General features: G+C 36.0%; 5 protein-coding genes across 5 annotated transcripts; 1 reads left to right on the forward strand and 4 right to left on the reverse strand.

The window, feature by feature from the left end:
* Positions 1–17,728: 17,728 nt before the first annotated feature.
* Positions 17,729–26,903, reverse strand: LOC114272837 (Sec14p-like phosphatidylinositol transfer family protein). Its single transcript, XM_028214537.2, has 6 exons — positions 26,516–26,903; positions 26,144–26,399; positions 23,580–23,616; positions 22,428–22,545; positions 18,717–18,827; positions 17,729–18,048 (listed from the first exon to the last, which is right to left on the reverse strand). The coding sequence occupies exons 1-6, from the start codon at positions 26,585–26,587 to the stop codon at positions 17,911–17,913; spliced, it is 732 nt and encodes a 243-aa protein (XP_028070338.2). The 5' UTR covers positions 26,588–26,903; the 3' UTR covers positions 17,729–17,910.
* A 5,080-nt stretch (positions 26,904–31,983) lies between these two features.
* On the reverse strand, positions 31,984–34,852 carry LOC114272838 (uncharacterized). Its single transcript, XM_028214539.2, has 2 exons — positions 32,669–34,852; positions 31,984–32,310 (listed from the first exon to the last, which is right to left on the reverse strand). The coding sequence occupies exons 1-2, from the start codon at positions 33,053–33,055 to the stop codon at positions 32,131–32,133; spliced, it is 567 nt and encodes a 188-aa protein (XP_028070340.2). The 5' UTR covers positions 33,056–34,852; the 3' UTR covers positions 31,984–32,130.
* Positions 34,853–35,094: 242 nt separating this feature from the next.
* On the reverse strand, positions 35,095–45,941 carry LOC114272840 (two-component response regulator ORR21-like). The gene is made up of 6 exons (XM_082870611.1): positions 44,823–45,941; positions 43,159–43,311; positions 42,686–43,084; positions 40,079–40,155; positions 36,944–38,167; positions 35,095–35,564 (listed from the first exon to the last, which is right to left on the reverse strand). Exons 1-5 carry the CDS (start codon positions 45,004–45,006, stop codon positions 36,944–36,946), a joined length of 2,037 nt encoding a protein of 678 aa, XP_082726737.1. The 5' UTR covers positions 45,007–45,941; the 3' UTR covers positions 35,095–35,564.
* A 5,319-nt stretch (positions 45,942–51,260) lies between these two features.
* DL1C (DYNAMIN-like 1C) lies at positions 51,261–70,569 on the reverse strand. Its single transcript, XM_028214541.2, has 16 exons — positions 70,187–70,569; positions 70,035–70,098; positions 69,218–69,322; positions 67,400–67,501; positions 65,686–65,736; positions 65,504–65,565; positions 61,068–61,158; positions 60,853–60,917; positions 60,434–60,628; positions 60,211–60,330; positions 60,040–60,110; positions 58,784–59,009; positions 58,236–58,286; positions 54,808–55,048; positions 54,348–54,487; positions 51,261–51,692 (listed from the first exon to the last, which is right to left on the reverse strand). The coding sequence occupies exons 1-16, from the start codon at positions 70,316–70,318 to the stop codon at positions 51,567–51,569; spliced, it is 1,842 nt and encodes a 613-aa protein (XP_028070342.1). The 5' UTR covers positions 70,319–70,569; the 3' UTR covers positions 51,261–51,566.
* A 48,596-nt stretch (positions 70,570–119,165) lies between these two features.
* On the forward strand, positions 119,166–124,922 carry LOC114272893 (putative cinnamyl alcohol dehydrogenase 1). Its single transcript, XM_082868052.1, has 6 exons — positions 119,166–119,263; positions 120,937–121,050; positions 121,589–121,819; positions 123,934–124,219; positions 124,314–124,464; positions 124,603–124,922. Exons 1-6 carry the CDS (start codon positions 119,166–119,168, stop codon positions 124,797–124,799), a joined length of 1,077 nt encoding a protein of 358 aa, XP_082724178.1. The 3' UTR covers positions 124,800–124,922.
* Positions 124,923–144,179: the final 19,257 nt, after the last annotated feature.

Here is a 144,179-nt window from a genome sequence, read left to right on the forward strand (position 1 = left end):
GTGAGCATGTAATTTAACTATATCAATTAAGCTCAAATTATTATGTACATGACGACTTGGAAAATAAATGTGGTCGATTATTTTAAAAGTATAAATTTGTGTGCCATTAACATGGAAGCAATTAACTAAAATCAGAATTTTGCATATTATGTGCCATTAAATATGATAAGCAATTCAACATAACCTATCGTTATCTATGCTTCGGACTAATATAAAAATCTTTTACAAAGTCATTTTACGATCTCAGTTACATAAGCTTAATAATGACCAATAACATGTGGATAGTTTTTGTATGTCAATATTTACAAACAAAATGGAATGATCATTTTTTTTTTCAAAACTTCATTATTGATTTTGGCATATTTGACATAACCTCATTATTGATTTTGACATATTTGACAAAATTCGTTACATTTATGGCATATTCGACAACTTCATTATTGATTTTGTAATTTTTGTTTTGCAATAAAGTAAAAAATTTGTAAATTACGTACATGTAATTCATAAATTCTAAATGTACAAAATGCTTGAATCAGTCGAAATATTAAAATCTTAAAATGAAAGAAGAACTATGTGATTTTAAATAAAATTCTGTAATAAACATTTTCAATGAAGTAGAGAATAAAAACTATGATAGTTGTAAATTTTGTCAAGCAAATAAAACAATTACAATATATAAAGAATTAAACAACAGAAATGATCTATTACAAATAAAAAATGTTCTATTAAATGTATGACCCCGTTTACAAATAATGAATTACAAAAGAAAAGAAAATGATCTATTACAAATAAAGAATCACAAAAAGATCTATTACAATATGTAAGTATTACATAGTCTTCATCGACCAAGTCGCGCCGGACATGTTCGCCTGTCATGACCTGTCTGCTGGCACTCACTGCAACGAGCGGTCAAACGCCTATCTGATATGTCCATCTCATTCGGAATACGAGACATAGATGCACGACCCCGTTTCACTTGTCGCAGACGCAGTATATTAGGCATTAAAGTCCACTGCGGATCAGCCCAATAATCTTGATGCGGTATTGGATTGAATTTAGTTTCCCAAACCCTCATGTATACAGGAAGCCTATATACTAGATCAACGTACTCGAATGGATTGTCACCGCATTCAGACATTACAGCGAGCATATGAGAACATGGATAGTGTCGTATCTCATATTTCCCACAACTGCACGTGGGTTGATTCATCCGCACAATTTGTGTATTGCGACCTCGTCCATGGCGAAAAGATGTTTGCACCTCAAACACGCAGCGTGGCCTATAAAAAAATTGTAATAGAAACTAATGAAGTTCATGTTTTTAGGTGTAGTTAAATTGACAACATAATAACAATAATTTAATTTATATTACAAACTAATCTGTCATAAGATATCAACTTGAAAGTATTTGCCCTTGCGATGCCATCCTCAATAGTTTTTTGCATCTGTCTAGGGTATTGGAACTCATTTCGTACATCTAGTTCAGCTTGGGCTCCCATCTCGTCAAAATATTTTACAAGCTGCCGAAATGTAAATTCAACCATAGCTGAGATAGGTAAGTTCCTTGCACATTTCAAGACGCTATTGAAGCACTCTGCATCATTGCTAGTCAATACCCCCCAGCGACGTCCACCGTCATACGAAAGGGCCCACTCCTCAGGATTCATCTTGTAAACCCAAGTGATGGCTTCTTGGTCAATAGCCTGTATTTGTTGTAAGTAACCATTACACTTTCGTCGTTGATGAGCACTTCCTGCTTTCCATAGAAGTTGTTTCAGCTCCTTATTTCTGAACGTAGTGTTAAAGTTACTACAAACATGTCGAAGGCAGTGCCGATGATATCCAACAAATTGGAGCGAGGGATTCAACCAATGCCGCCTCACAGCAGCTAAAATACTCTCAGCTCGATCGGATATCAAAGTCACTCCCTGTCGGTCCATGACAATATGTTCCTTGATATTTGAAATGAAGAACGACCAAGACTCCAAACTCTCCTTGTCGACAACAGCAAATGCAAGCGGTAGTACTTTGCCATTGGCGGTGACAATCGTTGCTACAAGCAACACACCAGTGTATTTCCCGTATAAGAATGTACCATCTATGGTTATAACAGGCCTACAATGTCTGAATCCATCGATGACGGGTTTGAAAGACCAAAAAACAAAGTGGAAGACGGGCATAATGGTTGTATTTCCGGTATATCTATGCTTCCATTGCACGATGGTGCCAGGATTAGATGTTTGTAATGCATACATGAATTTAGGCAACATCATATATGATTCATCCCAATCTCCGAATACCATTCTAATTGCCTTTGCCCTTGCATGCCACGCCTTCTTGTAATGTATAGTATAGTTCATGGACTTTTTTATGTCTTCGATGACATTCTTAATGGGCATATCAGGTTCGTTCTGCATACAACAATACTTATGAGTCAGATTATTTTGGTGTGAACACTTTAAAGACACAATTTTGGTGTGAACACTTTAAATAAACAATGTGTATATAAATGTAAACATTTATTTTGTATACTCACCGCAACTTGTCCCAAAAGATGAGAAGCAATGTAACTAGAGCTAATATTTGTGTGGTCCCTGTTCGTTCGTAGGTATAAACAATGGTGAGGACCCCTATATTGTTTTATTTCAAAAAACCCATGTCTCTTACTAAGAGATGCACGCAACCACCATCTACAGTCGTGCTTGCAAGCACACACCCAAACGTCTCGCTTGGAGGTTACGACTTTATACTCTCGATTATTTGTTGCATGGTACAATTTCACAGCATGTACGAGTTGCTTCTTATCAACGAAAACCATCCCTTTGTCCAACTCTGGATTTTCAGCATTCCAGATTCGGTTACGGGGAACGACATCGCGGTTACTAATGTCAAAATCACCACCCATGTGAATGTTTTCAAAGAAAGGGATTTCAGGTCTAGGTGGAATGGGGGCATTCTGAATATCAACGGGAGCGTCGACATCATCTTCTTCATCATCATCATCATCTGATCCGCCCAATAAATTTTCTTCATCACACATTTCATTCTCATCATTGTCTAGGGCGACATCAGGACCGTACATGTCACTGTCAGCAAACTGCACAAAATTAACCGTTTCAGCCATATTACCAGCAACTTCAACTGGAGTCGTATGATGGCTATAGGTGGGCACATCTTGGGTGTTATTGTGAAATTCAGTCTCGTATCCACCATGTGAACTTGATTCTCCACCATGGCCATGAAATGTCTGTTGTGTGTAGACAGCTGCATAACATTCATTTGATTCATACATAGGAGACTGAAATGCTGTCGTGTCAACCCCATGTGTCAGCAATGTAGTGAACGGATGCGAATCCATCTGTGTTATATTCGGAAGATTCTGTACAACCTCTTTCTGAATGTACACTTCCAAACAATTTGGTGGTTCGAAATTTCCACCGATACTTAAAACGGTGTTCAACGCCTCATCGTCATTTATCGGTAATATTTTGTATTTGCTGGTTGCTTGCCACTAGCGATAAGGATATCTACATTTGAAGATCAATCGGACTGTTTCCCCGTAACTTGCGACCTTGGATATAAACATCTCCTCCAAATTGCCAAGTGTGGTGCCAAGTTGCACCATATATATCCCTTTCGGCTCAGCATCATATGACACACCTTCATCGGGATCCCGAATTATGTTTCCCCCCCAGTAAAAGATAATTGGAATAGTTGTCATATACTTGCTTCAATGAAACAATAAATATTAAAATATCAACAATATACATATATCGAATTGTACTTGTAAAATAAACATTAAAATTTGCAGAAGCCACAAATAAAAGCAACCCTCTAATTTTTTATCAATTTATATTTTCCAGGGTTGAAGGAACTGTAGAGGTGAAACATTAATTCAATTTGTATTTTGTCAACTATATATTTGTGTCTCAACTTGATTATTACTGTTTATTTTCTCATTTTTTTCACTTATTTTTATTCGTATAACAGAACAGCTGAGATTTCATCTATACGTGGAGTAATAGATTGTGTCTCATTTACTTCCTATGTGAAGACTCTTATCTTTTCAACGTGAATGTTCTTTGTTGTCATTGCTCTATTGTCTTAATCTAAAAAACACATAACAAGAAGTATACTTGTTGTCTTAATTCTTTCGAATTAGTGGCGAAAAATAAAATAGGTGGAGAGATATTTAGTAGAGGGTGACGTGATTGATTTGGACAATATAAAATACAGGGTGCAAACATTGAGAGAGATTTTTTTAACCTGGTGATGTAATTGTTCAGATTTATGGAAAATATAAGTTAATTTGATTTGCTCCAACTTGTGCCATTACGGACCTTAATGACAAAGTTATTTCCTATGTGAACTAGTAACCCTCGTCCATTTTGTAGAGGGCATAGAGGCTTTCTTATAAAATTAAAACAACAAACTGATTTTGGATCATTTTGGATCGTTCTGAAAAGTAAGAAAAAATTAAATTTATTTACTCCTTTTTTTTTCTTACACATACAAAAACAAAAAAATAATTACAGAGATAATTTATAATGGCCAAAAATTAGAGATAATTAAATTGAAGTTGGTGGTTAAATGTATGGACTACATTTTGGATAGTTATCCATGTGAATCTATCGGGCCATCCGTACCAATTATTTGGTATTACAAAACACATGCTTACCCATCAAAGTGCCAATTTTTTTTTTCCCTTCTTACGTACGAAATTGCTATGGACTATTAATTAAAATAATTTATTACTCTTTTCATGCATATATGTCTGCACACCTCTATGGATAGAATAATTATGATATTTGCTTCCGCCAACCCCTAATTTTGTAAATCTATTTAAGTGGCCTTCGGTAATCTTAGGATTACTGGCCGGTCATACCTATAGTAGCGGGTTTGGGTCGTGATAGAGTGGTATCAGAGCACGAGTTATACCGTACACATGAGTCCATATAAGCTACAAGATGTCCTAGAAAGAATTAGGGGCATTACATCAGCATGTGTTAGTGTATGTGAAATTATACGGCATGTCTGAAACAATTAGACATGAAATGAAATTGAGCATTGTCAAAACTATAAACGAGCTATTTGCCTATGTTTATTAGCGCTCTATTTACCTATAGCAAATGGAGAGAACAAGAAGTGATGATGTGATTGAATCCTTTGATGCCAGAATGGAAAGAATGTTAGAAGCTTTAACCGAGTCCATGAGATAACAACAGAGACAACAACTACCTCTTTCGCCTTCTTCAGTGCAAGTGGAACCGATAATTAATGACATTATCGGGTTGACTCAGAAATTTAACAAGATGAAACCTCTGACTTTTCTAGGTGTTATTGAGCCACTGAAAGTTGAAACCTGGATACTAGAAACTGAAAAATTATTTGAAGTGTTTCCATGTTGGATCATTTTGGATCATTTTGGATCGTTCTGAAAAGTAAGAAAACCTGATTTTGGATCATTTTGGATCGTTCTGAAAAGTAAGAAAAAAATTAAATTTATTTACTCCTTTTTTTTCTTACACATACAAAAACAAAAAAATAATTACAGAGATAATTTATAATGGCCAAAAATTAGAGATAATTAAATTGAAGTTGGTGGTTAAATGTATGGACTACATTTTGGATAGTTATCCATGTGAATCTATCGGGCCATCCGTACCAATTATTTGGTATTACAAAACACATGCTTACCCATCAAAGTGCCAATTTTTTTTTTCCCTTCTTACGTACGAAATTGCTATGGACTATTAATTAAAATAATTTATTACTCTTTTCATGCATATATTGTAACTACTCTAAATTTATTACTCTTTTCATGCATATATTATACAAACATGAATAAACATTATTAAAACATAATGTTTAGATTTTCCTTTTCAATGGTAGTGGACAATCACAAAGTGAAAAAGGCGACAAGTCAGTTCATTCAATACCCATTTCAAAAACTTTTTCAAATTTTCTTCAGTTTTCTCAGAAAATTTTAATTTGTACTAGAATACTATTATATGTATTACAAATTCAGCTCATTAAATGTTTTAATCATATTTTGGCTGCCTGACCCCAAATATAGTGAAATAAACCAAACGAAATTAAACCAAATTTTTTTTTTAAAATCAAATAGAGTCAAATTTAAATATTTTGAGAAACCAATAAAAATATTTCTTTTTAATCAAATAGAGTCAAAATTAAATATTTCAGAGAACATGATCTTTTATTTGAGAGAACATGATCTTTTCATGGAGAGAAAATTAAATATTTTTTTAATCAAATACATTCCAAATTAAATATTTTTTTGTTTAATAATTATATTTTGTAGAAATTAGACATTAACAATTTCTGAACCATAATTTGATTCAAAAAATGTAGACATTTTGATTCACAAGCATAATTTCAAAATTCCAATTTCTGATTTCAAATTTCAAAATATAGACATTTCATAATTCCAATTCAACAATTCTCAATTACATGAATTTCGTAATATGACATTAACAATTACGAATTATATGAATTACAATTTTTACTATTTTTATTCTTAATTAAACAAAATTACTTTTAAAACAATAATTTGAAACCCTAATTTCCTTTTAATTCCTGTTAACAAGCAAAAAAAAAAAAAACTCACAAGCATCATTTCAAAATTCCATTTTCTGATTTCAAATTTCAAATTTCAAAATATACACATTTCATAATTTCAAATCAACAATTCTCAAATACATGAATTTCATAATATGACATTAACAATTATCAATTATATGAATTTCGGATTTTTTAATCACAATTCTTAATTAAAAAAATTACTTTTAAGACCCTAATTTCCTTTTAATTCCTCTTCACAAGCAAAAAAAAACAATTTCCAATTCAACAAATGTACGTTGGTTTATTCAATATTCAAAATATAGACATTTTGATTCACAAGCATAATTTCAAAATTCTAATTCCTGATTTCAAATTTAAAAATATAAACATTTCGTCATTTCAATTCTCAATTCTCAATTCTCAATTCTCAATTATATGAATTTCGTAATATGACATTAACAATTATCAATTATATGAATTGATGATTTACGAATTTCATCATTCCAAATTTCAATTCTCATATTTATGATTTATTTAAAAAATTCAAAAAATTAAAAAAATTCCAAACCCGATTTATGATTCAAAAGCATAAAAATTCAAAAGCATTACAACCCTTAATAATGTGAACCCTAAAATGACATCCTAATTTGAACAATCCTAATAATGTGAACAATCTGATATCGAACCCTAATTTCATCACCACAGCCACACTGACAAAGCATAAACATTCATAACCATATTCAATTTCATAACCACAATGATAAAAACCCTAACATTGACAGAAAAATACATTTAATAATTCCAAAAAATTCAAAAACTAACCCTGATTCCAAAAAATTCAAATACATTTAAAAACCCTAACATTGACAGAAAAACCCTAACCCTGATTTCAAAAAATTCCAAACCCTAATTTCATAACCACAATGATAAAAACCCTAACACATTTAATAATTCACATGTAAAACCCTAACATTGACAGAAAAATACAACACATTTACAAACACAAAAACTAAATACATAAAATTAGGGTTAATGTCATACCACGGAGAGAGAGAGAGAGCAGAGACAGAGAGTGAAAGCAGAGAGCGAGAGCGAGCTGAGATGGAGGAGGGTGAGAGATGGAGAGGCTGATAGATGGAGAGGCTGAGAGATGGAGAGTGAGCTGAGAGCGAGATGGCCGAAAAACCTAAGTCTGAAAAACGTATTCTGAAAAACGTATGCAAATGAGGGGGGGGCTTCGTATATATGAGGACTTTAAAAACGCTGATTGAAAAAGCGTTTTCATTTAACTGAAATCGCTATTAGAAATAGCGTTTTTTCTGGCAAAATTTTTTTGTTAAAATCGCTATTAGCAATAGCGTTTTTTTGGCAAAAAATTTTTGTGTAAAAAGCGCTGTTCTTAACAGCGTTTTCCTTGGGCAAAAAATTAACGCTAGAAGCGCTATTCGTAACAGCGACTTCTTAATCAAAGTCGCTATTTGTAATAGCGATTTTCCTGTTCATCTACTTTTGCGCTCCTAACAGTAAAAGCGCGAATAGTAATGGCGCTTTAGCTTAGTTTTGAAATTCCGTCAGAAGTTAACCTAGTTTTGGAAATACAATGTAAAAAAGGCTTATATTGGGAAAAGCCTCCAAGACTTCTTCCCGTAAGAGAAATTTGGTGGGTAAAAGGCTAGTAACTAGGCTAGACCCCCTTGATTTTGATATTATTAATTGAAATTATAAAATTTAATATTTTTCATTAAGATATTAAAATACAACTTAATAATTATTAAGTGTAAAGTGATATGAAATATTATTTTTAGATCACCAAATAACTTTTCTACGGTGTCGTATGTGAATTCTAACATAAAATAGAGTAATGGTGACGGTGGGGCTCGCTGTGGACAATTAGTCGTTGTTGTTCTTGTTTTTTTTTTTTTTTTTTTTTTTTTTTGGGGCTTTTGGGGAAATTCTCTTATTTAATTAAAATAATATAGTGCAATTGTGGATAAAGAAAAACCTTGGTCGCCAAGCAATGAATGGAGATTGGATTGTATATTTACCATTATCACTGTTACTATCCCATCGACATTCCACGGTGTAGACTTAATCCCGTTTGTTTTTAGAGATAGAATAGAGGAGATTCATAATAAGGGGATTGTTAGTGAGGGGATTAATAGTGAGGGAATTGATAGTGAGGAATTATTAAATTATTTTTATATAAAATAATAAAACAAATAAAAAAATATAAAAAATTAAAAATTATATTTAAAAAAAAATTTCAATATATAAAAAATAAAAAAAAAATTTAATCCCCTCACTATTTTTCTAATACCATCTCTGCCTCTTCTTTACCAATCCCCCTTCCTCCTCCTTACTAATACCAAGGGATTACTAATCCCCTCCCTATCTCTCAAAATAAACACCCCATTTTCAATCTCCTTCTCACTACCAAACTCAATCCCCTTCCTATAATCCCAAACAAACGGGACCAAAGATGAAAGAATCCAAAAGTCCTCTCCATGAAAGGAGGAGGAGCCAACACATTAAGGTCATGATTGGGAATTTAGGAGAGTGGATTGGATTATTAATTTGTGAGGTTTATCACATTCTTGTTTGGATGTAACAAGATGTTATAGAGTTAGTAGTAAAGGAAGCTTAGTAATCCCCTTATATAGGGGATTAACTTGAGTGAATTTTAGATTAAATTATTAAGAAAATAGTGAAGAGATTGAGTTTATTTTATATAAAAAAAATTAATTTTATTTTATTTTTTTTATCAAGTGCACCTATTTGTTTTAATATTTGTTTTAGTTTTTTTTAATATAGAAATAATTTATTTATTTATTTTATATAAAAATAATTTAACAATCCTATCACTAATCATTTGCCTCGTTATCATCAAAATAAACACACTTTTACTTCTCTTCACTAACAATTGACACATTAACATTCTCTTAACTAACAATCATCTCACTAATAATTTCATCTAACCTACTCCGTTAAATAAACGTGTATTTAATGATTTTTTAAAAATTTATTGATAGATATGCTAGTGGAGGGAAAAAAAAAAAAGGATCAGGATAGGAAAAAGTCTTTCTTTTGTTTTTTAGAAGTAAAGCCAATTAGGTCTGACTTTGGTCCAGTCCGCCATCAGACTAGACCGTGCTATTGGGCCCGTGAGGCCCATCGCGGGTCCCGTTTTGAAAATTTGAACCGTTGAATGTGTAGAACTCGACGAGTACTATATACTTGTGAAAAATCACGTTGATCGGATATCGATAGCTATGTGATCAAATCGGTTTTGTATAAAAAAAATGGACGGTGAATAAATTAACAGTTGATAAAAAAACTGTTTTGATCACATAGCTATCGATATCCGATCAACGTGATTTTTCGCAGGCATATAGTACTCGACGAGTTCTACACATTAAACGGTTCAGATTTTCAAAACGGGACCCGTGGTGGGCCCCCACAGGCCCAACAGCACGGTCCAGTCCGATGGTGGACTGGACCAAAGCCAGGCCCAAGGCAATTATATCTAAAATGCCCTTTTTCTTCATTTTATACATTTCCATGGATGAACTTCGCATATTTTCACATCTAAAATTCACATATACGACGTATGCCAACTGTCAAGGGAGAATTTCTTATTATTTAGGTTATTTAGGTACAAATCAGAAAAGGGGCAAAAAAAAATTAAGGATTAAGTTACGGGCGACTCTATTTGCCCATCACATTTTATTCAAGATATACCACTATTCAAGGCACACTTTTAGTAATTTGATAAATAAAACATGTGCTCAATATACACCACAATCTTCCATCTTTACGTTCACTCACTCACACATCCCACCCACGCACTCACGATCTTCCATCTCCCCCTCCATTCTCTGTTTCATTGTCATCCTATTCTAAACCAGCGGTGAAGATCCTTTCTCCTCCAATATTTGTTTCATCAAAGACATAGTCAGTGGTGCTCATTGTTATCATCACAGTTGGAAACAACTCCATATTCGAGATACAATAGGTGAGAATTCTCATTTGGCTTAGATTTTAGGATTTTATGTACGTTTTTCCATTGCCATGAACATTGTATTTGAAATTTCGTTTTTCGAACCATTCGACACTATACTTTTGAACATTAACTATTTGTTCGGATTGTTTCTATCAAACAATTTAAATTTGTTTGATATTTTAGTGTCGAACATAACTAAACTATTCGGAGGTAGATTGTCGAACATAATCATGTTGTTCGAAATTAGAGTGTCGAACAAAATGTAATTGTCCGATTCTATACTTCCGAACGAACTTATCCTTCACTGTTTTCTGTTTCATTTTCAAAAATGGATGACTCTTTGCATATTCCACCCACTGCCACTACCTCAGAGAGATGATTTATATTTTTGGTTGATTTTCATTCAGTCCAATCAAAATCTTCAATAATACGTATATTTTTGGTTGTTTGTTTAAGGATTTTTGGTTTTTGTCTCAAGATTTTTTTATTATTGAGAGAGAAGATATATAAGTAACGTTTCAGATACTTGGTGTGTATTGTATTTAGTATAGTTGTTTATGGTAATTTTACAAAAGGTATGTATCATAGCCCTTTGTCCTTTGTGGTAATTTTACATAAGGTTAATATATTAATAAAAATTAAACCAATTAATGGTGTGCCTTGAGATGAAAGGTGGTGTGTAAATAGAGGCTCCCTTAAGTTGCATCATATGAGTGCTGCTATTAGCACCCCATAAATTATTTTGGACCCCCAATTTTTAAAATTTTTTATTACAATAATAACATTAAATAAAATTACTGAAAATGACATCATTAATTTTGAGACACCCATCCCACAATTAAACCTACACACCTACTACATCAGAAATTAGGGTTTATGAGAGCACCCACTTCCATCACCACCCATCTATCTTTCCCAATCTCACTTTCAAAACTTACCCACCCTCAAAACCTTGAAAGCCCTTTGGTGGCAATATTCCGGCAATAACAGTGGCAACCATTTGACTACCTACACTTCTCTGACAATGACAATGAGTGGAAGTTTTTCTAGTAACCACAATTTTATAAGACGAGAGGAGTATAACAATAAAAGCTTGGAGAATGTTCATAACTTTGATGTTGTTCTAGCTCAGGGGAGATTGGTCTTGTAAGGGTAATTTTTTTGAAAAAATAGCAAAAATAATCGTCATTTTTTCGGGACTGAACTCCCAAACATATGACTGAAATTTGGGAACACGGGCCCGAACATTGTTTATTTGTTCGGGAAGACATTCTCGAACAAATAAGTAATATTCGAGAATGCAGGTCTGAACATCGAAAATTTTTAACACATTGAACGGTCAAAATTGTTAATGCTTGCAGAAGTTTTCATTTTTTCAAGTTTGGGAATACAGACCCGAACAAATAAGTAATGTTCGGGAATGTAGGTCCGATCATGGAAATTTTTTAACACATCGAATGATCAAAATTGTTAACACTTACAGAAGTTTTCATTTTTTTAAGTTTGGGAATATAGAAAATTTCTTAACACGTTGAATGGTCAAAATTTTTAACACTTGCAGAAGTTATCGGAAGTAGCCCAAATCCATTATCAGGTTCAAAAGTTATTCCTTCATCGCGTAGCTTTGATAATATTGCTGCGTAGTTCTTTGCTGAACTCATAATTTTTTAATATCTACCAACAAAACCAACCAAACCAATTATTATAATTTTTTTCCAGTAAGAGAGAAGAAATTATAACGATAAAACTAAAAAATTATGTACGTGTATATATATATATATATATATATAGAGAGAGAGAGAGAGAGAGCATACCAACTGTGACAATGGTGGATGAGACAGTAGAGCTAGTAATCACATTGACTTTTCTTCTTCTTGGTGGATTTTGTTAGGGTTTTTTAGAAGAGAGATTTTTTTGGGGGGTGTAAGGGTGTAGGGGGTGTGCATTCAATGGGTGAAATATTTTCACAAGGATAATTTTGGTATTATTTGGGAGGGGGGAAGAAATTTTGAAGGTTTCAAAGTTTATAAGTAGGGCCCAAAGAAATGGGGGATCCAAAATAATTCATGAGGTGCTAATAGCACCACTCCGTCATTATATGAAAGGAGTGGTCCTATTAACACCCCATAAATTATTTTGAACCCCTCATTTCTTTGGACCCCCACATATAAATTTTAAAACCCTTAAAATTTCTTTTTCCTTCCCAAATAATACCAAAATTATCCTTAAACATTTCACCCAATGAATGCACACCCTTCACACCCTTACACCCCCAAAAAACTTTCCTGCTAAAAAATCTTAACAAAACCCACTAAGAAGAAGAAAAGTCTCAACCTTTTCAAAACTCATGAAGAAGAAGAAGAATACTGTCCCTGCCGGTTTAACCATTGTCACAGTTGGTATGCTCTCTCTCTCTCTCTCTCTCTCATTGCTTCTTCAAAACTAAAACTACCGAACTTGAAAAAATAAAATTTCTGCGAGTTTTAAGAATTTTAACTGTTGAAAGTGTTAACAAATTTTCATGTTCAGACCTGTATTCCTGAACGAATAATCTATGTTCGAGAATTTGTTCACGAACAAATAAGTAATGTTCGGGTCTGTATTCCCAAATTTGAAAAAAATGAAAACTTCTGCAAGCGTTAATTTTGACCATTCGATGTGTTAAGAAATTTTCATATTCGGACCTGTATTCTCGAACTTGAAAAAATGAAAATTGCTACAAGTGTTAACAATTTTGACTGTTCAATGTATTAAAATTTTTTCATATTTTGACCGTTCAATGTAAGTAATTAAATGGTTGTCATTGTTATCACTGGAATATTGACAGCAAAGGGTTTTTAAGGTTTTGAGAGTGGGTAGGTTTTGAAGATTGGATTTGGAGAAGATGGATGGGTAGTGATGGAGGTCGGTGGTCTCATAAACCCTAATTTATGATGTAGTGTGTGTGTAAGTTTAATTGTGAAGTGGGGTGACCCAAAATTAATGATGTCCTTTGTAGTAATTTTATTTGAGGTTATTATCGTAATAAAAAAAAAGCTAAAAATTAGAGGGTCCAAAAGAATTAATGGAATGTTAATAGCAACACTCATATGAAAAAGTATACTATACTTTGATTAGTCGATAAAATTAGTATTTATTTAGAGTGTTACTATTAACATTCTATCAATTATTTTGGATCCCTTATTTTTTAGTTTTTTTTTATTACAATAATAACCTCAAATGAAATTATTAAAAAGAATATCAATCAGTGTGTTTGGTTTCAATTTTCTAAAAATTGAGTTTTTTTGTTTTTTTTGTGTTTTTTTTTTTGTTTTTAGTAAATATTTTTAAAATTTTAAGCAATTTTTTTACTTTTTTAGGTGCACCTTACTTAAATGTATCTAAATAGTAAAATATTTGTGAAAAAATATTTTACAAATTTAATAAATACACAATACGAAAAATGTACTAAATTTTCATTTTATTTATTTTTTGTATTTTTAGTATTTAGTGAATTTTTTAAAGTTTTTTTCACAAATATTATACTTTTTAAGTGTATTTATGTTAAGTGTGTCTAGAAATTAAAAAATATATACTTAAATTATTAAATAAATTAATTGAAAACAAAAAAATACGAAAAATAAAAAAGTAAAATTTTCTGAAAAGTGTTTTCTAGAAACCAAAACCAAACAAGCTGAATAATTTTGGGACAGTCCACCTCACAATTTAGCCCATACACCCACTACATCATAAGTTAGGGTTTATAAGAGCACCCACCTCCATCACCACCTATCCACCTTTCCCAAATCGCACCTTCAAATCCTATCTACCCTTAAAACTTTGAAAACCCTTGGGCAGCAATATTCCAGCAATAACGGCGACAACTATTTGATTACCTACACTTCTCTAGCAATGATAATGAGTAAAAATTTTTCTGGCAAATACAACTCCATGAGACAAGAGGAGTATAACAATAAAAGCTCAGAGGAGATTCACAGCTTTGATAGTGTTTTTAGCTCAGAAGAGATTAGTCCTGTAAGGGTAAGTTTTTTGAAAAAATTGACAAAAATAATAAAAATTGTTCGTCATTTTTCAGGACTGAACTCCCAAACATATGACCGAAATTCAGGAACACAGGCCCGAACATTGTTTATTTGTTTGAGAACAGGTAATCGAACATTTCTTATTTGTTTGGAACAAATAACTGAATCTCGTGAAGATCGTAGAACCTATAAAAAGGAAATTTTGAATCAAAAAAAAAAATAAAAATCTTACGTTTATTTTTCTCAGGTCATAAACAAGTACGTGGAGATGAAATAGTAATCACTTTCGTGAATTTGTTAGGATTTTGTGCATTCATTTGAATGAATAGAATGTTTTTACAAGGATAATTTTGGTATTATTTGGGGAGAGAAAAGAAATTTTAAGAGTTTTAAAAGGGTGATTCTACTTACATCACTATTTAACCTTTTTACACCCTCCATTTCATTACACCACTAAAAAAAATGTAATTCTCATTATACCCCTAATATATTACCAAAACCAACCCTAAATTAACTATTTCATCTTTTTACACCACTAATTTTGGTAACACAATGTTGAATTACATTATCCCGGTGTTATGCTACTGGAAAAAATAGATTTCTCCAGTATTTTGTTGCTATACATTTATAGAGACATTTTTTTCCAAACAATGATTTTTTAATTTGTGGTGGGCCTGTTCGGTAATATAACGCTAATTAATTTGAATTACTCCACTGCCATGTTATCGGACAATATTTTTTTTCCCAGTATTATATTGCCGTCCAATTAGTTGACAACAAGAAATTAATTTGGGCCACTTGTGAAGTGCATGTTCAGTGATACATTATTATACAAATAGGATTACTTTAGTGTCATTTTGCCAAATTACAGTAGAGTTGTCTAGGCCCCACCGCTGTATATTGAAAGATTTACTTTTTCCTTGAAGCATCCAAAAAAAAATTCATAAATCAAACACGCATCCATAAAATCATACATAAAAAGTATCCATAAAATTATTCATAAAAACATCAAGTGTACGAATATCCATAAAGTATCCATAAAATCTGTCATTATTTGCATCCATCAATCAAATATATTATCACAATTCGTCTTGATAATTTGTAGGTAATTTTTCCTCCTTAATAGAAATAGACATTTACACTTTTTGGAGTCTGTCAACCTCAATCGTTCCCCCTTGATCTTCTTGTTGTCTCTATAGTAACTATTTTTTTTACAAGCAAGTGTAGATCTTGGTTTTCTGTCATTACCTTCTGTATCTGATGTCTTTATAACAATGACAAATTCAGTCTTCTTCCCAATGTCAGAAGCCCCTTTAATTAATGCTTCATAACTACTAAAAAATTAAATATAATAAATACATTTATACGTCAAATTATTAATAAAACTCAATACAAATTAAAAATAAGAAAAAATCGTATTCATAAAAAGAAAATTTCATCTGTAATGAATTCATGACTAGAGTCTACTAATATTGCAGTACTTACGTTGTTACAATAAGTATAATTATAATCATTCCAAGTAAAAATATAAAAAATATAAAAAAATAAAATTGAAAATACATGGTAATGAGAAGCATAACAAATTTTAAAAATTCGGTTTGAAATGTATCTTTTATTCGATAGTTAGTTACCAGACTTTTATTTTTTGTTCAACAATGTGATGCCGGGCTATTTTATTTTGTTAGATTTTGAACCACTGAACGAAAATCAAATATCAGTCTAGAAAAACGAAACAAAAACCTGTCAAATAAATAAAAAAAACCTCACAATTTCACTTTTTTTATGGTTCTTCACTACCGTTTCTTCATTCATTACTTTCTTTACTAATCAAAATACTGTGATTCTCACTTTTTGAAAAGAGATGGGTAAGAGAAAAGAAAAATTAAAAAAAGAAAAAGAGGGGTAGGGATTAAAGACCAAGAGGTGTAAGGAGATAACAAAATATATTTAATTTTAGTATTTTGTCCTTAAAGGTAATTTCACACATGGATAAAATTGGGAGGAAAAAAAAAACTCATATGAAGAATGTAAAAGGGTAAAGTAGTGGTGTAAGTAGAATCACCATTTTAAAATTCATGAGTAGGGGTCCAAAGAAATAGGGAGTTCGAAATAATTAATAGTATACTAATAGCAACACTCTTTATTTAATAATATTGTGATATGAAAAAAGGCCGAATTCATGCCGAGTAAACCTTCTTGTTGTGACAATTCTTAGTTCATGAGTTGCAAGAAATGATTTATGTAAACATAAACAAAGACTAAAGCAAATGTGGGATTAAGAAGGAGGTAGCTTCTAAATACGTTACTTAATTTCTTCTCCATACAATTGTTTAAATCAACACCATATTTGTTATGCTTTGATGATCCAAAACCATTAGAACATTGTGCTTTGACCATTTGCAATTTCATTTCAGTTGAGAGATATACATGTTCATTTTTTGATGGCATTGATTCCAATTCAACACTTCATCATCTTGATAATTGTTGAATGTGATTAGTATTATGGAATCTACTTAAGCAACCAACTAGTTATTATTCTATTCTAGAGTTCATGACTTCTAATCACAAATTATAATCCTTACAACATTATTAACAGGGTTGCCCTGTGTAAGGAGGAGCATCTTCTGCGACTATGCGATCTAGAGAGTTTCAAATGTACATAGTTTATATCAAATTCATGCCGACTAAATTACCACAAGTGCAAGAGACTGTTTTTGGGTTTCAGACCTGTGATGCAGACAATTAGGCTCCAAATCAACTGCAAATCGAGAGTTTTTGCTATCACCCTCATTAGTAAGCCTATATGGATCCAACTATACATATGAATCAGATCTACCTGGAAAAGATTTTGGGTTTGATATTCTCCGTTCCCTCAAAAAAGTCTCATGGAACGCTTGTTTAAGACAAAAATCACAAACCTCTTTGCCTTCACCTTAAAACCCAATCAAAGAAATTTCCTCCGTACCCAATACACTCTCAACTGCACAATCGCGCCTCGTGATTTTATTTCATTCAAGATTCCATCCACAGGTGTGCATTTGGGAGCAACATTCAAAAAGCGCGCTTCATGTTTTCCCAGATCAAAAGTACAAATAAAAATAAAAAAGCAGAATTCAGGGGGATATGTAGACATACTGATATGAAAGCATTATGTTCAGAAGAGTTCTTTAATTTGTAGAACAGCCGTATTGAGAGCAGAGACAGTACTATTTAATTGATGATATACATATGTATCATTCATACATCAGACTATAGTATAGGTAGGGTTCTCATTTCAGTCACAACCTAATTGAGTTGTAGACTGAGTTAATTCTCCATTGGGGTCAGTATAACATCTTGGATAGCTACAAGCTTCGCCCTCCCACCGTACTCTTCTGGTAGGGCTTCCTCACCAATGTCCCTGATGAACTCCCTCTTTTCATCTTCATTGCTTACAATCACAATCTGCATTAATTATGATATCACGCAAACTTGGCAATTCAGAAAGAATAAGCTCAAAAGCAAAGAATCTCCATGTTTAGTTTGAAGATTTGCTGATTATATTAGAAAATCCTCAATTGTATATTTCAATATCAGTACCTGAATTGAATCAAATACCATTCCAGCCATAACTTGTATGTTTATTGCATAATTTTTTCTTTTCAACGTGCAGGGGATTTTGGGAAGCTCCCTATTTTTTAATGTTCTATCTAAAGAAATACACATATTATATTGAAATTTGGCCAAAATTTTGCAAAAAGATGGTTTGAACTCATATCAGAACATCAAATACCCTTTTAAGGAAAATAAATGTTGAAATTGACTGATCAAATAATGGAACTTAAAATTGCATCTTGAAACCAAATCACCACATAACATGGTGTGTATTCTAAAAGGGCATATTCACTGACAATATGCTTCCTGATTTTCTTTCTTCGTTCTCTTCCTTATTTTATTTTATTTTGTTCGCTCAATGTCTACTATCATTTAGCAACACTACCTCGCTGTTTTATGGATCCATGAATCTACTCAACATTTTAAAATTATTGTGATTGTTTCTCAAAAGTCTTTAAGTTTCTGCATAATAGCTAAGGAGGTTACTTATATAATTGTATTTTGAGAAGTACACATACCTTTTCTAGAGTTGCTTTCTCAAGGAAGTAGGAAACCATTCTCCAAACACTCACAAAGAACCCGGGCATATTTAATAGGTAACACTTCGCTAAGCGCTCAGGGTAGTATGCCTACATGAATAGAAAACGTAAGCATGTAAATGAAAAAAAGAGAGCAGCTGTTAGCAGAATAATATTATACAATTAAGGAGGCATGCCCGTGTTTTGATAGAGCACAATTGAGTTGGTTTTGAAATTCAGTGCCAAGACTAAACATGTAACATCTGATGTTAATATCAGTTGAACTTGATAATCAATTAGCCTTAGAAAATAATGCAGAAAGACCTTAGGAAGCATGTGGAAGTTGCAAAATTAATAAACTCTCCGTACTAATTTATCAAATCCAACATGCACACATGCATAACTGATCAAGGAGCAAGCAAAGGTTGTACAATATCATAGAAAGAACATTAAATCTTCAGTTAACAAGCATCTCTTAATCCCTTTCTTATGAATTTGCCTATACCCCTATATAATTCTTGCATTTCCATATGTGACATTGCTTCACTATCTTTACTTGTTTTAATTTGCACTAATGAATTTTTGAGTGGATAGAACATTCAATTAACAAGCATTTTCTTTGTGTCTCATAACATACATTGAAAAGATTAAGTTGGCTAATAAGGAGGTCAAGAAAGTAGTGAGAGAGACTAAGTTGAAAGTTTATGATGACCTATACACTAGACTAGATAGTAAGGAGGGAGAGAAGAGAGTATCCAAACTTGCTAAGATACAGGAGAGGAAAACAAGAGATTTTAATCAAGTAAAGTGCATCAAGAGTGAAGATTCTAAGGTATTGGTGAAGGATGATGAGATTAAAGAAAGATGGAAGAATTATTTTGAGAAACTGTTAAATGAGGAACATGGAAGTACGACAATAGGGGAAGAAATAATCAGTAATACGATAAACCAAGACTATAGGTTCTATCGCAGGATTAGGAACTTTGAAGTGGAGATTGCACTTAAGAAGATGAAATCAAATAAGGCTTTAGGACCTGATGATATCCCTATTGAAACTTGGAAGTGTTTGGGTAAAAAGGGAGTTGCTTGGTTGACTAGGGTGTTTAGCAAAATTTTGTTGACTAGGAACATGCCACATGAGTGGAGGAAGAGTATTTTAGTGCCAATCTATAAGAATAAAGATGATGTCCAGAACTGTAACAATTATAGAGGAATTAAGCTAATGTGTCATATAATGAAAGTGTGGGAGAGGATGATGGAACGCCGATTGCGAGACATAACAGAGGTGTCAGAGAATCAATTTAGGTTTATGCCTGGTAGGTCAACAATGGAAGCGATCTATCTTTTGAGGAGAGTAATAGAAAAGTATAAAGAAAAGAAAAGAGACATTCATATGGTGTTTATCGACCTTGAGAAAGCATATGATAGAGTGCCCCGAGATATAATATGGTGGGCGTTAGAGAAGAAAGGGGTGACAAAAGGCTACATTGACGTGATTAGGGACATGTATGAAGGGGTGGTGACCACTATTAGATTGCCAGCTAGAGAAACAAATGAATTTCCTGTCACTGTAGGGTTACACCAAGGATCTACCTTAAGTCCTTATCTTTTTGCTTTAGTTATGGACGAGTTGACGATAAATATTAAGGATGACGTGCCATGGTGTATGCTTTTTGCAGACGATATTGTGTTAGTGGATGAGACTAGAGAAGGAGTTAACACAAAGTTGGAGATTTGGAGAAAAACTCTTAAATCTAAAGGATTTCGGATAAGCAGAACTAAGACAGAGTACATAGAGTGTAAATTTAGTAACAGTAACAATGAAAGCAGAGGAGAAGTGAAGATTGAGAACCAAGAACTGCCTAAGAGTGAACATTTTCATTATTTAGGGTCGATTATCACAACAGCGGGAGAGATTAATGCAGATGTGGCCCATAGGATTAAGGTGGGATGGTGTAAGTAGAGAAATGCGTCTGGGGTATTGTGCGATAAATGAATACCCACTAGACTAAAAGGTAAGTTTTATAGAACGGCTATTAGACCAGCTATGTTGTGTGGGACGAAGTGTTGGGCAACCAAGAAACAACATCCAGATAAGATGAGTGTGGCTGAGATGAGGATGCTAAGGTGGATGTGTGATAAGACTAGACAGGACAGGATTAGGAAGGAGTGTATTTGGGAATGGGTAGGAGTAGCACCGATAGAAGATAAGTTAAGAGAGAATCGTTTGAAATGGTTTGGTCATATTCAACGGAGACCAACAGAGGCAGTAGTGAAGAGATGCGATGCTGTAACTCTAGATGGAAGTGTTAGGGGACGGGGTAGGCCTAGATTAACGTTGACTAGCGTTATAAATAGAGATATGAATTTACTTAATTTGACTAATGAAATGGCCTTTGATAGGGCCGCGTGGAGAAGAAGGATTCATGTAGCCGACCCCATTTGATGGGACTTAAGGCTTGGTTTGGTTTGGTTTGGTAGCACTGCTAAAATGGTATGGCTTATGTGTTTATGGCTATTTCTCATGGCACCAACTCCTTGTGTTTGGACTAGGAGTTGTATGCAATTAGGTCCTAGAAGGCTGGGCTAACAAAAAGCAAATGGATTGTGACCATATTTTCACATTACTATCAGATAGAATTACTGCTGAATAATTGCTTACTATTGAAGAACACTGACACCATTGCTGAAGTCATGGTTAGAAGGTCAAAACATTTTAGACACATGTGGATTCTTGAATTTTTTTTTTTTGGTATAGTTTCCAAATTCACAATAAGGATAGGCAATTAAAGGGCTAATTGGTTATTGATATTTAGATTAGAAATAAAGCTCCAGGTCTAAATCAGATGACACTTGTTTTCTCTCAACAGTGTTTGGATGTGGTGAGGGAGGAGACCTGGGGATGTTCAGAGTGGTCCATGAATTATGCTAGTTTGAAAAGAGTCATTGTATTGTTTACTGCTTTGATTCGAAAGAAAGGGGATGCGTAGTATATTCCTGATTTTAAGCCTATTAGCCCGTTGGATGGAGTTTAGGCGGGTTGTACAAATTTTTAGCCAAAGTTCTACCCGTTCACTTTAAGGATGTGTTGCCTACGGTGGTGTCAAAATCTTAGAATACTTTTGTAGAAGGTAGACAAATTTTAGATACAGCTTTGGTGGCTAATAGGGGGTAGACTCTAGGGCAATACGTGGGAGACCTGCACTCGTTTGTAAGTTGGACATTGAGAAAGCTTATGAGCATGTTAAATGGGATTTTCCGATATACAGTTTGGAGCAGATTGGATTCGGGTACAAATGGAGGGATTAGATCAAATTTTCTCTCCACTACTAAATTTTCTATTTCAATTAATGGTTCTCCAACCTACTGTCAATAGGACCTCTTCTCTCCTTTGCTTTTTATCTCTGAGTACGGAGGTCCTTGTCTCAGATTGTCCCCTTTACCTTTCATCTTGGAAACCCTAGGAGATTCTAGGCCAGACCAGGGTGAAGACTTCAGCGTGTCCTTTCCCAATTCCGGTTTTGTGGGCACTCAAAAAGAATCTTTGCCAAAATTTTAAGAACAATTGTGTACAAGCAAATTAGTTATAAAAAAAAAAAAAATTTGCGTACAAGCAACCATTTTATCCTGTTCCTAACATCTTGTACCACCCTAGTAAGTCTCTTATCAATTTCCATATACAAAAAAGTTTAAATAATGATAAAGATTTACCTGTAAGAATTGAAAACCAGTTATTAACGCTCGAGCATCAATGTTTTTGTAAGTAATTTGTTGCAGATCAAGAACTCCAATCAACTTCTCATTCCCTATTTCTCTTCCTTTGAAAGAACTGAAAATAAGCACAAGAAATCAACGTGAGAATGAAACTCCAGTTCTTGCTCAAAGAAAATTAGAACCGATAACAAAGCAAAAGTTATTGGCAACCTTTATATACACTAGAAATACATGACATGCCTTGGACATAACTAACTTTAATGAACTGCCCATGTAATGGTAAACAACGGAATAATCTTTGTGATAGATACGCCGAGTTTGAGGAAAAATAGGCTTTTTTTTTTTGAAGAATTTCCTAAGCCAGATGGCAGGTTTCATGAAATAGGATGAGAGAGAGAGAGAGATCAAACAATATACCAAAAAGAAAGAAAGAATATAAACTGAAATATATGAAAATTAAGACACCACCATGCAAAAAGTATTTTGAAAAAGGAATAAGATATTTTCATGCTAAGCTCTGAACCAGCTAGAAACGTAAGGTAGCAATCACAGAAATCAATAAAAAATTAAGTCATATGCATTCCAAACTGAATGGAGAAGTAAGGCTGAAACTGATTTATGGCATTTATAAAGTGTTGTTTTCAGAAAGAAAAGCACTGTCCTCTCTGAGGGCAAGTTTGGCAACAACCTAAAATAGCCAAAAAGCTAAAAAGCCACTACCAAAAAATCAATTATTCTCTCTATTTTTCTACACGTCTTTTCATAAAAGTCATAAGGCCAACTGAAATAGTGAGTTCCCAAAACAACAATCTGAGTTCCCTAACAACTATTTCACATCTTTCCTATTTTATTACATGTCACGGCCAAGGCGTGTTTGGAAATAATATGTGTGTGTGTGTATGGTGTGTGTGTCATTCATTTGTATGCATGGTTGCATGCATGCATGCAGTTTTAAGAAAGCAAATGCTGTGAGAAAGGATTATATTCCATTCTTGCTTATTATCTTTCTCAATTAAATGAGAACTATATATTTATTGTTGCAATTACATCAGCAATTGTTATATCACACCAGCAAGAATATTACATTCAACAACCGCTGTCACTAAGTTTTATAGCACTTGAATCATCATACAATAGTTAAGAAGATACCTTGCAATTGTTTTGTCCAGCAGATGAACCACAAATTCTGCACCAAGAGGAAAAAGAAAGTGAATCAGATGTTCACTAGATGGTTACTTGCTTGGCAAAACAATGAAATGGATCCAAAAGAGTTTGCACTATTCTTCATTCGTTGACTTTCAGATTCTCTGATTGGACCCAAAGTAAACAAATAAAAATGCTTTCAGGTTCCTTGATTGATTAGAGCACTGCATTGGTTCTTGTAGGTTGGCTCAACAACATAAATATAAAGGTGATTCACCAATTATGCAGCATTTGAGGACTACACTGATGAAACCCAATCATCAAGTCAAACATGTTTTCTATAACCCTAAATAGCCTAACCTAATGTATTAGAATTTAATTTAATTTTTAAAATAATAATTATTATGTATAAAGTGCAACTAGTTCATTAGTTGAAACTCGGCCTATCAACTTTGAGGTTGTGAGTTCGAACTTGATGGCAGCTACTTTGTGCAAACAACACCAAATGTTAGGGCTGTATTTCATCTACCCGTCTCACAGCTCATCCACATGTTATGGTTCAGTTTTGTCAGTTTGGTGTACAGGACACAAGGTTTTAAAGTGTTTTATAAAAACTTGTAGAATCCCACATTGGGAATAAATGAAAAAAAAAAAAAAAAATATGTGAGATTTGTTCTATAAATGCCTCCCTCCCTCCCTAATATTTATTACAAAACATGTATAATATTATTATTAGTCATTTACCTTCTAATGCTAAAAAAAATTAAAATATAAAAATATTCAAATATAACATTTTGATCAATTCGGTTTGCATTGGTGTAAATTTTTTTAAAACTGAAATAGACTGTACATTATGAAAAACATACCTAAATTTCGGTCTTGCGCGGTCGGTTTGGTTTCATCAGTTTTTCTTATGCCCCTAATTGTTAGACCATTCAGGCCTTGCTAGGGAACTTGGCTTTTTGGCTAAAAAAACCAAAATGCTTAAAGAAAGGCCAAAAAGCCACACAAAAAAAAAAAAAGAGTAAATCATATACACCAGTCATTCACGTTTTCCCATAAAACTTTAAAAAAAAAAATTCATACCCAAGCAAACACATTAACTTTAAGAAGCAGCTTCCCTAACCCAGGCCAAATAGTAAATTTTTGCATTTGTGGTACATGTTTCCCAGCATTACTTGCTCATTTTGCACATGGGAGGAATTTCATAGATATTGGGACTAGATAATCTAAAATCTAATAATCGATCACACCAAAGTAATAAAAGAATATATAGATACATGAATGAAGGAAATGCACTGAAGTTCATTGATTTTATCTTTTGTTTAATTAAAGATGCGAAGATTTAATGATGGAAAATAATAATTGCTAAAACCAGGAAAAATATTTTTCATGATAATGTTGATTCCTCACATGCCAAAATCAGAAAATGAAGCAGCTCATACCCATTCAAAATGATTATAAAACTATAATGAATAATCTTCACAACAATGTTTAGTTTTGACTTCTATTGTCTAATAAAGAATAATGATAAAATTATTTTATGACAACAATAAAGAAAATAAGTAAACAAAAAGGCATGACATTGAATTTAATATACAAGAAAACAAGCAACACATGCATAAACATGTCATGTTGCTTATGTCTGATGCAATTTTGTGGCAAATAGAAACAATGTTAGGCCCACCTAACCCACAAACAATAGCCTCTTCCTTGCTGTTTCCACAGTCCAAAGTTTTGTCGGATTGGTGATTCCTTACCATTAGATAAGAGCATTATATCAAAAATGTCTCCAATCCATCATTTTATATTAAAGAAATGTCATAATCCTGGCACTTTCGATAAAATTATAGGAGGATTATCTGCACCAAAAGGCTGTGGCGAAAACCGACTGTGGCCCTTTAACAGGACCTTTTTTTTTAGATAAGTAATACTCCTAAAGCTCACATAAATTAAAGAACCATAGGTGGAAATTGTCTAAACAATGCGAGCCCAACACTCTTGGAAAGACAATTGAATGGCCCCATGATAGCAAGTCAACTACACCGTGCCTATCGATAAGTTCCAACTAGTCCAAATCACATGGACTTTTAATGAAGCACTTTCTTAGGGAAAACCCATAAGCATCATTCTACCAATTAAACAAGAATCTTACACTCTATTTGGATGATTGTGGTCTCTCATAAAGAAAAGAAATAATTGTGTTTTTTCACTATAATATTTAGATAGGTAAGAAAGCTGATTATGTGATACAGGAATATGAGTGAAATTTTCTTTTCTATCTTTGTATTTTAATGGACAATCTTGGTATTATATAAACTATAAAACTAATCGTGTTATTTCGCACCAAATCTCATCACTTATAGAGATGAAACCTATAAAAGAAGAGAGTTCCATTTCACATACTTTCTCACCATTCTTCACCTACTTATAAATAGTACTTTTTCTCTTTGATTTCTTATCATTTCTCACCAAATCACTCGATCCAAACGGAGTCTTATTCATCAAATCCAAAACTAACAATAATCAAGATTAACATTAATTAGACAATGAGTGATCCAAAAACTTACTCTTGAATTGAAGTTGATCCTTCGAAGGAAAATGTTTCCTTGATTTCACAACCATAACTGGGTACCCATCTTTGGATAAACCTTGTAAGTAAATCTTTCGAGCTTCCAATTCATCCTGAACTTCGGAGTCCGGGATGAACCCTAAAGGCACCAATGCAGCCCTCCATTTCTTCCACTGAACAAACATCTTTGCTGCCTTGTCTGGGTCCATTGTTCTTGCAATCAAGAATCTCATCAGCGTTGGGTCTCCATAATTCTATAACCCAATACCATAACAGTTTCAAGGGACTGAACTGAGCATTGATTGACTATGCATAGCAATATCACGAACATATTAATACATATATAAATATATACAGTATTGTGACTTACCTGAGTGGAAGACCCTAGCTTTTCAACTGATTTTCTCATCTGGGTCAGTGCAATTTCCCTGCTTTCGTCCATTTGGGGTTTTGGGTAAGAACAGTTAAGCTTGATTTTCTATTAAAAAATGAATTTGAGCTAAAGATAAATCATTGAGAAAAAATAAAGAACCCCATTTCTCAGGAAGGTTAAGAGTGAGAGGTCCAAAGAGAATTGAAGAGTGAAAAGTTGGGAAAGATGAGAGAAAAGTCAGAAAGGGAGAAAATAAAGGATTGCGTTGTGTGAACGGAGTACATGAGCAGAAAATGAGAAGAGGACAATGAGTGATTTGGCTTTTTCTTTCAAAAACAAATTATAAGAATATACTCATTTTTTAATAATTTGGGCAGTCAGTCTTGTCCACTGTAAGGCTAAGTTTGGTAACTCTATAATAATTTATTTTTTTATTTTATTTTATTTTTTTTATTATATTATTTTTTTATTTTTTTTATAAAAAAATAAAAAATATATTTATATAAGTCATTCCAAACAATTCTTAAATTTATTGTGAATTGATTTAATAGTTTAAATTATATATTTTATAAATTTTTTTAAAAAAGATTATGCGTATGAAAAAATAATTTTATCAACATCAGGATTTACTCGATCCTATTCACATTTGTTTGCAAAATAATGCTTCAAAATTATGTTGTTCATAATCTATTTTTCAAACAAATATGATCTAATTAAATAATTCTTGATATTCAATTAATATAATTTTATAAAATAAATAATTTAAATTATCAAGATAAACTCAACATAAATTTACATTAAGTCAAAATAAATTGTCTAGTTGAAATATTTAGCTGAGAGAATCTAGTCCCATTTGTTATAATATCATACTGAATAAAATCACATCTTAAAATCACTATTTTATTAGCTTCTGTTTGGGAAGTGAGTCGACTTTTTTATTTTTTTGATTATTTTTAACCTGGACTAAAAAGCTTAGTTTGGGAAAGATTTTTGGACTTTTTTTACTTTTTTTGTGAGAGAAAAGTGTAACGATTATGGATTTGATGTGATATTTTGTTTATTGTGACTAAAATAGTTTATTTTATTTTTTGTGTCTAAAATAACCAAAAAAACCTGAAAACCTTCTTCCCAAACGATATTTTATATTTTAGCTGATCAAATTCAGATCAAATTATACTGACATAAGTTCATTTTTTTATCACGTGAAATGACGAGAGAACGAAAGTTAATACTTTATTCATAAAGTAAAATTATGGGTTTCAATATGCAATTTTATTTCAAAGTAAAAGCTACTCAACTATTATACAAATAATGAAATCACATGTTGAATTTGTAATCTCAAATTTTCTTATATGAAATTAAAAGTTCAACTTCATCATGGACTTCGTTTGGGAACAGATTTTTTTAGTAATTTTTTGACTAAAATGTGATATAAAAAAAATTAATATATTTGGGATGACTTTTTGACTTTTTACGAAAAGATGTGCAAAAAGTAAAAAAAAAAGGAATTTTTTGACTTTTTTGTATAAATTGTTGACCTTTTATTTTTTTTAATAATTTTTTACTTTTTGACTAAAATAGACATTTGTCAAACGAGTTGTTAAAACAAAAGTGCCTAACTCAAATGAATGGTTTTACATTTGAAATTGCTGGATAGCTGACCATTTTGAGCATGTTTTCTATCCTTGTTTTTAAGTTGAAATTTAATAATTTTTAAGAAGTTTTGAAAGTTCCTTTTATCTAATTTTAGAATAAAGTTTTTGTCATTTTATCTAAATTATTGGAAAATTTGTTCAAAAGTCCTTTAATATGATTTGATAATGGAAAAGGACACACTATCAATTCTTAATTGATAAGGTCTTCAATTTTAAAATTCTAATGAACGAAGCCAGTAAATTTATTATGTGTAATATTAACAACAAAAAAATGCCTACGATGGAGCTTTTTTTCAGTATTAAGACCCGTTTGAGGACTTATTTTTTTAGTCAAAAAATTAAAAAAATTATCTTTTTAGCCAAAAAGTCAACAACTCATACAAAAAAGTCAAAGATTCTCTTTTCTCTCTATTTTTTGCACATCTTTTCGTAATTAGTCAAAAAATCATCCCAAACATATAAGGTTTTTTTATCTACTTTTTTAGCCAAATAGTTAAAAAGTTACTAAATTAGTTTGTTCCCAAACGATGCCTAATTATTGATATTATTTTCTCAAGCTAATTTAATATCAAACTATTAGTTTAAAGTCATATGTGTGTGATAATGTCTGTATACATAGATCTATCAACCCCATTTCGTAGCTCGAAATGGCGTAAGTCGAAAGGTCCGAATTGCTTTGTACACCCACCTCTTTTCTTTGTACACCCACCCTCCCGCCCTCTATTCATCCCCTCCCTCTGGAAAACTCGCACACACACACACACAGCTTCGTTCATCCCCTTCCTTTGGTGTCATTTTTTTTTTTTTTTTCAGAAGAAGTAGAAAATCAGAGGAGGAGGAAGAAAGGAAGAGGGGGAGGACTGGAGGGGGCCCAATTATTAGGGCTGGAGGCGGAAGCGGGGGGCGGAGGCACGATCGGAGCGGAGGAGACGAGCTGCGAGCTGCGATGGCGGGCGGAGACGACGAGCTCCTCGCGGCGAAGGCACTGGCCCTTTCTCTCCTCTCTCTTTCTCCCTCTCTCCTCCTCTTCCCCTCTGTTCTCCTGTGTTCAACGAAGTTCAACGAAGAAGAAAAAAAAAATCGCAAAACGACGTGATTTTCAAATTTCGGGCCATTCGACCCTCGCCCATTTCGAGCTACCACTTATTTTTCTAGATTTATTATCTTAAAGTTAATTTTTGTAATGGATCTATCATATCAATTCTACTTTAACCACTTTTTTTTTTCCCATAAACAATCTATTAATTTAAGCAAACATGCCCACCGTATTGTTGTTTTTTAAATATTTTATATCCCCAACTCTTTGATAACCCTTTTGTAAATAGTTTATCTTTCAAGTTGTAAGTCTTACTGACGAAGGGCATCTTTAAATAAGAATTATTTACTGGACAGGCTGGGCAGCCGCGAAGGAGTTGATTATTCTTCTTGCTAGACAGGCTGGGCAGCTTGTATCATCAATCTTAAATTTTTTCCTATACATTTTATTTATATAATTTTTTATTACATATTTTTTTATAAAAAATAAAAAATTAATTTATTTAAAACACCCCAAATACCTTTTATTATATATATATATTGCACATGCTAGACCAGACATCTTTGATGAAGCATGTGATAACTTGATGGAGAAATAAATTGACTTAGTCGTATATGACTTGAAAGTCTAACAACTTCAATTATTTGATTGCTGAAATTGTCAAAAAGTTCATACTAGGCTCCAAAGTTAGGAGAGGTTCATTGATACTCTTGGATATTCTTATAGCCTAAAATTTATAAAAATTTAAGTTTTAGAGTAAATAATAATAATAATAATAATAATAATAATAGTAAAATAATTCGTGATAAATGGAATCTCGAGCTCAGTCTTCAATTTTAAGTTCAATGTTCACTTTTCAGTTCCATCTCTTTCTCTCTCATTCTTATCCTCTGGCCCATTTTGAGAACATAAGTTAAAAAGTTAAAAATAAACTTTTAAAATCTATTTTAAACTACATTATCTCTTATATAAAATAAAAAAAAAAAACTTAAAAAATTACAAAATCAATTTTTAACTGTCTTTCTAAAACACCTCTACGTTGAGTGTTCCTGTTTTTTCTTTTCCTTTTTGTTCTTGTTCTTGTTCTTGTTCTTCTTTTAATTTGTTTTTTCTTTTTCTTTTTTTGGTTCTCTCTCTTAAACAATTTTTTTCAAAACTTCTTCTTTTGTTTCAATTATTATTATTATTTTTTATTTTTTTTTTAAGGATGAACAATCACAATATATTAAACATTTAGGTCAAGTTTGGGGTATGTAAAAAAAGTCAAAAAGTAAAAAAAAAAGTTAACACTATTTACCAAAAGTCAACAATTACAGCCGCACAACTCTCAATCTTAATTTTTTTCTACAAACCAATTTTTACAATTTTTTATTACACATTTTTTCATGAAAAGTCAAAAAGTTAACCCAAATATCTATATTTTTTTCCTTAACTTTTTAGTCTAAAAAGACAAAAAATACACTTATTTATAACACCCAAAACAACCCCTAATCTAGTAACATGTCAACTCATGCGCTGGTTGAATTACATATCTTCTTACCTTAGGTCTTTTTGATAAAGAGGTTAAAAGAAATTTTTTAGCTTTTAATATCTTTTGAGTCATATTACCTCTCTATTTTCTTACACATTTTTTTAAAAAAAATCAAAAAAACTAACTTTTAATCTAATCCAAAGAAAATAAAATAAAAAAACTTACTACAATATTTAGGCCTCGTTTGGAAATAGGCTTTTTAAATAATTTTTTGACTTTTTGGCTAAAGTATGATTAAAAAAAATTAGTATGTTTAGGATGATTTTTTAATTTTTTACGAAAAGATGTGCAAAAAAGTAGAAAGAAAAATGAATCTTTAACTTTTTGATATAGATGGTTGACTATTTAATTTTTTTAGTAACTTTTTAACTTTTAAACTAAAAAATTGTATTGTCAAACGAGACTTTAATATCATTAATATCTCTCTCACTCCCCACTCCCCTCTCTCTTTCACAAGTCTTTCAAGAATTAACAACCAATTTAAGGAAGATGTTCAAATCCTAAGGACAATTATAAATCTTTCAAAATAAAAGATATTCACGATTTTGTAAATAAACTTTATCCCAAATATATTTTTGAAATCCATTTATTGAGATTGTTCAAACAATACCCATAATGACTATAAAATTATATAAAAAACATTTACATAGATTGAACAAATAAAATTTATTTGTGTTTTCTGTTGATCAAGCAGATTACTTTACCTATACAATTTATAAAAAATTTCACTTGTGAAAGACATGGATGTTTGAGTTCTAACAGATAAATTCTATATTAGACATTTCTTTGGTGTTGGTTGTTTGATAAATTTCTCTAATCAAATATTGCACATATAAATTTTTGTTTATTGGTGATAAATCCATTTCTATGGGATATTGCATTAGGTTCAAGGATTGATCTTTTATGTACATAAGGACATGATGAATGAAATTGTTTAGTGAGAAGGATAAATTATCATTTTAAAAAAAAAATATTATTATTCTTACTCTACTGCCGCTAGATCATTGTCGGACCATTGTTGGTGCTGAAAAAATCGTTGGTGGTGGCTGACAGCGAGTAGTGGTGGTAAAACGGATACATAAAAAAATTAGATAGACAAATAAGGGAATGACAAATGGATAGATTGGTGATATGAATAACAAATAGATGACGTGAACAGCAGAAAGATAGACATATAGGTAAGAGTAATATAGTCTTTCAAATTATTTTATCTTTTTAACCCCAAAAGAATAAAGTTTAAGACTATTATCTCAAAAGTTTAAAAATTAGACTTATGGCCCAAATGTCATATAAATTTCTTTGTAACTACATACTTTATTTGCAGAAGATACAGAAAATTAATAAAGAAGAATTTAGAATTAAAAAACCAAGTCGCATGAGCTTTGGTTGTTTAATTGGGGTGGAGACGAGTCTTAAAAGTTTCCCAAGTCAATCCTTGCTCTAGGTACTCAATATTAGAGGGGTCAAAAGGCCCTCTAATTCTGTCAATGGATTTGATCACTGCCCTTTTTGGAAGAACACTTCTTGATGGGTCTGGACTAGTCTTATAGCTCAAGCACGATGAGAACCCCTGTAAATTACCAAACACAACATTTGAAAATTGAAACTATACTAGAGAATAGAGAAGAAAAAGGGAAATTCTAATACATTTTAACATAAATGTTTAGTTTCTCTAACAATTTATTTCTTGTGTGATTATATGATGAGCAACCCATCGCTGGTCTCACGGGTTTATTTCTTTATGATTTATCAATTACACTAAATTGACATAAAATCTAAAATTAATGATCAAAATTGAATTAATTAAGGGTATAAGAATCAAAATGTCAGAAGTACTGGTGTAATTTTTCTTAAAATTATAAAAATTAAAATGACATAACAATCAATATACTGGACTATCGGCATAATTTGTCATAAAATTAGTTAACCTTGAAAATGAGAACTAGTGCATCTTGGTCATCCACAGATGCTGTAACAAGAAGTGCCTCATCTCTAGCAGACTGACTATACAATTCCAACATTGCTATCTCTGCATTGTGCCCATATTCAAATTCTTCATCGTCGTCATCTTCGTCTTCATCATTGTATCTCACTACTCTCCGCCTCGCCCTACAATGAGTGCTCCTCCGAACTTCTTGGAAGCCGAATTTGAGAGCAGTAATTCTAATGGAAAAAAAGCAAATCCTCAAGGTTGTGGTTGTGTAGGATAGATTGTAATAGTTTGAAGGAAGAGACAAGAGTAAGAGAGGAGGTGACGAGGAGGTGGTTAGTGTAGATGTAGCACCACTAGTGTATCTGTGGTAGTACTTCAACATTGTTAGGGGGGGGCACTCTCAGTCTCATGTTGAGAGCCTTGTTATTCAGTAAGATAAGGTTATAGACGAATTGCCTTACTCGAACATTTTGCTGGCACATGGCCTACCACAAAAGTCCATTTTTATGATTGGTCTGTTCATCTTTATAATTATGTGCATAAATTATTTATAATTTTTAAAAAATTTAATAAATTATAATCACATCATTTATTATCAAACAAATAAATGGATGACAAGAATAATTTTAAAAAATATGCTACCAAACATTTATGATAAAAATCATATAATTGCAGTTATTGAGTTAGACTGTTTTTTTTTTTTTTCCTTTCATGAATGAACTGCACATATTGCTTCTAAAATATACATTATCTCTAACTTTTACACTTAACACTCTCAATCTTCTAAACCCTAACTCACATTCACCATCATCATCTCTAACCACTACCTTCAGAGGTGGTGCCAAGTTATAGAGTATGAAGGCAATTGACCCATCAAACAATTTTGAAAAATTTATTAAAAAATAATTTTAATATTAATTTTGTCTATTTGCACCCACAGATCACACCACAAACATTGGTACTAGTAAATTGATGCCACTAAATTTGAAAAACTAAATATATATATGGATAATCTTGACCCTACCAACTTATAAAAAATGACATCTTAGCTTAGAATAATCAGTCCGTTTAACAAAATTAGTCATTTCTATGTTTGTTCAAGTCCCAAATATAACTAAAATTTTTTGAGGAAAGGGTAAACTGCATTAATAAGTGAACATAAACATAGTTATCCAAACATAACCAAAATTAGAAAAATGTTCAGGAAGAGAATGATAAGCTAAAAGATCCAAGTGGAGAAACTCAAAAAAATACAACAAAAAAAAATAAAAAAATAGATAAGCTGAAAAATGAATTTCAATGGCAAGCCCCTTCATATTCTCTTTTGTGAACCAGTTGGAGTAGCTTTTCTTAAAAAGTAAAAATCATTACCAAAAATTCAAACACAACCCAATTTAGACAATGGCAATCCCCTTCAGATTCTCACCTTATACAGATATATAAAAGTACCAGTATTGTTATCTAAAATAAAAAATTAGGCTTAATTTTCAAATTCAGTGATGTGATAATCAATTAAGATATTAAAAATAATACTCTCTCACAACTTCGATAATTATTAACCAATCATATCACTTATATATTATTAAATCTTAAACATAAATATGAAAAATACAAAGGTGCTAGAGACCCCCAGCACCCCCCACAGTTTTTCTGAGAGAGAGTGAGGAGAAAGAGGGAAAAAAATAAAATCAATAAATGAGTGATTATAAATCAATTGAGGGTGGTGGGGATCATAAATTGTAAGAGTCCCAAGTATTATTCTAAAAAATAAACTTGTATATCAATTTTTTTAAAACTAAACATGTCAAAACAAAGCCCAACTCTGTAAATAGTTCTCAACAATTTATAACTTTTCCATCTGGTTGGTCCCAAGTACCCAAACATAGCCCAACTCTATCTTTACAAGGTCAAAATTATGGTGACACTTAAAGCTTAGGTAGGTAGTACCTGACTATTGAGGCGACCTGTTTGGTGAAACTTCTTGTAAGTTAAAAATTGATAATTAAAAACAAAATCAGTTTTTTAAACTTACTTAAGTTATTTTCATTTCAAAAACTATTAAGTAGAAATTATACCAAATACTGTCACAAAATTTTCAAATTTAAAAAAAAAAAAAATTATAAATTGTCCCATAAGCTGCATCAAAAACCACCAAGGTTGTGAGGGTAAGATTCCTCATCATTAATAAACAACTAAATAAATAAAAATGTTAATGCCATCGTGTAGGAGACCACCTCAACCTGTTGGAGTTGACAAGGAAATCCACAATGCAACCATTGATGAATGCAGATGCATAGCACACAAAGTGAGTTTTGTTTTGTGTAATCATCAGTGTTTCATGATTTAAGTGTGGCAAGGTCATAGGGCAGAAAAACAGCATGACCAACAGTATGCAAAGCACCATAATAATGACAACTAAACTAAAATAATTTACAAGCTTACAATAACTATATATAATTTTCCAAATTCAAGATTCAATGGGTAATAAATAAATGAGCATTCTAGCATCAGAAGCCTCAAACTACACAATTATGTCAGCGAGATGCCTTCATGGTGGAGAGAACAGCTCAACCGGCTGGAGTTTTTGCCGACTTATTCCCTAAACACTAGTTAAAAGGTAATAATAATACTTGCATGGAAGTATAAAAAAAAATAAGCTGTCCAAGCAATTTTCAGACAACTATCTTCACAACAGCATTCTTGTAATTTTTTTTTATACCTCAATTCTTCGTTTGAGAGTGGTAGAAGCACTGATGCACTTCAGGTCTACGTAAAATAAATATAACATTTTTAACTGGAATCTCTTCCTAACTTTTGGTGATACGATTCTTCTTGTCCTCCATGGAAATCAGGGAGACTTCCTGGAATATAACTTTTGGCGTCATGCAAGCCTGTTGCAGATAAAACTTAAATTAGATATTCAACCAGTAGTATACGAATATAGAAGAAAAAAATTTAAAAAAATGCATTGGATGCAAAAGCACAACTAAATTTCTCACTGACGAGTCGTTATCTATATGATATCCCTAACAAATTCATTGTGAAGACTCAAGACACCATTGAACTTAATATGCGTTTATACATATTAATTCTTTCTCTTTTATGCTTTTTAATTAAAGGAAATTGAAAACCAAAACTCTACTTTTTTTGAAATAGATATTATGACTTTTTGTTCTTACTTTTTGCAATATAAAAATATGAAAAATACTTTTTTAGTATTTTAATATAATATAATATAAATATATTCTAATGTAAAAAATAAAGAACTCATCGTTTCACGCATTTCTATAGCATTTTTTTTATTTTTTTTTATTTTCATGTCCTGATATTTTAAAATGTTCCATGTCAGTTTGTCTATATAGTCATTTGGATCGTATGTCCATGTCTACGCTTCTATGATAGTCATACACACAGCGTTAGGCTTTTGGGTTCCTTAATCTAAAAAAATTAGAAGGGGGATTAATAGGTATAAATTTACATTGTTGTTTTCTAAGTAATTTTCTTCAAGCTTGCAATGTATTTCATGTGCCTCTAAGTGATCGACATGGAGACTTGTATCTTCAAGTGTTCGAAGTATGTTTGTATTCTCGATATGATACGATTGGATGTGTGTATGACATATGTCGAGGTATGTCTCACATGCCTTCAGGAGTGTCATTATCCGACTCGTGTTTGACCTGGACAAGGAACTTTCTTAGAAGTGTCTATGCATCTCTTCAAGATACACTTGAAGAGGGATTTGAAGAGGGATTTGGAAAGAGAAATAGAAAAGGTGTGTGAAACTAGGTGAAATATAAGTATATTTTATTCACATTTCACCTACCTTTTCCATTTCTCTTTCCAAATCCCTCCTCAAATCCCTCAACCAAACACAGCATAAAGGTTTTTGAAATAAATATTAGGATCTTTATACTTCTTTTCAAGATATAGAATGTGCAAAATGATTTCTTACTATTTTGATATAATAAAATATAAATATACCTGTATCATAAAAAAATGAAGAATTTGTTGTTATTTTCATGCGTGTATACTATATATAAATGTATATCTATTGTGGTCTCCCAGTGTGCCATGACTTGATTTTATGAGAATTACCATGTTGCCGTGTTCATATCATATCATATACATGTCCCATGTTTGTATTTATGCTTCTTAAGTCGTGTACTACTTAATTAATTAAATGGACCACATAAGAAGAAAAAAATGAGCGATAATAATTGAAGTCATTGAAAAAGTAAGAAATTCATAATACCCAGGCAAACTAGGTTACCTATTCAGAGAAAACACTCATGAGCTCGTTTGGTGAAAAATTTTGTAGTATTGGGATGCTCACTTTTCCATTCTCCATAAAATCCATACTTGTCTCCTGCTTCACTTTGCTTCCATTGTTCTCCCCATACATCTTTCCATAATTCAAGTTGCTCATTAGTGATTCAGGTTCATCTACCGCAAACCGGCTTGGAATGGAAGTTCCTTTACCAACAAATCCAAGATTTCTTAGTGGTCCCTGATCAAGCACTTGATCTGACTTGGTGCAATAAGAAGCTTGGATATCACACATATTTGGAGCAAGCCCTGGCAACTGTCTGCCAGAACTAGATGCCATGGTCGAGTTCTGAAGTTGCCTATTAGCACCGTTATCAGCATTTATGGAGCAAGATGACACAGATGGAGATATGGAACCAGGACCCGAGTACCCATTACGCACGCCTGTTGTTTTCAGATCCCCATCCGATAGTTGCCCAGCACCAAACAAGGGATTATTTGAATGAGGTGAGAGAAGGCTGTAATCGATAACAGAACTTCTAGTAAAGCTGCAGTTCTGATTAACCGAATCATGATTCTTTCCCACTTCAAAAATGGTTGATGACTTAGAAGGGACCACCAGGCAAGAAGGCTGCACATTAATTGATCGGCTGGGTTCTGGTAGTATAGACAGTTTCTGTTGCTGTTGCTGTTGCTGTTGCTGTTGTTGCTGCTGCTGCTGCTGGCGTGGTTGCTGTTGCTGTTGCTGTTGGTGGAACATACCCATTAAAATATTACCACTTTGAGCACCCATGCCACCAAGATTGCTGTTGGGACCTACAGTACCAAGTCCATTAGATGGCCATGCTCCTAGTCCTGAATGAACATCCTCAGCATTTATGATGGTTTGTGGAAACTGTTTGGAAATGTTGGATGGGCATCTCATCAAAGGCTGACCATATGCCACACTATGATCAACAGGAATGCCCTTGGGTCCCTGTAGGGATGCTTGTAGTAGTGGCTGGTCCATTCCAGGAAACACAATGTTACCAGTTGGTTGACCTAAAAGCTCAGCATGCAAAGCTGCCAGTGTTTGTGGAGGAATTTGGCCAGAAGCAGCCAAAGCTTGAATATCAAATCTTCCTAATGAACCCAGTTTTGCATTCTGTTCTATTGGCCCACAAAACGGATTAGGAATCCCACCTTGTTGAGCTACTCCACTTAACCTCTTCAAATATAATCTGAATTTCTGCATATTGAAATTACACGGATTTAGAACTGAAAATTGGAAATTTGAGGATTAATCACAGAACATAAGCAGCAGTATTTACTACTTGTATATTAAGTTTTAAGCTTGTAACAAAATACTGCAACCGGCAGCTTTAGCACTATCTAGAATTTACAGGTATTTAGCCAAACTTGTATTGTTTTTCACTAGTTGCTCCACGTGTCCAGTTATGTGAGTTTTACTCAAGAAAAGAGCATTTTGTTACTCAAATCAAGTCAATGTATCCTACAAGCCTCAACAAAAGAAACATGTCTAGAAGCATGTTATACAAATCATTATCGATCTTTAATGGATCAGCAGCTTTGACTCTCCAACATAATCCTGCCCTTTTTCCCTCTTGTATTAGTTTCCTTCTTTTTTTTTTGAGAAACAACAAAATTTTATTAAAACGGAAACGAGAGAGGACAAGAAGTCCTCTTACAAGGAGAGAAAAAAGAAGAAGAAAAAGCAAAACCAATCACAAAACTCCAAACTCTAAGAATGGCAAACAGCAGCCCAATCCCTAGAAATCAAAAACAAAGGGACTCCTTTAAAAGGAGGAGATACAAAAGCCCAAAAAGAAGCCAAATATTCAGCCCTATCCCACAAAGCCTCTACACTTCCTTCTAAAATACTTAAGCTCACCACAAAACACAGAAGAGCTCACTCCATGCACGCTTCCGACTTGATAGTTCAAACCCATGTCTTGTATGTCATTGACAAGTTTCCTTAGACAGAACTTTACCCATAACATAATTGCAGGAACATGCAATGATGCCACAGCTCCAAGGTCCTAGAGAGTACTTAGATATTGCCCAACATGAGAAACGTGCAGCTCAGTGCACAAAATAATGGAGGATTTTGCCTTTTGTACAACCTTCTTGCAAAAAAGACTTTCTATGGCTTGGAGGTACATAGATGTGGTGCAAGTTACAATCAGCATCTTGGCCATTGTTGTCACATGCAGCTCAATGCACAAAGTTGCGAAGGATTTTGCCTCTTGTAATTCTTCGATCATCATGCAGTTTTTTATATAAAAAAAAATGCCTTTCATAAAATTTGTACATCTCTAATTGACTTTGTTCCTATGAAACGTTTTTGGATAAGAGAAGAAAATGTTTCAGTGGTATTAAGGCAATTACACCATGGCTAGAAAAGGGTTGACAAGTGGCATAGCCAACAAAGCAAGAAGATTTAGATAGACATGATCAAGACATATTACCAACTTAAGTGCTTCCCACCAAAAGGATCTCATCTTTGCAGAAAAATCCAACTCAATATAAGTCCACCTATTAGTTTCAACTCATAAATTAAACAACTCATGAATAGAGGAAAATGAGTGCTAAGATTGTTTAGCTGGTACTAAGTATGTAATGGAAGATTGTAAGTTTTTCTTTTATGAGCTGCATAGTGGAGCTCAAGTTTTAGATAAGAAAGAAATTGAGATGTACTTTGGCAGTTGAATATTCACCTTTCACCTATTTCAAACAACATACATATGCACATGTGCACATACACAACACAAAAGCCTAAACTTAGGATAGATGATCAAGCTTTTAAAAATTGAATCTAGTTTTGACTAATTTACAAAATAAGTTTGGACCTTGTAGCACTCTTGTAGAAAGGGGAAAAATCTCTAGAGATGCACAGAAAGTAATTCAAGTTTTCTGAGAAACTTCTGACTTATTATCCAGATTTCTAAGTACAGTACATCCAGAAATTAATTCAAGTTTCTGTGAATTGTAAGATTATGATAACAGAGATTGTTGCCCGTGAGCCTTTCCACAGGGTATGTTTATATACTGTTTAGTATCATTTATTCCTAAATTTTCCAAAAATAAAAAATTTATCAAAGTTTATCGAAGACAACTCATATGCCGGAGAGATTCAAACCTGCAAATGGCTTGCAACATTTTCTCTAGTTAAACCAGGAACATTCATCAATTCAAGAATTCTCTTTGGAACGGCCTCTGAAATGGAAGACAGAATCTCATTAGTGAAGTAAGAAAGAAACATCAAACTTGCAATTTATCACATTTGACAGGAAAATATCAATAATTTGCAACTCTTTAACCAACACCACCCCTTCAATGGTATTTTAAATTAAAAATCAAATTTTCAAGTCTTTATCCCAAGAAAATATTCATATAAATCAAGAAAAGGAAGTGTGGTAGCCAAAGAACATTTAACTATGAAAAAAGAAGGGGGATAAGCGAAGTGGTGGTGGGGGGTAGCTAAAGGACAACGGGGTGGTAATTCCTTTTGTTTCTTAATGAAGGTCAACATTATTTCATGGAATATGAGGGGTCTTAATGACACGGATAAGAAAGTGGTGGTGAAGAGTTTGGTGACGAAATGGAGAGGGGATTAAGTATGCTTGTAGGAGACAAAGGTTGGAGATGTGTCTCGGGATGTGGTTATGAGTTCCGAAGAAGAGAGGAACAGAAGATACAAGGACTTCAGACTGGTCAATTTCGTGGGAAGTGTGTATTAGCTCATTGTGAAAGTCTTGGCAATGAGGTTAAGAATTATTGGGCAGGTTATTTCTGTGTCTCAAAATGCATTTGTTGAGGGGAGGTGGAATCTTGATGCAACATTGGTGGAGTGCATAGATGCAAGACTCGAGCGGTTTATCGGGGATTTGCAATTTTGATGGAAAAGACTTATGATTACATCTGTTGGGATTTTTTGCCTTTTGTGTTAGCCAAGATGGGCTTCGGTAAGAGATGTAAAAAGCTAGATCCACTTCTGCATTTGTACGATGTTTCTTTCAGTTGCGGTGAATGGAATCCCAAGAGGCTTCTTTAATACCTCTAGGGGCTTAAGGCAAGGAGATCTCCTTTCCCCTCTTCGTTTATTAGTTATGGAGCGTTCAGCCGCTGCTCACTAGAGTTTAGGTTAGCAATTTGTTGTGGGTTTTGAGGGGCGTAATAAGGAGGATTATTGGTGTCTCTGTTGTACTTGTTATATTTGCAGATGATACCATTATACTCTGTAGGGTAAGAGTAGGAGTTGAGACATTTGAGGCACACTACCATCAATTGAAGCAGTGTATAGTCTTCACATTAATTTGACCCAGAGTGAGCCCACTCATGTAGATGAGGTTTACAGCATTGACAAGTTAGCTAGGGTGTTGGGATGCAAGGTTGGGACTCTGTGATCATCCTACTTGGGTTTGCTTTAAAAGTCTCCTTTCAAATCCAAAGGCATGGGATGTTTTGGTGAAAAGATATGAAAAAAAGTTAGCTAACTGAAAGAGGCTGTATTTTTCAAAGGAGGGCAAGTTACTCTCATCCAAAGCACTTCATTCAACTTGCCAACACATTTTATATCTCTTTTCACTGTGCCTATGTCTGTGGCAAGGAGGCTTCAAAACCTGATGAGGGACATTTTACGGGACGGGTTGGGGGATGAATTTAATTATCATTTGGTAGTTACAGGATGATGTGTATGCCTTTGAAGGGATGAGAGGTGGGGATTAAGAAGCTTGACTAGTTCAACAGGGCGTTGTTGAGAAAGTGGTTGTGTAGGTTCTCCATAGAGAGGGACCATCTTTGGAGGAAGGTGATAATGGGTAAGTACAGGTCCATGATGGGCGGTAGAAGAACTAACTATAGAAGGGGTAGTTATGGTGTGGGGGATTTCGAAGAGTATCATGAAGATCTGGGAGGATTTCTTTATGCTGGCCTCCAAGAAGCACAGACACGGAGACATGACACGAAGACAACATAGACATGCCAACTCAGCGATTTTTAATGCAGGACACGGTATGTGGGGACACAAGCAAAAATATATAGTTTATATATTGTATGTAATATATACGAATATTTCATTCAAATATAATAAAAAAATGCAACATAACTCCAATTTTTAAAGTTTAAAGGAGGGAGTAATAGATATAAATCTACATTTTTTTATCATTGAATTCTTTAAGTTATTTTGTTCAAACTTGTAATGTGCATAAAAAAAATTAAAAAATTAAAAAAATGTATGGCACAATTGGAAATGTGTCCAAAACACATCGATAAGTGTCCAATGAGTGGTGATGTCCAAAAACTCCAACCGGACCGGACCGGACTGGACCGATTTCACCCCTAACTACATTAAAGGCCACATGGCGCCGTTCGTGGTAGCAAGAAGGCTTGGGTGACCACCCCACTTTCATGGGATGAAACAAACGACGTCATTTGAGATTGAGGAGAGCTTTATTTTGTAATTGAAAGGAAAGCTCCTCGTGTCTCTGTATTTTTTTTTCTAAGAGATGATTTTCCTTTTGATCTTGATTCACTTGTAGAGTTTTTGGGGAATTGTATATTCTAGTGGAGTTTATATTCTTGTGGAGTTTAGAATTATAAATTTTGATGTATACATCTGTGTACAGGGTTTGTGCCCCCTTTTTGGTGCCTGTCTAATACATTTTATTAATTATCAAAAAATAAGTCATATAAAAAAAATATTAGAGAAAAAGTAATATAAGGCATAAATTGTCGAAGCTCATACTATCAATCCCAAGTTGGTTCACTGCACCAACAAATTGCTGATGGAGCTCCACTGACCACACAACACGAGGCTTCTTTGCTGTAGCTGAATCATCAATTTCCAATTCACCATCATCTTCGTCTTTGGCTTCTCTTCTCTTTTTCTGTGTTTTTAATAATCCTTCTGTTTCTTCATTCACAGAAGAAGCATATTCAGCATCATCACTTACTCGTTTATGCCGATCATTATCATCCAAGCTACCTGAGTGCTCATGTTCTTTATTTTCACTCCACTTTTTCCTTACAACATGCTGCCATATATTCTTCAACTCTTCTTCACGTATAGGCTTAATTAGATAATCACAAGCCCCATGTCTGATTCCCCTCATAACTGCACTGGTTGTTCCATCAGCTGACATCACTGCAAAAGAAAAATTATGTTAATTTACAGAACAGGAGTTAAACCACCATTAGCAAATGAGAAGAACTACTCACTAATGACAGGCAGGTCCATCTCCAACCCAACAAGTTCAAGAAGTTTAAAGCCATCCATATCAGGCATATGCACATCACTCAGTACCACATCAAAACAACCTTTTCTCTCACGTAACAAGTTCAAAGCAACGGTGGCCTGTGAGCAAGTTGTAACTGCAAGCAATTACAGATTAGTCAAAAGAACAGAAGGAAAAGTTGCATCAAATAATATTTTGTACAAAAAATCGGTCTGATCAATAGTAATGCACTAATGCCTTTTATCATAGATAAATGTCAAAAATCTCAAAAGCATGATTTTGATTAAAAAATTTGCAGTAACCTTCAGTTAAAAGGTTCCCCATGGATCCACAAAATCAACAAACTTAGCACCAGGAGAATAACCTAGCAAGTAAACAAGTTGGCCTCGTGGAAAGTGTGAAAGAGGAAGAAACTGTAGGTGTAGAAGTTAGTGGCTGCAAAGGCTAAGTGATACTACTGGTGGTGGTGCCTGCAAGGGCTATAGTGAAGTGCGTGTATTGGTAAAAAATGTCATTTAGAAGTTATTACATGTTGGTGTAGAAGTTTTCAATGGTAATGGCAATGAGACCATGTTAGTGATCGATGTTAGGGTGGCTCAGCCATATGGTAATGCTGAAGTTCCTAGTGGTAGTGAAGACATGTTATTGGTTGAGTGATGGAAATGTTAGTGACAAAGGAGGACATTATTCAAACATGCAATGCAATGCAATGCAGGTGGAGGTAGTGATGGCTGCCATAGAGATAGCAAGTCTGTGGTGTGGTAGTGCAAAAGCAGCAGAGATAAACATGGGTTGTCCTGGCAAGACTATACAATGATGTTGCACACACGAAATGCAAATACAATTGTAAGAGAATCAGAGTTTGATAAGTCGAACTACAAAAGGCAAAGTTCTAGCGACCAAGTCAACTAGGATAACAAGGTAAAGGCCAAAACATAGCTCCAGGTTGACCCAAATGTCCTATAATCCAAATCAATGAGTTGAACTATGGAAACCCCATCCTCCATGACTCACATCATTAACACCCATAACAAAATGGAACATATTCAGAACTATTGGGTCTTGTGGACCATGATGAGTACTGCTCACTGGGCCCTGGGTGGGGCTTCCCCCGGCCCAAATTTTTGGGTACTTTGTTAATTTCTTATTGCTTCTGTGTTGCCCTAATTCTATGCTTATGAATAAATGAAGGGGATGCCTCTTGTGTTGTTGAGAGTTGTATTGTTTTCTAATCATAGTGAAATCGTGGCCATAGCCCTATTCTGGGGTGCACCCGTAGATCGTTGTGTTATTGTGTGTGCAATTTCTTCAATTCATTTTATTTTTCTCGTTTGTTATTTTGTGTCTCACCGATGTGGTTAGGAAGAGCCAATTCCTAACAAGAAGAACTTGAACAACAAAGTTAAAGTTCATCGCCATAGTCAATTAGATAAATATTTTTTGACCCATCAAACTTATCCACATGATTACTTCTATACACCAAGTAGACAAAACCCAATTCGCCTCGTATCAAAACCAACACAAATTTTACTCTCACAAGAAACTTAAGCACAAACCAAAAACTACAATATCCAATCTCAAGCTCAAACTGACACCCCAAAAGTGCTTATTAACTAAAAGTAAAACAGAGAAACAAATAGGACTCACCAAGGTACATGCATCTTCGAAGCATTTGCTCCAAAATCCTCAGACAAATAGTGTCATCATCCACAACAAGAACTCTCAAACCTGCTGGAAACTGATCGGGAACAGCCGCCTCAGCTTTGCATGACGGCGACCCGCAGTTGCTCGCAGTCGTGCTCGACTGAAGCAGCTTCTGCAGAGCAGCCATAACTAGCAACCAACAAAACCCTAAAATTCCAATTCCACTCTCAAATGCCACAAAACAACTTCAATCTCTACTCTCTCTCTCTCTCTCTCTCTCTCTCTCTCTCCCTACTTTCTCCAAAGTTCAATTCCACTCCAATTCGCAACACTGCGGATCAACATCACTACTGTTGCAGGCCAGATCTACAACAACTGGAAGGTGATTACATCGGAGAAGACAATTTTGAGCACTGTTTGGAACTAGATCTGAGCTGGAATCGATGTTGTAGTTGGTTAATCGACGAACTTGGAGAAGTAATTGGGAGTTTATCGATCGAGTTGGGGGGTTCGATGATCGAGATATGTGGAAGAATGCTTAGAGAACGAAGAGAGAGAAAGTGAGAAAGCGAAGGGAAAGAGTTATGTTATATAATTGGAAGGATAACGTGAGACAAAGAAGAAAACTCCATTAAAGCTGTCCCAATTTGCAAATATAATGTAAAAATATTACTAAGAGATAATTCAATGATCTTTTTCTATGTAAATTTATGTGAAAATTAGGAAAAATATTATTAAGATACAATGTAAAAATATTACTAAGAGATAATTCAATGATCTTTTTCTATGTAAATTTATGTGAAAATTAGGAAAAATATTACTCAAATATAATGATCTTCAATGATCTTTTTCTATGTAAATTTATCTTTTTCTATGTAAATAAAAATATTACTAAGAGATAATGATCTTCAATGATCTTTTTCTATGTAAATTTATCTTTTTCTATGTAAATTTATGTGAAAATTAGGAAAAATATTACTAAAAGATAATTCAATGATCAAATGATCTTCAATGATCTTTTTCTATGTAAATTTATGTGAAAATTAGACTCATATTTAATGTAAAAATATTATTAAGAGATAATTCGATAATCTTTCTCTATGTAAATTTATGTGAAAATTAGGCTCATATCAAATTTACAACTTTTATATAAGATACTTTTTTTTTTTAATCAAAAAATGTTAAAGATCCCAAAAATTTTATCAAATATTTTACATGAGTGTGGATCCTTCACTCATGTGAGAAATTTGATCAAATATTTATTCACATAACTCTTTTTTAAATTTAAATTTACATAACAAATTCGTCCTTTTCATTAATAATATGGTGTTTGGAATGTGACTATTTTAATTGATTTTTTTTATCTTTTTACAAAAAGATGTGTAATTAAAAAATTATTATTTTAATTAATTTTTTATTTTTTATAAAAAGATGTGTCAAAAAGTAGAGAGATCAATGTGATTGAATGTTTTGTCTTTTTAATTATTTTAGGATTGATTTATTTGCTACAAATTATCATAATACCTTTCTACCTTTTTATATATTTTTTTTATAAAAAATCAAAATATCACTAAATAAACAAACTTCTTTTTTAATTTTTTTTTGTTTTTATCCTGACTAAATAAGCAAACTCAAACCACCAAAAAGACACCACTCCAAATGGGGCCTAAAATCCATAAATGACATTATAAATGAAATGTCTATTCTCATTTTATTATTTAGTTGCTAACATTAAATGTCACAATAATACATCTATACTATCTATGTTATTATATACAGTAAAGGCTGCAATTAATGCCTTGAAATCTCCTGCGTTTGGTTGTGTTTTGTAAATGTGATTTGAGAGTATGAGTTGTATTTTAAAGTTGTATGTTGTGGAATTATGATTTAAGTGTAAAAAATTTGTTTAGTAAAGAGTTTTGAAAATAGTTTTAAAAAGAGTTTTGATTTGAATGGGAAATTATTGATGTGATATTTGATATGTGATACAAAAATTTACAACTCATAACTAAACATACAACTCAAAATTATTTTAAAGCACATAAATTTTTTTAAAAATTTCATAAAATATTTTTTTCGATTATATAAATCAATTGCAAAAAAAAATTACTGTTCCGGGCAGCCAGCCAGTCAACCGGCCAGACGACCGGCCGGACGTCCCCGCCAAGCAAGATTTTCCCCAACAAAAGGAAAAACGCGTCTGTCAAAAACAGAACAACGCAGGTGTTCTGTACAGAGTTCTCAAAACATAATTTGAGAATCACAACCAAACACCATGCTTGAATTAAGGTGTAGAATTGTAATTTCAAATCACAACCAAACACAGATTGTTTCTCCAAAGTTGGAAAGACTTGAATTTAGAACCTTAGGTTTAATGCAAAACACTTTTACTACTTAAACCGTAAATAACTTATAATAAGTATTTTGTTTCATTTTTACTTATTTAAATTACATGTATTGCATGTGCCAATCGTTAGTATATATTAAACTAGTGGAATAGAATAAATTTATTATTATTATTGTTATTATTATTATTATTATTAACAATCAATTTAAAAATTATATAAATTATGATAATTTTGATAGTTGTAAAAGTAATAGTGGTAGCGGTGGTACTAGTTAAATTTCACAAGAGTAATGCTATACAAGAAAAAGCGTATGCAAAATAATATGATTGCATTGAGATTTAAGTTTTGTATAAGTTCAATTTAAACAAGAGCTATAGTATATAAAAAAATAAGAAAAAAAAAGTAAAATAAAATTTGTATATCTATATAATAAAGCAGAACGGATTTTAAAAATGTGTTAGACACAATTGTCCTACTAGGACATTTCAAGGGTCATGATTCATTTGTATATTCACATGGATGGCTCAGATAATCCCCTTAATTTTATATCAATCCTAAATATATTTCTTCCCGCCCAAAGAGTCAGCCTCCTCCTTCCCCACGTCTCCCCTCTATTCCATCTTTATCTCTCTCTTCTCACATGTCTCTCATGCCTTCTATCTTTATCCCTCTCCCTTCTCTGTTCTCATCAGTTTGTTCTTGCGACGCTCCTCTTCATCACCACTCGCAAGGTATTCCTGTCCTCCTCCCTCTCTCTGTTGTATTTTTTGAATGATCAAGAACAGATTAAATGGGATCAGATTGTAGAAACTGATTTGCAGAAACTAATTCAATTCCACTTTAATCAGTTTGTTCTTGCGATCAGATTGCGCCGCTGCTCATCATCACCACTAGCAAGGTTCCCTCTCTCCCACCCTTAGTTGTTCCCTTCGCAAGGTAATTTTGGTCTCTCTCTGCTTTAGGGTTTTTCTGTTCTTCGAGTTTTGACAATTATCTGCTCCAAAATTCTGAATGATCAAGAACAGATTAAATGGGAACAGATTAATTCCACTTTAATCAGTTTGTTCTTGCGAGAAGATTGACAACATCATTAGCTGCTGCAAACTCCACTTGCTGTTCCATTGCTGTAATTTCTCAAAAGCACAAACACCAGATTCCACTGCCGTACCCATAGATGGCTCAACCTCATGTAGATTCAGGGGAAAAAAAATTAAAAATTAAAAATAAAAAAGGTCGAGCCAAATTCAGAAAAGACCCAGATTAAATCATATTTTCTGTTGAATTTGGTTATATAATTCATAATCTATCATTATTTGTCTGTTTATTTTGTTTGTTTATGAATGGTTTTGATCTGTGCAACAAATTAACAGAAAGAACAAAGGAAGCAAATGAATAATAGGAGACAGAAGAGATTTTGTTAGCCTGTTGTGTTCATCAGAAAGTGGAGAAAAGAAAGAATTAAGAAGCACAAAACAAAGAGGGTTATAGAGATTTTTGTGACAGGGAATGGGGATAGGGAAATGGGTTTGTTTTATTATTTTTTTATGTTGTTATGAGGGTAACTACTGTTTGGATTTCTATTACAATCTGCAGAAACTGTTTGGATTTCTACTGTTTGGATTTCTACTGGGGATAGGGAAATGGGTTTGTTTTACTCTACTGTTTGGATTTCTATTACAATCAGTCAATACATGTACATGCACATGGTGGGCTAGAGTAATTGCAGTGAAGTATCCCCATTCCAGATTGACATCACTAACCCATTTAGCTAAAAAATTGAACAGATCCATTCAAAAATATATACTCAATCTGCAAGATCTAGTGATGTCAATTTTACTTTAATCCATTCAAAAAATATATTAGCTAATTGCATAATTTTTATAAAAGTAAAAAAAATAAAAATTCAATCTGCAGAAACTGATTCAATTTTACTTTAATCCCATTTAAGAACAGATTGTATCTAAAATCAGTTTTCAGCACTATTTTTGGAATTGGTCCATCTATCTTTATCTTCATCTTCTTTTACTGTCTTATATCTACACTTTTTTTTTTTTAATTTTATTTTACGTTTCAATTTGGCCAAGGTATTCCTGTCCTCCTCCCTCACTCACTTTAATCAATTTGTTCTTGCGATCAGATTGCGCCGCTGCTCATCATCACCACTCGGATGATATATTCGATTCAAGCATGTGATTTGCTTGGTTGGGTTTCTATAATTCTATAATTTCATGGGATTTCTTGATTCTGTGTTCAAGCTAATTTGGTGCATTAGGGTTTCAAAATTGGTTGTAAATGCTGCAATTTATTTGAGAATTCGTTATGTATTTTGGCATGATGTTCTTCGTTGGATTTTTTTGGTGATTGATTGATGATGTAAGCGGGCTGTATTATGGGGATTGGATTTTCCCAATTAATTCACAAATTTTCCAAATTTTGGGGGTATTTGGAGGTAAAGGATAATTATTGTGTAATTTTGGAATTTGCTTAATTTGAATATTGGATGGGTGGAGATCTGTGTGGTTTCAAGAGTTTTTACTTGAAAGAATGAGGGTTTTGTGGTTAGGGTTATGGAAAAAAAATGATTCTTTCTTTGTAATTTTGTTGTGGATTTTCTCAAAATTTCATTGTTTTGTTGGGTTCATCGACTGATCAAGTTGATTTATATTTCATTTTTCATTTTTTAATCATTGAGAATGTGTGTTTTAACTTCTGATTAAAGGCGTATGATTGTTTATGTTTGTTAAGGGTTATGGGTATTGATAATCTCGATTTTTCCTTATCTGGGTTTTGCAATTTTTATTGTTGTTGTTATCAAAATTGATGATGAGTAATAGTTGATCTTTATAAAACGGGTTTGGATTTAATTTTTTAAAAAGTTTTAAGTCCGATATAATAGTTGATCTTTATAAAATGGGTTTTGATTTTAGAAATATATTTTTATTTTCAGTTTGATTTATGAAATAGATTTAATTTCTTAATGGAAAATGAGTGTTGATTTTTTATGGTTTTGAAAAAAGCTTTTGAAATGGGTGTTGATTTTATTTGATTTAACAAAATCAAATCACAAATTTAAGATAAAATAGGGTGAAAAAAAAAATACAGAGAGGAAAATCGAACAAAGGAAATAAAGGGTTTGTTATTTGAGCTCTCAGAGTAAATGTAGTATTTGTTAAGAGATGAGAGAGGATGAGAGGAGGAAATGAGAGAGAGATTGGAGAGAGAGAGAGAGAATGAGTATTTTAAATACTGTACTTTTTAGATGGTGAAATTCTATAAAATGTTTAATAAAAATTTCAAATACAAATTAATATTTTAACTTAAACTTTTATTAATGAATTTGATAAATTATATTTTAACTTAAATGAACGGCCATTGTACGATATCTTGAACTGATTTATTATAATTGATTTTTATAATGGTGAAATTATTATCATTTTGAATTGATTTTTTTGTAAATGATGTAATACCAATATTAATAATTTATGTTAATTGATTTTTGTAAAATATGTGTACCGTGCCTTCAGGCACGGGCATACGCTAGTAGAATAATATACCAGTATTAGGATTTAAGTTTTGTACCAAATAAAACAGTTAAATTTGACAAGAGTGGTGCTAAACAAACGTAATACAAAATTTGTATAGAGAATGACCACATTGGGACTCACAATTTTAAAACAAAGTGTAGTAAAAAAAGAGATTGGCTTGTTTTCAATTGAAAACTAAACACAGGTGAGATCTTTGACTGGTAATAGTCATTAAATGAAAGACGCTGACCAGTAAAAGTCATTAAACAAAATACTCTTACCGGTAAGAGTCATTAAAAAAATTCAACTGGACCATGTTTTTATAACTCTTACTGATAAGAGTTTTCCGTTTAATAACTCTTACCGGTTAGAAATTCTATCTGTCTTCAACTTTCAACTGGAAACGAGTCAAATCCTAAAAGAAATTATGTAAATAGTAAAGTATTTTCCATTTGAAAAAGTTCGAAAATTGGTAAAATAAGCTTTGAAAGCATAGAAGGTATTTGCTTCCATGAGAGAGCAAAATTGAAGAAGATAATACCAATTTGACAAAGGTCTACAAGAAACAGTGGAAAAAGTTATCAACTATGTGACCATTTCTATCAGAACATCATCAACAAGAACAAAGAATGCATAAAGAAATCAATACAAAGAATTAAAAAATTCCCAGCAAAGTTATGATAATTTCACTTGAAACAGGTTCTACTAAACAAATTGCAAAATAAAGTAAACGTAATGTTGAAAAAATAAAGAAGAAAAAATAAAATAAAGCAAACTCCACTCTATGCGCCTCAAGTATGTGTGGGCTTTCATTATGTGTTGTGCATATACTGAGAGACAGTGCTTGCCCGGTCTGGGAAATTTATAATTGGCAATCACTTCCATGCAACTGAGTCAATCTCGTCTCTCGCCGACTTGTACAACTCAAGTCTCTTAGCTATTTGATCTCTTCTTTCCATCAGTGATGGGTCCTCATCCAACATTTTCCCAAGTTGCTCCTTCTGCACATACAGCAAGATTAGCTTATCTACTTTAATAAGTCAAGAATCACAAACCAGTTTTTTTTCCTTCTCTTTTTCTTTTTCATGGGGACAATACATCAACAGTTCCACCCAAGCCAAAGGCATGAAAAATGCAAAACCTAAAACCTTTTAAGATTGTTAAATTTTACTATTCTTAGAAGAGTTTGAAGTACTGCCTGATAGCCTTGTCCACCTGCACACGCTTAGTTTTCTAGGGGCAGTCTGGTTCACACTAGTCTCTAGTCAATATCTTGAAAAAAGACACAGAAATAGTTCTTTCCCATTAATACAATAGTGATGAACCATCGGACTACACAAAAACTAGCTTCAAACTTTAGAATGCTTGTCTACAGTGGATTGCCTAACAATAAAAATTCATTAAGTTAATATACTCCAAAAATTAATCAAATTTTGAAGGATCAACTTTATAATTTCACTACTTTATGGGATTGCAATTTCCACTGCATTTTTCATTACATTCACAGTTTGCACCATCATATATGTGGGAGTCACATATATGAGAGAGAGAGAGAGAGAGAGAGAGAGAGAGAGAGAGAGAGAGAGGATCCTTTTTGGCTATGGGAGTAGGCCATCCCTTAGTATTTTATGAACTTCTGCAAAATTCTTGTGTTATTACTTATTATAATAGTAGAGCATATAACACATATAACCAAACCAAGCCTTAAGTCCCATCAAATGGGTTCTTTTCCACGCGGCCCTAGAAAATGTCTTGGTCAATCCAGTCAGTCAATGCTATCAGAAACTGTTAAAAAGTCATAAAAATGCTCAAACTATTTGTGGGGCTGATATATTTTTCTCAGAAAATAGAGTTTATTAATGAATATCCATCCTAAAAATGAGAAGAACAATTTATCAAATGTAGTGTGACGTAAAATTTTGTGCGCTAATGAGTTTGACAATGGGTGACGCAACTGGTGATGAATCACTATCGTAGTACATGGCTTTCATTATTTTGGGCAAAAGAATATGGAATTAGTTTCTTAAACTAGTGATATGTTGTGCGTATTCACTTTTATCATGCAACTGAATCAATCTCGTCTCTTGCTGATTTTTACAACTCAAGTTTCTTAGTGTTGAGGCTAATGTTATTCCTCCAAAGGGTATATTTGTACTATGGACTCGTTTAATATAGATGTTAGTAGATGAAAGAGAACCCTTATGAGACTCTCTTTTCATTATCACATAGCAACACTGGTCTTTCTTTTCCTCTCTTTTCTTCTCTCTTCTTCACACTAAATCATAACTCTTAAGCTATGTGCTCTCTTCTTTCCATCAATGATGGGTCATCATCCAACATTTTGCTGAACAGCTCCTTCTACACATACAGCAAGAACAAATTTTCTAAGTTAAGAATCACAATGGCTTTTTTTTTTCTTTTTCATGGGGACAATACGTCAACTGTAAGAATTGAATCCCAGTGCTCTTGAGCTGCCACATGGTTTCACAAACGTGTTAGAAAGGCATGAAAAAACCAAATCTAAAACCCTGTAAGATTCTCAAATTTCTATTTCTCATTCCCTATTTTATCAATCACGATTTTCCTAACTGCCATAATCACATCTCTATTTCATGAACACATGATATGTTTTGGTTAATAGCATGGTTGAAGGCACATACTTGAAGCCTAGCCCCATCATGATTCACATGGCATCCTGTTGTTTTATTTTCGTTGATACCGTTGTTTTCTGGGCTGTTGTATGTTTAAATTTAGTTATGTGAAATTAATATAGTTTCTACCCAACTCTTGTTCTTGTTACGTATTTCAACATTAGTAAATGATATTGCTTTACTAATAACTGAACTTTTTTTTTTTTTTTTTATAAATAATTATTAAAAAGTATCAAGATGATGCAAAGAATACAAAAATCAACCCAAAAACATCCAAAGACTAATTAATCGGCTCCTCAACAAAATCTACAAAAGCTAATACATCCGGATCAACAGAGACCATAACCCAGCTATGTAACACAGTGAGCAACAGCCCCACCAGCCACAAAACTGAGCGAGATACTCCCTGAAAAATAAGCCTATTCCGCTCTAGCCAAACCAACCACATTAAGCAATGACCTGCAAGCACCCACGCCTTTTTGCGCCGTCTCCCAACCCTTCCCCCAGCCTAACTTTGCAAGAGGCACTTAGAACACCTAATTAATATTGTGTTGTTTTCCAAGAGGCACTTAGAAGTAAAGATGAATCACCTCAAGCTACATCAGCCTCTCTCAAAATTGCAATAAACTTAGACTTGCAGATACTGTTCTGCTCACAAGAGGGGTTTCCTTATTTCATTATTCATAGAATCATAGTCTACTTGCCACCAGAGTTTCATCTCGCGAGTGGAACATCTTGATACTTGTCACCAAAGGGGAATGTGCAATAGTATCAAATAGATCTAAAAAAGGTAAAAGAGATACAGAAGAGAGCATACATGCTATCTCTGCAGTATATTTTTTTTGTTCCTCTTTTATTTTACAAAATTCTAGGGGGGGAGGGGCGGCAATAAGTTGACATTTATGGGTCCAAAAAGTATAGGAAATTGATCATATATATATAAAAGAAAAAGATAAAGGAATATGAAATGTGCACATCTTATGAGTAAGTTGTAAGTAACTTTACCTCCCTCCTCCCAACATGAGCGTAAAATTGGTTGAGGAGAGATCTCTTGGCTTGTAGGACTTGACAATAAACAACAGCCTTGGGAATAGAAAGCCGCAATGTATCACAAACCATATTAACGTAAGCTGTGACGTTTGTTCCTGACAGAAAAAGAGATATTTTTTGGAATTTAGTTTTCTTTTTCCGCTCGATAAACTAGGATTTATGCATCTAGCATCGTCTATGTATTGCCACTTAAAAATAATTAACTATCTAAAGGAATAATTCAAATATGCAAGTAATCCAACCAGTTTGTACAAAATTACAGTTGTTGACACAAGCAACTTTAAACATAACCATAAACGGATGCATGCAATATATAAGCAGCATGCAGATGGTTAGCTCATATGTGAGGTCAATTGCTAAAATTATGGGTCATTAACAGTGCATTTGATGTCAAAGCAAAGAGCAAACTGTTTACCAATTCTCCTGAGATGGTTATCTGCATATCGATCCAGATTTGGAGCTGACGTATTTGAAGGCTGATTTGATGGCTTCTCTTGTTCAAGATGAAGCTTGCGAAAAAATTCTACAGTCAAATAAGTAGACTCCATCTCAACCAGCCGCAAAACTGTTTTCCGGCTTTCATCACGAAATCTTTCCAATGAATCATTCGCTGCTGCTGCTATATCAGATTGAAGTGATGGGAATCGCTTCAACTCCTACAATCACCATGAAGCATTGTTAGGAAGTTATTGTTAAGTCACCAATTGTACCAAAAGCTTAAGCCATTAGAAAATGGGCCCAACTATGTATGTCAACCTATTCAACACCCTCCCTCAAGTGCAACCTTGTATTGCATGTGGAGATGCAAACAGACGTGCATAGAGAGGACGAAGAATACAAACAGGGACCAAATGCAAATAGAGTGACTTGAACCCAAAACCTCCCCCAACCTTACCTCTTTTACCATGTTAAGTCATCAATTGTCCCAAAAGCCTAAGTTATTAGGAAATAGGCCCAACAATATATATCAAGCTATTCAAAATCAAACGAAGCATTATATATTTTATTTACCTCTAGTCTCCAAATTCATTTTATTGGCAGATGGTTTTCAACATAAGGGTGAGAGTTCATAAAAGGAAGATCACATTTGTATGAGAGAGAGAGAGAGAGAGAGAGAGGTATCGGAAACAATTACAGCTCTGATTAAATGCTTAAAATTGACTTAGTTAAGAGAAAAAGATCCAGGTAGACAATTAGATATATGTATATGGTGAGTGCATGTTTTGAGTTTTTTTTTTTCTTAAAGAAATTATCTAAGTTTGTTTTATTTCTTTTTCTTTTTTGCATAAGATGGAAAAGACCTGTCATGCTGAAGGACACTTATGCATTATCTATCCATATCTAAAAGTTGTTTATGAAGAATGCAATCAAGTTGTAAGAAAATTGCACGTGCATGGTAAGAGAACTATGATGCATCCAAACTACCTTTAGTTATGTGTATAGAAAAAGAGCAAGTTTTTGGTATAATAAGTAGCTCTGTAAACATTAATTTGTAGATAATATTTTGGGACTGCCAAACAAGAAAATTGAATTAACATACTACAATATAGATGCTTCTCCCCACACAAGTCTACCTCCAGCAACACAACAATGATATACATTAGTAACATTACTCAAATGTCGTGTTGTCACCAAGACAATCACAATTGCAGTGATATTTATATGTCCAACCAAACAAAATTCATAAACAATGTTTGAACAGGAGTATTATCCACTGAAAATATAAGTTTGACTAGAAAGTGATCTACTGTGCATTGTACACGAAGCAAAACTAAGGTGCCTTCAAAGGTGGACAACCACCAGTTCAGGAGTACACTACAAGACAGGAAGATAGACTCCATATTGGATTTTTTTGGTTACTTTATGAGTGCCCATTGATGGGAGATTCAGAATTTGATGGCCTGGAAAATACTGGGAATGGCTTATCCTCAGTCCCTTCATTCTATGAATCATTGTGCATAGGGAGAGAGCAAGCATTCCTGTGGAGTGGGATTTGGAAAACAATAGGTTCCTCCAAAGGATTTTTTTGGTTACTTTATGAGTGCCCATTGATGGGAGATTCAGAATTTGATGGCCTGGAAAATACTGGGAATGGCTTATCCTCAGTCCCTTCATTCTATGAATCATTGTGCATAGGGAGAGAGCAAGCATTCCTGTGGAGTGGGATTTGGAAAACAATAGGTTCCTCCAAAGGTGGTGATAGGGAATGCCAAAGAATTGGATGAGGCATAGATTGAATATGATTATCATTAGGAATTTTAATTAATTTAGAGTTTTATATGCGAGAGTAGTTTTGTTTTTAAGAATTATAATTATATAAAGAATTATAGTTATATTGAGATTTTGTTTCCTTATGGGAATGTTCTTGAGATGCTTATAAGTACATTGATATGCAATATGTTTGAGAGTGTACAACATGGTTTGAGCCTATAATTGGGATATTGATATAAAATATAATGATGGGATTGTGATTCCCCAATTTATTTGTTCTTCTATGTTTCATTCTCCTTCTGTTCTTCTTTTTGGTGCTACGTCAACCCTTGATGCTACATCAGGTGGCCTTTATTTGGATGACAACTCTTAAGGCTATTTTAGCTATTGATAACCTCAGGAAAAGGCATAAGATTATTGTGATTTGGGTTTGTATGTGTAAAAACACAGGGAGAGAGTGAATCATGTTCTTCTTCATTATAGTGTAGCTCTTCTTTGGAGCTTGTATTTTTGGTAAGTGATGCCCTCTTCCACTGTTGATCTTTTAGTTTGTTGGGAACAGGTAAGTTTGGGGTGGGACAAGAAAGTGTGGCAGGCAACCCTGCAGGTCTTTTTGAGGGTGTTGAGCTTTTGACTCATTGTTTGAACGGAATACTTCTCATTTCCCTATATTTGTAGACGATATAGTGTTTTTCCTTGTCATTTTTTCCCCTGTTGTTTGTTTAATTTTAGAAGACTTGTCCATTCCTGTTGATATAGGCACGGGGCCTGTTTTTATACATTGTAGTGTAGAAGGTTTGCAACCCCTATTTTTGGTGCCTTTGTACTTTCATACATAATTAAGTGATCATATATAAACAGATGGGAAGCCCATTTGTTGGTTGAACTCTCATTTTCTTCCTCCCACCCACAACATGTAGCTAACGAAAACCAAATAAGTAAATAAATAAAAGGACAGTCCCATTGCATGAGGCCCCCCGACCACTATGATGTCTGGAGAGGGTCAGATGTACACAACATTATCCCCGGGGAGATTATTTATGTGGTTTAAACCCATGACGCCCAAGTTGCAATTGAGCAACTGTACCGCTGCGCCAAGGCTTACCCTAAAATAAATAACTAAATAAAAGAATTAAAAGGTTAACTTTTACTTGGTAAGACATGAGTCACATGGAAGTCGACTATTCATCGATATACTTTTATTGTCATTGGAAATTCAACTATATTTAAAGGGAATTCATGTTTGTAGATTTCCTTGGCAAGTTGGCATTCTCAATGCTTGCATAGTTTCCTGACTGCTAACATATTAAAGCCACATGGACAATTCAAAATGTCCAAAATGCCTCAGTTACACTTTGATATGTATATATATGCCAAAAGGGCAGCCATTCAATTATTCTTTTGTGTAAGTTTCCAAGCACACTTTTCCAATCCATTCCAATTTTACATGAATATTTCAAACTGACTGAAGTATGCATGTCAGATGCACCAAATAACTTGAATACTTCCAAATGTGTAGAAATATAAACATGTCGATGTTAGGTTGTTAATTATTTAAATTATTTTGCAAAGAAATATTACTAACCAAAGATGATCTATCTCACTGGGGGGGAAAAATTGAAGATTGTTTACCTGTGTTGCTGATAGTGATTTCCTCACAAGTTCTTTCAGAATAAGGTGTACCTGAGGAAGAAAAGGAATAGAAACTAATCAATGATAAGAACTAAAATAAACTAGGATTTATATTTGAAAAGGATGCTCTAGAAAGATCCAAAATGTAAATAGCAATTACATTTCTTAGATCAAAGCTATGTATTAGGAGATATTGCAAGTGAATTGACCCTTTTGTTTTTTCCTTTTCCTTTGAGAAGAAGTGACCCACACCAGGAGGCAGAGGCAGGGTGTTGACTACAGATTTATTAGAATCAGAAAAATTCCAAGGGTTAAAAAAAAGTGGGATCCTTAACTTCTTACTCTAAATGTTAAAAAGAAATAAAAACATTCCCATCCATGACGGTAGCTAGCAATAACATATTTTGCAAGTAAGGTCTCCAAATTCCCTAAAGAAAATGACCCATATTTGATGAAAACACTACCAAACCTTCATAAAATATTTAGCTATGTAAAAAGCAAGAATTTAGATGGATTATGTAGGATACTAAAATAGCAAGGAACATTACAGCATCAACAGAGGCTTCAGCTGGGCCTTTGAAATAGCCGAGAGATCCATCAATTAGTCTTCTGTACCCTTGTTCAGGAGCAATTAAATGGGGCTGATAACCATCTGCCTCTGAAATAACTTTTCTGACATTATTTAGAGAAAGATGACGATCCAATGGAAGCTTTTTAAAAGCAGCTGGTAGTTGATGATCAAAAACGCCATATATCCGATCTCCACCTGGTCGCCTGAGAAGCAAATTATTACTCTATAATATACTCTAGAAAGAAATTTCATTATAAGAAACAGACAAAACTAATCCAAATCAAAGGATGTTAATTTTCCATGACATTCAGACCACACGATTTAATAGAGACTGTATATTCTTCCATAAAGGTACACACTTTACAAAAATGTTTGACAATAAATATTACTTAGTCCTAAAATCTAGAATTACTTTCATCAAAATATTAATTCTCCCATAATAAACTGAACCTTGAATCCATTTTAATCATTCAAGTAAATGCCACAAGTTTATTTTCAAAAAGGTCCCATTGACATGCATGCACATCCATCCATATATTCCAGAAAATAATTCATGGTTCCCAAATGAATATTGGCGTTGAAGATTACTATTTACCAAATAAAACTACATAAGGTTATGCAGAAAAGCTATATGTATATAATAATTGAAGGATCAGCTATAAATGAGCTTGCTTATAAGCCATGAGTGATTCAAAAAGGGTGGTTCTGTAAAGTTGGGTGAAAAACCCTTTATTTGTTGACGAAGAAGGCAATCCAGAGAAGCTCCTCTCTTACCAAGTGAAGCAGGGGAGGCAAACAATTATTGGTTCAGGAGGCAAACAACACCATGTCCATTCTGTACAATCAATCTCATGAGCCTCAAATATATGGTCATGCTCAGGTACCATCAAGTTCAATACATAACAAGAAAGACTTTTGTATTAAGGATTCAAAATGGATTAACCTTGTTAAATTATGGAGGCAATAGGTATTTCTTCCCAAGATTATGAAGTACCATTTGTACATGAATTTTAAGAAAAAACAATATCCTTTGAAACAGCATGTGTTACTACCCCACTACCCTTAGAAGCACAGACTTGATCAATTTGGTAATACCCAATGCATCGCAAAGAATGTAGCAAGTAAAATCATTACGTTCAACAACAAAGACAATCACACAGCCTAAATAGAATTGTTGATGCTTGAAACTTCCCAAAAAAAAAAAAAATTGCAGAATAAAGATAGTGGCATTACCCTCCATCCAGGTGTTCCTTAAACACACGGTCAAATGCACGACACATTTCCAAAATAGTGTACAGCTGGGCCTGCACATACAGTCAAGATTTCCCAAGTAATCAAAACTGGATGAAAGAAATCTCTGTTTTGACTAAAAATAGTGACTTTGACATAGGTCACAGTAATTACCCCTCCATCTACACCAATAGGCCTGCCAATACGGTCCAACTCTGCATTAAGCTCATCAATTGTCTTATTTATCAAAGCAATAATACTTGGTATGCGCTGCCTGATAACAGTCTCCAAATGCTGGTTCATACCCGAAAAGTAAAAACTAAGTTCAGTGTAGAGGTAATTAAAAAAAAGTACAGGAAAATAACTATAAGAAACTACATTACGTGGGGAGAGAGACCTTAGATAAAAGTTGTGCCAGATATTCCGCACCCATTTTACGTGCCAAGTGTCCATACTCCGGGCTAGATTCAAAATACTCCTCCTCCTTTCGACGGGCAGCAATCATGTCAACATTCTTGTTGATATCTGCTTGTGAACGGTTCACAATTCCAACCCAGGGATGCTGAAGCCTGTATGCTCTTCCTTCAAGAACCTTAAACGTTGTAAAAGAGAAACAATTCATCCCTTTCATTTTGGCAACTGAAAAACTAACTAGAATTGAGAATAACAAAAAGAATACACCATAACTTCCAAGGAATTAAAATGAAAGGAGAAAACAACCATGATGTGATAAAAATCTAGACATTGCACTAATACAATTGAGAGTACATTCTGTAGTGGTTTGACAAATTTATAAAGTCAGTGTTGAGCACATACATCCAGAGCATTCGTTCCCTTGTCCATTAGATCAAGTTTTGTTAGCACTCCAAATGTCCGTTCACCTAAAAAATAACCAATTTTCATAAATAAATAAATAAATAAATATATATATATATATATATAATATTTTGGCTTGTAAGTAAATGTTCCAATAAAGAAGCATTAATCTAGCCTTAACAAACAGGAAAATACTGTACCAACCACACAAGTACCTGTTGGATCAACTTCTCTTGCAAGCTTTATAGCATCAGAAGTGGCAATATCTTGATTAGCGGGAGAAATAGCCAGTATAATGCTATTGGGCTGCAAAATCAAAATAATCATCAGTTGACCCCAATAATGCAAATATGAGATTACAAAATTGATTATGCAGGCTATGGCTAAACTGTTAATAACTGAGAGAACTGCGTCCATGATTGTTATGAATTATGGAATAGCCTGAGGGGTATTTTCGTACTTTTGAGATGCATTAGTATAACTATAAGGAGTAAGAGGGAAAACCCTAATTCTGGATTTCTTTCCCTTTTGTCATACATTTAGCAAAGTGGACCTCCCCTATTTTTCTTGTTTATTTTTCATTTTATTTGTTTTTCTTGTTCCACCGATGTTTAAAAATACCAGTCTAATTGATTATGATGGTAGATTACACCAACAACTTTTAATGCTCGTAAAGCAGATAGAAGAAACAATAAACTTTTTCTCAAGGATCAAATTTTTTGGTTGGCATGTTGTTTCTGTTAGCTTCGAAATGTAAACATTTAACAAACATAAGCGAAATGACAAAAGAATTTGGAAAGATATGAAAAATGTTTGAAAGCAAAAACTAAAACCTACATAAATGTCAATACATTCTCAATAATTAAATAATTGAACATGTTAAGGTTCATGAATATTAGAAGCTCATAAACCAAAGGTTTAAATGCCTAGTTGGGAAAGGGGGTTGTCCATTACAAGAAAAATTATTAAAAAATGAAAAAAAAAATAGTAGTAGAAATGAGGGGGGAAAAAATACTAGTTACAATCTTTATAAAAAAATTACTTTGTAATAATAAAGAAAGAAAATAAGTGACTTAAAAATGCTTGTTTTATCTTCTGTAAATAACTCATCCTCTCCTTTCTAGTTTCTCAAATTCTCTAATAAGTTTAATTCCCATTTTGACTAGCTATAATATTTAGGCCAATAGCCAAAGCACTACTTAATGACGAGAATGTGGAAATGAAATTATGAAGACTTCCTTCAATCACGGAATGAAGTGGAAGTAACCCCATCCCGACAACTATACTTTTTGAAATCGGACAATTTATAGTCTAATCTAATGTGCCAAGCTGATTCTTCAAGTTGGAACACCCTTGAATCATTTTTGAAACTTGTAAGTTGTAACATTTTCTTACACCCTTTTGAGTCACATTTTGCGCCCGAAAGGTTCAAGATTTGACCCGAAAAGCCTCATAACAAGACCAGCCAAAGCCAACCCTGTAGAGCTGGCCAATGCTATGGTAAAAACCATAGGGCCAGGCAGGCCATGTGCTCTTATTGGCTCGATTTTCTCCCACATCAGTTTCAGCCCAAATTGTTCAGAATTTATCCAATTGTTCTTTCATTCCACATTAAAAATGAAGACCCCATGGAGCTTGATATATAAACCCAGGTCTTTTCTCAGAAAATAACACTGCAAATCACTGAGAAACACTGTGAGCAGGGGCAAAAATCCCAACTCCACATTGTACTTCTCAAGGATTTCTTTAGTTCAAAATTTTTATACTTCCTCCCAAGTTTAGCTGTGTAGTAAGCCCTGGAAGTTGTATCTTATTGAGTGGACTTATGAACATCATGCTTAAAAATAGGACACAGCTAAACTTTCTCTGATCTAGTGTGTGTCCTCTCTTGTTTGGGCTCACTCGGCAGAAAAGCTAACTCTTTTCTCCTACTTTAGCTTGAGCCCACCTAGACGGACTATCACCTTAACATTGTTGTACTCCCCTTTCCCAAAGCTACATATGTTTAATGGTTTCTTTTGATCACAGCGATTGGTTGGGTGTCCCTTAGTTTGTCAAAGGGGATACACTTGGTACAAAATTGATTATCTTGACTCTTTGTTTTTTTTTTATTTTTATTTTTTTTTTATTCCTACTCATGGATAGTTTCTATTGTTACTCTTTTATTTTGTTATGGTTGAATTCATGAGGATGTGATAATGATGGTAGTTTGTTTTCCATTAGATAGAATTCGAAGAGTCCCCAAAGACCCACATTGTAAATTAAAGTGAGGGCTGTTTTGTTTTAAAGGCTTCACATTTTTTAAAAAATTAAATAAATTTATTCTCGTTGGATAAATCCTACGATGGACCCTTTAGGGGGTTGTCACTCAAGCTATATAATTTTATCTCTTTGATTTTGAATTTATTCTTCAAAAATGATGGTGTGTCCTGCCTTGGATGAGTATCTATCCTCATCCTAGTGATTAATTCTATCCTCATTTTATATCATCATTTATGCATTTTCAAGCCTACTAAATTTAATTAAATAAACCAACAATGTCGAGTAGAGACCGACTTTATAGTTAGGCAAGATGGATGCTTCACGCATTCCTATCTTCTACCATAGCCCCGAATTCAGTTCTTTGGTGACAATTTAATAGTACTTTATTTTTGGAGTCATTTTTTGGGTTCTTAGTGATACCCTAAACAAAAACTAAGTGGTGACTCTCAACCTTTTTCTAGATAAAAGATCCAAAATTAAAATAAATATTTTTGGGCATTTGTCCTCATGGCTGGAACTGGCAAATCTTGTTGATGCGGAATGTTCATGGATATTCATGTAAATTTTATAATTTTATTTATTTCTAATATTTTATTTATTTATTTTAAGTTATAGTTTAATTAGGATTTTCAAGATTTGTTAGGATTCTCAAGATTTGTTTCCTTTTAGTACGTTTCTTAGTGATAAAGAATTTTTAATCAGGATTCTTAGGATTTATTTCTTTTTAGTATGTTTCTTAGCCATTGAGAATTTTAGTTTCCTTATTTTTATTCGGGTTTCTTTTAGCCTATAAATAAAGGCTTTGACATTGTAATTGGTCGGAGTTGAACAATGAATTCAAGTTGAGAAAAGGTGTGGCCTTGTGTGTAGGGCTGTGGCATGTGTTCTTCTCTTGAAAATTCATTTCTTCTTTAATCTCGGTTCTTTTCTTTCAGAACCATTCCCCATATTTTCTGACTTTGAATCAATAAAAAAAACAGGACAAATTTCTTGATAGGTGCCCTGCATCACTTGTCTACAGTCCTTCCATAGTTACTGCAACGTAAACCTGCACCAGCAAATAGGACAAGCTAACGCGTTTCATTGCCAAGCTATGAAGCATGAACACTTCTAATAAAAGTAGTGTGTGTCTGTGTCGAACACCGACACTTTTCGGACACTTCCCAACACGTGTCAAACACTCATCCGAATGTGTCCTATGATTTTTAAATTTTTTGGACCCATACACTCTTTAGACACTTGGGAGACACACATGCCCATAACTTGAATACATATGAAACTAATTATAAGTTTGAACAAAATAACTTAGGATACAAAATAAAATAAAAATAATGTAGATTTACAAAAATTAGTATATGTTGAATTTTTTTATATCTTTGAACAATATATTCATATATATGCCATATAATAAATATATAAAACTGTATATTTTTTGTGTGTCCCCTATGTGTCGTGTCTTGCACCTTTTTGAAAATTGCCATGTTGGCATTTCTGTATCCATGCCTCTTAGTTGCCAAGTCTCCACTGCAAAAGCCTCATAGCTTTTTCGGAGTCTATCTTCACAACAATTTTCTCATTTCACAACCATAACCAAACATATATATAGAGATAGATTTTTCAGGTAAACATCACAATTACTTTTTCCATCTCCTTCAGGTAAACATCACAATTACCTTTTCCATCTCCCCTCAAAATTTAAACCTGTTGATTCCTGATTGTCTCAAAAGCTTCACAGATTTTCTATTCTACCGACTTTTGATTATGATCCATCATCAGATCAAAGGGTTGAGCTTGAAATACTGAGTTTTATTTATGCTCTACTATGGCTATTGTATATAGTCTAATTCACATGTACAGTAATTTCATATAAACTTGAGCTTAGATCTAATTGACAATATACACATTTTACATTCATTCTCTTTATTCAAAAGACAACCATGCCCATAAACAATTTTCCTATCAAATTAAATAACTTTTGACAGTATTCATGTATGGTGGTGCACACATGAGTATATCAAAATCTATTCTCAGCTCAACTAAGCACAACTCTAGTAAAATGGAAATATCTTAGTGCTAGCAATATTTTCGTTAAATTGTATATATTCCTCCAAATGAAATGTGTATATATATTTATAAAAAATTTCCTATCCTAAAAAGGTGTTGTAGTTTTTGTCACAACAACTTTGGTAACTCACTAAGAAACAAAATCATATATCTTCTAAATTATAGACCCGCAATTTTGCAGGCAGCCAATATATCTTCGCAAACAAACACAAGGTAAAATATAGATCCCGAAGGTTGTTGACTCAAAAAATGCATATTTTATTTAGTGCTTCCTTTTTTTTTTAGGAAAAATTGTTCATTGTTCTTGCCAAGATAAGTTCCGCACCTTCTCAACGTAAGAACGGACCATGTTTTCAATATCTTCAACAATAGTGTCTGACTGTCCCTCTGCAAAAAGAAAGGTTGTTATTACTCATAAAAAATATTGAAGTTATCATTTAATAAAGCACAAGTAAATGGATTAGTTTCTTTATATTATGTTCAAGTAAATGTTATTAAGATACTTACCCACAGCAACCTTCGTCAGCCCAGGAAGATCTATGAGGGTTAAGTTTACAACTGTAAAACAAAATCATATGCTTAAAAGTCAAAAAATCCAAACTGAGAGAGCCCATAAGATCTTTAAAAGGGGGAAAATAAAAATTAAAAACAGGAAAAAAAAGAATGGCATGTCATACAGGAAGCTAGAATGGTAATTTTAGGTTACTACAAATGCATTAAAGTTACAGGGATCGTTTAACAAAGAAAAGAAAAACCTTCTATGAAGGATGAAGGAAACATTAAAACACTTCATACCTAGCACTTTCATGTTTATAGATGACTTGGAAATTGAAATGACAATGAATCTTTTAAAGACACATAGCATGAAAATAAGCAACTGAGCCTGTGTCATGCTTATAGGCTTTATTATGCAGCCATTCCAAAGCCTGGAGAAACAAGGATTGTGGTAGGTAAACAACCAATGTAAAAATAGCAGTCACAACTTATGAATGTAGATCTTTAGAATTCTCCAGTTGGGAAACTCGAACCAATTGGAAAAAAAAGTGGATATATGTAGCTGACCCCAAGTAATTGTGATTGGGGAAGTTGATTGAGTTGTGTTGTTGGTAGCATGAAACATGCCAAGAAGACTTGACTATAATAAACAAAATCTGAGTTTTATTTGTATTCAGAAGATAATAAACAAGCCCACAACAATATTTTTGAGCCCCTAACGAAATTCCAACTTGAACAAGCATAAAAAATAGTACACAGATTGAAGTGTCGGTGTTTTATTGGTCCTTTAGTTTCAAGTTATGGCAGCCACATTGTCTATGATGCTGGCTTCCCTTCTGATGAGAAAGTAGAAAAGATAATTACGAATGGAACTTGGTCTAGGCCCTCTGCGTGCTCTTCAGAACTTCAAAAGATTGTTAGTTCAATCCGCACTAACTTCAGACGGAACCCATGCTGCCCAAGTAAGGTAGAGTGGCTTGTGTCTCCTTATAAGAAGTTTAATCTTTTTGATGGAATTCAATTCATAATAGAAAACCTATAGTTCTTTGGCATAAGCTCATATGGTTCCCCAAAGTTATTACAAGACAGAGAATCATCCTTTTTTCTTGCAATTTGAAAATGCCTTACAACTAGAGACAAACTGAAGGAATGTCAAATAAATGACAAAGTGACTAGGGTAGAAAAAACCATCTCTCGCCTTTTTTTGAATGCCCCTGCTGTAGGGGCATATTGTGGAAGGTGTTTTACTACGTTGGAAGAAAACTTGCTTTGCCTGTCATGTTCTACTACATTTGGCATGTGAGAAGCAATAGGATCTTCAGGATAACTCAAAGACAAGCAAGTCATATTATCCAAGAGACCCAATGGGTCCATGTTACTACATCTAGGCACAACTCCTACTTCTCCAAACACAGAATTGTGTATCATTGGGACATCTTAAGTTTTGGAATTTCATTAGTCCCTTTTGTTATATTGTGTATATGTGGGACACATGTTCTTTCCTTTCATATTTGATAGGTTTTGCGACACATGTTCTTTCCTTTCATATTTTATGCCAGCCTTTTGCTTTGTACGTGATGCTCATTCTTTATTTCATATTCTTCCACACAATTGGCCACTAAAAAAATAAAGAAGAAACAATATATTTTTATTATTCCTATATGTTTCTACTTTCAACAAAAAAAAATCGACCTAGGAACTAGAAAGGAGCAAAGCAAATACTAACCATTTGGTGAATAAATGCTCAGGTGAATTGGAATGTTAGAGATTTGCTTAGTCTTCCCTGTAATACGGTCAGTTTCATCTGCTATCTCCTTACGTACAGCAGCTGCATAGACAAAAAAGAATGCTCATTCATTAATGCAAAATTTATAGTTCTGTATCGACTAAATTTTTCAGACATCTGAACAAAGAGGAATAAATAAATTAAGGATGAAATGTTATGCAGCCTAGCACCAGAGCCTTTAAAGAAAATAGACATTGTTGAATACATCCTGACAGAAAACGGAAAACAATGATAATTTTCAACTTCTCATTGAATTATCTGATTTTTTTCTTCTTAATAGTTCTAGGGGATCAGTTATTGTTTTCCTTTTTGATAATATTAACAAAATAAAGGCAGGCACAAAATCAACAGATTGGTTGGATATATGAGCAATGATGCAGAACTCATGATATTGAATCATAAACGAGGAAAAGACAAAGGTTTATTTGAGCTAATAATAGGAAAGGTAGGTAGGATAAGCGGTAACTGATCAGCTGAGTTAGCTGCATTGGATAACTCAGTAAGTGTACGGGGAGCAGATATTCCGGCGTGCCCGTATTCCTTTCTTCCGAGCTCCGTCGATGTCCGATCACCTGCGAGTCAATAAGGATGAGCTACCCGGCGGTGTGTGGCCGGAAAAACCCCTCCGACGGTCAAGTTAGCACACACCTTAGAGGGAATAGAGAGAAGGGAGAGAGGGTTTGAATGTAGGGATTTTCTTACAGAGTGTTCGTCCGTCCCGTATGGGCGGCGCAGACAGGCTTATATACCTTCTGTGCCCCATATCCACTCCCTGTCATCTCCTGACACGTGGCTCTGCTATCCCATCTGTCAGCTTAAACCATGCCGTTCATCACCTGCTCTCAACTGCCTGCCAGCATAGCTGGAGCTCGGCAGCCGAGCTGCCCTACCTCGGTCATACCATGCTTCATACCTTAAGCGCCCGACCGGATAACCGAATGAAGGACCGGGCTAGGCGGCATCTCGGCAAAGCTTAGCCCGGGATCCTCCTTTGGTCGGTCTTCTCGCCGGTCAGTCAACTACCTCGGCTGACCGCGCCTTTCCGAGCGCCGGCCTCTCGGTCTGTCTGATCTCGACAATCCTCAGACCGAGCATCCTGGTCTGACCGGTCACTTCCTGGCCGAGCACCTTCTGCACGGTTCGGGGCAGCACATAGTCCAAACTCTGCCCGGCCCAAGTTCTGGTAGCCCATCTCCGGGTGAACAGTCGATCATCTCGGCCCACTGCTCTGCTGGGCCCCCAACCTGTTCGGTTTATACCTCGGCCCAACGCCGGAGCATAAATCACCCTCTCAGTAAGAAACTTTGATCTTGATTTAGCAGACAGCTCCACGGTGAATAAATAAATAAAATACCATGTCTGCTGACGCAAATGTCACTTTTGCAAACTATGCCTTTCTGGCTTCAAACCACAACTTTATGTCAATCTTTTGTAGTGAAGACAATTTTCATACACAAATAAATCATCAGAAGATCCCCAAAGCTAAATGGGCAGAGCAATTGTACGGATATGGTACACAAACTATTAACAATAAAAAGAAAAAAAGAAAATCAGCACATTGTCAAGACATATAAGATGTACCATGACTAGTGAAGCAAGAGATCCATAAACCCAATTGAAATAAAATGAAAATTCATGTCAAGGAATAGAAAGTGAAGTGTAGACTTTAACAAATAAGTAAGTTTAACACTGGAAAGCCCAAGAGTACTTACATGCCAGAAACCAAAAACAGAAAGAATTTCTTAAAATTCAACTTACCAAAATCAGTGAACTTCTTCTTTGGTGCATGCAAAAACTCGGCATATTCAGCTCCCCCCTCTGTCTTATGTAGTTGCAACACCAATGGCCTTCTAGTAACAATACCTTACAAATTCAAGAAAAATATAATGAAAACAAAGTATTTGTTAAAGAAAAAAGAAATGCCTCTTCTATTATGGCTCTCACCTTGTGTTATAAAACAAAGAAAAAAATAAGAGAAAACTAAGGATCCATTTGGAACGACGTGGATTTGAAATGTATGGATTTGACATTAATTATTCAAGGAGAATAAATAACTCAAATTTAGATTTGATAGTTCACCTATGAATTTCAAGTTGAATTAGATTAATTTATCACGATGGATTTAAAATAACTACATAAAAGTAGCTATTTGAAATCATACTAAGGATTCTCTTCTAACTACAAGGCTCCTACTAAAATGCATTTCTTTGATCTCAACTTATCTTCTTATATAGTTTTTCTCTCCACCTATAATTGCTAACTCTCCAATATTTTAATTTCAAATCCCTTGATTCGAAATCCACATCCATCCAGACAGACCCTAAACTTCCACTGAATCAAATACTTGTGATGAAAAGCTTAGGATTCAAATAGTGATTTCTATTCCTTTTCTAAAATTTTCCCACAAACCATATAAAAAAAAAAAATGAAACCAGTAATCATATTTAGCTCAGTTAACAGATTAGAATGAAAAGCGGTGAATTTTTATTTGTGACTTGTATTTCATTTTCTTTCACTTTCCCACCAACCAAAAACAGAAGGAAACACAAATCCAAAAGTAGAGAACTGAAATTACCAGATCCACGAGGCAGAAAATCTCTCCCAACAACACTCTCCAACACCGATGATTTCCCAGAACTCTAATTTCAACAGAAAAACAAGAATTTGATGAGGAAAAAAAAAAGAAAAAAAAAAAAGAAAAGACATCAATGTGAAAAAAAATGTGACCTGGCCTCCAACGACAGCAACAGAAGGAAGGGCTTCCCAGAGGGACATTCCTTCACCGCCATGATCGCCTAATACAGTGCAAGCTCGTTGGATTCGGTTAACAAGTCCAATCAAGCTCTCCATTGTCGCCATTGCTGGTGGAGATCGAATGCGATCGAGATCTGATTTGGGTTTCTGTCAAAATGTGAAGAATCTATATATGTATATATAGATAGATAGATTTAGTATTGGGTTTATGAGTGAGAAGAGAGGATTAAGAGAAAAATGATATGGAAGAAGTATGGAAATGCAATGGGGAGATCTAACAGATGCAGAGATGGAAAATGTCCGAAATGAGAAAACAGAAATACGGTTGAAGACATGGGATTGCATGGGACATGTGTACGTTTTCTAGAAAAATTAGTTTTCAATTTTGTAATTTTTTTTTATTTTACTTAAGGTTATTTGATGAAATTTTTTTTTTGTGTTTGGGCTCGAAATTTTTCTGAGTCAGGTAAAATATTTTTGAATTAAATTTTTTTTGTAAAAATATTGAGAACCTTAACTACTATAAAAATATTATATGTATCAAGAATCTTAAAAACAATTATCCTACTTTTTTTTAGGTAATTTTTTACAAAAAATAAAATATAAAAAAAAAAAAACCTAACATCTTGTAACAAATTAAATTTTTAATTTTATCAATTTAAATAATAATTTTTTGATTTATTTTTAATCTAAATCATCTATCTATTTTCACTAAGTAAAACTAATAAAAAAATAATATTTTAATCATTAAACTCAATGACAAAAAAATATTTTAGACATTTTAAATTCACATACATTGAGTTTAATGACTAAATTTTTATTTTTTGTGTGTATGTTTTATATAACATAAATATGCAATTGGTTTAGATAGAAAAAAAATTAAAAGATTAGAATTTAAATTGATAAAGTTAAAATTTTATTTTATTACAATTATCAAACTTTGAGGTTATTTTATAATTATTCGTTATTTTTCATTTCTGGAATAACGTGATAGTGAAAAATATAGCACAAATTTTTTTTAAAAAAAAATTATTAAATTAAATTAGCACATTAAAAATTTGTAACTCATTTATTTGAAAATAATTTTAATCTTCTTAGCTGAAATGTTTTTTCTTTTTCTTTTTTTAATTTTAATTTCGGTATTTTTAAATGGTTGGACATCATTTCCAATTGCATCGTTGAACTGTCATGATTTGATTCATCAATCTGATAACCATGTGCGTGTATATTATTAATTTAGGGAATGGCTTCCCTCCAGTACTGTTAGGCCTACGAGGGTTCAGTATAGATTCTGTTTCGATAATTCGAATCACCAATGTGTAAAATTCATCGATTATTATATGCCTGTAAAAAATTGCGTTGATCGGATATCGATAGTTATGTAATCAAATCAGTTTTGTATGAAAAAAATGGACGGTGAAAAATAAACGGTTTACGAAAATTTGATTTGATCATATAGTTATCGATATCCGATCACCGTATTTTTTTATAAGCGTATAGTACTAGACGAGTTTTACATATTAAACAGTTCGGATTATCAAAACGCGACCCGTGATGGAGGGAAGCCATTCCCATTTATTTAATAATAGTAATCATATAATTTTATTAATTTTGTCTTCAAAACAATACATAATAAGGAGAATTTTAAAATAGATTGCCTATTTTTTTAATAAGATAAAATTATGTGATTATTGCACGGGGAGCAAATATCCGATACCACCCGTACTCCTTGCGACCAAGCTGCACCTTCCTCCAATCGACCTGTGAACACAACGAAGGTGAGCTACACGGCGGTGTGTTGCTGGAAAACTCCTCCGACGGTCAAGTCAACACACATTCAAAGAGAGAGAAGAGAGAGAGAAGACAATGTGTTAGTGTTTCTCTCACCAGAAGATGTTCCATTACTCAACATAGGGACGCGCAGTCATGCTTATATACCTCATGCGCGTACCTCTGCATCCATTCACCTTTTGACGCGTGGACCTGTTCTCTTATCCCACTTTCCTACATGTCAGCGCAAATACAGCTAAATACCACCTAACCAAACCGCCAAGCGGCGTTGGCGTGAACGGACAGCCCGGCGCCGCCCCCTCTTCTTATGACCGCACTACTTCCAAGACATGCAATGCTCTGAACCGAGCTCTGTCATGACCAAGCTCGATCGCCCTCCATTTATAACTGAGCTCTGTTATGACATGCATTACTTCCACTGCAGCTCAGCTGCCCTCCGCTATGATCGAGCTCCTGCTCGGTTGGATTGGTCGGCGGAGGATCTGACCCACCTAACTTAGTGAGCAAATAAAGTGAATCGGGCCCGCAGTCTGAAATTACCTTGGCCAAATCAGACCTGGGCCTTGACTGAGCTCACTACCACCGGATTAACCCAACCCAGCTCGGCACAAACTTGCTTGGCCTAATTTGCCCGGCCATTACCACAGCCCAAAGGCAGATTATGAAATCCCCCTCTCAATTGCCCCTTAATTCCGTCAGCATTTACGTGACCGGAATTACATTACAAGGCTGGGCTAGACTTTTTGCTCGGTGGTTCACTTTGCTCGGTTTAGAAACTTCAAAGTTGGCAAGCAAAGTCAGCTCGGAAACTTGTTTCTTGGTGAGTAAAATCAGCTCAGCAACTTCCTTGGCGAGCAAAATCAACTTGGCAAGGACCTTCAAAGTTAGTGAGCAAAGTCAGCTCGACAACTTGTATCTTGGCGAGCAAAATCAGCTCGGCAAGGATCTCCAAAGTCGGCAAGCAAGGTTAGCTCAACAACTTACATCTTGGGGTGCCAAATCAGCTCGGCAAAGCACTCTAAGGTCAGCGAGCAAGGTCCGTTGCGCGACTTGTTTATTAGCGAACAAGATTAGCTCGGCAAGGAACTCCAAGGTCGGCGAGCACGGTCAGCTCGGCGACTTGTTTCTTGGCGAGCAAGATCAGCTCGGCAAGGAACTCCAAGGTTGGCGAGCAAGGTCTGCTTCGCGACTTGTTTCTTGGCGAGCAAGATCAGCTCAGCAAGAAACTCCAAAGTCGTCGAGCAAGGTCAGCTCGACGACTTGCTTCTTGGCGAGCAAGATAAGCTCGGCAAGGAACTCCAAGGTCAGCGAGCAAGGTCAGCTCGGCGACTTGCTTCTTGGCAAACAAGATCAGCTCGGCAATGAACTTCAAGGTCGGCGAGCAAGGTTAGCTTTGCAACTTGTTTCTTGGTGAGCATGATTATCTCGGCAAGGAACTCCAAGGTCGGCGAGCAAGGTCCACCCCGTAACTTGCTTCTTGGCGAGCAAGATCAGCTTAACAAAGAACTCCAAGGTTGGCGAGCAAGGTCAGCTTAGCGATTCTTCTTGGCGAGCAAAATCAACTTGGCAAAGAACTCCAAGGTTGGCGAGCAAGGTTCGCTCAGCAACTTGCTTCTTAGCGAGCAAGATCAGCTCGGCAAGAAACTCCAAGATCGGCGAGCAAGGTCCGCTCGACGACATGCTTCTTGGAGAGTAAGATCAGCTCAGCAAGGAACTCCAAAGTCGGCGAGCAAGGTAAGCTCGGCGGCTTGCTTCTTGGCGAGCAAGATTAGCTCGGCAAGGAACTCCAAGGTCGGCAAGCAAGGTCCGTTCGACGACTTGTTTCTTGGCGAACAAGATCAGCTCGGCAAGGAACTCCAAGGTCGGCGAGAAAGGTCCGCTCCGTGACTTGTTTCTTGGCGAGCAAGATCAGCTCGGCAAGGAACTCCAAGGTCGGCGAGCAAGGTTCGCTCCGCGACTTGCTTCTTGGCGAGCAAGATCAGCTCGGTAAGGAACTCCAAGGTCGGCGAGCAAGGTCAGCTCGGCAACTTACTTCTTGGCGAGCAAGATCAGTTCGGCAAGAAACTCCAAGGTTGGCGAGCAAGGTTAGGTCGACTTACTTCATGACGAGCAAGATCAGCTCGGCAAGAAACTCCAAGTTCGGTGAGCAAGGTTAGCTTTGTGACTTGTTTCCTGGTGAGCAAGATCATCTCAGCAAGGAACTCCAAGGTCGGCGAGCAAGGTCCGCTCCGCGACTTGCTTTTTGGCGAGCAAGATCAGCTCGACAAAGAACTCCAAGGTCGGTGAGCAAGGTCAGCTTAGCGACTTTCTTCTTGGCGAGTAAGATTAGCTCGGCAAGGAATTCTAAAGTTGATTAAAACCATCAACAAACCTCTTACCGAGTAAAATTTATTCGACAATGAATTCCAAAGTTGATAAAATCATCAATAAACCTCTTACCGAGCAAAATCCATCCGGCAAGGAATTCCAAAGTTGATCAAAACCATCAACAAACCTCTGGCCGAGCAAAATCTGCCCTGCAAGGAATTTTGATCTTTCCGTCAAAATGATGTTAATTGCCCCTTGGACCGCATTAAATCCGCTTGGCGAGGCAAAAATACAACAATTCTCAAGAAAATGGTTTACTTGTTTCATTATGCCAATAGCAAAAAGGGTTACAAAAATAAAACTAAGAACAAAACTTTAGATTGGTAGAGTTCGATATTCTGGAAATGGATTGGGCATTTACATTCTGCGAGTTTTATGCCCCTTTTCCTCGGCCATCTTACAGACGTCTTCAAAAAACCGAACTCCCTATATCTCTTCCTTGGTGGTTTGCATGGCCATCATCTTGTCCGATTGCGTGAACCTTTCGCACTACTCTCTTATTCTCCACTACCGAACTTATTGTCACGGTAGCTACGGCTGCATCGTCTTCGACTCAGATGTGCTCATTAATGTGTTGCATGAGCAATTCCATGGTCGACGGTTAATTCATTGTGAGCGAGTTTCTTAGTCGATGTCCAACTGGAAGAGCACGTTTATACTGAGTGATTGCAAGGTTGGTAGGCAATCAACGATCTCGTTAAAAGTCTCCCAATACTTAGCGTTATATGCCTTCAAAGAGTCGTCTGGCTCCATCTTTACTCTCAAGAGATGGTCAATTTCTTTGGGCGTTTTGGCATTTGTCTTAAATCTGGTGACAAATGCTTCTGCCAACTGTTGTCACCTCTCGATGCTCTCCTCCAGCAGCCTCTCGAACCATTTTAGGCCTAATTCGCCCAAACTTGATGGAAAAACAAGGCACATGAGCGCATTGTGTAGACACCCCATTTTTGACCGTCCTTAAGACTTGGACGCGACTGATGGTTTACATGGTGGAGAAAGGTGTGCAGGGGAAAGGTTCAGTTTCTTCGGCAAGGAGAGAGTCAAATCTCAACTTCATACCCCTTTTTAGACCAAAACAATCTTGATCAAAAGATTTTAGACCTCAAAACCCTTTCTTTCAAAACGTTTTTGAAATAAAGTTTTTACGATGTTCCGAGGCTCGCATTTTGTCAAATGTTGCGCTTTTCAGTAAATCGAGCAAGGACAAAGTAGAAATAAATGAAAGAGAGATGAAATCTTTAAAAAATCTTTCAAAACACTTTGTTTAGGGGTTTGGAGTTGAAGAAAAGAGGAAATGAGAGAAGAAAACTAGTTTGGGAGAAGTTCGGCATGAATTTCGTTGGACCGAATCTGCACGGTTTCACCAAAATAGGCATAAATTTTTTCATAGGAGGAATTTTAATGCAAGTCTGGTTCCATTGGAAAGATAACTTCCGGGGCTTCAATTTGGACACAATAATGACCTAAAAAGGAGTTCATATGAAGGAGTTATGGCTATTTGAAGTTGGACCTGGAAAGCAAAATTTTCCTAAACTAGCTGGCCGACCCGAAAAGGTGGCTGGCCGACCACCCTCTCCTGAAAAAGTGGTCGGCCGACCAGAAAAAGCGGTTAGACGACCAAAAAAGATAGTCGGCCGACCACTTATGCCCAGAAAGCTTAGAATTGACAGATATTTTCCCTCTAGCTGTCTTCCACAACCTCCAGCTGTCCTATAATCAGATATTTTCGAATCAACTCTCCTTTTTGCTATATATAATGATATATCTCCCATTTTTCAAAGAAGAACTTCTTGGAGAAGCTTGGGAGCTTCTTACTCTAAAAAAGTCTCTCTCTCTCTCTACAACTTCCAGACCTAAAACCTCTGCCTCTCTCTCATTCTCTTGCCTTTGTGTGCATAACAAGAGCTATACTTGGAGATATACCTCTCCTTTCCCTAGGCACCCTTGATCAAACTCAACTACCATTGGGCTGAGGTTCTTTGAGGATCATTTTGAGCTCCAAAATCTGGTTTTAGCTCAGAGTTTGGACCCCTTTTGCTGCTGTCTTCTTGAGCTTCAAGGGTAACACACCTATTTCCCTTAAACTTGCATTTTTTTGCTCCATTTTAGCCTTCTTGTGAGTAGCAAACCGCTTTAAAAAACAAACATGAGATGTTTTGTTCCAATTCAGGCGATCCAGTCTATACTTGTATGCTGTGCGCATCACATAGTAAATCTAGGCTAATAATTGGAATAACAATGCATAATGTTTTCAAAACTAGATATCATGGTTAGTAGAGGCCGATCTTTGATCGGGCGAGCGGGGGTGCTCACGAAGTGACCTTCCCCAATCGTACCCAAGTTCCCGAGCCGAGGTAACTTTGGTGATGACGGACACGTGGTCTTAGGCAACGAGTCAGGGTTTCCTAAATTTTCCAAAATAAAATATTTAGGTGGTGACTCTGTATCTGGCAAAGCAGTCCATGTTTAGTACTTCTTTCAAAAAATCTGTTTTCAAAAACGATTTACCGGATTTGGACTCTTTGATGATTCATCGGTCTTGCATTGCACTCTGCGAGATTAGATACAGGACCGTGACTTCGAGTCCTGAACTGTAGTGAGCCCAATGAACAAAACGGGGGAGGATTTCCTCCCGGGACGTTCGGGGACGTCTACAATTTCTGGCGACTTTGGTGGGAATTTAGAGAACTTGACTCGAACTCATGATATTTTGTTTTGATTACACTTATGTGTTTCTTTGCATTGCATTTGCATTGGTGCGCCTAGGACACTATGTTTGCCGTATGCTATTCCTGAACAGTTTGCCGGAGGCTCGCTTTGCGAAGCATGCCATAAGGCGGACCGGTTGCGGGCTCTACCACAACGGGAACACAAACCCCGGTTTTACCGGGACACCCTTTTTGACCATTCGACCTAGTGCATATCGGAATCCATAGTGACCATTCCAAATTAGGACATGTTGCTTACCCGATCATAGGTTGTTTAAACCCGCTGCGTGCGTAGTGAAACCCTAGCTCCTAACAAAATAGGACAAGGAAGCCCTACCCCAACATAGGGGTGTTTTGGCTCTCACTTGTTTGCTATGTGCTTTTAGGGTGTGTCCCTACAAGAATGCATGTAACAGTTTGCAAGTCTGGGTATTAGGCTTGCGGGCATCAGTATCTGGGAATCAGTTTTACCTGAGAGTATCAGTTTACAGGCGGACTTTTGGGCAGAATTTGGTAGAGAGCACGGTCATTCAGCTACGCTCATATCTGTTTTGGCAAAAATGGGCTGAGATGCTGCCTGCTTTCTCTTTTGCTAGGTAGTCCTGAAATTATAGCTTCAGAAGGTTCCAATATCCCCCGGGTACATTGGACTAGTGCTGGTAGACTTTGTCCAGTCAGAGACTCAGTTCAGAGCAGCCAGTGTTTTCTTTCGCTGAGGCAAGGCAGAGAAGGGCCAGTTAAGGCTCACCGGTTCATCTGATCCGTCAGTCACCAGTCACATCATCAGCAGACCGTGATGGCATAGGGTTCGAAAGAATTTGTGGCCGTGATAGCAGCGTTAAATCAGAGAACTGCCATGAAGACCGAGACCAGTATTGAAACGCAGCGCCCATCTGGGGCATCTGCCTCACATCCAGCTTTGGGACCCCAGCCGAACTTTGACCCACTTCCGCCAGCTGAAGATTTACAGGGTCCAGATCCTCGAGAAAGGTTGGCTCAAGCCCGAGTTTTCAGATTCCTGGTGCAGCCTAATGAGAGGCTTTATCTCCTTGATGTTAATGAGCTTGATCTGACAGCAATGAAAATTACAAACCTTGAGAAGCAATTCAAAAAGGTACATGGCCTTAACTCCATTCCTGGCATTGAGGATGGGTACACCGAGGTTGCCGTACGGCTCCCAGACAGATTTAAAATGCCACATATTAACCGTTTCGACGGGTCTGGAGATCCTATGGTACATATCTGGCTTTTCTTGGATATCCTGAAGCCAATGGGTCTAACTAAGCCACAAAAAACTCTCTCTGTATGGAAGAACCCTTTCGGGTGTAGCAGTTACTTGGTATGCCAAATTAGAGGATACAGTGAAGCAAAACTGGGAAGAACTGGCTGAGGCCTTTGTCGATCAGTATTTCTACAATACCCAAGTTGAAATGACCATCCAAGAGCTTGAAGCAACTCGCCAGAACCCAACAGAGCCTTTTTGTGGAATTCGTTGTGAGGTGGAGAGCAAAGACAGCACAAATGACAGATCGTCGCCCTTCTGAGAGGGATCAAGTGCAGATGATGGTGCAAAACCTCGAGCATGATATGTTACAAAAGTTGATAGTCGCTCCGCTATTCACTTTCAAAAGTTTGCATGAACTGGGGGTTCAGATCGAGAATGCGTTCAACAGTGGGATCATTCCCAGAACAAGTGAAGCGACAAGGAGGGTGATTTCAGGGAGTGCCAATGCTGGTAGTAGCGCTATTCCCAAACTCGCAGAAATCAATACAGTCGCCACAGCCAACCCTTTTGCCAATCCAAGCCTACAAACCGCCGGCCCAGCCCGAGCTCAGGGCAGAACTTTCACCCCTCTCTATATGAGCCTGACTAGCGCACTCAAAGTCTGGATGGAAAGAGGGTATCTCAAACCCCTCGATCCTCAACCTCTGCCTGACCCACTCCCAGCCAGACATAACCCCTCCAAGTACTGTGTGTACTATCAGCAGCGTGGTCATGGCACCGACCGTTGCTACCACCTTCGTCACGAGGTCCAAAATCTCATCGACAACCAGACAATAGCTCCACCTTTAGACCCCAATGACCAAGTACCTCATCCACATCTCAATCTAATCCATACACTGGCCGTCCCTTACGACCCCAGCATATACATCACCTTAGTCCATCTACCCAAGCCTGAGGTGTTTATCCCAGAAAGCATAGACTTATGCATGATGGGTGCATTTGAACCCCAATCATCTCAAACCTGTGAGCCCACCACTTCTGAGTTGATGAGAATGATCGAAGATCTTTAGAGAACTGTGGCAGACTTAGCCTTTGGAATTTTGGCTCTATCATTGACCACATCACAGGCTAGAAGGTTCAATCCAAAAGGCTCCTTAATCTTGGAGCAAGCTGCAACTGAAAAGGGCCAACCTGAAGCCATCTCAGATCTGGGTGTTGGCGTGTCGACAACAACTGGGCTCCGCTCAGATATAGCGACCCGATCCTTTGATAAAGTGGAGGCCAGTGGTAAGAACAAGGTAGGGGTAGACATTGATCCCCATGAATACCTCATGTGGGCTGTTGAGGCTTTGAAAGCCGAAGGACGGAACAAACAGCAAGTGATTGCAGTTGTTGCAAAGGCTGTAGATGACACTTTCGTTACTCAAGTTGGGGGCAGTCTGAATCAAAGGGAAAATCGGGAGAAGGGCTGTCGTACCAGAGACGATCCTGTTAGCTCTAATCCTCCACTTGGAAGAGATCAACAAGCCAGGCCAGCACCTGCCAATCTCTTTTCTAGTGCGCCCAGCAAAAATCCACAAACCTTGAAGTACCAATCCCGAGGTCGGAGGGTCTTCCATGCCCTCTATATACCTTTGTCCAAAGCTCTCCAAATCCTTGTTGGACAAGGCCATCTCAAACCTCTTGAGCCTCGGCCTCTCCCGAACCCTCTTCCAGCTACACATGATGCTACCCAGTACTGTGCGTACCATCAGCAAACTGGCCATACTACCGACAACTGCTTTCGTCTTCGCCACGAAGTACAGGATCTGTTTGACAACGGGGTTGTCCTCCCCCCAAGCTTTGCAAAGTCTATCGGCACTGGATCGGTGAACTTGAGGGATAATGTGAGTATGTGATCAGGGGATAAACCACCTGCGGGCGGCGCTCGATTAACTCCAAACGTGGGAATAGCACGCACTGTTCTGAGCAATATGCAAACACCAGTTTTTGTGCTTTCTAACTTGGGTATTGAGTCAGTCTTGTTGTTTTGTATAGAGTCAGTCTTTTTGTTTTGGGTCTGTCTTGTTGTATCGAGTTAGTCCTGTTTTGTTGGAGTCGGGTGATTTCGGGGGTGTTACCTCGGACATCACTTGCTTATTTTGTGTTTGTCTTTTCGTTTTCTTTTGAGTTTGTTTCTGCCTTGGAGCCAGTTGTGCCAACAGATTCTGATTGAAATAGCAGCAATTTTCGTACTCCTATGTTTGCTTCTACCGTGTGCTAGTTGTGCCGGGATTTGAATGAAACGGCAGTGCATTCCACCTGCTCTCTTGTGCCTTGAAATTATTGCATTGACCTAAGTTTTTCAAAACTTTTTTTGAACACTACAGTGAAAACGAAGAGGAAGGAATTCCTCGGGTTTTGCAAAAATTTGATCAATTGAGAGAAAGAGAGGCATGCTAAGCCCTTAATGAATGTAATCATGCTTGTTAGTGTGAGTACTGGGAAGGATCCTGGCTTGATCCAGATTGGTTCTACACTGTCTTCAGCGCGAGCGACTGGTCGCTTTCTTAAAAGATTTCAAAAAAATATTTTGCGCGGTCCTGCGAAGACCTGTGTGGAATCTCTCTTGAGATTGTGCAACCTAGGATCGCTCTCAGCCTCGAGACTCCACCTCTCTTGATTTCAAAACTTGAACTTGGATTCAAAATGTTCAATGGTCAACTACAATGTAAGGCCTGTGTGGCCGGATCAAAAGCAGCCTGTGAAGTGGCGGCGACAAAGTCAGATCAAGAAGCTTGCGAAGCTAGATCAGGAGCACCCCTCGAACTAGGGGCAAAAGAATTTCAAATGTGCTCGAAGAGTCAAAGATGAAGATCAGCGAGAATGCCAAATCCCAAGAGGAAGAAAAGAAGGAAGTATTGGTGAAGGACAACCAAGTTCCTATCCATAACACTAGGGGCAAATTCAGCCCCCCAGTGGATGGACTCCTACATCATCAGGGAACAACAACCATTCTCCTGGATTCAGATGGCTTCTAGATCTCAAACCATTCCATATGGACAAAAGCTACACTTTTACCCTTAAGAGGCTCGCTGAGCCGAAAACCCAGAAGGGCGACCCAGGCAAAAATTAGAGCAAGAAAAGAAAGAAAAGAACAAAAAAAAAATGAAGAAAATGCAAAAAATGAAGAAAAAAATTGAATTGAAAGAAAAGAAAAGAAAAGAAAAGAAAAACAGAGCTCGTAAGGTTGAAAACCCGGAAAGGCGGCCTTGGCAAAAGTTAGAGCGCAAAATGAGAGGTTAATACCCGAGTGTACCTTAAACCCGGAACTACGTAAGGCTTGATTCCCATGTTTGGGATACGTAGGCAACTTCATTCTGAAGTCCAGCCACAAACACTTCCAACTCGATTATGTCCATGTAATGGTTTTGATTGTCTTTGCCTTCTCTATATCCGAGAGTTTGGTTGTGTTCGTCACTCTGAGGACTGACTTTAATGCGCTGTGGTGCCATTCAAACAAGGGGCAACTTTCCGTTTCCATTCAATGCGCTGCGGTGCCGTTCAAACAAGGGGTAACTTTCCGTTGCCATGCAGCTCTCTTCAAGCAAGGGGCAATTTTCCTTCGGATCTGAAGTTATGCATCTCAAGAGTAGGTTCTGTGCTCGTTGAGCAGTGACCATTTGCAAAAATAGTTTTTGAGAATTTTTTAATGAGGTTGACTAATTCTCTTGAAAATTATTCCATTCTTCTAAAACTGGACCATTTCTTGGACCCAAAAAAAGAAAATTTTCAGTGCTCATAGCCTGACTTGCATGATTTTAAATCAGAAAATTGAACAAGCATGTTAATCTAGCTCTCATTTTGGTCAAAATTGTTTTCACAGAAAGCCAAAAACAAAAAATGGTCAAAATGATGAACTAGAGGTACAGTTGAGTCAGGTGTTCTGTCTTTTCCCCATTGTCAACACACTTGCTAGAAAGGGCACTCTATCTGCCAGAAAGGGCATTCTACCTGCCAGAGAAGGGCACAGCGAAAGCTAACAATGAAAGGGCCAAAAAGCTCTCTCATCCTCTAAGCAACGAGGTATCAAGCCAAGTGCGAAGCACGAATTGGAATGGGCTAAGATATTCCACTTCCTTGTTTGGGCAGATCTGATTGCGTCTAAACTCCCCAGTAGAGCATCGTCAACCGATGTCAGCTGCAGATTTGCTACACACACAGTTGTAGCGTAGCCCCTCTGTGAGAGAAACTCACTACTGTGAACAAGAAGAAGAATCTAGCAGAATGCTAGGGGCAAGAGCTCGCAACTTTCTGTTTATCCGTCAACCACTCAGAGGAGGGATAAAAAAATGAGAGATTGAAGAATAGAGAGATGTGCGCTGAGAGAAAAAGTGAGAAAAGGGCTTTTTCAGAAAAACAGAGCTTGAGGGCCGAGTGATGTGAGAATCACAAATGAGAAAAGGGTGGGAAACAATACCCGAAGAAACTGGCTCCTCGTGCACCGAGAGGTATCTTGCCTTTGTAACACAGCTGAGTGTCGTGTCTATGTGTTTTGTTTGTCTCGATTCTTGTTTTGAGTCGTTTGAGTGTCAATAAATGTGTTTAGGTTGTTTTACCTTGTTTTTCCTTTGTTGAGTTGTGTTTAGGTTGTTCTACCTTTGTTTTCCGTTGTTTAGTCGTTTTGGCTGTGGTCAGTTGTAGGCTCAATACCCGGTTAAGAATTCATTTCTCAATTTCAAAATGAATCGTTTTGTGCTTAGGAGTGCCGTGTCGTTCTCCACATTTGTGCAAAACAAGATTTTGTTCTTTCAAAAAAAAAGTCGCAGGGTTCTACCCAGGTCATGTGAGAACAGTAAAACCAGGACCTATCTGAAGCTATATGGGTTTCAGACTGCAAAGCAAAAGAAAAGAGGGAAAATTTGGAGCATCCGAGTTTGTTTCAACTTCTACAGGTTCCGTTTTTGCATCCCGTCTTTTCAGATCGGACTGTCTGTTCAGACCGAGCTGTGTGCTGAGTAAACCAAATACTGTGTTATGAGCTGCATGTTCAGAATGAGCAGTGTGCTGATACGAGCTGTGTGTTCAAAGTGAACAGAATATCGTGTTGACTGTTTCACTGTTTCAAGCCAGAATGACGATTAGAAGTACTCTCCTTGAATACCATTCCTCGTTAGAGTAAAGCGGTTTACCACCACTCACTCCATGAGGTACTTTCTAAAGTGCCACTTTGTTTGTTTATTGTATTCCCTAAACATCATGCTCTACATCGCTTGTAACATGTACTGTATCATCGTACTTATTGTATTCATTTGTATCTTGTATTATCTCTTATTGTTTATCCTTTTACGCTGGGCAGCGTTTAGGATCGTGGTCCCCCGGGACTTAACTTAGTATGCGTGGAACGCACTCCTGAGTTACCTGACCTCTTCTCACGATTTCAGCGTGGTTAGAGTGTTCCTTTCCTTACACGATTTCAGCGTGTTTGGAATTTATCTCAGGTTGCGTTGTGTACGCACCTGGGCGGTTATTTACCTGACCTCTTCTCACGATTTCAGCGTGGTTAGAGTTTGTCTCCTTCCTCACACGATTTCAGCGTGTTTGGAATTTGTTTGCCTCTTCTCACGATTTCAGCATGGTTAGAGTGTCCCGTTCCTTACGCGATTTCAGCGTGTTTGGAATTTATCCCAAGTTGCGTTGTAGACGCGCTGGGCGGGTTATTGGACCTCCTCTCACGATTTTAGCGTGGTTTGAGTGTCCCGTTTCCTCATACGATTTCAGTGTGTTTGGAATTTATCTCAGGCTGCGTTGTGTACACACCTGGGCGGTTGTTTTCAGGCCTCCTCTCACGATTTTAGCGTGGTTAGAGTGTCCCGTTCCTTACGCGATTTCAGCATGTTTGGAATTTATCCCAGGTTGCGTTGTAGATGCGCTGGGCGGGTTGTTGGACCTCCTCTCACGATTTCAGCGTGGTTAGAGTGTCCCGTTCCTTACGCGATTTCAGCGTGTTTGGAATTTATCCCAGGTTGCGTTGTAGACGCATTGGGCGGGTTGTTGGACCTCCTCTCACGATTTCAGCGTGGTTTGAGTGTCCCGTTTCCTCACACGATTTCAGCGTGTTTGGAATTTATCTCAGGTTGCGTTGTGTACGCACCTGGGCAGTTGTTTTCGGACCTCTTCTCACGATTTCAGCGTGGTTAGAGTGTTCCTTTCCTTACACGATTTCAGCGTGTTTGGAATTTATCTCAGGTTGCGTTGTGTACGCACCTGGGCGGCTTTTTTCAGGCCTCCTCTCACGATTTCAGCGTGGTTTGAGTGTCCCGTTCCTTACGCGATTTCAGCGTATTTGGAATTTATCTCAGGTTGCGTTGTGTACACACCTGGGTGGTTCTTTTCAGGCCTTCTCTTACGATTTCAGCGTGGTTTGAGTGCCCATTTCCTCACACGATTCCAGTGTGTTTGGAATTTATCTCAGGTTGCGTTGTGTACACACCTGGGCGGTTGTTTTCAGGCCTCCTCTCACGATTTCAGCGTGGTTTGAGTGTCCCGTTCCTTACGCGATTTAAGCGTGTTTGGAATTTATCCCAGGTTGCGTTGTAGACGCCCTGGGCGGATTGTTGGACCTCCTCTCACGATTTCAGCGTGGTTTGAGCGTCCCGTTCCTTATGCGATTCCAGTGTGTTTGGAATTTATCTCGAGACGCGTGAAACGTGAGCCCGAACGGTTGATTTTGCACCTCTTCTCACGATTTCAGCGTGGTTAGAGTGTCTCATTTCCTTACACGATTTTCAGCGTATTTGGAATTTATCATAGGGTGCGTGGAACACACTTCTGATTAATTTTCTTTATTCTGCCTCCACTCACGAGTCCAGCGTGGTTGGAGTATGTCACCCTTTGCATCTATTGTACTCTCTGTTGCATTGCATCTATTATCTATTGCCTCATATCTGTTTTATCGTCCGGTCTAAGGAGACCTTAAATCCTGCATCATCATTCGCGCTGTTTTGCGCATCGTACTTGCATTTTACTTGCATTTCATCGCACTATCTTGTGCACTCTCCGGTCTAGGAGACCTTAAATCCTCTAAAGGTGCCATTCCTTTGGTGTTTGTCGTGCCCGAACGACTTCTGGTGGTCTGGTATAACCACATGCCTGTGTTTGCGGTGAGTTCCTAGGAGACCAACTGAGACGGTGGAAACTAGAGTTTGAACGGCTCTTGCCTAGAACACAAAGGTTCAGGATTTTCGAGACTAAAGTCTGGTTTAAATACCCAGAGGTATATCCTCGGCTTGAAATCTGTATGGCAGCCCCATAGATTGAGATAGCATATGTATGCGCCTCAATTCTAGATACCGGATCAACCTAGTCTGTCACCCTGTTGGAGAATAGGGAAAGCTGCAACCATAGTCAGGAAGAAAAGTAGTACCTGTGGTTCAACTGAGAAGAAGAGGAAGATTTCCACATCAACATGAGGTAGGACATTGCTGAGGTAAGTCATTGCCAATTGCCCCTGTAAGGTACCTCCCTTTTCCTAGCTATCACATTGCATTTTAGTCATTACAGTGCATTACATAAGTCCAATTATCAGACCGGCTTCGCTTAGCGTATAAGTCCAATCTTTAAACCGGCTTCGCATAGCGTATAAGTCCAATTTTCAAACCGGCTTCGTGTAGTGTATAAGTCCAATTATCAAAATCTTTCTGCATATCATTTTGCATCCTGCCCCTGAACTACGCTGGTTTGATTCTTTGCAAAGGGATACGTAGGCAGCCTTCGGGCACAACCATTTATTTGTCTGTACTTTGTTTGTTTGTCCAAGTCTTCGGCCTTGTCAAAAATCAGTCATCTCTGGGCTTTGACATTCACCCCCGTCACTTCTTGACTTCCGAGTTCTGTCAAAGAGGGGCAACTATAGACACCCCATTTTTGACTGCCCTTAAGACTTGGACGCGATTGATGGTTTACATGGTAGAGAAAGGTGTACAGGGGAAAGGTTCAGTTTCTTCGGCAAGGAGAGAGTCAAATCTCAACTTCATACCCCTTTTTGAACCAAAACAATCTTGATCAAAAGATTTTAGACCTCAAAACCCTCTCTTTCAAAACGTTTTTGAAATAAAGTTTTTACGATGTTTCGAGGCTCGCATTTTGTCAAATGTTGCGCTTTTCGGTAAACCGAGCAAGGACAAAGTAGAAATGAATGAAAGAGAGATGAAATATTTGAAAAATCTTTCAAAACACTTTGTTTAGGGGTTTGGAGTTGAAGAAAAGAGGAAAGGAAAGAAGAAAACTAGTTTGGGAGAAGTTCAGCATGAATTCGGTTGGATCGAATCTGCGCGGCTTCACCAAAACAGGCATAACTTTTTTCATAGGATGAATTTTAATGCAAGTATGGTTCCATTGGAAAGATAACTTCCGGGGCTTCAATTTGGACACAATAATGACCTGAAAAGCAGTTCATATGAAGGAGCTATGGCCATTTGAAGTTGGACCTGGAAAGCAAAATTTTCCTAAACTAGCTGGCCGACCACCCTCTCCTGAAAAAGTGGTCGGCCGACCAGAAAAAGTGGCTGGCCGACCAAAAAAGATAGTCAGCAGACCACTTATGCCCAGAAAGCTCAGAATTGACAGATATTTTCCCTCCAGCTGTCTTCCACAACCTCCAGCTGTCTTATAATCAGATATTTTCGAGTCAACTCTCCTTTTTGCTATATATGATGATATATCTCCCATTTTTCAAAGAAGAACTTCTTGGAGAAGCTTGGGAGCTTCTCATTCTAAAAAAGTCTCTCTCTCTACAACTTCCATACCTAAAACCTCTGCCTCTCTCTCATTCTTTTGCCTTTGTGTGCATAACAAGAGCTATACTTGGAGATATACCTCTCCTTTGCCTAGGCACCCTTGATCAAACTCAACTACCGTTGGGCTGAGGTTCTTTGAGGATCAATTTGAGCTCTAAAATCTGGTTTTAGCTCAGAGTTTGGACCCCTTTTGCTGCTGTCTTCTTGAGCTTCAAGGGTAACACACCTATTTCTCTTAAACTTGTATTTTTTTGCTCCATTTTAGCCTACTTGCGAGTAGCAAACCGCTTTAAAAAACACACATGAGATGTTTCGTTCCAATTCAGGCGATCTAGTCTATACTTGTATGCTGTGCGCATCACATAGTAAATCTAGGCTAATAACCGGAATAAGAATGCATAATGTTTTCAAAACTAGATATCATGGTTAGTAGAGGCCGATCTTTGATTGGGCGAGCGGGGGTGCTCACAAAGTGACCTTCCCCAATCGTACCCAAGTTCCCAAGCCGAGGCAACTTTAGTGATGACGGACACGTGGCCTTAGGCAACGAGTCAGGGTTTCCTAAATTTTCCAAAATAAAATATTTAGGTGGCAACTCTGTATCTGGCAAAGCAGTCCATGCTTGGCACTTCTTTCAAAAAATCTGTTTTCAAAAACGATTTACCGGATTTGGACTCTTTGATGATTCATTGGTCTTGCGTTGCAATCTGCGAGATTAGATACAGGACCGTGACTTCGAGTCCTGAACTGTAGTGAGCCCAATGAACAAAACCGGGGGGAGGGGGATTTCCTCCCGGGACGTTCGGTGATGTCTACACATTGTTTCGCCTGTGCCTAGCCATAACCTATCGGAAGTGGCTTACGTGCATATATGGATCAAGCTTTCCATCATAGAGTGTGAACTTTGGTTAATGGAACCCGAGGGGGAGCGGTGTGTTCTCGATCTCTACGGAAAAAGGGGTGGCACTCAGCCTTGCCAACTCTCTATCTGGTGGCGCCCGTGGCGCCCGTGCCGCCAAGCGTGGTTGTGGCATGACAACTTTTTCACTGGCTCACCCTCTAAGGACTAACCGCTACAGTGCAGACACCCTCTGTGCCTCCTGCAGGTGAACGCGCTCCTCCAACATATCTCTCAAGTCTTTCGAATGGTCAGAGCGAGAATATCTCGACGTCGTCGTCAGGCGTGAGGGGTGGTAATTGCTATCCTGCGTATGAGATATCATCGCCAGCGCTACGTAGTCTCCAGCTCTAAAGCTTCTCGTAACAAAGAGTGAAGGGGTGCGACGTCTATTAAGACTGTCGGAACGGCGGGAATGGACATGCTTACTGTGGTTTCCCACTCCAGCGATGCCCTTTCCCTTCATCTGGCGTCTCATGGCCTCCATCTCCGTTGCTATTTTCTTGATGATGGTATCTTGGTCTTTCAGCTTGTCTTCCAAGTGTTGAGTGTGTGAATCTCGCCGTCGGCGACGCTCTTTTAGAATGACAAAGCGCACAAAACTCTTTGCGCACTTGTTTCGCGCATCCCTAGGAAGTCCTTGTGCGGGTCTCCAAATCAGCCATCGTCGGAATGGCGGACAGGCCATCTCTGTGTCGAACGGACTCTGGCGTAATGCCATCGATGGTGAACAACGAAATGTCGTCGTGGTTCTCCATAATAGATGATCGGAGAAGCTTAGAAGACAAGATTTTGTCTGTCGAATTCCCATAGATGGCACCAATTGCACGGGGAGCAAATATTCGATACCACCCGTACTCCTCGCGTCCAAGCTGCGCCTTCCTCCGATCGACCTGCGAACACAACGAAGGTGAGCTACCCGGCAGTGCGTTGCCGGAAAACTCCTCCGACGGTCAAGTCAGCACATATTCAGAGAGAGAGAAGACAGAGAAGACAATGTGTTAGTGTTTCTTTCACTAGAAGATGTTCCATCACTTAATATGGGGGCCCAGTCACGCTTATATACCTTCTGCGCGTGCCTCTGCATCCATTCTCCTTTTGACGCATGGACCTGTTCTCATATTCCACTTTCCTACATGTCAGCGCAAATACAGCTAAACACCACCTAACCAAACTGCCAAACGGCATTGGCGTGAACGGGTAGCCCGATGCCACCCTATCTTCTTACGACCGCACTACTTTCAAGACATGCAATGCTCTGAACCAAACTCTGTCATAACCGAGCTCGGCCACCCTCCATTATGACTGAGCTCCGTTATGACTGAGCTCTGTTATGACATGCATTACTTCCACTGCGGCTCAGCCGCCCTCCGCTATGATCGAGCACCTGTTCGGTTGGATTAGTTTGCGAAGGATCTGACCCACCTAACTTAGCGAGCAAATAAAGTGAATCGGGCCCGCAGTTCGAAATTACCCCGGCCAAATCAGACCTGAGCCTCGACCGAGCGCACTACCACCAGATTAACCCAACCCAGCTCGGCCCAAACATGCCTGGGCTAATTTGCTCGGCCATTACCACAGCCCAAAGCCATATTGTGAAATCTCCCTCTCAATTATGATTGTCGAATTAATTTAAAAATTTTCATGAATAATCTAAATACAAGAAAAATTAAATAAATAATTTTAAGATTTGACCATTGTAACAAATTAAATCATAAATTTTAATTCTTGAACTTTTAAACTAGTTTGTCTATCTCCATTTATACCACTAAACATATGAGGATAATTTTATCTATTTACCTACATCTTTCACCATTTTGCACACAAAAAATGTCCATACAACATGTAATGACCTTAAACCATATTTCTTTTTTGAGTTGGAGTGTTGTTCTTGAGCTAAAACACTTGAAAGTGTTATTTCCATGATATGTGATGAGTTTTGATATGAACATCGTTATGCTTTGTATAGAATTGAAAAATCATTAGATATTGAATTAGAGCTTTTATTTCTCTAACCTCAAAAAGCATATTCCTTGTCATATTAGGTAATTTTTTGTGTAAAAATGATGTTGATTAGCTGACTTTAAGAAATTGGTAAATGTGAAAAGTGTATAAAATTGAGGGAATGGTATAGTAAACTTAATCGTGAGATTGATAGCTTGATTTGAACTTGATTTGTAAAGGGTGATTCCTTAAGCTGGCTTGGAACCGAACTCGCTCGGGCCGGGCTGAGAGGGGCCAAGCTTATTGGGCCAAGTTGAGTCTGTGTGATCAGCGAACCCCTAGCGCTAGGACCCAAGTCCGGTTGTGCTGGGGTAACCCTGGCCCGCCAGCCCGATTGGAGAGCGCACTTCAGTGAGTTAGACATGACTTCCAAGCGAGTACCCACCGGGCAGGAGAGCTGTCAGAATTGAAGAGCTCGGCTGGAGTGTTGCTCAATGGGAAGCGATTAGGGAAATCGGTCAAAAGGAATGCCTGCGTTGGCAGGATACGGTGTTATGCTATCAGTAGCTCGGTTGGAAGTGCTGCACGGTAGCACGACATCACAGAAGGGAGGTTCCGTGAATCATACGCTAATCCCGTTTAGCGGTTCATGTTAGGTGGAGATTAGCCGTTTTGGTGCTGACACGTGGGAAAGTGGGATGGCATAGCAGGTCTACGCGTTAAAAGGCGAATGGACGCAGAGGAGTGCGTAGAAAGTATATAAGCGTGATTGCGCCCCCCATGAGGGAGACAGAACACCTTCTGGTGAGAGAAACACTAACACAACGTCTCTCTCTCTCTTCTTTCTTTCTCTGAGTGTGTGCTGACTTGATCGTCGAAGAGGTTTTCCGGCGACACACCGCCGGGTAGCTCACCTTTATTGTGTTCACTGGTCGATCGGAGAAAGGCGCAGCTTGGATGCTAGGAGTACGAGTGGTGTCGAATATTTGCTCCCCGTACAATTGGCGTTGTCTGTGGGAAGTTTGAGCATGCACAACCTTGCCCTCCGAGCTCATCGGATCGCCTTCCATGACAAACAACGACGAAGTACCATTGTCTGCCATTAATGGTATTACCCCAGAGTCAGTCCGACGGAGAGACGAACTTCCCACCGTTCCGAACATGGCAAGCCTGGAGACTTCCCTAAGAGGACTTCCTAGAGATGTACGAGATAAGCGCGTTAGGAGCTTCGGTCACTCGCGGAGTCCAGACAGACACCGGCGGCAAAAAGAGTCGCACGCTCAATGCCAGGAGCACAAGTTGAGGGACCAAGACGCCGTCATCTAGAGAATGGCGGCAGAGATGGAAACTCTCAAACGACAAGTCAAAAGGAAGGGTGTTGTTGGAGTGGGTGCCCACAGTGAGCACACCCAACCCTGCCGCTCAGGCAGCTAGAACCAGCGGCACACGCCCTCCCTTTCCATCAGTAGAAGCTATGAGGTTGGAGACTCAAACCCACCTGCTGAGAAGTCTAGCGCGCAATTTAGCACGTCCGCCGATGACATCGTGGTATTCCTACTCCGCTCGTTCGGAGGACCTGAGGGACGTCTTGAAGGAACGGGCTCGCCGAAAAGAGGTTTAAAGGGTGCCGGCGCTCCAGCAGTTATCCTATGGAGGTCACACCAGTGAGGAAGTCATAATGCCGACACCCCGTTCAGTCGTGTCTGTCCCTTTGAACAAAGATTTGGCGAGGTTGAGCACCACCCCCTTCTCCCTTGAGATAGAGACCACATCGCTTCCAGCGAGCTTTTACCAGCCCAAGTTTACGCTTTACGATAGGAAAACCGATCCCTACATGTATGTAAGCCACTTCCGGCAGGTCATGGCTGGACACAAGCATAATGATGCTCTCATGTGCCTTATTTTCCCATAGAGTTTGGACGAGTTGGGCCTGAAATGGTTTGAGAGGCTTCCAGAGGAAAGCATCGAAAGGTGGCAGCAGTTGGCGGAAGCATTCGTGACTCGATTCAAAACCAACACCAAAACGCCAAAGGAAGTGGACCACCTTCTGAACGTCAAGATGGAGTTGAGCGACTCCCTTAGAGCATACAACACTAGGTATTGGGAAACCTTCAACGAGATCCTAGATTGCCCGACCAACTTGGTAATCACCCAATATAAGCCCGGTCTCCCGGTCGGACATAGACTTAGGGACTCGCTCACGATGAACTAACCGACTTCCATGGGACAACTGATGCAACGCATCAATGAGTACATCCGAGTAGAGGATGATGCGGCGGCGTCCACCATAAAGATAAATCTGGTGGCAACAGACAAAAAGGTGGCTAGAAAAGTACACGCGGTCGAACAGGAGACAAACCGTCCAAGTGACCGCGCAAGGAAGTCCGACCGTGGTCCAGATCGTAGGAACAGGGGTAAAGGTCACCGTAATGACCGAGCAGAATATCCCCGCGATGACGCAGCAGATGCAAACAGAAAGTTGAACGCTTGGACGAGCATCACCACGATTTTCAAAATTCTAATCTACCGCATACTTAGTGAAATCCGCGATGAGGTTTACGTCCGGTTTCCCGCTAAGTTAGGCGATGCGCAAAAGGGCTTCAATCCACGGTACTGTTACACATTTCATAGGTAACGAGGGCACCGGACGGAGGACTGTTTGCCCTTGAAGCAACACTTAGAGGAGTTAGTCGTAGCGGTTGCTTAGGCCATTACATTGATAGGGGCGTCAGGGCCGCGCACCCCTGAGCCAAGTGGTTCGGATGACCTAGAGGCACCCCCCCAAGGAGTGGTCAACATGATCCACGGTATAGTAAAGCTGGCGCGAGTATGCGCGCTCCGAGGGATGATAAAAAAGGTGGAACATCTGAGGAAAGTTTTGTCAGTCCAGCCCGCAGTCAAAAGAGGCAAGTCCGAGGAGAAAAATGTGATTAGCTTCTCAAGTAGGGATCTTGAGCGCATTCAAACACCGCATAATGATGCCCTAGTGGTCACCCTCCGCGTCAGGGACTTTGATATTAAGCGCATCCTAATCGACTAAGGCAGCTCGGTCGAGATCATGTACTACGACGCCTTCAAGCAACTCAAACTCTGAGATACCGACTTGGCTCCGGCAACTTTGCCACTGGTTGCTTTTAACTTACAACCGGAGTGGCCAATGAGAAAGATAATCCTACCGATCAAAGCCGAATCCGTGGTCAAGCAGGTGGAGTTCTGGGTATTAAAGGTGTCATCCACATACAATCTGATCCTTGGTAGGGAATGGCTTCACGCCATGCAGGCGGTAGCATCAACCTACCACCAGGTCATGAGGTTTCCCTCGGCTACGGGAGAAGTTGAGGAGATGTAGGGCGATCAAGTCATGGCGAAACAGTGTTTTGTAGCAGTGAATGGGAGCCAAGCAACCAAAGGCTTCGTGCAAATGATTGAAGGTCTAGAAGACCAAAGTGTCCTGGATGACGTGGTTACTAAGGCCGAGGAAAAGGCTATTAAAGAGTTGGTGGAGGTGCGGATCGACTCAGAAAAGCCTGACAAGTTCTTTTTGCTGGAATCTAGCCTGACTGCCCAAGAAAGAACCGAGATGGTGGAGTTCTTGGTGGCAAATATCGAAGTCTTTGCATGGACGCCATACGACATGCCTGGCATTAATCCAAGCTTTATTTGCCACCAACTCAATGTCTTCTCGAATGCACGTCCTATCATTCAAAGAACGAGGAGATTAGACCTTCATCACACCGAGGTAGTCGCGATGAAAGTCAAGAACCTGCTAGAAGCTAAGGTAATCCAAGAAGTGCACTACCCTCGGTGGGTTTCAAACACGGTCGTAGTACCCAAGAAGAATGGGAAGTAGCGAGTTTGCGTCGATTACAAGATGGTCCACCGAGTTTGCCCTAAAGACAGCTTTTCTTTGCCTAGAATAGACCAGCTAGTGGATCTTACAGCCAGACATAACCGGCTCAGTTTCTTAGATGCCTATTGCGCTCATCACCAGATCGCCATGCATGCACCCAACTGTGAGATAACCTCTTTCACGACCCCAAGGGATTGTTCTGCTATAGAGTCATGCCTTTTGGTTTAAAAAACGTCGGGGCGACTTTCTAGAGGATGGTGACCAAGATGTTCGCCCCTCTGCTAGGCCGCATGATGGAGGCTTACATCGATGACATGGTGGTCAAAAACAAGCAGCAAGCCTACCACTTATCCGACCTAGCCGAGATGTTCGTCATTCTTAAACAATACAAGCTTCGCCTGAATGCGTCAAAGTGTGCCTTCGGCGTGGGATCAGGGAAATTCCTGAGCTTCCTAGTCACAAACCGAGGCATCGAAGCAGACCCTTTGCAAATCAAAGCCATACAAGAATTGAAGCAGCCCAACTCGGCAAAGGACGTGCAACATCTTGCCGATATGGCAGCCGCGCTTAACCGATTCATAAGTTGGTCATCAGATCGTTGCCGCCCTTTCTTTCGAGTATTGAAGTCTAAGTTTTCATGGGATGAAGAATGTGACAAGGCCTTGGCCGAGCTCAAGACATATTTGTCTTTCGCCCCACTCTTGGTGACACCCAAGCTCGGCGAAGAACTCTACCTTTATTTGGCTGTTTCTCAACATGCAGTTAGTGCGGTGCTTGTCCGGCCAGAAGGCATCCAACATCTCCTTATCTTTTACGTGAGCAAAACCTTGTTACCGGCAGAGTCGAGGTACTTGCCGCTAGAAAAACTTGCTTTGGCGCTAATGATGGCCTCTAAGAAATTGGCGCACTACTTTCATCCTCACACAATCGTGGTGTTGACCGAATTCCCTCTGAAAGCCTTATTTGAGCAGGCAGATTTCTCCGATTGAATTTTGAAATGGGCAGTCGAACTAGGGCAATTCGACGTCAAGTTTTAACCCCAAACCACCATCAAAGCCCAAGCACTGGCCGACTTTGTTGCTGAATTCTCTCCTGGAATTCACCCGGTATGCTCGGTGGATCTTATTGCGGCAGTTGGGGAGGCGAATATAAGCCAAACGAAAATTGCACGGCAGAGTGATGTCGGCGACGCGAAACTTGCGCGCCCGTCCACAAAACCTTCAGTCGGAAGTGTACTTCAGCCCAGCAATGCGATGATGGACTTGGGAATAATAGATCAACCCGTTGGGTCCGGCGCTGCATCGCTGAGAGGGGATGAAGACATATCTGTTGAAATCATCAGCGGCATGCTTGTAGCAGACATAGCCCAGCAGCCGAGCGACCGTGATCCCATCGACCTTAAAGCCTCCCAGGATCCCTTGGAATGTTGGAAACTTTTCATTGGTGAAATGTGAAAACTTTTTGTAGATGACGCCTTGAACTGGCACGGTGCCGGGCTGGGCATATTTTTGATCTCGCTGGACTGTCTAACCATTGAACACTCTATCACACTCGAATTTCCAATGTTAAACAATGAGGCCGAGTATGAAGCACTGTTGGCCGGGCTTAAAAGCGCGCTCCAATTGCGCGTATCCGAGCTGATGGTCTACAGGGACTCCCAACTCATTGTAAACCAAGTATCTGGAGTGTACGAGGCCAAAGATGACAGAATGGCCAAATACCAAGCTCTAGTGAGAGAACATATCAAGGAATTCCAAGTAATATAGGTCTAACAAATTGGTCGTGAAGGAAATGGCCGAGCGAATGAGTTGGCCGGCCTAGCTTCCATGTTCGACAGATCAACTTCCAACCCTTTCCTAATTGAGTTTCTCCCAAGACCTAGCATTAAGGACTCGAAGCAGACAAAGGTATTCTGCACCGAGCTTTGCCCTTCTTGGATGGATCCTATCATCATTTTCCTGAAAGAAAGGACCCTTCCGGCCAACAAAAAGGAAGCACATAAAATTCGGGTGAAGGCAGAGCAGTTTTGGCTCTCTCCATCTGGTGTTTTGTATAAAAAGTCATTCACCGGTCCATACCTCAAGTGTGTCCAACCAAGCAGCGTGGAGGCCTTCCTCTATGAGATCCACAAAGGCATGTGCGAAAGTCACATTTGGGGGAGATCTTTAGCCTACCGAGCTATTTCGCAAGGATACTGGTGGCCGTGCATGCAAGTGGATATGCAAAAATATTTTAGAAAATGTGAAAAATGCCAAAAGTTTGCCCACCAAATTCACCAGCCGGCCAGACAACTTCTTCCCCTCACAATCCCTTGGCCTTTTGCAATGTGGAGGCTGGACATAGTGGGACCACTCCCGATAGCACCATGCAACCGAAAGTTCTTCATTGCGACTACAAATTACTTCACCAAGTGGGTAGAAGTTGAGCCCTTAGCGACCATCAAAAAAAAGGATGTCAAGCGGTTTGTCTGGCAAAACGTGATAACACGGTTTGGTGTCCTTAAGGCTTTGATTTTTGATAATGGTACCCAGTTTGACGGACGGCTATTCAGGAGATTTTATGAGGAATTGAAGATAGAATTCTACAATTCCACCCCGGCCTACCCGCAATCCAACGGCAAAGCCGAAGCATAAAACAAGACCATTCTCGATGGGTTAAAGAAAAGGTTAGAGAAAGCCAAAGGCAAATGGGCAGAGGAACTCCCTAGTGTCCTTTGGGCATATCGGACGACCCGGAGACGCTCGACCGGGGAGACCCCTTTAACCCTGGCATATGACATGGAGGCGGTCATTCCATTGGAGATCGGCATGCCCACCATCTGTAGTGAAAATTTTGAGCCCGAGTTAAACTCTGAAGCCATCACCCTGGAATTCGACCTGGCCGACGAATGTCGAGAAAAGGCGTTAATCCACGTGGCCGCATATCAACAAGAATTGTCCAAGAAGTACAACAGAACAGTGCACCCCATACCGTTTAAAGTCAAGGACTGGGTTTTAAGGAAGGTAATGGGCAACACACTAGAGCTAGGCGAAGGAAAGCTAGAGCCAAACTGGGAAGGACCTTACAGGATAATTGGTCTCGCGGGCAAGAGGGCATACCACTTAGAGGACTTAGATGGCAAAAGCATACCTCGGCTATAGAATGCGGCCAACCTCAAGCTGTACTATTTTTAGTCTTTGACTTTTGTATGTAATTTTTTGTGAAGGGACAAGTTTCCCTTTTATTTTTGAATGTAATACTCAATTTGCCAATATAATAGAAATGAATTATTTTCTGCTTAGGAAGTTTGTTGTGTTTGAAGTAACATAGTAAATGAGGGACAACCGCCTCCAAAGCCGAGATGATTTACCCCGGCTAAAAGAGTTGATGATTTGCTCAACTCTGAGGCTTTTGTCGAGATGATTTACCCCGACAAGAAGAGTTGATGATTTGCTCAACTGAGGTTTTAGTCGAGATGATTTACCCCGGCAAGAAGAGTTGATGATTTGCTCAACTGCAGTTTTAGCCGAGATGACTTACCCCATCTAGAAGAGTTGATGATTTTCTCAACTCTGAGGTTTTAGCCGAGATGATTTATCCCGGCAAGAAGAGTTGATGATTTGCTCAACTCTGACATTTTAGCTGAGATGATTTACCTCGGCTAAAAGGTTTGATGATTTGTTCAACCTTGAAGGGTTTAGTCGATATGTTCTATCCCGACTAAATTTGTTAATGTTTTGATTCAAGCAAGTCGTGGTGTTTTATCCCAGCTGATGGAGTTGGTGATTTGCTCAACTCCAGGTATATAGCCGAGATGTTTTACCCCGGCTAGAAGAGTTAGTGATTTACTCGAACCCCGTTAGAAGAGTTGATGATTTGCTCAACTCTAGATAATTTTCGTCTTCAATGACCGAGATAATTTTCTCGGTTCAATCAATTTGTAATACGCCGGGCAAGAATAGCGCGGCTAAATGGAAAACTACGGCAAACATTGCAAGAGTATAAGCAACATGAGAACTTTTCATTGATTGAAAAATTTGGTACATGTAATGGGGCTTGTAGCCCGGCTACAAAAATTCAAACAGAAATCGAAAGAGACAAGTCTAAACTATGCTAACAGGGAGAGGTCGGCAAACTCATCCCCGGCTCCTTCTGTCGTGACCTCTAGGTCAACAACAATAGCCTTTTCCTTTTCGCCGAGCTCCTGCTAGCTATCCTCATCCTCGGCTTCTTTTTCTGCCTCCTCTTGCAAAGCATTGAAAACTTCGTTGGTGTAAGGAATCAGGTAAACCGGCAAGAAGGCTGGGGGAGGTGAAGCAAACACCTCGGTCTCAGATCCTTGGCCGAGTTTTTTTGCAAGCGGCCTTCCAACTGGACTTGAAATAAATGTCCTTGGTGGCGTCGACTTGCTTGGTGTAGTTGTCCTCAGCCTCCTGAAAATCGAGATTGTTGGCCTCGTCCACGACAGCCTTCTTCGCTTCTTTTTCGGTTGCGAGTTGGGCTTTCAGCTCGTCCCTTTCTTGCTCGGCCTTGCCAAGCTAGCCAAGGAGTCTTGCGTTGTCAATATTGGCCATTTCGAGTGAAGCCTTAGACCTTCCCAGCTCGGTTTCCAGATGCTTGACCTAATTAGTGGCATCTGTTACTTTTTGCCGAAGTTTATGAATCCGATCCATCATGAGATGTTGTTTCTTGATGGCCTATAAGAGGACGTGAGAGTTCAAATAAGAAGATTAACCGTGCAAACACTTGAGAAAATTTGAGTAAGCGTGCAGAGCTCTTACCCGGGTCATAGATTTAACCGAAGACTTCACGAGCCGGGTGTCGGACACGTGGTCACTGTTAGTCACGTCGCTCGGCAGAAGTAATGCTTTTGTCAGGTCAAAAGCTAGGAGATGTTCTTTATCGCCCTTAACCGAGGCGTTGGCCGAGATCTCCTTACCCCGGTGTTTCAGTTGTGGCTGCCATGGGGGTGTTGGCTCAGATCCCTCCGTCGGTTGCTCGGTGCTCAACTCGGCCACTAGCTCGGCAGTTGGGTCGGCAGTCCGAGGCCTTTTTCCTGCTCAACAACTTTCCTTGTTGGTCGGCGCCGTAGTGGTCGACGCCAAGGCAATCATGGTCCCAAATGTTTGACCAGCAGTTGAGGCGCAGGGAGGGATGCTCGGTAACTCGGTTGACGTGGCGGTGATGAGATTCTTGATGCGGTTCTGTTTGGCCATCTCCTATTCCTCGGTTAGTCAGATCAGAGTCACGTCCGAAAGCGTTGGATCAGGTGGTAGGGATGGTGCTCATAGAAAGTCTGTGACTCTACTTCTGTGACGTGCCGTGTATCGATAGCTCGGTACGTAACCGAGAAGGTCATAGCAATCTCAATGACGATACCGCAGCACGGCTCTGATGACAGCTTCGTTGGGATTGAAGTAATTCGCTTGCAAGGTTTCGATGGCTGCAAGGAAAAGAACGGTTAGTACAAAATAGTAAAGGAAAGTAATTTGACCGGTCAGTGAGCACGGCTCACATGTCGAACCGAAGTTCTTGCTGATGTACCAGCTAGGCACATCAGCTATCTCATAATTCCCAAATACCCAAAAGAAGTCATCATGCAAATCTTTATCCGGGGTGCTGGTTACCAGCTTTTCCTTGCCCGGTCTAATCTTCAAATAATAGCTAAACTCATCGGCTGTGTGCCCGAGGGTGTATTGGCGCAATCTCTCGGCCAATCCTAGGTTCAGGCCAAGCCGATTGTTTAGCTCAGCTACGCCGTTTATTATTCTGAAGGTGTTTGTCGAAACTTGTATCAGCGCTAGCCTGGTACGCCTCAAGAACTTACACATTAGAGGCTGAACCGGGAAGTGTAAACCTCCATCGATTATGGACAGCACAGTGAAGGGGCATTGATTTAGTCTACCCCAAGGAGTGGTGTTTTCTAAACCGAGCTCGAGGTGGACATCTTCAGGGACGCCATACTCCTCCCGAAACACGGCTAGTGCGCCCCGCATGTTAACAAGGAAGTGATAACGCCCCATGTGAAGCCGACTTGTTTCAGCACGGCGATGTTGGTTTGACAGAGTTTCGTGCGATGGCTGCTCGGCCTTTGAGAGCCCTGGTGTTGGTGTCTGGTCCCCTAGGACTCTACAGTAAAAGTCAAGAGTAAGTGGCAGCGCGGTCGCACAAACGAGCTCGACTTTAGCTCGGACACAAGAAGTGCAACAACACCTCAGTTACAATGGTATACCTAGAAGCTCGGTCGCTCGAGCGGACCAGATATTAGACCGGTCGAGCGGTCTAGCATTCTGTTACCTCGGTTCCTACACAAGTCTTAAGAAACTTATAACTTGCTCGGTTCTATTATGGTTTGGGATCAAACGAAGACCAGGAACTCAGTCGATCCCAGATTTTGGCACTTTCATCATAGAAAATGATGAGCAGTTACAAGGATGGTTTTTTGCCATTACAGTGGGAAGGAGCCCTAACTTAACTTCATTCGACGTCCTGAAACCCACAATCGTTACACCTTAGGCTCACTTATGTGGGATGATTCCTAAAAATGAGAAGGACTTACCAGTTCAGGGATGGAGGACCCTTACGCGCGCGACGTTGGTGAGCTCAGATCCACTAAGAGGATGCTTCGAATATGGTCGCGAAATAGCTTTGGACCACGAGGTTGCTAAGGAAAGAAGATGTGCAGTAGAGAGAGAAGGTGAAGGGGCAGACGTTATATATATATAAAAGCAGAAAGGGCGCCAAAATTCAAAACTGAAGAAACGGCGTGCGGCGGCTGGGTTGGCTCGACGAGGCCAATTGGCAAGAGACACGAGGCAGTGATAAGACTGTTGTCAGAATTGAAGAGACAGGAAGTGATGTTGAAACACCAACTGAGCTGATTAGTGATTTTGGCCGAGGAAGGTAATCCCGGTCACGCTGGCGCAGACGAGATTAAGGGGTAATTGAGAAGGTGATTCCTTGAGCTGGCTTGGAATCGAACTCGCTCGAGTCGGGCTAAGAGGGGCCAAGCTTATTGAGCCGAGTTGACTCTGTGTGATCAACGAACCCCTGTGTAAACACCCCATTTTTGACCGTCCTCAAGACTTGGACGTCATCGTTTGAACACTCGATGATCATCTATACTCGTGTTCATTTTGAGTTCCCGGAGGTCTCGGCCATGCGCCTTGCCTCAAGATCTCTCAACTTGACTATTTTGTGCTTGGTTGTGGACCAAGCACTTGTGTTTTTGCTTTTAAGGGAAGAGGGTGGCTTATTGGTCATTTCCTCAACCCATCAGCCAAGGCATGAAGCCATCGGCCCCTTTTTCTTGCCATCAGCCAAAGGTGCTGGCCGATCGGCACTGTTTTTGGTCGACCTGCCACCTTTGTTGGTCAATCGGTCATATTTTCTGGCCGAGCCCTTTCCATCTGCTTTTGGCAGATATTTTATGCCAGCTGTGACAGTTGGCATGCACATTTCATTCCCTCCATACACGTGTATGAAGGGATTTGCACCTTGTGTTAGCTTCTTCAAGAAGCCCTGGAATTGGATTCCTATAAGAAGGGAGCTCATCCTCCCTTTTCAAGGGTTAGAAAAAATTTGAGGAGAAGTTATATATCTATCTATCTCTATATCTCCCTCTCTCTACATTTGTGTGTGCTTTTGTGTTCTAAAGTGCATTTTGTCCATACTTTTGCACTAAAACACCTAGAGTTACACCATCCTTGTGTGCTGAGGTACTAGGAGGTTTGTTTTAAGGTTCTTGAGCTGGTTTTGATCAGAGAGAGTTGCTGGTCTTGTGTTCTTGAAGTTGTTCTTCAAAGGTGAGATTCTAAACTTTAGATACGTCATTCTTGCTTAAGCTTTTACACATACTTTTGTATTGTTTTAAGCTTGACTCTAAACTACAAAAAGTTCTGATTTTGTATGCTTGTTATGGTTGCTTAAGGTCACTTTTTGGTTGGGGGTTGCCTACCCCCTCTTAGGCCTTGTTTGGCCTTGTTTTGTGCCTTTACGTTTGAGCTTTGGGATCATCTTATTTTGACCTTCCCACCACTAAAATCCAGAGGATTTTTAGTGGTGAAGAAGTGGTTTTAGAGTCTTGTATAGGACGGGGACACCCCTCTCTCCTTATGTCTCATATGCTTGTGTTGTTGGCTTATAAGAGTAGCATGCTTACTTAGCATGTCTTGGTTCTATTTCAGTACTTTTTAGTGGCTTTTAGGACCTGCCTTAACTCTATTCCATGTTGTTTTGACGGCATCTTGCATGCTTCACATACTTGTAGAGTAATCTTGCATGTTTGCATAACATGCATCCTGTGTTTGGACCACTATTCTTGCATGTTTTGGCTCGACTCCAAGGAGCTTTCCCTCATGTTTTACCATGATTAAGCTCTGTTCGGTGTTGTCTTGGTCATGCATGCATTGTTTTGCATAGCCTTGGTTCATTCTAGCTTGTAAGCTTTGCGCCTTGGGTTCATTATCATGTGTTACTTGAAGTATTTTCATGATTTGGCATCATGTGAAATGTAATTTCAGTCCATGTTTCATGGTCACATACTTGCATTTATCACCTATTCCATGCTTTAGATAGTTTGTGTTTCATGCCTTAAGAATAGGTCATTGTGCATGCCATCATACTCAGGCCTTTGGGATGCCATCTAAGTGGGTTTTTGGGCTCATTCTAACATGCCATAACTCTGATTTTATTAGCTTAAGTCATGCCATGTTTGGTTGTAATAGGTGTAGTGCAATTGCCCCTTTTGACCTTGTATGCGTCTTGTTTTGTGCTCACTTTTCTAGCATGTTTTGGCCTCATCCCATGCATGTTCTAGCCTTGTTTTAGATTTCCTTGGGACTATTTTTGGTCACCTTGGTCCTTTGGAGCTTGGTTGATATGGCCATGGTTCAAGTACCTTGGCTAGCTTTGAACTTGAAGTCCATTAGCATGCCTTGCTTGTGTTATGTGTTTAATTTGGCATCACTCTTAACATAATTTCAGAGCTTATGGTGTCACCATACTACCATGATTGTCACCCCTCGCTCATGTTTGGGTGTTGTGACCTTATGCCTTAACTCTTGGACCATTGCATGTACATGCTCATTGTGCATTTCATTCTATCACTTCATCATTTTGGCCACTGTTTTGGTGTGGCTGTGGCCTATCCATTTTCAGTGTAAGTCCATGGATCATGCGATTTATGTGTCGTTGCATGCTTATCGCATTGCATGTTGTCACATCCTTGTTGCTGGTATTGTTGTCGTATGCCTATTACATTGCATGTTTGTATGTTGAGGTTGCATTTTGCATGCTTGCCAGTTTGCATTTTGTCACATGCTTGACTAGGTTGCATTGCATTGTATTTGCCATGCTCATGTTACATTGCCTTGCATTTCCATGTTACATTGTACTTGGTTGCATGCATTGCATTGTATTTGGTTTGGGGTGTCAAACCAAATACGGGAAACAAGGAACGTTTGTACTTGAAGTGACGAAACGTGCCTCAATTCTCGGTCGCCGACGCTCTTGATCAAGCATGATAAAGTTCTAGGCATTCATATGTTTTTTTTTGCCGCATTCATTCCACATTGATTTGCACACTTAGTTCTTTTGGCCATCATGCATTGAAATGCGTGATTGATGGCCTGAGAGTCGAGAACCACACTCCTTTGAGCCTTAAACATGATAAAGGGTGTTTATGCACACATTGCCTTGAAAATGCATTGCCATACTCTGTTTGTCCTCTGCTGCAGCAAAATAGAATTCTGCAGGAAGATATGGCCGGGCGGCCATCTTCAGTGCCGATCGACTAAACATTGTTGGCCGAGATCCTCACAAATGGTCGGTGACCAATTCCACATGGCCGGTGTTCCTATATCTTGGCTAGTGACATCTCACAATGTTCAGGGAGTGGTTCGGAAGCATCTTTGGGACTTATGCAGTTTTCAGAGGTGCAAAACAGTGCAAACAGAGGCAACATGTGGCATGGTAATGAGTTTCCGAGCGAAGCGATCGAGCATGCATCATTCAATCATTTCGAGGCGGAGCTGCGGCGGCCTCTTTAGTTTCATAGCTTAATTAATTTGTTAAATTAGTTAAGGGTTTTGTAATATTCAATTAGCTAGGGTAATTGATTATTTATTCGGTTTATATTATTTATTCGAACCCTCCATCGAGAGGGCCAATTTTGTAATAAGTGTGCGTGAGCGTGTGAATGCCTTCCAACCCCACGTCTTTCTCCCTTTTACTTACCTGCTTTCAATGGTTAGTTTTAGGTCATGTTTCAATTAGCATCCTTATGCTCGCATGTTTGCATCATTCATTTGTATTGCATGCACCGGGCTCGGTGCATCATACTGACCGCGTAGCATTTCAATTCCAACATGAATACGTGTATCGAGTTGTCGCATTTCACATGCCATTCTTAGATAGCCGAGTCTATTCTAGTTACATTTTGCATGTGTTGCATTAGGCATCTTAACATAACTAGGATCATGCATTAATTACTAATTAGCTATTGTTTTGGCTCAGAGTACTAGGTAAGTGTTTACGCTTTAGCATACTGCATGCGTGTTAATGTTACCATAACAGCATACTTGCCATGAGGCTATTTGCTTACGTGATTAATTTCCTGAATGTCTCTGGGTGAAGGTTGGATTACTTGAATTGGGACAATTCATTGAAATCCGCATTTTAACCTACTCGCGAGTGGCAAACTTCAAACCATTTTCAAACAAATGAAAATGCTATGCTTTGTTCCAAATTAGGCGATCTAGTCTATACTTGTGTGTTGTGTGCATCACATAATAAATTCTAGCTAATAACCGGAATAAAAACGCATATGTTTTCAAAAACAAGATATCATGTTTAGTACAGGTCGATCTTTGATCGGGCGAGCGGGGGTACTCATAGATGACCTTCCCCAATCGTACCCAAGCTCCCGAGCCGAGGCAACTTTGGTGATGACGGACACGTGGCCTTAGGCAACGAGTTAGGGTTTCCTAAATTCCCCCACAATAAAATATTTAGGTGGCGACTCTGTATCTGGCAAAGCAGTCCATTTTTGGCACTTCTTTCTTAAAAATCAGTTTTCCAAAACGATTTGCCGGATTTGGACTCTTTGGTGATTTATCGGTCTCGCATTGCACTTTGCGGGATTAGACTCGGAACCGTGATATTTGAGTCCAAACTGTAGAAACAAAGCCCGGGAGCGCATCTACACCCTGGCACAAGGACCCCGATCCGGTTGTGCCAGGGTAACCTTGGCCCACCAACCCAATAGGAGAGCGCACTTCAGTGAGTTAGACATGACTTCTAAGTGAGTACCCACCAGGCAGGGGAGTTGTCGAAATTGAAGAGCTCGGCTGGAGTGTTGCTTAATAGGAAGCGATTAGGGAAATCGGTCAAAAGGAACGCCTGCATTGGCAGGACACGCTGCTATGCTGTCAGTAGCTCGGTTAGAAGTGCTGTACAATAGCACGGCATCACGGAAGGGAGGTTCCACGAATCGTACGCTAATCCCGTTTGGCAGTTCATGTTAGGTGGGGATTAGCCGTTTTGGCGCTGACACGTGGGAAAATGGGATGGCATAGCAGGTCCACGCGTCAAAAAGCGAATGGACGCAGAGGAGTGCGCAGAAAGTATATAAGCGTGACTGCGCCCCCATGGGATGAAACACCTTCTGGTGAGAGAAGCACTAACACGACGTCTCTCTCTCTCTTTTCTTTCTTTCTCTGAGTGTGTGCTGACTTAACCGTCAGAGGGGTTTTCCGGAGACACACTGCCGGGTAGATCACCTTCATTGTGTTTGCAGGTCGATCGGAAGAAGGCACAGCTTGGACGCGAGGAATACAAGTGGTGTCGAATATTTACTCCTCGTACAATTTGCTATTGCTATCTTATTTTACAAGTTGAGTTTGCTTACTAATTTGATTGTTTTAAGTGGTCTAGTAATAGTTTAATGCCTTACGTTTCAAATGACTTAATTGGATTATTTGATGATTTTTGGATAATAATAACAAAATGACTATTTTCGCCCATTAGGAAGAAAATGGTCACTTGAGAGTAATTGGTATTTTGATGAATTTATTATGTAAGAAATCAATTTGAAATTTTTTAAGAATAAAATGATTATTTTTGACCCTTCAAGGTAGTTTGGTAATTTTGACTTTTTAGGGACTTAAATAATTTTGATCCTTAGGAACGAAATGGTAAATTTATACTTAAATATTCTATAATATAGGCAAATGATCATTTTGGTAAGATAAATACAAAAAGAAAATTGATAATTTGTCAGAAGCTTCTGTTTATTTAACAAAATTGTCTCGTTATATCTATTTTCTAATTCAACGTTGCTACGTAGCCTGAAAAATACTTGGCCCGAAATGGTTCGAATCCAAAACAACGTCGTTTTGTAGTTTTTTTTCCCCTTTCTTTCTCTTTTCTCATCTGTTTTAGTCTACAAAGAAGAAGAAGAAAGAAAAGAAGAGATTTGTTCTTGCTCTGTTTTTTTTCTTAACGTCTCTTTCTTTTCTGCTCTTTTCTCTCTCTTCCTTCGTCTGTTTCAGCGATATAAGAAGGAAAAAAAAAAGAAGAAGCCCAAAACGACATCGTTTTGAGCAGTCGAGCCATTCAGGGCAAAGAGATTTCAAGCTACGAAGGATTGTTCGTTCTAATTATACCTCCTCCAAAATTTAATTTTTTAGGAAAAAATACAACCAAAAAAAAAAAAATCAAGATTTGACTTTCGTAACAAATCAAATTTTAACTTTTTAATTATTTCAGTTTAAATCCTAAACTTTTAAAATAATATCAATTATAACTATCTATTTGTATGCATTAATTGTAACTAATGAAAAATAAGAAATTTAGATAATTTAACCATTTTTTTTTCATTCCTTATTGTTGACAACCCCGCTCACCTTATCGTCATCTATATATCATCACCCCTAATCTTTTCCAATCTATTGTCATTCGTTTATCTCTTTTTTCCATCTATCATTATTCATTCCTTTCATCAGTTCGTTGTCACCCCTCTCATTCTATAGTCACTGTCGCCGTCCAACACTACCTACAAAAAATGGTTAAATTCTCTAAATTGCCCCTATTCTAATGCATGGTTAAAATTGATACTAGTTTAAAAATTAATAGTTTAAATTGAAGCAAATAAAAAGTTAAGTTTGATTTGTTACCGGGATCTCAATCCTCAAAATTCTTATTGTTGTAATTTCTCCTTATAATTTTATCCCACTACAGTCCCCATAATCCCAAAAAACATCTTCATCCCTAACCTTCTGTATTATCTTACACTTTTTAAACCCTCTAAACCCACCCCACTACCAACCTCCAACTGCCTCATCTTGAACCTTTCCACCTTCGACCATTGTGACCCCCCTCCCTTTTAACCTTACCTTGTGATAACCAATCTCCCACCTTTAGGCCAAGTTTGACAAGTTAAAAAAAAATCAAAAAGTCAAAAAGTTACTTAAAAAGTTAAAAAGTTATCACTATTTATCAAAAGTCAAAAATTACGGCTGCACAACTCTCAAGCCTAATTTTTCCTTACACACTAATTTATACAATTTTTTAATACATATTTTTTCATAAAAAGTCAAAAAGTTAACCCAAACATCCATATTTTTTTTTCTCAATTTTTTAGTCCAAAAAGAAAAAAAGTGCACTTATTTAGGATACCCCAAACAATCCCTTAGTATAATTTTGTTAGAATTGAATTTCTCTCATATTTAAATATGAACTTGAAAAAAAATTGAGGGGCTTATGAACTGTGGCAGAGTCAGAAATTCAATATAGAGGGGCACACATTAATCACAACATTGAAACTTTTTTTTCCTCATGACAAGTAACAACTAGATATTATTAAACTTACACGTTTTTATTACAATTATCTTGAAATTTATATTGACGTGACTTATAAATCCACAATTAATAACTAAATTCTATTAATCAAATCAATAAGTTATCCTATCGACTCAAAAAAGTGTCCCACAATGAAGAGAAATAAGAAACTAAACAAATTTTATAATAAGAAATGAATTATCAATTGATTCAATTATTGTCTTGACCTATTAATTAAAAGCGTATAAGAATAATCAAAATAACAAAATATAGAATTTTAAAAATTTTAAAAATACAAGAAGTTTTACATAATTTAAAGAGACTTACTATTATAATTTTATAAAGGAAAAATAATACATAATCTTTATCTATATAGGTAACAGTATAAATATCGAAAGTTTAGGGAGCCACGTGACCACCCTAGGTCTTAGATGGCTTCATTCCCACTCATGAAATTTATTATGTATCTCATTTGAATAATTCAACTCATTTATTTTATAAAATTCTCTGCCGAATCCTTTAAATTTTCTCATATTCAAATCTAAACATGAAATAACCCAACTTATTAATTTATTATTGATAACTTTATATGTACAAATCATAGCTTAACCATTTATAAGTCTTACCCGAGTGAATAGGACAATGATGTTGAAGCTGAGGTCAGAGCTTACGTCGAAATGTTTGACAAAGAAAATGTCAAAACATGACTTTTAATACTAAAAATTAAAAAAATCACTGAATAACGTGACAATCATCATAAGTGACGACTGTACCATCTTTTAGTTTTAAAAAATTATTATTTGTAAAAAATTAGATTGATAATTAAAATGATAAATATGTTTTATATGAAAAATGTTTGAGAGTACAAATTGAATACCCTTAATTCATCCCTTAATGACATAAAATGAACTATATGTATAAGTGGGCCCACACTTCTCATCCATCCTTTTTCTATCTATTTTTTTTTCTCTTCCATCTCATTAGAAGTTAAAATGGTGGCATTATATTAAGGAATGTAGCTAAGAGTGATAAATAAATCAAACAACTTCAGCTTGACTTGTGTTGAACTTGTGAAAAGCTCGTTTGAACTTAACTCGTTAAATAAATAAATTAAATTTGAACACATTTTAAAGTCTAGAAAAACGGAAACACGATTGAAGACATAGGATTGCATGGAACATGTGTACGTTTTCTAGAAAAATTAGTCAAATATTCTTTCCAATTTGATAAGTTTTTTTTTTTTTAATTACTTAAGGTTATTTGATGAAATTTTTTTGTGATCATATTAAAAAAATTTTGAAATTTCTTTGTGTTTGAGTCGAAATTTTTCTGAATTAAATTTTTTTTGTAAAAATATTGAGTACCTTAACTACTATAAAAATATTATATGTATCAAGAATCTTAAAAACAATTACCCTACTTTTTTTTAGGTAATTTTCTACAAAAAATAAAATATAAAAAATCCTAACATCTTGTAACAAAATAAATTTTTAATTTTATCAATTTAAATAATAAACTTTAATTTATTTTCAATCTAAATCATCTATCTATTTTCACTAAGTAAAACTAACGAAAAAATAATATTTTAATTATTAAATTCAATGATAAAAAATATTTTAGATATTTTAAGTTCACATACATTGAGTTTAATAACTAAATTTTTTATTTCTTGTGTGTATGTTTTACATGACATAAATATGCAAATGGTTTAGATAGAAAATAAACTAAAATATTAGAATTTAAATTGATAAAATTAAAATTTTATTTTATTACAATTATCAAAATTTGAGGTTTATTTTATAATTATTCGTTATTTTTCATTTCTGGAATAACGTGATACTGGAAAATATAGCACAATTTTTTTAAAAAAATTATTAAATTAAATTAACACATTAAAAATTTGTAACTCATCTATTTGAAAATAATTTTAATCTTCTAAGCTGAAATGTTTTTTCTTTTTCTTTTTTGAATTTGGCTAGTTTGGCATGTGCTAAATAAGTCAAAAAGTCACTATCTTATTTAAGTCACATCATCTTATTTAAATCACATCACCTCTCTAACACATCACATCAAACCCAACCCAAACCCAATCCAAACCCATAAATAAGTCAAAAAATACACTTTTTTAGGACATCCCAAAATATAATTTCAGTATTTTTAAATGGTTGGACATCTTTTCCAATTGCATCGTTGAACTGTCATGATTTGACTCATTAATCTGATTACCATGTGCGTGTATATTATTAATTTAGGGAATGGCTTCCCTCCAATACTGTTGGACGTACGAGGATTCATTACAAGTTCTGTTTTGATAATTTAAACTGTTCAATATGTAGAACTCATCGATTACTATATACCGAAAAAAATCACGTTGATTGGATATCGATAGTTATGTAATCAGATCAGTTTAGTATGAAAAAAATGGATGGTAAAAAATAAACAGCTTACGAAAATCTGATTTGATCACATGGCTATCGATATCCAATCACCATATTTTTTTGCAAATAAATAGTACTTGACGAGTTTTACACATTCAATGATTCAGATTATCGAAACGCGACTCGTGGTGGGCACTCCACGGGTCCAACAGTGAGCCATTCCCATTAATTTAATAATAGTAATTTCATTAATTTTGTCTTCAAAACAATACATAATAAGGAAAATTTTAAAATAGATTGGCTATTTTTTTAATAAGATAAAATTATGTGATTATGATTGTCGAATTAATTTAATTTTTTCATGAATAATCTAAATACAAGCAAAATTAAATAAATAACTTTAAGATTTGATCATTGTGACAAATTAAATCAGAAATTTTAAATCTTGAACTTTTAAGCTAGTTTGTCCATCTCCATTTATACCACTAAACATATGAGGGATAATTTTATCTATTTACCTCCATCTTTCACCATTTTGCACACAAAAAACATCCATACAACATGTAATGACCTTAAACCACATTTCTTTTTTGAGTTGTAGTGTTGTTCCTGAGCAAAAACATTTGAAAGTGTTATTTCCATGATATTTGATGAGTTTTGATATGCACATTGTTATGCTTTGTATAGAATTGAAAAATCATTAGATATTGAATTAGAGCTTTTATTTCTCTAACCTCAAAAAGTATAGTCCTTGCCATTTTAGGTAATTTTTTGTGTAAAAATGATGTTGATTAGCTAATTTTAAGAAATTGGTAAATTTGAAAAGTGTATAAAAATTGAGGGAAATGGTATAGTAAGCTTAATCGTGAGATTGATAGCTTGATTTGGTATTGCTATCTTATTTTACAAGTTGAGTTTGCTTACTAATTTGATTATTTTAAGTGGTCTAGTAATAGTTGAATGCCTTACGTTTCAACTGACTTAATTGGATTATTTGATGATTTTTTGGATTATAATAACAAAATGACTATTTTGGCCCATTAGGAAGAAAATGGTCACTCGAGAGTAACTGATATTTTGATGAATTTATCATGTAAGAAATCAATTTGAAGTTTTTTAAGAATAAAATGATTATTTTGACCCTTCAAGGCAGTTTGGTAATTTTAACTTTTTAGGGACTTAAATAATTTTGATCCTTAGGAACAAAATGGTAAATTTATACTTAAATATTTTATAATATAGGCATAGGGTCATTTTGGTAAGGTGAATACAAAAAGAAAATTGAGAACTTGTCAGAAGCTTCTATTTATACAACAAAATTGTCTCGTTATATCTATTTTCTAATTCAGTGCTGTTACGTAGCTTGAAAAATACTTGGCCCGAAATGGCTCGAATCCAAAATGAAGTCGTTCGTAGTTTTTTTTTTTTTCTTCTTTTTTTCTTTTTTCCCCTTTCTTTCTCTTTTCTCATCTGTTTTAGTCTACAAAGAAGAAGAAGAAGAAGAAGAAAGAAGAGAAGAGATATGTTCTTGCTCTATTTTTTTTCCAACATCATCATCATCAGCAACACGTCATCATCATCATCATCAACAACACATCATCATCATCATCATCAACATCAACAACAACATATTTGCATCATCAACATCATCATTAGCAACAACATATCTGTTCTTACTATGTTTTTTTTTTTTCTTTTCTTTTCTTCTTCTATAACTCAGAAAACAGAGAAAGAGAGAGAGAGGTACACAGATCTGTGTATACACACACAGATCTATCTGTGTATACACGCAGGGGATGGTGGTGCCGGTGATAGCGCTAGTGATGGCGGCGCCGATGATGGGTGCTCTCTCTTCCTCTTCCTCTTTCTTCTTTCTCTTTTTTTTTCTGCTCTCTTCTCTCTTTTCCTCCCTCTGTTTCAGCGATATAAGAGGAAGAAAAAAAAAATGCCGAAAACGACGTCGTTTTGGACAGTTAAGCCATTCAGGGCAACGAAATTTCGAGCTACGAAGAATTATTTGTTCTAATTATACCTTCTTCAAAATTAATTTTTTAGGAAAAATTACAACCAAAAAAAAAAAAAAAAATCAAGATTTGACTTTTGTAACAAATCAAATTTTAACTTTTTAATTGTTTCAGTTTAAATCCTAAACTTTTAAAATAATATCAATTATAACTATCTATTTGTATGCCTTAGTTATAACTAATGAAAAATAAGAAATTTAGATAATTTAACCATTTTTTTCTTCATTCTTTATTGTTGACAACCCCCGCTCACCTTATCGTTATCTATATATCACCACCCCTAATCTTTTCCAATCTATTGTCGTTCTTTTTTCTCTTTTTTTCGTCTACCACTATTTATTCCTTTCATCAGTTCATTGTCACCCCTCTCATTCATTTCTCATTCTATAGCTGTTGTCGCCGTCCAACACTACCTACAAAAAAATGGTTAAATTCTCTAAATTGCCCCTATTCTAATGGATGGTTAAAATTGATGCTAGTTTAAAAATTAGTAGTTTAAATTGAAGCAAATAAAAAGTTAAATTTGATTTGTTACCGGGATCTCAATCCTCAAAATTTTTGTTGTTGTAATTTCTCCTTTTAATTTTATCCCAGTACAGTCTCCATAATTCCAAAAATATCTCCATCCCTAACCTTTTGTATTCTCTTACACTTCTTAAACCCTCTAAACCCACCCTGCTACCAACCTCTAACCGTCTCATCCAGAACCTTTCCACATTAGACCACTACTCCCCAACCTCTCCACCACTGTGACCCCCCTCTCCTTCAACCTTACCTTGTGATAACCAACCTCCCATCCTTAATATAATTTTGTTAGAATTGAATTTCTCTTATATTCAAATATGAACTTGAAAAAAAATTAACAGGCTTATGAATAGTGGCAAAGCCAGGAATTCAATGTAGAGGGGCACACATTAATCACAACATTGAAACTTTTTTTTCCCCATGACAAGTAACAATTAGATATTATTAAATTTAGGGCAAATTATACTAACAATTCCTATAGTTTGGAGCTCATGTCACTTTGGTCCCTGAACTTTTCAATTGTGACACATTTGACCATGCATTTTGAATCTTGTTTCAAATAAGGACAATTGAAGAAACCATTGCGTAATTTTAATGGGAAAATAGTCAATTTAATAAAATATAAATTAATTTGACAAAAATAAATGTCAAAAAAATATTTTTAAATTTTTAAAAATTATTTCTACACACCAAAGATAAAATTATGTAATATTAATAAATCTTTTAGACATTTATTTATTTATTTTACCAAATTAATTTTTATTAAGTGTTTGAATGATGATCATATAATAGATGGTTGTTAAGATTTTAATGTGTAATCGATATATTTAATATATAAAATATTTTTAGTTTTGGATTTTTTTTAATTTAATAGATTGGTTTAATAATGATATCAAAATTGTTGCCACATTTGACTTTTGGAAAAATAAAAACTAATTTAATGAAAATAAAAATAACCACCTATTACATGATTATCATCCAAACACATCATAAAAATTAATTTGGTAAAATAAATAAATAAATAAATGTCTAAAAGATTTATCAATTTTGCATAATTTTATCTTTAGTGGATAAAAATAATTTTTAAAAATTCAAAAATATTTTTTTGACATTTATTTTTATCAAATTAGTTTATATTTTGTCAAATTGACGATTTTGCCCTTGAAATTAAGCAATGATATCTTCAATTATCTTTATTTGGAACAAGATTCAAAATTCAAGGTCAAATATGCCACAATTGAAAAGTCATGGATCAAAGTAACACAAGTCCCAAACTATAGGGACCGTTAGTGTAATTTGCCCTTAAACTTATACATTTTTATTACAATTATCCTGGAATTTATATTAACGTGAGTTATAAATCCACAATTAATAACTAAATTCTATTAATCAAATAATAAATAAGTTCAATCCTATTGACTCAAAAAAAGTGTCCTACAATGAAGAGAAAAACAAATTCTATAATAAGAAATGAATTATCAATTGATTCAATTATTGTCTTGACCTATCAATTAAAAGTGTATAAGAATAATCAAAATAACAAAATATAAAATTTTATAAATTTTAAAAATACAAGAAGTTTTACATAATTTAAAAAGGGTTAGAGTTGGTTTGAGATGTTCTAAAAAAGTGTACTTTTTAGCTTATTGGCTTATATGGGTTGGGTTTGATGTGATGTGTTAGAGATGTGATGTGATTTAAATAAGATGATGTGATTTAAATAGGATAGTGACTTTTTGACTTTTTGTATTATTTAGGTCATGCCAAACTTGGCCTTACTATTATAATTTTATAAAAGAAAATTAATACATAATCTTTATCTATATGGGTAACAGTATAAATATCAAATGTTTAGGGGGACACATGACGACCCTAGGTCTTAGGTGGCTCCACTCCCACTCATGAAGTCCATTATATGTCTCGTTTTAATGATTCAAATCGTTTATTTTATAAAACTCTCAATAAACTCAATGAGTCCTTTAAATTTTGGGGTTTTTTTTTTAAGGTCCTTGATATTATGATTTTATAGCATAAAGGACATCAAATATTTTTATGATGTCTAAGGTCCATCAACAATACTTTCATAATGTCTAAGGTCCCTCAACCTTGATCCAGAGAAATTTCAGTCCAGAGAAAATTGGTCCAGAGAAATTTCAATCCAGAGAAAATTGGTGCAGAGAAATTTCAGTCCAGAGAAAATTGGTCCAGAGAAATTTCAATCCAGAGAAAATTGGTGCAGAGAAATTTCAGTCCAGAGAAAATTGGTCCAGAGAAATTTCAGTCCAAATTTCTCTGGAAAATCTAATTATTCTCAGAAAATTTTCAGATCTGCTGCTACTTTTAGCATGCAAAATGCCCATGATTTTGTTTAGTATTGATTAGTACTCTTTCTCTCTTGCAGTTTTTTCCCATTGTCTTAAGTTTATGTCCAGAGAAAATCTGTTGGTTTTATAGGAAATCAAAAAACTAAGGATAATGAAAGAAGCTAATTTTTGAGACTGCAGAATGTTACTGAGAACAAGATCATCTTGTTCAAATGGTAAGCTAATTTCATCATGTTTAAGGTCCCTCAAGTTGTTCCAGAGAAAATTGGTCCAGAGAAAATTAGTCCAGAGAAAATTAGTCCAGAGAAAATTCACATCACAGAGAAATTTGGTTCAGAGAAATTCTGACTTCCCAGAGAAATTTTACAAATTTCTCTGATTTGAGAAAGGAAGGGAACATTAGAAAATTGATCCAGATAAAATTTCAAATGCATGCACTTACATCCGTTGTGGTTCAAGGTAAAGCACAGAGATCAGCAACAACCCTTCCCAATATCAGCAACAACCCACCTTCTCTCTCTCTCAAGTCTCGGAATGTGTTTTAAACAAATTTTTCTGACTTCTGAATTTATCTCCAGAGAAATTCTGAATTTCTCTAGAACTGATATTGATGTTTGCAGATTCATCCACCAAATTTCTCTGGACATAAATTGATGACCAACCTCGTGGAAGCAGGTGTAGGTTGCAGAAAATGCAATCTAAAATGCAGATTGGCATCTTAACCGAACCCAAACAAAAACCATGATCCCCAAATGCATTGTTTGCTTACCAAGAAAATGCATCAACAAAACAGAAGAAAATAATAGGCATGATGAATCTCCAATTTCAGTAATAAAACCCAAAGAAACAGAGACATTTCACCTTCACTAATCCTAATCACTTTTTTTTTTTTTTTTGGTTGAAGTAAACATAAACACATAACAAAAATTATACTTTATTTTCTTACATCACATGTTTCTCAGGAAACAAACAGTGGTACATTACCAATTTTCCAATTTCTCTGCAGAGAAATTCAATTTCTCTGCACTTCCTAGAGATTTTCTCTCCAGAGAAATTCTAATTTCTCTAGACTTCCCAAAGAATTTCTTTGGGTAATTTTCTCTGTTGTTGAATTTTCTCTGGTTTGAACTCGGAGAAATTTGAATTTTCTCTGGTTTGAATCAGAGAAATTGTTGATATCTACAATTCAGTGTACATTTCAAGAGATTAAAATGCAGAAAAAGGACTCCATGGATAGCTACATTGGAAAAAAACTTCAATTTTCAAAATTAAAATAGAAGATAATACAGAGAGAATGGAAGAGAAATTCTTCCCAAACTCACATACCATTAGAATTTGTGTGGCTCTATTTAGAGAAAATTGTGTAAGAGAAAATTTGTGTGGCTTTGTATGGCTCTATCTAGAGAAAATTGTGTAGAGAAAATTTGTATGGTTTTGTATGGCTCTATCTAGAGAAAATTGTGTTAGAGAAAATTTATATGGCTTTGTGTGGCTCTATCCAGAGAAAATTTGTGTGGCCCTTTTCCAATTTTCTCTAGTTTTTTGTTGTTTAATTTTCTTTGATTTTTTGTGGTTTCATTTTCTGTGGACTGTAAGACATTCACTCAACAAAAAACCAAAGAAAATTGAACAATTACCATTTTGACCAATTTTCTCTAAAGTGTAAGACATTTATACAATAGCAAACCAGAGAAAATTGAACAACAACAAACCAAAGAAAATTGAACAAACATCATTTTGACCAATTTTCTCTGGACTATAAGGCATTCATACAACAGCAAATCAGAGAAAACTGAACAACAACAAATCAGAGAAAATTGAACAACCACCATTTATACCAATTTTCTCTGGACTGTAAGACATTTGTACAATAGCAAATCAGAAAAAATTGAACAACAACAAACCAGAGAAAATCAGAGACTTACAAGAGAAAATCCAATACCAGAGAAATTTGAGTAACCAAAACTAGAGAAATTTAAACAAACCAGAGACCTACCAAAGAAATTTGAACAACCAGAGAAATTTTAACAAACCAATACATACCTTCCTTGATTCTAACTGCAACTAGGTCTGGTTGTTCAAATCTATGGTCTCATTGAACTAATCAAATTTATAAGCCAATTTGGCTTGGCCTTCTAAAAATTTTGCCTTTTAAAACTGTATTTAGATTATGTAGATCTAAAAAAAAAAATACTAAGATATTAAAAAAAAAATCACTAAAAATAAAAAATTGAAAGCTGAAATTATTTTTAAAAAATCAAAACTAAACAGAAACAAAGTTAGTGAACACGGCAAACCATGGGGATAAGAATAAATTCATCAAAACACCAACAAAACATGTATAAAAAACATTAAAGCACAGCAATACTACTAGCATAACCATAGTTTCTTACAAAAAATTTGTTTAACGTGAACACACTTGCTTACACATTGCAAAATAACACACAATTCATTCACACATCCAACTTTTTGCTGCTTTCTGTTGGTCTTTCAAATTAATAGATTTTCAAACACTCCAATCTTCTGTAGCTCTCAATATCATGACATTGAGCAAAGGTGGTTCAATGTTACTCTTCATCATTAGCTCAAAGACACAAATATCAACCGCTAGTATATTGTTATACAGTGCAAATGAAATCCAACCAAGTTTGTGTTTTGAACCGCGTTTCTTACTATAGAACTTTGCAGACCATGTTCTCCCATCTGAAACCCTTAGTATGACACCACTCTGCTTCCCACTAAAATATTTATTTGCAAAGTCTAATGGTATATGCTGCAAGATATCAAACAAAGTTTCGTACTTGTCTCAATAGAAAAAGGATTCAATTCCACCAAGAGTGAAGCGAAAAGTTGCTTCGTCGACTACTTGTCGGAAAAGTTGCTTCTTCTCCGACGAAACCAACCGGAGCTGAGCAATCTAGGGCACTACAATCAGATTGCGTCGCCGATTTGGGTTAATGAATTTGCAGATTCAGAGAGAGAATTACGCGAGGTTGATGAACTCGATTGCAATTTCAACTCTGAATTTGGATTTGGATTCGAATTTGGGTTTGGATTCCGATTCGTATTTGGAAAAGAGATTTGGGGATTTGATCAAGTAAGGTTTGGATTTTGACCGAGAGAAAGAGAGACGAAATAAGGAAGACACTGAGAGAGAGAAATGAGATTTGATTTAAAGAGTCAAATTTCTTGTGATATATGGGTGTAAAATTGAGGGATCTTAGACATTATAAAATAATATTGTGGATCTCTTCCATTATTAAAAATGGGAGAGGGACTTTAAACCGATTTTCCTTTAAATTTTCTCATATTCAAATTTAAACTTGAAATAAACCCAACTTATTAATTTATTATTGATAACTTTATATGTACAAATTATAACTTAACCATTTATAAGTCTTACCATAAAAATAATTTTTTTCTTACACTTCTCCAGTTAATAACATCCCCGAGTAAATTGGACAAAATGATGGTGAAGCTGAGGTCACAGCTTACGTCGAAATGTTTGACTAAGAAAATGTAAAAACATGACTTTTAATACTAAAACAATTTAATTAAGACAAAAAAAAAAAAAAAAAATCACTGAATAACTTGACAATCATCATAAGTGACGACTGCACCATCTTAGTTTTAAAAATGAATTATCATTTTAATTATTATTTGTAAAAAGTTGGATTGATAATTAAAATGATAAATATTTTTTATATGAAAAATGTTTGAGTACAAATTGAATACCCTCAATTCATCCCTTCATGACATAAAATGAACTATATGAATGAGTGGGCCGACACTTCTCATCCATCATTTCTCTATCTATTTTCTTTCTTTTCCACCTCATTAAGAGTCAAAATGATGGCGCGATATTAAAGAATGTAGTTAGGAGTGATAAGCAAACTAAACAACTTGAGCTTGACTTGTGTTTAACTTGTGAAAAGCTCGTTTGAACTTAACTCCTTAAATAAACGAGTAGAATTTGAACACATTTTAAAGTTTGTTAGAGGTTTCAAATCAAATTTAAATAGTCAATTGCTCGTTTGGCTTGTTTCAATAAATCTAAAATTAGATAAAACATCAAACTACTTAAGTTCCGCTCGATAAAAATTCATTTGAGATCGGATTGAAAATTTAATGAATTAAATTTAAACAAATTTTAAAACTTATTAAAATTATCAAATTAAACTTGAGCAATTAGTAAATTATTCGGCTTATTCGATTTGTTATCAACCTACATGTAGGGTAGTTGTTTTTATATATACAATAGTGCATATCTGTATGTATATATAGAGGGAGAATATACGAAGGGAGGAGAGAGAAGTTAAGAGAATGAGCTCAGAAAGAGAGATGAAGGAGGAGGAGGAGTGCCATGGATGGGCAGCAAGAGATGCATCTGGATTTCTCTCTCCTTATAACTTTGGTCGTAGGTATGTATGTTTATATATATACGTTCAACCATGTTCATATATATACTTGTGATTCTGAGTTCTTAAATTAAAATGATTCAAATTAATCAACAGTATTGAACCCATCGTCAATCTTTCATCCATCTTGTCGTTTAGCTTTGCAATTTGTTTCTGGGGATAATTACACAATGGTTTTCAGAAAAAATATATATACATACATAAAAAAATTTATAATTTTAATTATTAATACATGTTAAATTTTTCATTAATTTATAATTATTTTATCAACATTTGACGTGATGTTTTCCCAAATTTCTAAGTGTTTTAAAATATTCACTTGAATCGAAAGGTGTTTGATAACTTAGTAAAGGCCGGTGATTAAGACCTCAGGTCTCAAGTTCAAAATTTCTTGGGTTAATCTCCTGAGTATAGCGCAGTTGATTAGAAAATTAGTCTCAAGTTGTTGTTACCACAACACATGGTGTGGGCCAATATTTCTCCGTTGTGCTAATCTGAGAGGTCGGCACAAAATTTCAAGTTATAGTTTCTTTACTTGGAACGGACAACAAGACATTTTGGTGATCTCTGCGGGGACGTTCTGAATTTGCAGAAAAGTGGGAGGATTTTCTATAACAAAAAAAAAATAAAAAAATGCACTTGTTGAAGCATATATGCATCACTTAGCACATAGCACCAATTAATATGTTCTTCCAGAATTTTGATCCTTTCCCATTAGCATCAGATACTGAGCTATTGCCATGTTTTCTTTAGGAATTTTTAATTATAAATTTATTTTCTTTTTAAAGGATATGAGAATACCTATTCCAAGTAACTGGCAGGAGGGTTTTTATGGAGTTTGGTGTTTGAAAGTTTTATTCTTGACAGCTCGTAGCAGACGCATAAAATACAATAAAATGTCAAATTGTACGCAGAGTAATGGCATTTGTTTTGGACATTAGCAGGGGCCACAATCCGTAGCCCTGCTTGGATTTGCGATGCTTGACGGCTGCTATATATCATCAGAATATTTTATTATTATTTTTAACTTTTTTTTGTGGCTACTCCATGTATTATTTTTTGGTAGAGACGACTTGGACTGAACTAGTACTATATCGATGATCTAATCTGTTTATTTTATAGGTGTTTGTGTATATATAGATGATTGATGAAAAAAAAAAAATTAAATTGATATGATAATGCAATCACATATTTATCATATTTGTCCAAAAAAAAAAAAAAACGACTACAAGCTATTTATTCGGAGACAAAAGCTTAAAAAATAAATGAATAAAACCATCAAAGTGGGACTCATAATGAGTCAACGAACTTGGACTGGACCGGTTCAATCCATTCTATGGATCGTAGATAACTTGGTCCCTTTTTGCATATAATGAATTCTATATGGTGTTTGTTGAACTTGAACGTAGCTCAAGTGGTTGTGCCTCTGAGTTTCTAGAGGAAAGTTTGGGGTTCTAAAGCTTTAAATGTCTGGTTGTACTAACATTACATTCAACTTGGTAAATCCTATCAAGTGCAAAAGAAAAAAAATATATATGTGTATAGTGCTTGTTGTGTGATCAATATATAAGGTGAAAAATAAAATAAAATTCATCCTGTGATAAATATTATTTTTAAAATTTTTACTATTATGATGTATTCGTTTATTTACAAATTTTAGCATAAAAACAATGTAGGGCCATTGGAAGTGATGATGTTTCACTGAAAATTACCCACTGTGGAGTGTGTTATGCTGATGTTATAGCTACCAGGAATAAATTTGGACGCTCAAAGTACCCAGTGGTGCCAGGGTAAGTATGTCCTCGATTTTCGCATTTCAATTTTTCGACTAACGTTCTGTTTGTTTAGGCAGGAAATCAATTTTAGAAAATAAGTTTTTGCATTTTTTGGCATTTAATATGATAGAAAACAAAAGTCAACTTAAATTTTGTTTCATAGTTCGCGGAAAATGAGTCAATTTAGACATAAAATATTTTTTTAATTTTAGAAGGCGGAAAATATTTTTTAAATTAAAATTTTATCAGTCACCACCATCGCCACGGTTACAACCACGACCACCATCACCGTCATCGCTGCCACCACTATTGCCACTACAACCACCACCACACCAACACCTCCGCCTCCACTCTACCCTATCGCCGCCACTACCACCACCACTAATGCAACTATTAATTTATTAGTTCTAATAATGTAACCAAACGTAGTGTTTGATAGAAAATGTTTTACTCCAAAACAAACTCGAAGCGTAAGGTCATTCTAAAACTCACAATCTTCTCATGAACTGATGTGTGTATATATATATATATATATAATAACATTGCATGACAGACATGAGATTGTTGGAATTGTTAAAGAGGTTGGTTCAAATGTTCGTCAATTCAAAGTTGGAGACCATGTTGGAGTGGGAACTTATGTGAATTCATGTAGAGATTGTGAGTATTGTGGTATGGATATGGATAATTACTGCTCCAAGGGACCTGTCGGGACAATCAATCATCTCGATGTCGATGGTACAATCACCATGGGTGGATATTCTAGTCACATTGTTGTTCATGAAAGGTAAGCTCGCTTTTTTTTTCTCATTTTTTTTTTTTTTTTTGGTGCAAATTATTAGTCTCTATATTTTGACCTTTATATTATTTTAATTTTAATTGACTCGATTTCAATTGATTATGCATGCTCGCCTTTTTTTTAGTAGAAAATGTATGCGTGATGGCACGCGTATACATTTTTTTTTTTAGTCTCAACCAACTCATGAGCCATTTTTTATATAAAAAAAAAAAACTTCAATCGACATTATCAATTAGATCAAATTGACACAAAATCTAAGATTAATAATCAAAATCAAGTCAATTAACAGAGCATGGAGTAAATTGATAGCAGGGACAAACTGCAGAAGAAGTTGCATATGGTAGCTGTAGCTGTGATCCAAGATTTCTTGAGGGCCCAAACCAGACATTTAGGCCCTAGGATTTATGAACAATCAAAGCCTTTGACTCGGAAGGAATTTTTTTTTTGGGTCAATTTTTGGCTAATTAGGCAAACTATTAAGGCCTCGTTTGACAACTTTCAATTTTAGTTAAAAAGTTAAAAAGTCACTATAAATTGTCACATTACTCTTTTTACTTTTTTATACATCTTTTCATAAAAAAGTTAAAAAATTATTAAAATAGTCTGTTCCCAAATGAAGCCTAAGTTATCTTAAAATTGAGCCGTCTCTGGCTATGAGATTTGGAACTTAAGCATCACATATGTTTAGAACAATCTAATAGGGGTGATTTGGCATGTTCTAAATAAGTACACTTTTTGATTTTTTATAAAAAATTGTGTAGAAAAGTAGAGAGAAGATATTGATTGATGTGACTTAAAAAAGATAAAAAGATGGACTAAATTAGTGTATGACATGTTTGGATCATACTGCTTCTAATTGCCTTCATATATGGCTGACATTGTTGGCCAAACAAGGCAACTGATGTGTTGAATTTGAATTCCGCATTAATGATATCAAAACAAACACTAACAATGTTGTCAACTATAAAGGCCATGAAATACGAAAGTGTTAAAAAGATAAATACAACCAATAAAATTGAGTATACATATTTTGTTAGAAAAATGGTTTTCACCATTAATTTCCGGTAAATTTGAGCTTTTATTAATGTAGGTCCCACACCTCGTTTTGGGTGGGTCCGAGTGGCAACACGTTCCTTGCCATGTGGTGAACAAGAATATATACTCGGGTGGTCGAAACCATTTACGAGTGAATGAGAAATTAATACCAAAGTGAGCCTCATAAACATGAAAATGTTTTGTGTGGTTCCCATAAGTTGGTATCTAAAACACCTTGTCCCACATAGGAAACTTAGAATAGTTTCAAAGTGTTTATAAGCTCTAAGTTAGAGACCTTGGGTTGGGCCCCAAGGGGTACCCAAGTTTTGTAGGAGGAGGAGTTATGGACAAACCCAAAACCATCACCACGCGCGCGCCGCCGCCGCCGACCGGGGTGGGTATGGGTCTATCCAATCCTTTATTTTTTGCACCAAAAATTATTTGAATTTTTTCGAATAATTCCAGCGGGAAAGAATTCAAAAAATCTGATATGTTTCGGTTGCAATGTTGCACCTTCTCCAACAGTTGCGTCTCCGACTTGGCAACTGTTTGATAACAGTTTTCTATTTCGGAATAGGCACCTCTCAGCCTATATATATCAACCCTCCATTCCTAGTCAGGATTAGAACTCTAACCCGTAACTATATTTTCCATTCTCTGCTTTTGTTCATCTTCATTTTTCTGCATCTTGTGAGTTTATAAAAGAATACATTCTGGTTCGCTGTACAAACGAGTTTGTAGTGCTACATCTGTTTGGGGTGATTGTTGAATCCTGGAGGCAGGACGTCCATTATTCTCGAGCACCTTGGAGAGGGCGAATTTCTGTCTTAAAGACACAGTGTCCATACACTGGCCTCAATCACAAATTTGTTCTTAATTTGAGTATTCAGACACTTGTAAGTTCTGTCATTGTTTTTTTTATCTGTTATAATAAAATTCTGCAGATTCTGTTCATATTATATAATCTGTTCTGTTTAAATTATTCGGTTGAATCGAAGTATTATTTTTACAACATATTTTTCACTGAACTTAGCATTGTGCTTGTGTTGGTGATTCTAAAATTACAGGTATTGCTCTAGGATACCTAATGACTACCCGTTGGCCTTGGCGGCACCACTACTGTGTGCAGGAATCACTGTTTACAGTCCCATGATGCGTCATAAAATGAATCAACCTGGTAAATCTCTTGGGGTGATCGGGCTAGGTGGCCTTGGTCACTTGGCAGTGAAGTTTGGAAAAGCTTTCGGATTGAGTATTACAGTTTTTAGCACTAGTATATCTAAGAAAGATGAAGCCCTGAGCAAGCTCGGGGCAGATAGATTTGTGATCTCATCTGATGAAGAGCAGATGAAGGTAAAATGAGAAATTTACCAAGCAAAAACAGAAATTTTTAGCAATAAAATAAAGGTTTTAGTGAATTGACAATCATCATCTTAATTTCATGCAGGCCATGGCTAATTCACTCAATTTCATCATCGATACAGCATCAGGGGATCACCCGTTTGATCAGTACTTGTCGCTATTGAAGACTAGTGGCACCTTCGTCCTAGTTGGTGCCCCAAGTGAAGTTAAGCTTAGTCCTATAAGTCTCATAAGAGGTACATAGTTCTTGAAAATTTGAAAATTAAGTGAAAATAATGTGCATTATAATTTTTTGATTTATGAGAAAAGAACTAGGAACAATCAAAAGGACTAAGAATAATGGGAATTCAAGCATTAACATGTTTCTTTGGCAGGTATGAAATCCATTTCTGGGAGTGCAGCTGGAGGGTTGAAGGAGAAGCAAGAAATGTTGGATTTTTGTGCAGAAAAGAAAATATACCCAGAGATAGAAATTATCTCTATCCAGTATATAAATGAAGCTTTAGATCGGCTTATAAAAGGGGATGTGAAATACCGATTTGTTATTAATATAGAGAACTCTTTGAAGTGAAACAATGGTGAAAAAATAAACAAATAAATAAAGGGGAGATTACTATTTAGGGGAATTTTGAAAAATTATTACACAATTGTGAAAAAAATTATCATTATTATTATTAATGTTTGCCATCTTTTTCTAATTTTTTTTTCCTAACCACCAATGATATGTAATTTTCCCATTTATAAACAATCAATGTTTGTGATGTTAGTAAAAATAAACCAACTGGGCTAGTCCAGTTGGCTAATTTGGACACTTTTATTTAGGAGGTCAAGGGTTTGACAATTTCTTTTCCATTATGAAAATCTTTGTTATATAATCTTTCATTTCTCTCAAATTATGAAGTTTTTTCTTAAGTTAGTTGATTGTTGAATAATTTTCCCCCCCCTCCCCCCCGTAATATGAGGATCCTTGTTGGGTTAAGTATTAGGCTTCTACAATTATTGGATTATGCATGTGTAGATGTTTTGAGGTAGAAAGGGTCAATGGATAATACTCCCTTAATTGGAGATGATAAACTTTATCGAGATTGTTGGGATGTCCCACGTTGTTTTCTACCAAAATAGTTTAATTATAGGGGGTGTAAAAATGGCCCGCGACTCATCGACGGCCCAAAACTCACCTGAAATTCAAGGTGAGCCCAGCCCGTTTAAACCCGGTTAGGTTCAGGCCCGAGCCTAACCCAGTATCTTGGGCTTGGGCCTTCCATTTGGGGCCCGGCCCGGCCCACCCATCCGGCCCTCTCTCTACCAATGGTCAAATTCTAAAAAATAAAAATAAAAAACAACTTGCAATGGTTAAATAATTAAAAAAAAAAAGAAAAAAAGATTGATCTTATAGAAATAAAAAAATTAAAATAGTTAAATACAAATTAATCTTGTAAAAATAAAAATTTATATAGTTAAATAAATAACATTAATAAATTAAAAATAAAACAAAAAATAATAATAGTTTATTAAATTAAAATCAAACTAATAATAGTTTTTTCTTTGACCGAGAGAGAGAGAAAGAGAGAGAAATAGAGTGTGATGTAACCCACTGGTACACAGTCACTATGGCTGGCTGCTATAGCAGCCGAAACAAGAAAGGAGAGAGAGAGAGAGAAATAGAGTGTGAGAGCCTAGCCTACTCTACTATAGCTGCCTAATCTAGTCTATCACGTCCGTCCCTACTAGCCTAGCCAAAATTGGTCTGTTGCATCTTCTCATCAGTCACTCAACTTAAACGGTAATATTTATACAAACGGTCATAATTAAAACTACTATAAATATTTTTCATTTTTCAAAATAAATCTCACAATAAATAATTATCTCTCTCTCTCTCTCTCTTAAACTCTCTCAATCTCTTTTAAACTCTCAATCTCTCTTAACTCTCAATTAATTTTGAAGTGTCATCCCTAAGTGACAATTGCAATTGTGCAATAAGAAATTTTTATCAGAAAAAACAAATTTCTGTATCGTATTCGCCAGTCGGTAACATTAATTAGTTTAATTAAATTTATTAGCTACTCATTTTTTCATTAATTATTTGTGCACATATATTAATTATTCACTACTAAAGAAAGGGTCTTTTGAGTCGGTTTTTTGAGTCGGCAAATTTTACCGTCGCAAAAGGTAGCCTTTTTGAGACGGCACAGAGTTACCGACTCAAATACCAAACCTTTAGTGTCGGCACCGTTGGCCGACACAAAAAATTAATATTTGATAGTATTATTTGAGTCGGTTGAATTTACCGACGTAAAAGATAGACCTTTTGAGTCGGCATAGACCTTTTGCGTCGGTAAATTTGTGTCGACGCAAAAAATTAGACCTTTTGAGTCGGCATAGACCTTTTGCGTCGGCAAATTTGTGCCGACGCAAAAAATTAGACCTTTTTGTGTCGGCAACTGATGCCGTAGCAAAAAAAAAAAATTTATAACCAAGATATATATTTATTTACTTGATTATGTTTAATAAATATATTTATTTATACATATACTTTTATATTAATATTGAGTGTATATACTATAAATAATATATATCCCGTTTAATATTTGGAAGAGGTGTGGTGGTGAAGTGGGTGTAGTGCGTTGACCTTGGGTCAACTTGTCTAAATGGGTGTGTGTTCGAACCTTGGGAGCCTCAGTGAGAAAATTATGAGTTAAATTTTTTAAAACATTTAACCACTTTTTGAGTCGGCAATCTACCGTCTCAAAAAATTAAAACTTTTTGCGTCGGCAGATTGCCGACTCAAAAACGTTTTGCGACCCCATCATTTTCGTCCCTTGACTTGCCGTCGAAACGCCGTCGCAAAAAGTTTTTGCGTCGGCAAATCCGCTATTTGCGACGGCAAGCTGCCGACTCAAAAGCCCTGCTTTTTAGTAGTGATTATTTTTTACTGATTGTATTTACACATTATTTAAATTAATTGTTAATTTTTATATATTGTTTTACTTACATTACTATGGATTCTAATATGCCTAATGTTATGTTGATGTTGACACATATACTACACAATATGAATATGTTAATTCTCCTTCTAATATCCCTCTTTATACAGTACTAAGTAAATGTGCACAATATTTACATTTTGTTTTAAATATAATTGTACCATTAGGATTATTTATAGATATTTTTTCAAAATGTTGTCAAAGAAGTAATAGTGTTTGACAACATTTTGAAAAAATATCTATAAATAATCCTAATGGTACAATTATATTTAAAACAAAATGTAAATATTGTGCACATTTACTTAGTACTGTATATGCAGGGAGTACTAATCATCTAAAAAGGCATGCTAACAAACATTTACAAAGTCAACAACCTGATATTCGAAGTCAAATGCAATTAGGGCTTCGTCAACTGGTAATTTGTAAACATTTTCATATGATCCTATACGTGCACAAAATTCTGTAGTTGATTATATTATTAAAAAAAACAATTTTTTACTACTAATGAATGCCCCGATTTTACCGAAATGATTCACGAAAGTTTTGCACCGCAATATCAAAATTTTTCAAGACATACTACTAGAAACAGGATTTTAAAAAAATTTGAGGATGTTAAAAAGTGAATAATTTGACATCTTTAAAAATTTGAATAGAAGAGTTTGTTTAACATCTGATTTGTAGTCAAATAATGGTTTTGAATATCAATATATCACTGCACATTTTATTAATAATAATTGAAAATTAAATAAAAGAATTATTTCATTTAAGTTAGTTAAACTTCCATATTATAATCAAAACGTATTATATGAGTGAGCTTTACAAAATAAAATATTTACGATTAGTTTAGATAATATATCATATTATAATCAAACTGTAACCCATTTAAAATCAATTTTACAATTGCTTGTTGATGGTGATTTATTTCATGTTCGTTGTTGTGCCTATATTTTAAATTTGATTGTTAACGAAGCTATGCATGTATACGAGACTTATGTACTTGTAATAAAAAATGCAATTGTTACTATTATGTCTTCTGGTAATTGAATTTCAGAATATAGAAAAATTTGTCAACGATAAAATATGCTATTTAAAAAATTAATTTTAGATGTAGATAGTAGGTGAAATTCAACATATAATATGTTAAAAATAGCTTGTAAACAAAGAAAAATAATAGATTTATTTTTTGCAACAATATCAATAGGAGGAGTACTGACTCCCATAGAACTTAATTGGTGCCAAGTAGCCTTGTATAAAGATTTTTTGAAAGTTTTCGATACTTCAATAAAATTATTTTCTTATATATATATATATATATATTTCTACTTAACCATTTGTTTTACATATACTAGCAGAAATAATTAAAGTTTTCATAAAGTATATGCGTAATGAATATTATGTAACCATTATTTTTTCAATGAAAGAAAAATTTGATAAATATTTTGATCATTTGCCTCATCTATTAGGTTTAGCCATAATAATTGATCGTAGACATAAAGAAATTAGTTTACAAGAATTTTTAGAGTGTCTTTTTGTTGATCAAACACAGTTTGCCCCTATTATGCAAACACGTAATAGATTATTTGAAGAATAGAGGGCAGCTGCACCTGTAAATACACCTACACACTATACACTAGCAGTCTCATCTCGAGGCGAGAGATTAAGTGTTTTTTTAGCAATAAAAAGTAGAAGAGTATCTCAATATACAAGTGTACGTAATTCTGAACTACAACGTTATTTGGAAAGCTCGTTAGTGAATGATTCCGGTGATTTTGACATTTTGGAATGGTGGAAACAAAATGAAACTATGTGGTCTGTGGTTTCACAGATGGCTCATGATATAGTAACCGTTCTTATTTCTACAGTTGCTTCGGAAACAACTTTTAGTGCAGGTGGACGGGTGCTGAACGATTACCAGAACAGGCTTTCACCCGAAATGGTTGAGGCACTGATGATATCCAGAGATCAAATGCACGCACTTATAAGAAGACAAATTATATTGAAAATGAGCGAATTCAAAATGACTCGGATGACATATCCTTAGGCAACGCAACTGAAATGTCTGTCTCCTCCGATGATTGATCAACAATTTATTTTTTACTATTTCATTTCATTTTTTTTTTTGGTTCTTTTGTTTTTTGTATTAAATTATTGAAGTGGAGTATAATGCAAATGATTGGTAAGTTAGTAGGTGCTAACTTAGTTGGGATGTACTTGACTTATAATGATGCAATTGCTCTACCATCATCAGTAATTTACACCTAATTCATTTAATAATATCAATTTTTGTAATATTTTATTTTATTTTGAAATAAAAATTATTTATTCAATAAATGTTGTATAAATAATTTAATATTTCAATATTGAAAGTTTCATTTTCATAAATATAAAGTTATTCATTTCGAAATAAAAAAATTACATAATTGCATACTTTTTTAGTTATAAATTCATAATTATAAAAACATAAGTCATACATAATTAAATTTAAATATCACTATGAAACATTACATAACCAAACAAAATATCTCATTAATCTTAATTAAAATACTCTAGTATAATTTTTTAAAATTTTTTATTCCTAATATAAAAAATAAAAATAAAAACCCGACTAGGCCCGGCACGCGGCCCAAGCCCTTGGCCCTATTATGAGTGGGCTTGGGCCCCCATTTTTTGGCCCATGGGCTAGCCCAACCCGACCAACTAAAAATGTGGGAGCCTACGAAGCCCGCTTGAGTCGGTTCAAGCCTGGGACCGAGTGGGCTAAGCCGGGCCGGGCGATTATTACATCCCTACCTAACTGGGTAACTTTACATAGAATAATACCACGTGTCCAAACTCAGGCCCAGGTAATTATAAGATATTTTAGTTTCTGCAACAATAATCAATGTCATTTTGGGAAGATTGGTAAAAAGCAGAGTTTTCATGCAAAATTACATAACTACCCTCCATGTTAACAAATTGGGGCCTAGGGCAAAACACTTGTTCATTTCCTTCTCCTCCTAGCTGTTGTGATTTCCTCCTCAACGTTGCTGCACTACTCTACAACTCCCTCCAACAATCCACGACATAGCCGTCGCCCGTTGGCGCTGCCTCCGGAATCGTCATCCACGTTCTCCCCGTCACCAGATCTGCAGCATCAGGAAAGCCTAGAAACCCTCATCTATTGTGATATTTTCGCAAGTATGTGCAAAATAATTTTCATGGAAATTTCGTTCAAAAAACAAGGGATCAGCTGGTTATAACACTTGTATGCCAAAAAAATTGCTCCATATTTGCTTTCACTTGTCAGATCTTGCTTTCTATGATGTTGTATTTCCGATCTTTGGGCCTCGCTGTTCTGTGAACATAGACAAATGACACCCTATTTGTTCTGCTACGGAGTTCTCCCACCGCTACTATTGCTGCCTTTCTATCAATCACTATACAAATAAATGAAAATAAAAATAAAAAATAACACAGAGAATGGATGCTTCTATTAAAAACATGCTTCTATTATAATTTTTGTTTTCAAATGACAAAATCAAGACTTGTCATATAATTTTCTATTGATTTTATATACAATTATTTTGTTGATAATGTATAGTATGCATTGGTCACTAGGTAAATATGTGCGACTATAGATTTTTGTATGCACGATTGCATATATTTTTTGGTTTAAAACAATCACAATAATTGAATCATATAGAATTTGAAAATATTAGGCCATAACTGAATATTTGAAAAGACCAAAATAATTTTAGAAACTCTTGTGCCAAGATATATATATATATATATATATATTATGCATGCATAAAAGATAGGAAAAGAGGATGGCAAAATTTGAGTTACCAAGACAATAGGGGAATATTTTTGAGCTAAGACATTTTGATTAGTGAGGCATTAATCAACCCATGGGCTTGAGACAGAGAATTGCAGCTTAAAATAGAGCTGATTGATACAGCAACTGTGTAGAAGATACATTCAGTCTCTTTTGTAGCTGAACATTAGGTTCAGAAAAAGCAGAAAAAAAAACCCTACTCATCAACTAAAGAGGGCAGACAATAATCTAATTTGTACAAACTATATTACTTAAATGTCATTAAAAAAAAGGGCAAATTACAAACACCCCCCTCGAGGTTTGGTAAAAATACAAATTCCCCCCTAAGGTTTGAAAAATTACAAAGTGCCCCCTGATGGTCAAATTTTCATAACAAATTAAGAAAAATTAGGGGGGAATCTGTATGAAAATAAAAACCTCAGGGGGCAATTTGTTATGAAAATATAAACCACAGGAGGCGGGATGTAATTTCTCAAACCTCAGGGGGGAATATGTATTTTCACCAAACCTCGAGGGGGGTGTTTGTAATTTTCCCTAAAAAAAAATGTCCAATACATGAGATTCTTGTTATTGTATTGACTTGGTTCATATAGTTTTAATTCTATCAATTTTACTCTTTAATTCTTCACACTATATCAAATTGGTTAAATTTATAACATGTCCAAAAAAAAAATATTATAGAGATGGCGTCTTCCATGTTAATTGCCACTTCATCATGGCCACCGAGGATGTGTGCATGTGGCGTTGGACATTGCGTTGTCAAGATATCCAGATCTGCCAATAACCCTGGTCATGCGTACTACATTTGCTCTAGTCGTACGGTGCGTTTGTGTTGCCCCTCTCTTATGCAGTTAGTCATGTGGTTATTCATTTGTCATTATGTCGCATAGCATGCAGTCTAACTATGTATTTCACTTTTGTACGGTAGCGATGTGTTGCGTGAGTTGGTTAGTGTAATGAGTTTCGCAGCGAAAGATTTGCTGCTGACCACCTACCTAATGTTGTCAATATAGGGTTACGTGCGGACGTTGTTTGCATAGATCAGAGCCTACGTACGCTTAGGACTGTCATCGGTGTTTTGTGCGCCGTTGTTTTTGTGTTATTGTTTTGTATCTGATGCATTGTCATGGACGTTGTTACATTTACGTTTTGTTTTGTATCACCTATGTAGTTGTTGTCTGTAATGTGTTTGTCCTGTATTACATAACAATTCCGCAACGTGCTATAGAAACCATCTTTGTACTAGTACATGTGTAACTTCAATAATTGACTATGGACTTCGATTTCAGATTTGGACATGAAAAAGATATATACTCTAATTTTTTGAAATTGATACATCATTAACTTTACAAGCAGGATTGCATTTCTCAAAACTCCAGGTACACCAATCGCACTGCTCCTGGCAACGAACCGTTCATCACCCCGTACCCCTTCTAAGAATCGAGGTAAGACTGTCACAGCAACCCAACAACAACCAGTCCACAAATGCTAGTTTTTCAGTGACAATAAAATGCTATTTCTACAACTCGTCATTGCTGAAATGGACATTGGTAATCGACAACCATGCGGATTGTCGATGACTAGGTATAAGAACGTTGCCAACAAGTTTTTAGACAAAATCGGATTGCTACATTCTGCCAAACAAATGAAAAACAAATTTGACAACTTGAAGAAAGATTAGGTTGCGTGAAAGAAGCTGGAGAATGCTAGCCAAGGCTTGACAGGGCTGGGTACGACCATGAGACGAGTTTGTTCATCGCACCTGACCATTGGTGGGCCAAAATGTAAGCGGTATGTATTGCAATAATTTATTTTTCCCATTAATCTTGTACCAGTATTTTTTATTTGTAATGCCATATGTTTACGTAACTACCTTTAAAAATCAAAGCAATTCCTTAATATACTATTGTTATCCTCCAGCTAATTGTGGCACTGTTACAATAATTATTTGTAATGTTTTCATTATTAGTTGCAACATTTTTATTTATTATTTCTTGTGCACCACACAACTTGCCGTGTTTACATTAATTGTATGGTTATAATTATTGTTTCAGAATTATTTCTTATAATCCCTTGAACTATAAAGGTACAATTGAGTGGTGCACATTCTCAATTATGTAATTCAGTTTTATTTGCTTTTATTGTCATTACTGCTACACTTGCAACCTTGAAAATAAATTGCTACATTTACTTACATATGTGTTTTCTTCTGTCTCAAATGAACAACCGATGTGCTAAGTTCATGACCAAGCCTCTAGAGCACTTGGACCTTATGGAGCGGGTGTACTCTAGCGCAGCTGCGACAGGGAAACATGCATGGACTCCAACTGAACTGCGTAATGATGATGCTGACGCGGCCAATGCCAACGGGGACAGCGGGATTGGACCTCTCAGTGCTGGCACACCATTACATCCCGGCCGTGACACTATCAGCGAGAATGTGGTCAATAGTTCCCTGTTCGACAATGCTCCCCCGCAGTTAGCCGCCGACAGATCAGCCAATGCAAAACGTCGTGAGTAGGCAGCGCCTGATACTGTCACTAGAGGCTTGGTCCTGAACTTAGCACCCATTGTTGAGGATTTGGGTAATGTCTGCCGAGTGTAAAAGCCAGAACATGCCACTGTTGTGTCACATGGTGGTTATGCAAGTGTGTCATGGCTATTTTTCGTGCCCTTTGTTTATTTATTTAAATTTTTGTATTAATTTATTTATTTAGTTGTTTGTGGTTTTATTTATTTATTTAATTATTTTTCACTTATTTATTTATTTAGGTTGTTTTTTTTTTGATTTATTTATTAAAATTATTTATTTATTAATTTCTTGTAGTATTTATTTATTTATTTGCATTTGTGTATATATTTATGTAGTTTTTTATTTTTGATTCTATTTGTTTACTTATTTATATTTATGTAATTGTATTAGTATATTTATTAATCATTTGTGGTCATTGTTTATTTATTTACATTTTCGTATTTATTTATTGTTATATTTATTTTTGGTTGTATTTAATTATTTATTTATAATTCCTTATTTATTTAGTAATTAAATTTTTTTTGATTTATTTATTTATTTAGATTTCTGAATATATTGAATTATTTACAAAATTTTTGGTGCAATATTTATGTAATTATTTGTGTCTCACGTGAAACTAAAGAAAATGAAACTGTTGCTTAATTACATTGATGCATCAGACTAGAATATTATACCCACTTTCAGTATGTATTACCATTCACATGGTATTGTCACTTATTTGATTTTCATACATCACATGGCCACAGTAGTATATGTGGTACTTGAACTTGTCAAACAAGTGCTATATATGATGGAGTTGATAGTATGTTCGTATGGAAACTACAACTTGGTGGCACATAATTTGTTGAGTTGGAGTTGTTTTCCAGATTTCCCTTTTGTGGAACAAGTGCTGCATTTCATTTTTTCTTTACTTCACAGTTACATAACCTCGCCAAAGGGGTGGTATGTGCCTGACAGTAATATGTATTTTTTTCCGGTATTAATGGTTCTAACAAAACCTATTTCTTAAACTGTATGCAAATCTTGTAAAAAAAATTCGATGGTTTGCAGCGTCCATGGATCCCCAAGAGGGTACTAGCTCCGGAGTTATACGCAATAGCCAAATAAATGCATAGATACGAGAGACGATTGGAGAAATGGAATCGACGACATCAATGATATGGATGAAAATTGCATGCATTGCCAATGAGTACGCGTATGTTGACAGGACTCCATTTCACACATCATTATTGACTGGTCGCATGTGGATGAAGGAGATACTTCGAGGTCGGAATGAAGCATTTTAGCAAAAATTTTGGATGTTAAAGGATGTGTTCTTATTGTTATGTAAGACATTAGTTGAGGATTTCGGCCTCCCACTTCCACAGCATCCCCATGGTATGGATGTAGTTAAGAGTGTCGGCATGCTCATATTTGTGTTGCGGGGCTTCCCGAGTTGGGATATTGATGACTGTTTCCAACACTGGGAAGAAACAGTATGGCGTCATGTAATGCGAGTTCTTAAAGACATGAAGTTGTTTACAATTGTACACTGTCGACAGACGGGGTCACAACACAGCTAACATCTGTACTTGTAGTCCCGACGAAAATATTTACTATTCAGAGTGAGTTTAATCATTTACCGAACATTTCATGAATAGTAACCACATGCAGAAAACAAGGGATTACAATTTTTGGGTAAATGTGTTCGTCATTGTCACTTACGCAATTGCATTGTATGCTTGTGCAAGACTATATTGGCGCACTAGACGGCACACACGTGGAGGCACATCTCCCGCTGTGGGAGGCAGCGCCATATTTTGACCATAAAGGATAGCACACACAAAACATACTGGCCGTGTGTGATGTCGACTTGTGTTTTACTTTTATCTCTTGAGGATGGGAGGGTAGTATGCACGACGGCAGAGTTTTTAACGAAGTGGCACAGGACCCGGCCAAACAATTCCCCAACCCAGAGGAAGGTTAGCTGAACAATGGGTGTTCAATGTTGTTGTTAGTTGTGTGCATTTAATTAATGAATGATGTTACTAATGTAAAATTATCTTATTACAACTAGGAAAATATTACCTTGTTGATGCGGGGTACAAGAACCAAAAAAGTTTTTTGGCGTCGTTTAAGGGATGTCAATACCACTAAGAAGAGTTTCGTGCTACTGGATGAACAAGAAATGCAAACGAAGTTTTCAACATGGTGAACTCCTCCTTACGGAGTGCAATTGAACGTACGTTTGAAGCATAGAAAGCGCAATGAGGATTCCTACATAACATGCCTCGATATGAATTTGGGAAAGTGTAGGTGCCATTGTTCGGGGCTTCAATGGCACTACATAATTTTATACGCCGCAACTCCAATGACGATGAAGCCTTTAACAGGGTTGTCAATGCAGAGAATTTTACTTTCAGCGTGTAACAACCCCGATCCATAATTAAGTACTCATCCGTAATTAACGATTCTAATGAAGGGATTATAATAAATTATGTGTTTATTATGTATTTTGTATGTTATTTGGCTTTCTATCTGTTACTCGTAATAATATCTATCAGGAATTCTGTTTTGATCTAAAAAATAAGGGCCTTATCGATATCCGAAACTAAAATTGATTACGTTAATATGTTATTTGGAATTTTTAGAATCATATGGCTAATTTTATTAAAAATTGATTCAGTCTGATTAATTAAGTTGTGTTTGGCAAGCCTTATGTTCTAATTAATGTATTATGTCATTATAACTTTATATATAACACATTAAGCTCAATTGAGCTCATTTCTTCAACACTTTGAGCTCCCAAATCTGAATCAACATTTTAGAGAGAGGAGAGACTCCATTTTAGAGAGAGAAAGTGTAGATTCAAGATAGAAGTTGAGGATTTTGCTAGAGTAGCTCAAGTTTGGCAGGAATCTTGTGTATTTGAAGGCTTTTCGTGAGCATCTAATCCATAATTCATGAAGATTGTGTGTTGTAGAGATGCATTCATGGAGTTATCGCAATCATTTGCATGTATTTCACATGAGTTTGTCAAGAAGATGAAGAATTTGCTTATAATTGTTACACCCATGGAAGTATGAGTGTTACATCATCATTTTGATCAAAAGCTTTATTATTATGTTGTATTGGGACCATGAAATTAACATGCATGCATGTTAGATCAAGTTTTGTAAGTAAATTTCATGTTTGAGGAGTCTTAGAAAAGAATTAAGAAGAGAATTCTACTTGTATGCCTAAACAAGTTGGGTTTTGCTATGTCAAGTTTGATTTTGGTCATTCATGTGGAAATTATGAATGTTGGTACATGCATGTTTGAATTATCATGTTTTGAACCTTGATTTCATGTTTTGAAAAGGAATTTCTTATATACATAGAGCTTATAAGCTTAATTTGCCAACTTCATGAGTTTTTGGGAAAATAGGTTGAACGGTTTTACATGCATGCTTTGTTTCTTAAGTTTCAAGATGAATTTTGAGCTAGTGGCAAGCTCTTGAGCCATGATTTCATGAAATAATCCTTAATTCATCATATTTTGCAAATTTACAAATGTTATCTCAAGTTTTAGGGCCCAAGAGTTGAGTTTTGGAGAGTTGACTTCGAGTTTTGAGCTTGGAAGTGCAATCTGGAAATCTCAGATTCTGCTTCCCCGCTCGAGTGACGGATTCTCTGCTCGAGCGAGCACTCTATGACCTTACACTTCCGCTCGAGCGACCTAAAGTTCGCTCGAGCGTGAAATGCAAGCTCCTAGAAGTTTCATGTCTTTACAGACTGCTCGAGCGAAGGAAGTTGAGCTCAAGCGACCACTCACGTTTTGCATGTTCGCTCGAGCGGGGACCCTGTTTTCAGAAATTTAACAAAGTGTTTCAACTCATATTTTAGCATCATCGTTGCATCTTAGGCATTCCTAAGCCTTAATTAAGCCATAGTAATGAGGATATGAATTAGAGACACACTAAGGAAGGAATGTATTAAGTTAAAAGATTACAAGTGTGTGTTTTGAGCAATGCGTTAAGCAAGAACAAGAAACCTATATAAAGTGAACTAAGCCGTAATGGCCAAGTATATGTATAATGATAAGATATGTTTGTGTTATGTACTTTTGTGTTTGTAGGTCAACATCCGAAGATTGATTGACCGTTTACGAGAGCCCACTGTGAGTAACGTTATTGTAAAGATATGTTCATATAAATTATGTTCGAAATGAGACTTGATAAGATATGATTTTTGATATGATATCTGTTTACGTAAACAAACGTCCTATGCTTGAAATCTATTATGGCATCCATAGATAGTTCCAAGTCATGGGGGACGGTATGTTAATGCGGGTCTATGACATATATGTGATTACGAGATCTCGTTAGCCACTTCATTGTGGTGATATGTGTTTAATCGGTATCCAGAACCGGTTACTCTAGTCGGAAGACGATATGTGATGTGTTCTATGGGATGTACCATTATTCTGTTCATATATGAGAATGATTATGTTACGATTTGTTTATGATTAAGAAATGTTCGGAATTCGTTCACTAACCCTTTCACCTTAATGTTATTCACTGGGTTTTAGCTCACTATGTGTATACATATGTATAGGTGAGCATTTTGGAGATCAGGTATGAAGACCTTTGTCTAGATTTGTGTTATGTTGTCAGCCAACCATTGTGCCTCACGTGGAGGTTCTTGAAATGCCACGTGCTATAAGTTCCTGTTGTTTCTGTATATAAGACTTTATTTATTTTTGTTGGTTGTACTTAAGATGCTATAGTTAATGTGTGCGGATATAATGTAAGAATGACTTCTGGATATGTATATAAAGCTTTAAATATTCTATTTCATATAAGTCAGTACAGCTCATTGGACAATTATATTATTTATGTATTTGCTTCCACTAGCCCCTTATTTTGTTAGTCTATTTTAGAGGCCTTCGGTAATCTTAGGACTACTGGCCAGCTACGATGCTAAACCTATAGGGGCGGGTTTGGGTCGTGACAATGATGGTGAACCAAGGGGTGATGATGACGTACACATGAACGAAGTGAGGAAATCAATTCGGAATGAGTTAGTGCGACATCAGCGTCAACTCAAGCTGTGATCCTGTTCGGTCTTTACGAATTGATGGTAAATGATATGAATGTGTCAAACTGTTGAAATTGTTCTGAAAACTATCTAGTTGTGTTTATAAACCGAAGGTTCTCAACGATGTTTATTAGATTCTAATGTGGAAAAGAAAAAATGGTAAGAGCATAATTTCTTCGCAAAAAATAATAAATTGAATATTACATTGAATAATTTAATAATTTTATTGTGATGTGTAGTGCAACATTGAAGAATTAAATATTTTTAATACTTTAATAATTTTCACTGCGTAACATTGAGAAATTTTATTATTACATTCCCAAAAAATTGTTCAAACACACACATGGGTAAAAGAGTAAATTTTCTAAGGGTTCGTTTGGGAAATGGGTTGGCTTTTTGGTCTTTTTGACTATTTTTGTCTGGGGCTAAAAAGCCTCGTTTGGGAAAGGCTTTTGGTTTTTTTGACTTTTTTGTGAGAGAAAAATGTAATGATTATAGGTTGGATGTGATGTTTTGTTTTATTAGGCTAAAAAGCCTATTTTGTTTTTTGTGACTGTTTTAGCCAAAAAAAAGCCCAACTTTTTTCTTCTCAAACGGAGCTTAAGTTGGATAAGGGTATTTTGATCATTTTAGTGTGATTTGACACTATAAACAAATATTAAACCAAAAGGTCAAAAGTCAGTTTTTTACCAACTTTCCAAATCACTTTTCAAAAAAAAGCTAAAAAGCTTAGTAAAAAGCCAAAAGTCAACTTTTTACCAACTTCCCAAAACACCCCTCAGAATTGGGGTTCCTGCTGCTGATGTGAGGCTCATTAAAGACTTTGAATCTTTTTTAATAATTCGAACCGTTCATATTGTAAGGTTCGTCCAGTAAATTATTCATATAAAAAATTAAGTAATTTGGACATTTGTAACCTTATAACAATAGCACATTTGTTTTTTAAAAAATAAATGGTTACCATGATTTTAATGATTTTTAAAAACAAGTAGGACTTAATCATGGGTTATAGATGTCTGATTAATTTATTTTTTTTTATGAATGATATACTCGATAAATCTTACAATATGAATTATTCAAATTATCAAAATACACTCAATAAATACCTCTACAGACCCTCACAGTAAGACTGTTGTGCCATAAGACATAACAGCAACTCTCAACCCCAATAATCAAACCAAACTTAACAAATCTGAAGAAATTAATTTGACAAGTGAAGCAAATATGTTATTGTTTTCTCAAAGAAAATCTCAATTCACTGCCATTTTGCAAGTTTTCCGACAAGTGGGAGTATTGTTTTCATTGGTCTATTATTGACTCCACATGGGAATAAACTCCTTGGTATAGAGGATTATTGATATTGATAATTTCTTATTTCGATTTTTTAAATTATAACGTGTAGATTATTTATAAAAAATTAAATTAATTGGATAGTCATAATCACATTAATTCATGACATTTATTTGTAAAAAAAAGAAATGAAAAATATTATTTGAAAACTAGACAATTCATTTTTTTGAGAAACAAATGTAATAAACTAATGTAGTTACTGTTATCGAATCGACATATTTTTTTCATAGATGAGTTATACATTATAGTCTAAAAAATAAACGATTCGCATTATCGATATTGGACCCGTAATGAAGTCTACAAACCTAAACAAAATGGTGGAGACAAGTTGTTCTCATTTGTTATATAGTTTTTTGTTGTGCAAATATTTATGATATTTTCAAAAGTTATAATTTAAAATAAAAAAGGACAGACTATTTTATCTATACATATTCAATTGTTTTAAATAAGCATAATTTTTTTTTACAAATTATTGTTTAAGAGAAATTCAGTTTTTTTTGGCCAAATAAATTGAAAGGGTCAAATAAATTATAATATAAAATTAAGTCTAAATACAATTAGTCAATTTTTTTTAGAACAATTAATAAATAATAGCTGAATTCTGTTAGTCATAAATATGACATGTGTATATTACATGCACATTTTTCATCTATTTTGTTAACTATATATATATATATATATAAGGGTTAGATTAAAAAATTTCGGAAGATGTTAATTATTGTATCAATTTTTAATTTGAAGGGATAAAATAAAAAATAATAATAATTAAAGGGAATAAAGTGTAAGTTGCCCAATAAATTTTGATGACGAATGAATGTTGATTTTGAGAGCGCCTTCTTTTCAACAGAGTCCAAACGAGTACGTAAGAGTCACGCGGAGAAATGGATTTGTAAGGTGAAAATAAAAGTAGTATCTTTAATTTTTAAATTTAAATTTGATAATGAAATATTAAATTAAAAATTAATGCGAGAGAAATTTAAAACGAGAATTTTTTTATAAATTAGTGTAATATATATGAAAATTATTACTATAAAATCAGTTTGTATTATATATATGAAAAATATTATGCAAATTAGTATTATATATTATGCAAATACTTGATAATTGTTTAAAATTATTTTTCAATCAATTATGTAAATGCACTATTTGACTTACAACATTACACTCAACCCACTCAAATTACACCGTGCACACCCGGGTACACATTTTGGGGGATAAAAGAAACAGACACACAAAAATCTAGCAATTTGAAGTCAATACAAGATTTAACACTTGCCCCTAAATTTTTGTAAAAGTTGTAGTTTACACCTTTAATTTTTTAAAAATAGTTGCAATGCTCCCCAGTAAGCTATGACATTGACATATCCTGTGTATTTCTCAACACCACACTTTAACTTGAAGGGGAAAAAAAAAAAAAACAACAAGAAGTTGCTTCTCTCATCTACATTCTTTCCCTTCTCTTCTTTGCTTTTCTTTTCCTTCTCTTCTTTGGATTTCTCTTCTTTAACCTCTATTTTCTTTGGCTCTTCTTTGGCACACCTGGGTATATAGGTGCTGTGTATGGAGAAGGATCACACAATCCATTTTGGTGCAAGCAATTAGGTTTTACATTGCAAATCGCAACTTTTACAAAATGGTAGGCGCAAAGTGGCATTAACCTAATATTAATAGTTAAGGTTGCCTCAATATCCTTTGCATTTCTCCATTCCTAAATGCCTTCGATTTTTAATTTTCGAGCAACACCTGTCACTCATTCATTTCAAAAGGTGGAAGGAAAAAATATTTCTAGGATCCAGGATCATCACATTTTAGGTTATATGAGCCTACATTGAACTAGTTTGTTAGATCCTTAAGAAAAGGTACGTGCCATGTTAGTGCAAAGAAAAGGATCCTTTAGCATTACATGCTATTTGTATCTACAACTGCTGAAAAAGTTAATAGATTGTTTTGAGAATGTAAGGTTCTAAAACATTTGTTTTTCAAATTCATGAATTTGACCTATTTTCAGTATATACTTGGCATGACATACTAAACTCCATTTCGCATTTAGCATGGTATGCAAATTATGAAAAGAAAAAAAAAAGTATTCAACAAATTAATTCAATAGTATGAATTCAATAAATTGAAATGAAGAAGGAAATGTTGGAGGGAATACAGGAAATAGTGGAAAGAAAAAGGAACATTGGCATAATAAAACAGAGAACTAATATTTGAAGCCTGGCTTGTAGTAGCTAATCACCTTATTTGGTTTTAGAAATTGAATCAATTTTCTGTATTGAATCAATTTTTCAAAAAATTGAGTTATTTGGTTTTAGAAAATTGAATCAAGTTTCTGAATTTACGGTTATATCTGTGCGTTTGTTTGGACGGTTATTCTTGGTTGGTGCCTAAGTTAAAGCTATTAATTGTTTAGCTACCAATCCCCTTTTCCCTTAGGATAATTAATATGTGATATTATGTCTTGTAATTATATTTTTACCCTTACATCTCATTATGACTTACATTTGTTGTAATTATATTTTTCTCTAGGGCATATTTGTTTTGCATGTCAAATGTATATCTCCCAGAAAGTTTGCCTGAAGCAAATTAATAATGGGAAACACATATGCATGTGGAAAATGACTGGCATTTAAATATATTTATATATATTGTTGAGAAGATTACAAAAGAAGTGAAGTGTGCATTTGAGGGAAGTACATATGATGGATAAGAGTTGGATTGATTTGCCAAATAGGATGTCGAGGGAATACATTAATGGGATTGATTAATTCCTTGTGTTTGCCTACACCAATAGGGTTGAAGGTTCGATGATTAGTTGTCCGTGTAGAAAATGTGAGAATCGATACCATCTTATACGAGAGGGTGTGCGGGAGCATCTGATTTTGAATGGTTTTTTAAAAAAGTACAAACATTGGATTAATCATGGGGAATCTTACGTATCTCTGCATGGTAATCGAGAGAATGAAACATTGGCTAATTTAGACATTGGGGACGATATGGTTGGAATGATACAAGGGGCTATGGGAAATCCACATGCCGGTACAAGTGCTGAGGGTAATGAACCAGAGGGGCTTGATGCCCATGCATCTGAACCCCAGCTCGGTCCAAATGCAGAGATTGCAAAGTATTTCAAACTTCTTCAAGATGCACAAAGTGAATTGTATCCGGGTTGTCAAAAATTCACATCTTTGTCATTCATTGTTCGACTGCTACATTTGAAGGTGCTTAATCAGTGGACAGACAAGTCTGTTGACATGTTGCTTGAGTTATTGAATGAGGTGTTCCCGTTGGGTGTGAAACTCCCGGACTCATATTATAAAGCTCAAAAGGTCACAACAGATTTGGGCTTCACGTATGAGATGTGAGATGCATGTCCCAACAGCTGCATGTTGTTCGAAACGAGGATGCCAATCTTGATAAATATGTCATATGCAACAGTTCAAGATGGAAATCAAATGGTGATGGTGGTTCAAATGGTCCTCACAACGGTGGCAAACAAATAGCTGCAAAACAAATGAGTTATTTTCCTTTAAAGCCAAGGTTGCAGAGGTTGTTTATGTCATCCAAGACGGCTAAGTTAATGAGATGGCATGTAGAGGAACGAACTAATGACAGTGTCTTTAGGTATCCTGCAGACTCCCTTGTATGGAAAGATTTTGATCGTCGGAATATTGACTTTAGTAATGATTGTCGAAGTGTAAGGCTTGGCTTAGCATCTGATGGTTTTAACCCATTCAGAACGATGAACATAGTTCATAGAACTTGGCCTGTTGTACTCATTCCATACAACTTGCCGCCATGGATGTGCATGAAACAACCATTTCTAATTTTATCTGTGCTTATTGACGGCCCGAAAGGACCTGGTGACAAGATTGATGTGTATATGCAACCGTTGATTAAGGAGTTAAAAGAACTATGGAATGACGGTGTCTTCACATTTGATGCATCAACAAATCAAATGTTTCAAATGCATGTAGCTTTACTGTGGACAATTAGTGATTTTCCTGCATATGCAAACTTGTCAGGATGGAGCACTAAAGGCGAATATGCATGTCCTTGTTGCAATAGGAAAACTACATCGTGTTGGTTGAAGCACAGTAGGAAACAATCATACTTGGGTCATCGCAGATTTTTACCTAGTGGCCATAAATTCCGAAAGGATAAAGTATCATTTGATGGTAGTCGGGAAGTTAGATTCAAACCAAAATTGTT

This window comes from Camellia sinensis, chromosome 5, assembly GCF_055761805.1.
Source record: "Camellia sinensis isolate YWXY chromosome 5, ASM5576180v1, whole genome shotgun sequence".
NCBI lineage: Eukaryota > Viridiplantae > Streptophyta > Magnoliopsida > Ericales > Theaceae > Camellia > Camellia sinensis.

Excerpts from the sequence above, each read along its gene's own strand:
- LOC114272837 (XM_028214537.2), bottom strand. The coding sequence starts at position 26,587 with ATGGACGAAAGCAGGGAAATTGCACTGACCCAGATGAGAAAATCAGTT. Across the intron at positions 22,546-23,579 it reads CTGGACAAAACAATTGCAAG|TTCTTTCAAAGGAAGAGAAA; the intron begins GTATCTTCTTAA and ends GCTTATTTTCAG. Across the intron at positions 18,828-22,427 it reads CTGGTTTTCAATTCTTACAG|GCATACTACCCTGAGCGCTT; the intron begins GTAAATCTTTAT and ends CTATTCATGTAG.
- LOC114272838 (XM_028214539.2), bottom strand. The coding sequence starts at position 33,055 with ATGTTGAAGTACTACCACAGATACACTAGTGGTGCTACATCTACACTA. Across the intron at positions 32,311-32,668 it reads CACTAGTTCTCATTTTCAAG|GGGTTCTCATCGTGCTTGAG; the intron begins GTTAACTAATTT and ends GGTAATTTACAG.
- LOC114272840 (XM_082870611.1), bottom strand. The coding sequence starts at position 45,006 with ATGGCTGCTCTGCAGAAGCTGCTTCAGTCGAGCACGACTGCGAGCAAC. Across the intron at positions 43,085-43,158 it reads GATGGACCTGCCTGTCATTA|TGATGTCAGCTGATGGAACA; the intron begins GTGAGTAGTTCT and ends TTTCTTTTGCAG. Across the intron at positions 40,156-42,685 it reads GAACCAACTTGGGATTGATA|AGGCCGTTCCAAAGAGAATT; the intron begins GTATGAGCTTCG and ends CTTCCATTTCAG.
- DL1C (XM_028214541.2), bottom strand. The coding sequence starts at position 70,318 with ATGGCGACAATGGAGAGCTTGATTGGACTTGTTAACCGAATCCAACGA. Across the intron at positions 60,918-61,067 it reads AAGAGAAGTTGATCCAACAG|GTGAACGGACATTTGGAGTG; the intron begins GTACTTGTGTGG and ends GTTATTTTTTAG. Across the intron at positions 54,488-54,807 it reads TAACCATCTCAGGAGAATTG|GAACAAACGTCACAGCTTAC; the intron begins GTAAACAGTTTG and ends TTTTTCTGTCAG.
- LOC114272893 (XM_082868052.1), top strand. The coding sequence starts at position 119,166 with ATGAGCTCAGAAAGAGAGATGAAGGAGGAGGAGGAGTGCCATGGATGG. Across the intron at positions 121,051-121,588 it reads AAGTACCCAGTGGTGCCAGG|ACATGAGATTGTTGGAATTG; the intron begins GTAAGTATGTCC and ends ATTGCATGACAG. Across the intron at positions 121,820-123,933 it reads CACATTGTTGTTCATGAAAG|GTATTGCTCTAGGATACCTA; the intron begins GTAAGCTCGCTT and ends CTAAAATTACAG.